At 35.1% G+C, this 121,896-nt stretch overlaps 3 protein-coding genes across 13 annotated transcripts; 1 reads left to right on the top strand and 2 right to left on the bottom strand.

Moving 5' to 3' along the window:
* The first annotated feature begins 22,264 nt into the window (after positions 1-22,264).
* Positions 22,265-38,984, top strand: LOC143244201 (uncharacterized). Its single transcript, XM_076488436.1, has 6 exons — positions 22,265-22,366; positions 23,492-23,684; positions 25,267-25,407; positions 30,223-30,292; positions 36,533-36,632; positions 38,602-38,984. The coding sequence occupies exons 2-6, from the start codon at positions 23,504-23,506 to the stop codon at positions 38,662-38,664; spliced, it is 555 nt and encodes a 184-aa protein (XP_076344551.1). The 5' UTR covers positions 22,265-22,366; positions 23,492-23,503; the 3' UTR covers positions 38,665-38,984.
* A 2,435-nt stretch (positions 38,985-41,419) lies between these two features.
* On the bottom strand, positions 41,420-70,705 carry LOC143244200 (peroxisomal acyl-coenzyme A oxidase 3-like). 4 transcript variants are annotated; one of them, XM_076488433.1, is made up of 17 exons: positions 65,246-65,396; positions 63,724-63,883; positions 63,038-63,271; positions 61,240-61,314; positions 60,300-60,389; positions 58,984-59,216; positions 58,315-58,411; positions 56,995-57,177; positions 55,839-55,961; positions 52,288-52,408; positions 51,858-51,980; positions 51,312-51,422; positions 50,698-50,852; positions 47,990-48,125; positions 46,759-46,913; positions 46,132-46,288; positions 42,224-42,336 (listed from the first exon to the last, which is right to left on the bottom strand). In XM_076488433.1, the coding sequence occupies exons 2-16, from the start codon at positions 63,865-63,867 to the stop codon at positions 46,172-46,174; spliced, it is 2,097 nt and encodes a 698-aa protein (XP_076344548.1). In that variant the 5' UTR covers positions 63,868-63,883; positions 65,246-65,396; the 3' UTR covers positions 42,224-42,336; positions 46,132-46,171. The 4 variants fall into 4 exon arrangements, with proteins under 4 accessions (XP_076344549.1, XP_076344547.1, XP_076344550.1 ...); XM_076488434.1 differs by lacking the exon at positions 65,246-65,396 and adding an exon at positions 70,389-70,705 and having other exon boundaries at positions 41,420-46,288; XM_076488432.1 differs by having other exon boundaries at positions 41,420-46,288.
* A 2,035-nt stretch (positions 70,706-72,740) lies between these two features.
* Positions 72,741-121,514, bottom strand: LOC143244202 (TNF receptor-associated factor 4-like). Of its 8 annotated transcripts, none has more exons than XM_076488439.1 (7): positions 121,293-121,502; positions 95,563-95,614; positions 94,319-94,423; positions 84,843-85,004; positions 80,305-80,466; positions 75,955-76,110; positions 72,741-75,212 (listed from the first exon to the last, which is right to left on the bottom strand). In XM_076488439.1, the coding sequence occupies exons 1-7, from the start codon at positions 121,334-121,336 to the stop codon at positions 74,598-74,600; spliced, it is 1,296 nt and encodes a 431-aa protein (XP_076344554.1). In that variant the 5' UTR covers positions 121,337-121,502; the 3' UTR covers positions 72,741-74,597. The 8 variants fall into 8 exon arrangements, with proteins under 8 accessions (XP_076344554.1, XP_076344557.1, XP_076344556.1 ...); XM_076488442.1 differs by lacking the exon at positions 121,293-121,502 and adding an exon at positions 109,912-110,475; XM_076488441.1 differs by lacking the exon at positions 121,293-121,502 and adding an exon at positions 109,181-109,528.
* Positions 121,515-121,896: the final 382 nt, after the last annotated feature.

Here is a 121,896-nt window from a genome sequence, read left to right on the forward strand (position 1 = left end):
ATATTTAATTTTTAATACTATTTGCCAAGTTACATAAACACGGAAGAAAAAAATAAGGATTTCACCTTTTAAACAAAGAATATGTGTAATATTTATTGTAACAGGACGCGAACCACGGATCCAATATTTAAAAATAGACAATGAAATCTGAACATGAAGTATGGCTTCTGATTATGTAGGTAACTTTGAAAATTGTAAGTCTTGAATTTTAATGACTAATATATCATACGTGACTGGTTTGTTTTAGAATATTCGAGCGAAGCTACATAAGAAATAAATGTGCATAGCCGTCTCTACTATTTACCTCATAGGCTATAGGGAAAGTAACTATACGTTATAACCCACTGCTAACCCTTGGGCTACTTTTGTCTGACCACATAGTGGAATTTTGATATTCACTTTTGTAAATCATCCAGAAGCTAAAGCTTAAAGCGTGATTTTATGACAATGGGACGCGAACCACTAATCGGCATAACCACAAGGCCCTTCGAAATTTTAAACTTGGTTTACTCACTTGTTGTCTGTCCTAAATCAGAAATAGATAATAATAAAATTATCCCAACCACTCATTCGGTTACGTGGTAAAGAGTGTCGTACATGTCCTATATTCACCAGTAAAGAGGGTGTGTTTTATGAGGTAGTAACTCGTTACCTTTAATTGAAAAGGTTACACCAAAACCAGAATACACAACAGGCTAATTCATAATGAATGCACAATGTTGTTTAAAACATAGTGTACCGTTATTGTTACGTACTATAATTTATCTCGGTCGAGTCTCCGATTTATTATGTTACGTATGTTAACGTTTTACGATTTCAAACATCCGGAAATTTTAATTTTAATTTATAAGTTAATTAAATGTTGATATGTATCATATTTATTATATTTGCCAATAAGATTGATACACACAGTTTTCTTTCTTAACACAAATATATTGTAATATACAAACAACAATACAATTTATAATAACGGTTTTTACAAATAATATATTTTTATAAAACAGTTTTACAACCTTATAAACAACGCTGTGTATTTTATCTGGTCTGGAACTGATTTTTTACCAATGGTTCACGGAGATTGAATTAATTCTATATTGATACACGGGTAAACTTCTCTTGACGACTATCTAGCTTGAAGCACGCGTAAGGTTTTCACCGACAAAGATATTTAATGTCCTTGTTAAAATACTAATGTCCGAAGTTAATTCACAGAAGTTGAACGGTTTGTAATGTTCGAGATATATAAACGTTCCTGGCCAAATATTTGTAGTTTTGCGATTAATAAGCGTTTATCACAGTTGTAGCTTCAGAGGTTTATAGTATACTGACTGTGACGACCCAACAATTTTGAAGTGCCTCTCTTTATGTTGCGATGAGTACCTTTTATACTCATTAGGCAAGATGCTTGAAAATTCAGCTGGCAATAACACTGGCAATCAATATACACACGTATATTGTTGATTCTTATTCACGAGAATCTTTTACAAATTTAGAGAACAGGCGGGACTTTCGTAATACACATTTAACAATGTAAGTTACATTCATTAAACTGAAACATAGATATTAAAATAAATGTGTGACAGTAAATCCGTTACACTGTTTTGAAAGTGAAAATATGTATTTAAGTCAATACATTTCACACAACACCCTACATGGAGGTTCATTTATAAGAAAGAAAAGAGAAACAGGAGTTAATGGTCCAATTTATTTTCTTCCGTAATTCAATATACAGCAAAATTAATATCAACTTAACTTTGTTCTGTCTTCTGCAGAATCTTTAAGTCTGTTTAATTATCAATCTGAAATTTGTTTTTGGAGAGTGACAAGGCTGTTAGACACGTAATGTTTCCCCTTCATGTTATAAAAACATTGTGAGTTCATAACGTCGAATTGTCGGAGAATTAATTAACAAGTCTTAGATAGGCGGAAGATTTTCAAAACGTTGTCCTCTACACTTGTGTTTCTACAACAGACAGTAGCCGTTCATTCAACTAAGTTTTATTATGGAACAACTGATTTTGTGCCAAAGTTGTGTTTCCATCGAAGAAAACTGGATTTTTTTTTTCTTAGAGTTTACCTTACGCGTACTGTATGTGTCCGACATTTTATGTCTCTATGCATTTGTCTATATATATTGGTTGGCTTGGTGTTTTATGGCGCATAGCAACTAAGCTATCTGCGCCGTCTATATATGTAATAGTTCTCATGCAGTCATACCGTGTTTAGTTGACTTTAGAATTCTTCCCACATTCTTTGACGAAAGAGTTGATAGTTGTTGAATTTATAAGTTCATTCGTCACAAAAAATATAAATTTCGGCCAAAAAGGAGAAAATAGTCTGGAAAGTTGTGGGGAGAGGGGGAAAAAAAAGGAGTTGGAGAGTTCTCAAGTTTAATTAGATTTATCTATTTGGTTAATTGGTTTAGCTGTGTAAGATGCCATTCAAAATAACAATATATATTAAAATATTGGAAAATTAAAACTTGGTCTCTTATATGAAGGTCAAAGAGGGATTTCAAGAAACTACTTAACAAGATGTACACCATAAGCATGGGATGAATTACGGGGGGGGGAAGCATTTGTTCTTCCAACATTTTTCTTTCTGTATGCTGTAGTGTGCACGCGACATATCAAATAATTAATTTCGATTTTTCCTTATCTGTCCTCAGCGTTTTGGTCCCAAATTCCCACTATGACTGTAAGTACAATAAAAGCACACACACTTATATAATATGTTATTAATTTAATTGTTTTATTCACCAGTCATTAATTGACTTAATATTTCACAACAGTTTTGAATAAACATTAAGAGCAAACAAATAAACTGGTTTTATCAATGGAGATGATTGGTTCAGGGGCACGTACCTCTATTCACTGGTAGCTTACAGCGTTAAAAATCTGGTTTCAATCCTCGCGATTAGCACAACACTGACTGCCCAATGTGTAGCTTTGTGCTTAATAACTGAGAAAAAACTCCTCTTTTGAGACTAAACCAGTTACTGACATTTCGGTCCCGAAACGTGAACGATGCTGGTAGCAAAGGGACTTAATGTGTTTATTGTAATAATGGGAATGACGTGCCCAGTTACCTTTTAGTTAGAGCTCTGCCTTAGAGTACAAGAACTGACATGAAAATTGGTATTGAAACCTAATGAGTCATACCAAATAAATATCTATACATGCGTGTAGGTTTCTAAAAATATATGAATATTGGATAGTGGGATTTCTGGTTCTGCTTAAGATAACTGGATATAGTTTAATACATTCACTGTGTCTGGTACATATATAAGTATCTTTCTTTCCTGTTCACTGCAGCCACGAGAGTTGATTCTGTTAAGTAAATCCATGAAATAATAACACCTGAAGAAAACCAGGAATTAGAGGCAGTGAATGGTATCGATTGACAAGAGCATGTGAATGGAAACACGTAGTCAGTGTATTCATGGCCTGGCATGAACAGGTAGTTGATTAGGACACTTGACTCGCAATCCAAGGATCGAGGGTTCGAATACCCTTCACATCAAAACTTGCTCGCCTTTTCCTCCGTGGGGGCGTTATTATATTTCGGTCAATCCCACTATTCATTGGTAAAAGTATCCCAAGAGTTGGCGGTGGGTAGTGATGACTGGTTGCCTTCCCTCAAGTCTTACACGGTTAAATTAGGGACTGCAAGAGCAGATAGCCCTCGTATAGCTTTGCACGATATTCAAAAACAAACAACACATTGTATCCAGTGGTTTAGTACATGTACAAAGAAGTAATTATACGTAAGGACATTTATATCATGGATTCTCCACAATCAGTAAACTTTTGTTTTTTGACTGTTCAGAAATCTGGTGTGGGTTCGTAAGGCGCTGGGAGGGGTGTCACAAAGTCTGTACATATATCATTCGTCTTGCATAAAGCAAATCTCATTTTCTCTCGAGCAAGAAACGTGACATTTTGTTCTGCATGCATGACGCACGTTGCCACCGTAAGCATGTGCTTACAAGTTTTAACATACGGGATACATATTAAAGTGCCCCTGTTGTGGCGAAGGTCGCGTTCTTTTGTGTGTACTTTGTTTATAGCTGTAGCTGTCTGAACACCGTTGACAACATGCAAGTCTCAATATTATGGGACGTTTACTGTAGTTTCAATCTGTGTGTTTGTTTGTTACTAGGTTGTATATTCTAACAGTTTATTGGTTGGTTATTTTGACGAACGTTTTATTTATTTGCGAGGCCTCGCGGCATTGTTGTAATATGTTGAATGTGCAGCACTTACAAAAACAGCGAACATTTTCTGACATTCATTTGACAAGTAACTATACAGGCTTCCGGGTGGTTCTTCATAGGGTGGATGTGTGTATGTTTTTTTATAGCAAAACCACATCGGGCTGTCTTCTGAGTACACCGAGGAGAATCGAACCCTTAATTGTTTTCATAGGGACTTCCCATCGTGCATTTGCAACTTTTTCTTAGATTAGGTCGGAATTTGGTGGTCTTGAATTCGACTAGTGACTTAAAAGTTATCCATAAGAATCGCGTGCATTGAACAGCCTATAAAGTCTCGTTTTCCTGAGTATGTAGTAAGTTTTTAGTTAGGTAACCCTTTCTTCTATTTGTTTGAAGCTACCTCTGATTGGCTCTTAAAACGCATATTTTGATGTTATGAACATGTCGCCTTCATGTTTATCAAGACTATTGATGCCAGGTGACTTATCAGGTACTTCCTAGTACACAGCGCTACCTCGCGAGATATACTCTTATCTGACTGATAATTGGATTTGACTGTCTCCCTTATAAAATGTAAAAGTATACTCACGGCCTTAAAGTTCGGAGCGCATTCTTACGACAACGGAACGTGAACCTGAAATTATCGGATGCATATTCTGAGCACATTAACCAATAGGCCATGCCGGAACCAAAGAGTAATGTCACCAAACAGAATGTTTTACGAAGATAATTTTATAAACATGAATAATAATAATAACCATACATAACAAAAACATAACATCACGTGTAAATGGACGAAAACAATGTAGTTAAAAACACGAAATCCTATTCAAAACACACAAATACAAAAATAAACTTCAAAACCCAAAGTCATGACCTGTGTTTTACTGGTACTATCATTCAAATAGCTTTGCAGATAATACGTCTCTTTGGTTATTCAAAAACACGGATTTGAAACTTGTTGTGAACCAGAGACTCAAAGAAGGATCAGATTCAAATGTTTGTACCCGTGATGTTTTGAATCATTCACTGTCTGTACTCAGCTATGGGAAGGTAGATGTAATACATTCAGTGAAAGAATAAGAAATTCCTGTTCGGGTAAATCTGGAAAATATATAATAAAACGTTCCATTCATTCCCTTTATGTGCGTGTGAAGACATAATTTAAAAAAAAAGTCCATCAGTTGGCATGAACAAGGACCACTAACGTTTGGTGGATCCGTTGTATTTAATACTTGAGGCAGAAACACGATTACATATCGTATCATCTGAAATCTGGACTTGTGTGATTGTACCTCACTTCAGAGATAAGTGTCCCCAGAATTTATTTTTAGACACTTTTGCAAACAACTATGAAATATTCGTTACGCTGTTGGTTACCACAGTTGTATTCAGAGCTTTAAATAATTCTTTTCGTCAAAGTCCACACAGGCTGGTTCAGTTATTTCAGAACACAATTGACAAGGTGAAGTATTCTTCCTATTCTGTTATTACAATAGAGTCTGTGATAGTTTTACTTAATCATCACTGTAGCTGATATAACAATCCTGGAACACTCTTGGAACTATGTTGTATTCAACTAGCTATACTAATTGTCAGATTGATTTTGAGTTTCGCTTAGCTTACTCTGGTTGCTGGTAATTATCTGCAAAACTAGCATATGTGTTAGGCAGATCATTTTTCACACGACCAAGAGCGTTCAATCTGGTTTTGAGCATCCAGACCTTACAGAACCTGTTGTTTTCCAACATGACTAGAAATTCATTGTTATTCCTATCTACTGGTGTCAGCGGTATTTCAAATGACCAGTCGATTTCTCGCTAAATTTTACCGTCTTCAATCATCTAGCTTTGCGAACTCGTGAAAATACTGTTAATTTCTGAAGTTTTGTTTGACGCATGTTTACTTGTACTGTGTGATCTATAATCGTATTTACGAGGGAGTTATTTGCTTATGATGTCATGGAGGTGGTCTGTTTTTGTTACTGGGTGTTTCTGCTTGTATATAAGTACGTACACGCGTGCGCGCAACCTACAGCTTAGCTAGGAGTATCACTTTCATTAAGGTATATTGCCAACTAGCAACTAAGCAGGGCCATGAAAAAGGGATGAACCATACCACTAACCCCGTACATAATACAACAGTTCATGAACTCTACAACACAAAAAGTACTAGACACAATAATACAAGAAACATAATGCCTGTACGATAAGCACAACAAAAATGAGATAAAATACATGGGCATGGCCCTGAAAAGGAGTTAAATAATTAAGGAAACAACATTGAAAACATAACATACAATAGCCCACACGTTAAATCAGTAAGAAGAAAAATTACAAAAGCAAAGGAAGGAGGAAGAGATAATTCGAACCTGACCCTTCCAGGTCTTCAAGGTCATAAATTACAGATATTGAGTTTCTACCCTTAATTTCTTCAGATAAATAATAACAACATTGAGAATAACTCTTCTAGCCAACAACAATTGAGCATTAAACTCACTTCAAAGGATTAAATGGTTAAAGATGTATTCTCAATTATTTAAAATATAATTCCTGCACAAGCCACTCTTTAAAGACAGTAGAAATATTGATTTCTTATAGATAAATTCGGCCGGGTATTAATTGTGACTTCGAGGGTTTATTGCTTGCTAGCCGTTACTGTAAAAAGAGTACTTCACACTTTAGAGCTGTGGATGTCTCATGAAACTAGCGGAAAAATCACAGTTTTTGATAAATGTAATCCGCGAATTGACATTGGGTACCATTGACTAATTGTTTTCACTCTTAATTTTTGCTTAAATACTTAATAATAGACAAACTAATCTGTCTTTATCGCTTTATTATGTCTTTTGAGTTTCGACGAGTTCGTATTAATATGGAGTTAAAAAATTAATCTGTATAAACGTTAATGTGTGTCATCTTACGTTTCTTTAGTCGAAATAGGTGAACTCATAAAAGCCAAAATGCATTTATCCAGATATAATAGTTCGATTATTATGTGATCATTACGATGTTAGTGATGAGAATGCAAGGGAGCCGTGAAAGAGGTGTCGTGAAACCTTATAAGTGTAGTGAGTGTTTGTATAATAAGTCTAAATTAAAGACGTAGTGTGGGATCACCTTGCCTGAAGCCAAGTGCATAAAGGTTATCGTGAAATAAAAATATCGATTCAATTTTCTGAATTAAGCTTTTTTCTGTTATATCACTAACGTTTTAATAAAAACAAAACAAATCCCTTTAATCAACGGAAACTAAATTAAGAAATCAACAAATATTTTTCCAGTTTTGTTTTTCATACCTTTCATTTTATACCTTCAGTACATAGATTAACAACAATATGATATTATACTTGTGTTGCAGAACGATATGACATAAAGGCTATCGTTAGAATGTAGTGTTACCAAAAGACACGGGCTTTCCTACATATGTTGTGAACCTAACTGATTTTTACCATTGATTGTTCTATGAATACGCCACGAATTCATTTAATAAATGATGTTAATTATGATTGGCTCACAAAAAGTGTAACGATATTTGCCTGGCTCGATTGCACTTTCTTGATTAAGCTTGATTTGTCAAAATATATTTATTTCAATTAGCTATGAAATTTGAGGTTAGGATATACCATGGGGTGGTGGTGGTAGTACTTGTCTCGTTATTTTTGACGAGCTATATGCTAGTAAATAAATAAGTAGTAGTCTAAAGACGTTGAATTGACTATAAGCTAAGTCTAAAAATTGCGTCAAAAGTTACAAAAATCATAACTATCTCTGGCATCAGGATTTGCAAACCAGAAGTGTAATGGAAATTTGTTTATCAAATATCAGAGGTTGTCGTCTCTGGCATTGTTGGGCATCGTATGTGTCATATGATATGTTGAGGTTGAAGATATCAATTGCATGCTATAGAGGTATTGCACGTGACCTCACAAAACTTTCTGCCCACTTCTGTGCCGCCATACTGGACGTCACACTTTCCCTTCTAGAAAACAACAGTAATCCTTATCAGTACAATATAATTCTAATGGATAATTAATTTCAGATTAGAGCAAGCTGTCTATTTACAGAGTAAGACTAAAATTCAACTTTGTAATCAAGAGAATTACTTAAGTGTCCCCCCGCTGGTATAGCGGTAAGTCTACGGATTTACAACGCTAAAATCAGGGGGTTCGATTTCCCTCGGTGGACTCAGGAGATAGCCCGATGTGGCTTTATTATAAGAAAACACACGTTAAGGCTATGTGGTTTAGATGACCTAGAACAGTTTTAATGTTAAAAGTATACTTTTTCTGACGTTTTTATTTACGTTGTCAGTGGCGTTTTTGGCAGGAGATGCAGATTCGAAACTACAGTTGTTCAGTTTTTCGTTGTACCTTTCACTGAGATGATTTACAGTATGAGATTACTCGATACTAGAAGGATTTTTTGTTTAAACCTAAGACGAATATAACAATTTGACGTTCAATACAAGACAGAAAGCTGTAGACCACGTGACTATATGACATCACTACAAAGGTTTCAAATTGTTTCGATGTTACTGTGGAAATATTTCAATCATCCATGAAAACAAAAACTAGAATTGAAAACTGCATAGTTGCTACTGCGGGAAAGCGAAACGTCTTTAAATTTATAATGTACCACTGTATGTGTACATGTACTAGAATTTGTTTTTAATCCCTGAACTAGCGACTAGTTAAGAAGTTTACGATTTCTATGACAACCCGTATATTGCATTGGCTGTAAATGTTCGAGTTTGAACTTTTACGTCATTGTAAATAGATAAACCGTCGTTAACGATTGGCTGGTTAAAACTACTATTTACACATTGTAGTAAGAGTTAAATACAAGGAAACATAATTGTTTCGTTTGTTTGTATGAAGTTAAACATAAAGCTACAAAATGGGCTGTCTTTTATATTCTCACTGTGGGTATTGAAACCTGGTTTCTTGCGTTGTAAGTCCGCAGACATAACCGCTGTGTTACTGTGGAAACCAATTGTTTCTTAGAATCGTTAACTCTTTTTCATATGGATAAAACCAGACGTGGTTTAGTGGTTAACGTACAAGGTTGTGGATCGAAGGGTCATGGGTTCCAAATATGATTCTGCTGAATTTGCTTTGCGTTTTAAATTCGAGTTCCCTAACCACCAGCACTCTCACGTTCAAATAGAGACGCCATTCAGGTAACACGTTCTAGTTCTTTTACACGATCACCATGTGTCTATTCTAGCTTATAACGTATTGGTTTAAAATTCGTGGTTGATATTAAAACAGTATAACTTAAATTCTCCCAAGCTGATAATTAAGGCGTTACATGAGCTGCGAATTACGGCTCAAACTTTGTTTTATCAAAGGAAAGGAAACTGACACAAATGGGACGAACATTATTCCTTCCTTGTTTCCTTGTATACATATCAGAAGTTTGTTGTTTCCTTATTGCAAAAAAGACAAGTTCTATGGGCCCTGCCTGCTATGGACAATCGAACAACACATTTTATCACTGTACGTAAGTACATAAAGTTACCGTTTACCCAGCGGTGGAATGTATAAAATTATTTGTTGTTGTTGTTATTTCATTTCTTTATACAAAGTAACATAATAGGCTGTATACATTCTGTTCACTGCGGGAATCGAAACCTGGATTTTAGCATTGGAACGCCGTAAAGTTACGCAGATACAGTGGTGGAAGGAGCGACTAAATTATATATTGTTTGTTTGTTTATTAATTTCGCACAAAGCTACTCGAGGGCTATCTGTGCTAGCCGTCTCTAATTTAGCAGTGTAAGACTAGAGGGAAGGTAGCTAGTCATCACCACCCACCGCAAACTCTTGGGCTACTTTTACCAACGAATAGTGGGATTGACCAAAATATTATAATGCTCTCACGGCTGAAAGGGCAAACATGTTTGGTGCGACGGGGTTTCCTCTCGGTGTGGATTCCTGAACGTGGTGAGGGGGACCTCCCAGGGAAGGTTCTGTTCTATCTGGTTACCTTCTCTGGGATCTAAACATCCACCCACGTGTTTGCCGTGCGTGGCGACCCGTGAAGGGGAGGAGAGGATCCTGGTGGTTGAGGGGTCCAACCCTAACACACCACTTTGGTCTCGAATTCCTGTAGACGGGCGGCCTTTGGGTGGCCCCCCTTGGGTCAATCGGCTGGTCCACTTGGGCTAGAGTCAACCAAGTACCAGTGTTGGAAGTTCTCAACGGGTGTTGTGGACATTGTGCCTGATGCTGGTGTTTGGGTATAGTGCTCACGAAACCCTGGCGTTACTGCATTGTCCTTGCGTGACTTTGTAGTGCGTCCCCTTGTAGGGCTCCATGGTGGGTGGGGTCAGTGGGTACCGAAATTTTTTCTTTTTCCTATGGATCCTCTAAAAAATTTAAATAAAATTGTGAAAAAACAGTCAATGGGTAAGCGACCACGTCTTGAATACTCAGAACAGCAATCTTGAACATCAGTAACACACGTACCTCATTTTCTTATATTACATTCTCTTTCCGAAAAACCTTTAGGGCAAATGTCCCCTTTTTTTATTCAAATGGGACTAGAGGGACTTGCTGGCTCTCCAAAGTCAGTAAAGAAACTTCGATCTGGTGACATATTGGTTGAAACATCCACATCCCAACACAGTGAACTCCTCTTGAATTCAAAGGCAATTGGGGATATACCTATTGAGGTTACATCCCATGCTACCTTGAATTCTTCACAAGGAGTTATTGTTGAAAGGGATTTGAAGAACGTTCCCGAGTCAGAGATTCTCGCTGGTCTCTCCACTCAAGGAGTTTCTGCAGTGAGGCGCATCTCCACTCGCAAAGATGGAGTTACACTGCCAACAAATACCCTCGTTTTAACATTTACTTCACCACGTGCACCTGCCACCATCAAGGCAGGTTATCTCATTTGCAGGGTTCGGCCATACATACCAAACCCTCTTCGATGTTTCCAATGTCAGAGATTCGGCCACTCAAAGACATCTTGTCGTGGTTCCCTGACATGTGCTCGTTGTGGAGGCAAGGACCACGATGCCTATGACTGTGACATGAACCCACATTGCGTAAACTGCAATGGTTCTCACCCCTCTTACTTTCATTCTTGCCCAAAACGGTTGGAGGAAAAAGAGGTGCAACGTTTGAAAACGATACATAACATTAGTTATCCTGAGGCTTGGAAATTGCTGTCCACCACTCCATCTCGGACATATGCTGCTGCACTTCATTCCACAACTACAGTGGGAGTGCAGACAAATCTCTCTGTGCCTCCAAGAGAATCGTTTTCAAAACAAATGAAAAGCCTTTTGACCTCCGTGGTTAAAAAGGTTGATGAATCGACTTCCACACCCATCTCTGTTCCTCTCATACCTTCCAACAAACCTCAAGATCTACGTCCTTCAGTTTCAAATACAGGCATTTCTTCTGATACATCTTTTTCTCCCAACACAAGAGACAAAACAATTATTCGTTCGCGTCCTCAGTCACTGGATTCCCCTTCCAATAACAAAAAACCTGCCCACCCGACCCAGAGCAGGATCCATGGAGGTTGATAGACCTCCTCCGACAAAAGACAGTAAAGAAAAAAGACGTGGTCGTAAACCGAAGGGTTCTCCAACCACTTCACCTACCCGTTCTTAAAAAATGGCCACCTTGATACAATGGAACTGTCGAGGTTTACGTTCTAATCTGGATGATATCAAAACGCTGATTGCTTCCTACCATCCTGTTTGTCTTTCTTTACAAGAAACATTTCTCAAATCTGCTGATACTGTCTCCATTCGGCAGTTTTCTCTGTACAGAAATGACAGGTTGTGTGATGGTCGAGTATATGGAGGGGTGGCACTGTTGGTTGATCAACACGTGCCCACCCTGTCTTTGTCACTCAACACACCCTTGGAGGCTGTAGCCATCCGTGTTTCCTTGAGTCATACCATCACTGTTTGTTCTCAATACCTGTCCCCTGGAGAGACATATGATCAATCAGATCTTGATGCTTTCGTTGAACAATTGCCATCTCCATTTCTAATCCTAGGGGATTTTAATGGACATCATCCCCTCTGGGGAAGTGCTATTATTGATGGGAGGGGCCGATCTGTAAAGCGGATGCTCTCTGATCACAATCTTTCTCTTTTCAATACTGGTTCTTCCACATACTTTCATGCACCTAGTCAGTCCTTTACTGCTATTGATCTCTCAGTTTGCTCCCCTTCATTATTCTCCCATTTTCCATGGAGGGTTGACAGTAATCCACTAGGCAGTGATCATTTTCCGATCCTTTTGAGAGAGACTGGCCGTGGTCGATGCCACCCTACCCGCGTGCCCCGGTGGAAGCTGGATCAGGCAGACTGGTCCACTTTCACTGCTCTCGCAGAACTTGATCCTGCCATCGTAAATCAGCCATCAATAGACGACTGTGTAGCAGCTGTAACTGACTGTATTACACATGCAGCTGCTCAGTGTATTCCTAAAACCTCGACTTGTTTTCCACGATATCCTCGTCCGTGGTGGAATCCTGCTTGCCACTTAGCACAGAAGGCTCAAAAGCGGGCCTGGGATACTTTTCGTAGATATCCCACACTTTCAAACCGAGTTGCTTTCCAACGGGCCCGTGCACATGCTAGGTGGGTAAGACGTCAAAGCCAGAAGGAATCTTGGATTAAGTTCACAACCAGCATATCTTCTACCACCAGTTCCAAGATCATATGGGATAGGATTCGAAAGGTTAATGGGCACTACAATTCTGTCCCCCTCTCGATCTTACTCTCTGATGGTCAGGAGGTGGCTGATGTCTGGAGCATCGCTGATACTCTAGGTGAAAGCTTTTGCCGGGTATCTAGCACTTCTGCTTGTTTCTCCACCTTCCTGGCCATCAAGACTCGGGCAGAGCGATCACCTCTTTCCTTTCGAACTGACTGTTTCTTTGACTATAATTGTCCCTTTACTTTGTGGAACTGAAAATGGCCCTTCATCGGTCTGCCAGTACATCTGTTGGACCTAATGATGTTCATTATGACATGCTGCATCATCTATCTCCTGCTTCTCTTGATGTCCTTCTGATTGTTTTCAACCGGATCTGGCAGGAGAATGTTTTTCCTGATGCCTGGCGCCAGGCTATTATTTTACCTTTCTCTAAGCCAGGGAAAGATCCCAAGATTCCTTCAAACTACCGTCCAATTGCTTTGACGAGCTGTCTCTGTAAGACATTAGAAAGGATGGTTAATGCTCGTCTTGTTTGGTTCCTTGAATCTAACAACCTCCTCTCGCCCACCCAGTGTGGGTTCCGTCGACAGCACTCCACCACAGACCACCTGATTCGTCTTGAAACATCTATCAGAGAAGCCTTTCTCAACCGCCAACATCTTGTATCAATATTCTTTGACAAAAAGAAGGCTTATGACACAACATGGAGGTATGGCGTCTTGCGAGACCTCCATACATATGGGTTACGTGGCCATCTACCCATGTTTATTAAAAAATTTTTAATGGACAGGAGATTCCAAGTTCGTGTGGGTTCGACAGTTTCCCGTTCTTTTGTACAGGAACTTGGAGTCCCTCAAGGCTGTGTATTGAGTGTTACACTCTTCAGTATAAAGATAAATGCCATCACTGAACAACTCCCTCTCACTGTTGCGAATGGGCTGTATGTCGACGACTTTCACATCTTATGTCATTCGTCAAACATGAGATATATTGAGCGACAACTACAAACCGCCCTCAATTGTGTACGGAAGTGGACTCTGGCGAACGGCTTTAATTTCTCTCTCTCCAAAACTGTATGCATGCACTTTTGCCGTCGACGGGGTATTCACCCTGATCCTGAACTTCATATCGGTGAAGTTTTGCTGCCAGTGGTCCCGGAGACCAAGTTCTTGGGGCTTATCTTTGATCGTAAACTGACCTTTATACCACACTTAAAGCAGCTTCGGGTCGAGTGCACAAGAGCACTGAACATCCTCCGTGTTCTCTCTTCTACCAGTTGGGGGGCAGATCGCTGTTCAATGTTAAAGGTATATCGTGCTCTTATTAGATCGAAACTCGATTATGGATCAATGGTCTATGGCTAGAGTAAATATTTTACAACTTTGCTGACTGGATGTCAACATTGGTTTTTACGCCATTTTCTGTTTTAATTGCCGTTTTGCTTTTATCTTCTATTACTTTTACAAATTTTATTCCATTTACTTGACTTTTATCTTTTTACTGGACATTTGGCTACTCATTGTTACGATTTTGCGGAGTGTCTTTTAAAACTTTTATTCTTTTACATTTTTATAATAGCTGCTATGACACATAACCCGGAACCAGGACTGGAAAGGCCAACTTCAGGTGATTGACGGTGGTTCTTGAACTTACCTGTTAGTCTTCCTAGCGGGTTATGATCATTACCATTTTGCTAGAGTAAATATTTTACAACTTTGAAGACTGGATGTCACCATTGGTTTTTACACCATTTTCTGTTTTAATTGCTGTTTTGTTTTTACCTTCATTTACCTTTACAAATTTTACTCCATTCACTTTATCTTTTATCTTTTTACTGGACATTTGGCTACTCATTGTTACGATTTTGCGGAGTGTCTTTTAAAACTTCTATTCTTTTACATTTTGATACTGGTTGCTATGATATAACCCGGAACCAGGACTGGAAATACCAACTTCAGGTGATTGACGGTGGTTCTTGAACTTACCTGTTAGTCTTCCTGGCGGGTTATGATCATTACCTTTTTGCTAGAGTAAATAGCTTACAACTTCTTATACTCTGCCTTCTATCTTAACATTGTAGACTAGGTGTCAACATTGGTTTTATACTTTTTTGTTTTACCTTTCCATTTATGTCTATTACTACATTTATTTATTTGTTGTTTGTTTTTTTTACATTTTTACCGAATGTCTGGCGCAGATAGCCTCGCTGCTTTGTGCCATAAAACACTAAATCAATCAAATCAATCAATCAAGCGACGGGATTTCGAACCCGCAACCCTCAGATTATGAGTCGAACGCCTTAACCCACCTGGACCACTGCAGACTTGAAGTATATAGCTGACTGTAAAAATGGCCCCCTGTAGATCTGGCATACATACATACAGCTGACTGTATAAATGTTCTGTTGTAGATCTGACATATATATATATATATATATATAGCTAACTTTAAAATGGTCTACATCCTACATTCCCTTCCAGTTTCATCCAGACCAAACCATTTAGTGCGCGCAACTGATGACTGCATCGTTTCGGTCCAATTCACGTGATAAACATGATAGACTTCCTGCATTTTATCTTATTTTAGTTGTTCAAGTTGTAATTGTCGTGTAAATGCCACGGAACATCGATATACTCACGACAATCTTCACAGGTGGACAGGATGCACGAGTCATTCAATGGGGCAGGATGTCTCGTTGCATCAGCTTTACGCACATGCATGGGAACGCCCATCTACCAGTAGTCAGCGTCTGCCCCGTGCATCACCAGCGATTCGCGGGACATAACGCTAACGCGCATAAGCGGGATAATCTGGTACTCAGCTACATTCAGTTAGCGTACAGGTGATGCTTGCGAACGTGGCAATATAAACTATATCACATCAGAATAGGGCTTCCTGTGAGCGTCACACGCGACACTCAAAGCACACGTGAATTTTGATAAGTTAATTTCATTCAAGAGAAAAATTAAACCTACGATAAATACAGTTTTTAAAGTGAGTTATTTGTTTTTCTTCAGTAATAATAGAAGGATATGCGTCACTCGTTCCTGCTTGGGTAAGTGGTAATCAGATAAACGTATCCATAAAAACTGTTAAATGACCTAAAACAGTTAAAGGGTTGGTTGGTTTGGCTTTTTATGGCGCTAAGCAGCTAGGCTATCTGACAGGCCCAGTTAAAGGGTGAAACGTGCTTGTACGTCGTTATTTACAATATATAGTTTGTTTTTTCCCTTCCTTTCTTAAATAAATTATTCAGATCACACCTGTAGACAACGTGCATCAGAACCGCAGGAACATATCAATAAGTATGATTTCACTGGTTTATTTGAAAAATACCTTACCACCCCCATGTATTTTTGTTGCAATAACTGGTCTTGACACGTAGGTGGCACTCTATCAAAATTCCTAAAAACGTTAAGGTTTTGTTTCTTTTGTAGTTAAGCGCAAAGCCACAGGCTGTTTGTACTGTGTTCACGGCAGGTATCGAAACCCGGGTTTTAGCGTTATAAACTTTTAGGCTTGCCGCTGGCAATGGAAAATGTTATTTTCTTTGGTTCTCTATTTTTCATTTGATTAAAAATCATCTTTTTATCCTCACAGATATTTCTTACATTTCACCTAATTCATATTATAATTCCCAAACGTTATTGTATGTAGTTCCTAATTGTTTTTATTATTTACAACAGTTACAAAAGAAAACCGGTTAGTAACATGTCAGCATTAAAGCGTGATTATTTACCTTGATTCACGCTCTGGTCAAGGTTGCTAAAGGTTATGTTAACAAGACATCTCGGATATGTATGACGTTAAGATACACGTGATTTTAAAGCATGCTTAATGATTGGTGGTTATCTACATGTTAAACAACGCAGGCTGAAAAAGTATGTATTGCAAACCACATTTCCTTCTACCATAACTTCTGTTTTAATGAAGTAATACATCTACTGTCTCAGTAGATCCCCGTCGCAACAAACATGCTCGCCTTTTCAGCCGTGGGGCGTTATAATGTACGGTCAATCCCACTATTCGTTGGTAAAAAAGTAGCCCTAAGAGTTGGCGGTGGGTGGTGATGACTAGCTGCCTTCCCTCTAGTCTTACACTGCTAAATTAGGGACGGCTAGCACAGATAGCCCTCGAGTAGCTTTGTGCGAATTAAAAAAACAACAACACAAAAAACAAAATATACTGTCTCAAGTCTTAGGCCCCGGTATGGCCGGGTGGTAAGGGCGCTTGACTCGTAATCTGATGATTACGGGTTGGAAACTACTGTCACACCAAACATGCTCGCCTTTTCATCCGTGAGGGCATTACTATGTGACGGTCAATCCCGCTCGTCGTTAGTAGAAGAGTAGCCCAAAAGTTCGCTGTGGATGGTGATGACTAGTTGCCTTTCCCTCTAGTCTTACACTGCTAAATTAGGGACGGCTAGCGCAGATAGCCCTCGTGTGGCTTTGCGCGAAATTCAAAACAAACTGATTGTTTCATAATCTTGTAAGACAATTCTTTACTGTTTAAAGTGTTATTACATTCGCACTATGTGTCTAAACAACGATCGCTTCTCTCTTCTTTTTTTTTTTTTTTTGTAGAAATGTGAAACACGAAGGTTTATTATTAAACCCTCGGCGACTAGTTGACTTTAAACATATATATAGGGTTCGTTGAACCTCTTTAGAACATTAACCTTCAGAAATGAAGACAAAGCTTGTTATTTGTACAAAGGGTTTGGTTTTGTTGTTTACAGTCAAACGTTTCTATTGCATTTCCAGTTTCTGAATGTACAACCAGAGATGACAACACACTTGTTACGAAGTGAGAATTAAAACAGAATTAGTTTATATTCCTTTGAATATTTTAATAAAGTATTATTGGTAAGTCTGTTGTTAAGCCTATCCGGTATCGAAACCCGATGTCTAACCTTAAAAGCTCACAGACATACCAATGAGTCACTAGGGGGCGCACTGAGAACAATGTGAGGTCTCATGTTTTGAACAACTATCGAATTATTTGTAAAATATTTAAATGTGTTTAGTTTCGCGCTGCCCAAGAAGCAACTCTGTAATAACTATTAACCCCCGCCCTCACAGCGAACTTAGTCACATCGCAAAAAATACGTTTTTGTCACGACATTGTTGTACAATACTAGTTTAATTATTATCATATTGCGATCTCAACAACAGTTGATTGTTGGCGTTTTAATAATTATCTAAAATCCTTATTTTCAAAATCTATCAGTCTCTTCAGAAACATAATTTGAGTATACTTATGTAAACAGAAGTGTTCGATATATCTGGATAAAGAAATAGATACACGTGGCTCAAAATACTCCAGAACGTACTCGAATCTCGGGCACCTTGGTTGCATCTAGGTAAGTCTACACGTGCGGAATATTCCCACATGTGTGAAGTCTGTTATTTATTGTATTATATGTCTTTTGTTTTATTCTCGTGACATTGGATTATTTGAACTTTTTTTCTAACGAAGGTTCCTCAGTATGACATTTGTGTTGGCAGTTTTATAAATGTCTTGTTATCATCATTCCACATAATTTGTCGTATTCTGGTGATTGATCACGTGTGAATTATTGACTTTCAATTTTATTTTGGGTATCCTCGCTAGACTCCTTAAACCCGGCATGCCCAAGTGGTTGGGACGCTTGACTTGTAATCTAAGGGTTGCGGGTTCGAATCCTCGTTCCACCGAACATGCTCATCCTTTCAGTCGTGTGGGCCTTATTATATTTCAGTTGATCCTACTCTTCGTTTGTAAAAGAGTAGCCCTAAAATTGGCGGTGGGTGGTGATGTCTTCCCTCTTTCATCCTGTTGGCTAGTTAACATCATGTGAATCTAAGGACATTACCTACAGATCCATTGTAAACGTTTTCAGTAATAAACCCAATATCCTTTATTAAAGTTAATATAGTGATTTATAGTAGTGTAAGATAACTTGAACCAAAGATTTATCGGCGACATCTTTACTCCAAATAATAATTGTTGTTTTTCTCCTTATCTGTTTATTCAGTTTTTCTCTTAACAACAATGCTGTGCCCACTGCAGGGATTGAACCCTGAAGTTTAGCATTGTAAACTCAAACTTACTTCTGAGCCACCAGGGAGCGAATTTAACTTATTATTATTAAAACTGAGAAGAATGATGCTTCTAGTCATACAGTCGTTAACTTTGTTTTTCATGCACTTTAAATTGGATTTGTGCATTATAAACCTGGGGTGACATGTTTGGTTGGTGATTAAGGCGTTTTATTCGCAATCTACGGGTTGCGAATTCGAATCCCCTTCATCGAACATGTTTGCCCTTTCAGCCATGGTGGCGTTATAATATATCGGAAGTAGCACTCGTGTAGTTTTGCGCGAAATTCAAAACAACTTATATTCCCCAACTTTGCTTCTGAATAACTGGAGGGTAGCGTAATTAATACTCTTAAGCTTGTTAAAAATGATTTCTTATTACACAGATTTTGACTTATTTTTACATGGGCTTTCAATTGCATAAGACACCTTGATGGGACAATGATAAGTCTACGGAATTGCAACGTTCCGAGGTTAGATTGGATAATATTTCTGAAAACATGGAGCGCGAATTCACACTTAGGAGTTTTCACTATGTGATGGTTAATAATCACCCTCGTTTATATCAAAATGTGTTAGTCTAGAGGTAGTCCGAAAGTCGATACATTTATCGCAAAGACAGTTCACTTACAAACAGCGATAGTTTGTTTTCTGGATTCTTTCTGGGATTGCCCTACCTGTTCATTTTTGTTGGGTTTTTTTTAACCATGTCGTGTTAATTCTACCTGCAGTGATCTATTTGACACTTTTTCGAAACAAAATTTAATGTCCTGCGCTATTGTTATTTAATACAGTTTGCATAAAGGCGTAAAAAACGTTTGTGAAATATCACGAGAAATATATTTCGACTCGCCAGTTCAAATTCGCTTAGTATAACAACTGCATAAATGTAGATTCTTAACGAGTTTCTGATTTACACATAAATCATGTATTTGATCTGTTCTTTGCTTCACAGTCGATTGGCTGCAACATACCTTCACTCCAAACCAATCAGTGTTTGACACTTTTCTAGTATTAACGTTCACGTTTTCTCTCTTTTTAATCGATAAACTCAGCAGATAGCTCGATGTAGCTATGATATGATAAAACACACACACCACTCTGTTTTTTAATAGCGCTGTCAAGAGAAGCGTTTCAAAAGCGACATAATTCATTCAAAGTGGCTTCTTGACACTCGATTTTTTTCTTTCACCAGCCATGACCAGAATAATTATAAGTAAAAAAAGGTTACAGTTTCAGATTTTATTCACCTGAAATAATATTTTAAAAAAATGAAGAGTTACTGGCTTGCTTTAGTTTTTTGTTATTTTAAATATTGACAAATAGTGTAGTTAGCATGTTTTTACAACAAAGGATTCGTCACTGAAGTTCGCGAGTAGGTTTCTGCTTTGGAAGTCTTACATTGGTTAAGCTTCTGCTACGTAGGAGTTTTGCTGACGTCTATCGGTTATCTTATGTAAGAACAGTTCAAGTATTTCCTTCAGTTTTAACTAACTTAGGTAGGTCATGTTTAGAATATCTAATATTGTTTTAAATTTTTGTTTTGTTTTTTTAATGGTAAATTTATTAATGGAACTGTTGAATATATTATTGACTAAAATAACATTATTTCAATATCGTCCATTGTTTAACGTGGAGTTATAAAATATTGTTGAAAAAATTAACTGTTTTAACACTCCTACGAAAAGTGGGGCCCTATAATTATAGGCCCCACTTTTCGTAGGAGTGTTAACGCTCAAATCGAAATTCTAAATGTTAGGCCTAATGAAGTCTGTAAATGGTGGCCCGTAAGTCCCTACCCTTTCGTATGTTATTATGTTATATTCAATAATGCTAATAATGAGTTGAAGGAAGCTGTTACCGCGGCATTTGGAACAATAACCCCTGCTATGTTGAGGAACATGTCTCACAGAACATGGCGCCGCATAATATTATGCAGCGAGAATGAGGGACAGCACACAGATACACTGGATACATAAGATATATGGATGGGTAGGGACTTACGGGCCACCCTGTACAATAGGGGAAGAAATAACGTTCTAATATATTGTAAGGTATGTTATATACGCGTTATCTACGAGTTAGGCCATGAATCCTAAACTTTCTCAGCACAATTCTCCAGAACATTTCCTATCATGACTGAGACCTACACTGAAGGAAACTATATACTGGACACCTTAACATTATAGTGTATCTTGTAGTTTTGGTACAGTACCCTCGACATGTTCTTGAGGCCCCCAGTTAGGCCCCCGAGACAATCCACGTCAATATAGTCCTCAGAAGTAAAAAATAACTGAAATTAAGTAATTAAGTCATTTAAAAAGTATTAAACACGTTTTATTGACTATGGAAAAAACAATAATAAACATTTCAGTCGTAGTAACTGATGTTTAAGTGCTTATTAATAGGATGGGATAATGATTTTAGCAGTTTAAAAATATCCAGTCCATGCAGTAATTGGGATTCGTTGTTGTCTTACTGAGTATTTTTGAATTTAATTATATGTTTTTCATAAACTTGTGTACAGTTTTTCGTACAACAGAACATGTGTAATTACATAATAATATAGAGCCTTTCCTGTTGACTGTTGTAAATTCGGAACATTGGCATATATATATAATCAGCATCTGTTATGTTGAAATTGATATCACTGTTTTAAGTATTGTAACGCAAATTTTATTTTTTTTTCTCTGTCGTTTTGCTGTACTGAAGATTGAATACGTTATATTAAAACGATTTGGAATAATATGCAAATAGCAAGTCTCGTGGCAGCTAGTTGATATAAAAGTCGTAGTGAAACCGGTTGTGTATGAGTCCCTTTTTGACGTTATTTAGCATTCCGTAAGCACCGTGACGTCATCGAAAATTGGAAGCTTTTGTAAAGGGTATGTACAAACACTTTCTACTGTAAATATTCATGCAATTTGTTTATAAAGATATAGTCGAATTGAAATTTAAAATTTACAAGATGGGAATATGCTCCCTATTCTTAATAACATTTCTAAACAAAGAAATGTGTATCAGCTTGGGAAACCAGGAGCCCAGTACTATCCAGAAAGAGACCAGCAACAAGGTCGTACCTCAGCTGTGAAGAGCAAAGCGTGGCGTTTTGTAATAGGTCAAAACCCATGAACACAAAGAACAGTGGCTGGCAACAATATCAAGTTCTTTTCACTTGGAAAAGCGACAGAAGTCACGTGTACACAAGTTGGTTCCACAACATATCTGTTAAACAATAGCATAACTTAAGCAGCTGGAGAATGAAATGGATATTTATGCTGTACCATACGAAGGCATGCCGGACGTAGCACCTATGGATTTCTAAGTGATCGTACTGTTGAAACTGGTGCTGGAAAATCAAAGTCCTCGTGCACTGTGTGATGTATTATTATTTATTTCGGACGAGACTCCGATTTACTATGTTATGTATACTACGTATTAAGATTTTAAAGAGCCGGAAATTTTAATTATAATTTAGAAGTTAATTGTTAACATGTATTAAATTTATTATATATGTCAACAAGATTGATACGCACAGTTTTCTTGTTTAACACAAATATATTTTTAATATACAAACAAAATACAATTTATAATAACGGTTATGACTAATAATTATTACAAATTGATGATTTATAAACAAGAGTTTTACAAACGAACAAATAATGCTGATCCTTGTATCCGGTTTAAACTGAATTATCAGAGTAAATTAATTCTGATTTGATATTGTTACACCTCCCTTACGCTAGCTTGATTGGTTCGTGTTTGGCCTCACACTCTTACAAGCTGACTTTTCCCGGCAAAGATATTTAATGCCTTGGTATAAGTAATAACGCCCGTTCAAAGTAATTCACTGAAGTTGAACGGTTTGTAAGGTTCGAAATATATCATCGTTCCTGGTCATATTTTGTAGTTTTTTCCAGTTAATAGGCGTTAATCACAAGTATAGCTTCCGAGACCTATAGCGCACTGACTGTAGCTATCCAGTAATAATAATTCTCTTCTGTCTCTCGATTAGCTGTTTTTGTACAAATCACGCAATTTTCTCGAAGTTTCAACAGTGTTCTAGCGCTTTTTTGTGAGACAAATATTGTTGATTCTTACTCTCAAGAATCTTCTACAAATTTCGAGAGTAGATGGGACTTACACAATACACAGTCAAGTATATACGTCACATGCAAAACAAAAATACTGAAAAAAGCGTAGATATCAAAACAAAAGTACAACAGTAAATTCGTTACAACTAGATGCATTATGTAAAGCATACAAAGATGAGTGTTGTGCCTTTGTCATGACGGCCTTACGATGGACTTTTTTTTTTCTATAGAATAGACACTGCAAGTCAGGATGCATGGCCGTCGGAGACCATGATCGGCCGTGGATAGACGGCTTGAATAGTAGTGGTGAGGTTTCAGAATTGTTTTAATATAACATACACAATATTCGTCAAAATGTCTCTAATTATTTAAGTAATTAATAAGCATAATTACTTATTTCTCACAGAATGCTACAGTCATGGACCCTATAACCACGACAAATCGAACAGTTCCTACAAAACAATGTGCTGACGAAATCTACAGAGACAACCAAGGACCATTTTCTGGTTTTACAACAGAGAATTTGCCCGTATTTCTCCAGAACAACGAGTTGATAGATGAACTCAGACATAACAAAGATGGCTTTGGATGGAAAACAGGTGAGAAGGAGTGACTACTTATTTTTATTTATTGATAATTTATTTGTGTTATTACTGATAGATATAGTATAAATAACAATTACTGACAGGAACTTGTTTTTAGATGGAAAAAAATGTCTAGGCCTCTACTGCTTTCAGTGACTTCTGTTTATATTCAAATATGTCTAGGCCTGTACAGTTTTAACCGGCTTGTGTTTATATTAAAATGTAAACAGGTTTGTGCTGTTTTAAAACCACATGGTTGGCGACGTCTTTATATGTGAACATGTCACCAGCAATAAGAATAATATTGGACGTATGTATATACAGAAAATATTCGTTCTGCAAATAAAAGCGATTGGAACTTAAACCTCTGTTATTTATGGGATCACTTTTACAATTCAGTATTTACTATGTTACAGAATAAACTAGAGGTATAGAAAATATTGTTTCTCTTGTGGTAACACTTTATTTATTCTGTGATTCTCTAACTGCTGATATGTAATAACTGATCTCCCGGTTGGACAGCTGTAAGTCTATGGAAATGCCACGCTTGAATTCGGGATTCGATTCCTCTTTGTGGACACAGCAGTTACTCTAATATTGTTTTTTTTTAATTTCGCGCAGAGCTACACGAGGGCTATCTGTGCTAGCCATCACTAATTTAGCAGTGTAGGACTAGAGGGAAGGCAACTAGTCATCACTACCCACCGCCAACTCTTGGGCTACGCTTTTGCAAACGAATGTGGGATTGACTTTCGCATTATAACACCCCCATGGCTGAAAGAGCGAGAATGTTTGGTGCAACGGAGATTCGAACCCGCAATCCTCAGATTACTAGTCGAGTGCCTTAATCACCTGGCCATGCCGGGCCCTAATATTGCTTTGCTCTAAAACAAATTGACAAACAAATGAAAATACAACAGACGAGAATATGTTATCACTTTCGTTGTCGATTAATTTCGAAGTTTTCGAAAGAGGGGTTTTATAAATCGTTGGTCTTTGTTCATCTCTATATAGATAATTTATTATTGTTTTCATACAAACTGAAAACCTATACAGAGAACGCTTAGTACAATCAAACCGAAATAAATGAAAAAACAAAACCTATACCGCCAACACATTGTAAGTAATAAACAGGTTTTGTGTGTGTTCACAATATTTCGGCCTTGAATTTCATTTCTTTGATAATTTTAAACTTTGATGGTTTGATAAAGTTTTGTGCCGACTCGTGCATTACGGATCATGACCACCCTCTCTTTCAAGCATTTTCCCCTTGTCTTCTTCGGGGTCACTTTTTTATGACATTCGACTACCGGGAATTTCCCTGCCTGATGGGCCTGACAGTACATATGGTTAGTTAGAGATCGCACTCGATTCTAGTAGTACACGAGCTAGTTGACGTTTCGCACTTTTTAAAATTAATATGGGAAAAGTCGATGAAGTGTTATAGCTCTAATTTCTTTGTCAATTGTGTCAATTAAAAAAATATATTGAATCAACGTTTTAAGACCTTGAATTTTGGTATTGAGACTCGTATTGTTTCTGATAACAACTATTATACCTAACACAAAGTTCTGATTTTCTTATCATCGTGTCACAGATTCATCTGACGATGAAGAACACGAAAATAGCCGTCCACCTAAAAGTACAGCTTTGTCAAATGGATATAGTCACAACCTTCCTGAGCTAACCCAGTCCACTCATACAGGCTTATCTTTATTTGATAAAGTCAGAAACAGTGGTAAGCTATTTGTTTATATATAACAGTACTAAACAAAAAATGCAACTTTGAAACTAACTATCACTTATTAAAACTATCAGTTATTTCGGAAGTTAGTGCAGCATCATTCATCATCAGAGGAGAATGTGAAAGAACGGTTATAACCAATTTATTAGTTGTTTTTTTATTATAACTAAATATTCTAGTTACGAATGCTGCCTGAAAAATAACTCTATGTTTGTGACTTGTGTCAATCTAAAGATTCGCGATGTTTTGCGGCGGACCATTCAGAATGTTGCATGTCGCTTACGTTAAGATTACGTGACGTCAACCGCAATTAAAGGGTCAATAAGTAATGTTTAAAAACTGAGTTAAACCACTGGTCTGTACTATAAATATTTGTCAACTATTGTTAGCACTTCTTCTCAGTGAAATCAAGAAGTTGACTTATCGAATTTAATCACATTATGTACTATTTAATAATTACCAGACTGAAACCCGAACAAGAAACGAAGAAGAAATTAATGTTGGCAGCGTGCGTGATGAAGCTTGGTCGGTGTATAGGTAACGAAGGTTAGGAGGATATGATGTTGGCAGCGTGCGTGATGAGGCTTGGTCGGTGTATAGGTAACGAAGGTTAGGAGGATATAATTTTGGCAGCATGCCTGATGAGGCTTGGTCGGTGTATAGGTAACGAAGGTTAGGAGGATATAATGTTGGCAGCATGCGTGATGAGGCTTGGTCGGTGTATAGGTAACGAAGGTTAGGAGGATATAATGTTGGCAGCGTGCGTGATGAGGCTTGGTCGGTGTATAGGTAACGAAGGTTAGGAGGATATAATGTTGGCAGCGTGCGTGATGAGAGCTTAGTCGGTGTATAGGTAACGAAGGTTAGGAGGATATGATGTTAGCAGCGTGCGTGATGAGGCTTGGTCGGTGTATAGGTAACGAAGTTAGGAGGATATAATGTTGGCAGCGATGCGTGATGAGGCTTGGTCGGTGTATAGGTAACAAAGTTAGGAGGATATGATGTTAGCAGCGCGCGTGAGAGACTTAGTCGGTGCATAGGTAACGAAGTTAGGATGATATAATGTTGCAGCGTGCGTGATGAGAGCTTAGTCAGTGTATAGGCAACGAAGGTTAGGAGGATATGATGTTAGCAGCGTGCGTGATGAGAGCTTAGTCGGTGTATAGGTAACGAAAGTTAGGAGGATATAATGTTAGCAGCGATGCGTGATGAGGCTTAGTCAGTGTATAGGTAACGAAGGTTAGGAGGATATGATGTTGGCAGCATGCGTGATGAGAGCTTGGTCGGTGTATAGGTAACGAAGGTTAGGAGGATATGATGTTGGCAGCGTGCGTGATGAGGCTTGGTCGGTGTATAGGTAACGAAGGTTAGGAGGATATAATGTTGGCAGCATGCGTGATGAGGCTTGGTCGGTGTATAGGTAACGAAGATTAGGAGGATATGATGTTGGCAGCGTGCGTGATGAGGCTTGGTCGGTGTGTAGGTAACGAATATTAGGAGGATATAGTGTTGGCAGCGTGAGTGATGAGGCTTGGTCGGTATCCAGGTAATGAAGGTTAGGAGGACATAGTGTTAGTAGCGTGCGTGATGAAGCGTGGTCGGTTTCTAGGTAACAAACGCACGAGTAATTTAGTGCATTATAAGAGTTAACACCATCAGGAAGTAGCGTTATTTTCGATCAGTGGTAGGATTGTGAACTTGGCGTTATATTATAGCTCTCTCTCTCTCGGGTTTTGGTATCATATATACCCTGAAGAGTCAGGTGCTCTTTGACCTCTTCCTCTTTCCTTTACTTGTATAGTCATGCAGTGTTGATTAGTGTTAGTTACTGCTTTAGGGTCAGAGTGGTCTGAATGACTCCGACCCTTTTCAGGACAATGTCCATGTACTGGTATACATTTACACACATTATTTGCCCTATCAGTAGGAAGTCTAATTTGACGGTGGCCATTTTTCTTTCTTTTATTTTTCTCTCTCTATATTTATTTATTTATTATTTTATTTTGTTATTATTATTTTTTTCATTTATTTATTTTTGTGTTTAAAATATATGTTGATCGCGGAGAGGTGTTTAGAACTATCTTCATCGTGTATGAGGTACCTATCTAGTTCGCATAGTAATTCATTTTTATCCAATTTTTATCAAAATACGTTATTGTGCTTTGTAGGAGTCTGTCTGGTATGGTTGGTATGTTTGAATATTTATGTATAAATTGAGATGATGTTGCTCTGGGAACTCTGTATGCTGTTGTGAGGAGTGTGTTTTGGATTGTTTGTAATTTGGTTTTAATTGTTTTGTCACTTACAGTTATCCATGCTGGAGCTGCATAGTCGATTACTGGTCTAATATATGTTTTGTAGGTGTTTAGTATGTTGTCTGTAGATGCTCCACTGTTTTTGCCAGTCAGACTCCTAGCATAGTTAGTTCTTCGCCAGACTTTATTTTTAATTTCGTTTACATGGTTAATCCATGTTAATTTTGAATCATAGGTTAGATCTAGAAATTTTGCCGATGTGGCAGTCTGAAGTAGTGTTCCATTCATATATATTTCAGGTTGTAGTTTTCTGTATTTTGTCAATTTTGTAAAGACGACAAGCTGTGTTTTTTGCTGTATTTATTTTAATTCTGTATTTCTGACAGTATTCGCTTATTCTGTTTAGTTGTGGTTGTATGTTTGTGGCTGCTATTGTTGATGTTGTGGCACTATTCCAGATTGCCACATCATCAGCGAACTATGAAGAGAATCCATGATTAGGATCCTTCAGTGGCATATTGTATACATACATGATGAAGAGTATAAGGCTAACCACCCCTCCTTCTGGAGTAAAGTACTCAGAAAAGATTCCCTCTACATTTACTCTACATTTTCTATTTTCCAAAAAGTTAGATAACCAGCGAATAATTCCACGCGGTAGTCCCATTTCATTCATACGGGTTCTGTTTGGTATGTTTGTTTTGAATTTCGCGCACAGCTATACGAGGGCTATCTGCGCTAGCCATTCTTAATTTAGCAGTGTAAGACTAGAGGGAAGGCAGCTAGTCATCACCACCCACCGCCAACTCTTTTACCAACTAATAGTGGGATTGACCGTCACATTATAACTCCCACACAGATGAAAGGGCGAGCATGTTTGGTGTGACGGGGATTCGAACCAGCAACCCTCAGATTATGAGTCGATTGCCGGGCCTATGGGTTCTGTATCTCCCACACACACATCCCGAGGCGGAGTGGTTGGGGTATAAAGGAGATTTGCTATAAATAGGGCTTAGACTGTTTCACCAAATAACAAAGCAAGTTTATATTCCAGTTTTTCTGTGTGTTTGTTTTTACTGGTAGTAATTTTTACGGTTTAAATAGTACGTTTTTAAACCGAGTATCTAACTTTGAAACATCGGGTTTTGGTCTTTACTGGGTAAATACGAAAACTGCTTGGCTTCTAATTCATGATATGTTCATCACCGAATTCAGGGTTTTGTAGACGGAGTTACTTTATATATTCTCAAATTTTACTACTACTGAAAAATTTACGTTGTTATCGCTAAATTTTGCGCAAAGCTATTTCGAGGGCTATATGTGTTAAATACCCCTAACTTTGAACTGATATACCCTAAAGGGAAGGTAGCTAGCCATCACCACTCACTCTCAGTCGGGATTTGATAATACGTTAAACAAGAATACTGGTTTAGTTAGGTTTTGTAAAAACAGTTAAACCCAGGTTTAAATTGGAAAGATGAACTTAGGATTTGGGAATTTGAGGAAGCGCCCTCTGTTGATATAACTTTGATACATAAGAATTAATCAAAAATTACTTATTTTCCAACTTGGCTGTGTTGTTACAGATCTACTGAACTATTCAGAAGTCGTGTAGTTTAATTTGCACAAAAAGAAAAGAGAAAGAAAGTGTTCGTATCAAAGGTTATTACATAATAGTGCAAGACATGGAACGCTACTCGAATTCTTGTATTTATTCTGCGTCGACTTGACGCTAGTTACACGACAGTAATCATAACACAAATTTATTTTTCGAGTAGGAAATTATTTTGTAGAACACGCTATTAATCTGATCCAATCAAAACCAGAAATTTAGTATATTTTCTAATGGCATTCCATGTTTATAATTCATATTAATTTCTGTGCGCACCTAATCATCGTCAACATTTGTTTGTCTTCCACAGATGTCGCCACATATCCACTTAATCTTGAAAAACGGGTATTAAAATCAGAGTCAAATATTGTGAGCTGTAGGTAGCCAATGGCTCTGTTTTATGAAAGAATATAAACATTGAATAAACAATGAATACATAATTTATTAAAAGCATATAAAATAAAACAGGATTTTCAAAACGCAAAATATTTAGGGTTCAGATTTGAATACATTTTCCTAATCTATTTAAAGTCTAATAGAAATATAACTCGGCAAATGTCTCAGTCAGTTTAGATTGTAATATAGAATATAATATTCATAAGGATGAACAACAGGATGACTGTGGCAACAACGAACATTTATACACGTGTATGATCAGTAACAAACATTTAATTCCTGGACCTTTTGGAATATACATATTCCATCTTCAAACCATATTGAACATGGTGCATTATTAGGTACAGACGTTTTATAAAGTTATACATATTCGAAACATCCAAAAATCAAATGTTTGTAACTGAACATGCATATGTCGAATGTTCGTTTTTGCTACCAGTGCTTTGTTGTTCATTATTAAACTTCAATTCCCGTCGAAGGAATACGTTGTTAATAATATCGATAACAGTGGTATATGTCTGACAGTATCTCTCATATACGTTACAGTGACAGGATACAAACTCCCCCAGCTTTCAAAGCTATTTTCAACTAGGAGGTATTCAGGGTTTCAGCCAGTGTATCCTTTACGTTGTTAATAAGTGTCTGTATAGTGTTACTTTTATGATAAACGTCACTTCTGCTGCCAATTTTAGCTTTATTATGAATGGCATACCAAAATTAAAACGTGTATCTTTAGTTGACGTATTTAGTAGTAGTTTAATGCGCATGTTTCGTTTAGAAAATTTAAATCACTAAGTCTTATTAAAATTAATTGGACAATCTGCTGGAAGTCGTATGTGTTTAGCCTTATTCTTGAAGTCTTGAGTTAGATTGTACTTCAACTTTAATCAACTTGAAAAGTTAAATGCCACTCGAATGACATAATAGGTTAAAAGAACAGTCAACAGTTACTGTTTCTTTTAAGGAATTTCGCGCAAAACAACAGGAGGTCTGTCAGTGCGAGCCTCCCCTAATTTATCAGTGATAGTCTAAAGCAATGTTTTTCAAAGTGTGAGGTACACTACTCTAGGGGGACGCGCCCTGTTGGCGGGAGAGCACGAAAGTTACAAGCGCAAATATCCCTTGTATAATTTTGCGCTAACTTCTAAACGAACCAATCGACACCCCAAAAATAGCGACGGAAGAAAAGGTTTGGTTTGAATTTCGCGCAAACTACACGAGGGCTATTTGCACTAGCCGTCCCTAATTTAGCAGTGTAAGACTAGAGGGAAGACAGCTAGTCATCACCACTCACCGCCAACTCTTTTACCAACGAATAGTGGGATTGACCGTTACGTTATAACGCCACCACGGCTGAAAGGGCGAGCATGTTTCGTATGACAGAAATTCGAACCCGTGACCCTCGGATTATGAGTCAAGTGTCTTAACCACCTGGCCATGCCAGGCCCAGAAAAAAAGGAAGAATCGAATACTACGACAACTATCACTTTGTTCTCGAAGTTTCTCACATTTACTCACTGCTTGCAAGCATTTTTTTCACTGAACAATATGTGTTAAAACGGGTAAAGAGAAAATGTTGATTTTTGAGTTATAACTCTCAAAAGTTGCTTCATGTAAAGGCGGGGAGAGAAACGGAAACTTTGAATATGGGGGCGCTCCTGTTTGAAGTTTGGGAAACACCGGGTTAGAGGCACGGAAACTAATCAATACCACTCACTGCCACTCTTGTGAGGTCCAGTTGTGGATTTAAAAGTTTGACTTTTAACACACCCAAGGCCTCATTATGCATGATTAGAGGGGGTGCGGTACCGAGACACGAACCGTATAATTCAAGATCTACGGTATTGCACGCTAACCATTGGCTCACGCCAATTGTTGTGATGAGAAATTTTGAAAATAAATTCCAAACAAAGATACAAAAACATTAAAAATGTGACACAGTCTTAAGTAATGTGAAAAAGACTCTAACGCACGAGAGCCTTGTCCTTGTAAAAGAAACTTTACGATTTATTGATTGACATCTGTTTATTATGATTGCGTAATATCAATATTGTTGATAGACATAATTGTAAGTATTTTTTGAAAAAAAAGATGAAATTAATAGAAATAACTACTCATTAGGTCCGAAAGTTTAAATAATTTAGAATCATGACATTTAATAAAATACTACGATAGGAGCATCACAGGAGGAGTTGGGATTGAGCTGAAATACCTCGTGTTGGATGAAGTAAGCCTAAGATGAGAAGGCCGTTTTAAACTTTGTTTGCATTTATCGATTTTCTTATGATTTTATTGTTCCTCTTATTATTAATATTGTACATTATCTACTAATTTATTTGCGTGTTATATTTTTATTAATTTAATCAGGTAATTCTAGCAGAGTACCTGAATTTAAGTTAATAAACTTTTCGCCATTTCTTTAAGGCTTATAGTAGCCCCAGAGCCTGAAGATAATCCCTCATGTGTCTGTTTTTTTCTACTATGCCTCTTGAATCTTTACCTGTGGTCGAATTAGATTTAAATACAATGCCGTTCCATGAATTTTTCCACTAGTGGTATTTGCTGTTGGGATCGGTAGGCTCTCGTAACAATCTTTCAACGTTCTTCTAACGAAACTTCCAGACCCCACATTGAACGAAATGTGTTAACATTGAAACCATCTACAATGAAGTTTCAAGACGCTCATCTTCTCGACAGTAATAATTTATTTATAAATTACTGAGACACCCACTGCTCACTATATTCAAGTTAATCCGAGTTAAACCAACTAGTCATGATTCAAGCAAGTACTTCATGACTCTGGAATCCATATGTGAAAACTTATTAGCAGGGGTCTAGTTTCATTGATGTATATAGATCTCTTTTCTGCTTGGACCTCGCATCAAGTATCTTACTAGATGAATGATCTGTGATTGCCAGATTGCCAAGCGAGAACACTGGAGAGTTGTTTTTGGAATCTCGCCAGAGACTGGTACAGGTCATTTACGTGAGTTTTAGAATTATGGATGGCCAACAACTTATTAATATGATAAGCTAATCCTATCTGGATATGTGAATTTAGCAGACTTCCTGCTAAGACTATCGATAGCCCCAAAGCCGGAATATACCCTCCCCTCTTGTGTAATGTCACGCCCGTTGAATATTTATCTGTGGTCGAGTTAGGCTTACATTAGTGTAAGGGGTTGTTGTTGAAGAGTGTTGATCGACTATCGCCTGTAGAACAGTCACTGTACAATTCTACTGTTATCATCTTTTTAAACCTTAGAAGAAAATGGTAGTAACTGCCTCTCCTGATGAAGATGTCCAAACATCTTCAGCCAGTACTGGTCACCACCGTTACTTTCTGTTATGTTTTCATTCCTGTGTTTGTTTATAAGCAGGATTTATCGAAAACGGCTGAATGGATTTGGATGAAAGTTGGTATGCATCTGGACTAAGACCAAACTTAGAATTGCTTAGTTTTGGGGTGGTCGAGGTCACAGCAAGATCACGAAAATTCAGCAACTTCCTATTGTTAATATGGAGTCAGATTTTTTTATCATATAACTCCATCCAAATTAATCAGATTTTGATTAAATTTGATTAACATATACAGAAAACTATTTCTTAATGTACTGCCAAAAAATAGACCGTATCTGTTGATAACGACGGACATATTTTCGTTTTTTATTTTTTTTAAATTTCGCGCAAAGCTACTAGAGGGCTATCTGCGCTAGCCGTCCCTAATTTAGCAGCGTAAGACCAGAGGGAAGGCAGCTAGTCATTACCACCCACCGCCAACTCTTGGGCTACTCTTTTACCAACGAATAGTGGAATTGACTATTACATTATAACGCGATGGGGATGCGAACCGCGACCTGGCCATGCGGAAAGGTATACGCTTTATTGAGTGACCCTCTAGTTTCATATTGTTTCTTTTGAAATATTTCATGAAAATGTAATTCCTTCCACACTTATACATGTTAGGCCATCTTCGATGTTACTTGGTACTATAATGAACCGTATTTACCGTAATCCCAATAATATTTGAGATTTCTTTAACTTCAAGGTGCAAATTAACGCTTGAAGAAATCACAAGTTTTTATCTGTATTGATCATATTATTAGTTACAGTAGGTTTATAAACAGTATTAGCTGAAATGTTTGATACATTTATTTTAATATTGTTGTTTTTCTTATGGTGATTGTGTCCAAAGTCTCTTCTTAACTCGTAAGAAATTGGAATTGCAGCCGAAAACACTCTTCATATTGAGGATACCAAACTGACGAATCAATGCATTCTGATCTCCAAGTAAAAACGACGTATTAAATTCACAATATTTATTACTGAGTTAAATTTTATTCATTATTTATGTAGGTTAGTTTCTTTGATAAGAAGTTAATGTAGGATGTTTAGGTTAGGCCTAAGCGTTGAAACTAAGCCAACGAAGGAAAATGTTGTTAACAGTTGTACATATTAATTGAAAAATGTATTTAGATTAGGTTTTAACGTTGCAATGAATAAGTCCCAATGAAATACATGTAAAGAAGTTTGGAGTAGTAATTACTTATATGAGTGTTGTTTGTTTTCCATTTCTGACATTTCCATAGTTTATCAATATTTGTACACAATATGTTTTTATGAACGTTTTCGTATTTAAATAACAGTGGTGCGCATCAAGTGCGAAACCTAACGAAGGAGAAGGAAAAAAGCTAAAAGTCATAAACAGAAACACGCTAATCTAGATGTAGAACGGTATTGTATGTCTTCGGTTTACTTTAATGCTCATAATACGAGGTCTGTTCAAAAAATACGCGGACTGTTTGAATTGTGCGGCTCCAGTTGGTTCCAGGGGAATCCGCTTGGTATCGCTAGGTTTTCACAGATCAGCTGATTACGACGCTATTTCCCGATTGCAGATATCTTCATTTGTGTATTAGCTACGCGGTTTTAAGTGAAGTGCGATTTTTTCGTTTGGCGGATTTCAGAATGAATGACCTGAAGGAGCAACGACTTGCTGTGAAATTTTGTGTTAAACTTGGAAAATCTGCGACTGAAACTTTTGCTATGCTTAACACGGCTTACGGTGATGTTGCTATGAAGCGTACGGCATGTTTCAAGCGGCATGAACGTTTTAAGGATGGTCGACAGTCCATTGAAGATGATGAGCGTCCTGGACGTCCTTCCACGTCAACTGACGACCCACACGTCGACAAAATCAACACCCTGGTGCGGGCAAATCGACGTCTGACTGTCAGGGAGCTTGCTGAAGAGTTTGGGATATCAGTTGGATCTTGTTATGAGATTTTGACCGAAAAATTGAAGATGCACCGCGTTGCTGCGAAATTCAGCCCTCAGAACTCGTGAGTTTTTGGCCAAACACTCGATCACTGTTCTTCCCCACCCCCCTACTCACCTGACCTTGCTCCTTGCGATTTTTTCTTGTTCTCCAAACTCAAAAGACCCTTGAAAGGAAAAAGATTTGAGAAGATTCCCGTGATTAAGGCAAATGCGACGAAGGAGCTGGAGGACATTACAAAAGAAGCGTACCATGACTGTTTCAACAAGTGTAAACACCGTTGGGATAAGTGTGTGCGTTGGGGAGGAGAGTACTTTGAAGGGGTCCCAGACCTGTAACTTCTAAATAAAGTACATTTTGTTTTATGACGTCAGTCCGCATATTTTTTTAACAGCCCTCGAAAATAAGAATTGATTTAGAAAAAAAAATATTTTAAAAATTCTGCGTAGGCGAAAGTAATTTCAGACTTTTCTGTTACATCACGTCTATGATAGTTTGTGAATCACGCAAAATCCCGGAAATAACGATATTTTATTAGCTACAGGCAATACAAAAATAAGATGACGGTTCATTAGTGCTGTGGATACTAAACTTCAAGGACTCGATTGCCCTAGATGTAAGTTTTTGTTTTAATTTTAAATTCATAAAATTTCATCACAGAATACCCTATTTATGATCTAAAATGTTGCAATTTCTTATGAATGTATGGATAATGTTTATTATTATTTCAGTGAGTTGTATCCTACAACTCCAATTGAAATGTTTCAGTTGTTTGTATTTAAAACAAAAGCAACCAGTCAGGGAAGGCTGACCCTCTGAATCCCTGTCAAGGTGTACCATTTAAACTTTTCATTTGAGATTGTATTCATCTGTTGTGGATCTACGAATTTATGTATTTATTCACTTTTGATTACAGTGCGAAAACCAAAAACTGTGAATGTCGTGTCTTCGGAATATTGTGTGGTCACCTTAATTAATTATCGTAACATAGGCCTAGAAAATTCTGAAGCTTTTCTGTCAAGTGTCATAAATTCTAAGCCAGCTTATAAATGTGGAATAACTGTTTCAAGAATCGATTGAGTTAAAGTATAGTTAATAAGATGGTTATTTCCATTCGCTGGTATGGAAGAAGTAATGTAATCGAAACAACCGTTTCATGTCACCTGCTAACTAGCCATTAGAAAAACACTACTGTTTTGTTTTTTTTTTAATTTCGCGCAAAGCTACTCGAGGGCTATCTGCGCTAGCCGTCCCTAATTTTGCAGTGTAAGACTAGAGGGAAAGCAGCTAGTCATCACCACTCACCGCCAATTCTTTGGCTACTCTTTTACCAACGAATAGTGGGATTGACCGTCACATTATAACGCCCACACGGCTGAAAGGGCGAGCATGTTTGGTGCGACGGCTATGCCGGGCCTTTAGAAAAACAGAACAACAATATGTAACGTTTCAAACAACTAGTCATATCAGGTCTAACATTATAATAGATTATAAAAAAATAAATATTTGTAATTTATTTTTTTCTTAATTAAATGAAATCCTTTATCACGTGCGGAAGTTTCTTTAACTAAAAGCCAGTCTAACACGGGGTTCACCGCCAGAAAGGGAAGAGCCTGAGGTTTACCAAGAAGATTGTTCTGATGATGAATATACTCGAAAGAATACAATAAATCATGCCGTGAGTTTTCATTTTTATCTTTTTACATTCAATCTTAGGGTGGGGTGAAGGAAGGCTTAGTAATATGAAATACAGAAGTATCCAACATGCCCTTCCCTCAGTTCACACTAACTTGTTATTTTAACATTCTTCGTAATTAAACTATCCATTTCGGATTTAAAAACAGAGGTATATATTGAAATATGAAATAAAAAGGAATGTAAGCAAAAAAAAACCCTGCAGTGTACATTATTTCTAACAATATAAATACTACACATTGGTTGGCACTGTTTCGCTAGGAATGTGGGCAGAGGGAAAACCTGCAATGTACATTACTTCTAACAATATAAATATTACACATTGGTCACCATTGTTTCGCTAGTTTTGAGCTTTTATACCGTTGCGTGAAACTACTTTTGGCCTAAATTAAAAGTAAAATGTGAGTGAGGTTTGTGACTGTGGGAAATCTGATTGTTATTAATCATTATAATGCAGATGATTTGTGGCAAATGTCAAAATATATGGCAAATCTTATAATGAATATTTAGTGAGTGACGATAAAACTGTGATAGTAGGCCTATTGTAGTTAATTTAACAGAAATCGTATGTTTCAGTATAAGTCACTAACATTTTAAGTACCGTATTTTGCGTTTTCTAAGATGTTACAAGTTTGGAAAGACAATTTTAAGAAAAAAAAAAATCTTTTGGCTCAGCAACCAACGCCTTGGCGTTTTTTCAACCTACTGAGTAAATACAGTCAAATACGTCATATTCTCCACAGTATATCAACAATATTAGTTAAATTGAATGTTTTTTGCTATTGAACATACTTGTAATTGGTAAGTCATATTATGATCTGCATGAGACCGTTTTGAGTTGACCCTGATCTAACCTCTTGTCATACTTAACCCATCACTTCTGTCTTAGAAGACGCATGGTAATTTTTTCAAGATATTTTGAAAGAAAAAAACGTGCGTATTATAAGGTGTAAAATATGGTAATTATCTTTTCAATGTGATGCCCCTCACAGCGGCACGTCTTCAGCACCAACATCAGGGGTTATATTCCTCTCCGTTGACACAGCAGATAGCCCGATGTGGCCTTGCTATAAGAAAAACGAAAATTCAATGTAATATGTATTCGGTGTTTATATCGTAATATTTGTGACCTCAGTAAACAAACTATTTAATTATGTTAAATTTCTCGCATATTCTTTAGCGATAGTTTTAACTGGCATGTTGAAATTCATTGAATATCTTTGAAATGTCATTGACATTTTTAGTGAACGATTATCAAATGTGATATTTAACAGATTTTAATAAAATGTAAAGAAATGTGACAGGCTCTTTACGAATCTTGACAAGTCATCGGTTATCACCGTGATAAATTTGAATGGCAGCAAAATAATAAATGATGAAATTCCCAACTTTTCCCTTCGAGAAGTTAGAATATTGAGTGTTTAGAATAACGTTATTATGTACAGTACATAATCCCATTATCTACAGCTATGGGATTCAAGACGTAACGAATTTAATAACATAATAATCGAAATTTCAAATAAAGCAGCAGGATTTTCTTCTGCGATTGTTCCATGTAAGCGAAACATGTTAAAACTTTATTATAGTTGAGTAAGCTAGAAGGAGAGTAATTTGGTTTTAAATTCCATAATTCTAAATTGCTCCATATATAGTACCAAAACTTTTAACACCTATCCTCGGGTGGCAAAACGCTAAAATTTAGAGGTTAATATCTGCAATGTATAGTTTTGTGCTTAAACTGGAACTTTAAGGTCTAGTTTGTATTTTTTTTAGGTTAAGTTGACTAGTTGTAAGGATTGGCACAAGGGGCCATTGATTTTTTTTCAGTTCACTAGGCTTTAATTCTCTAGTTAATTGTAGTTAAATGATTGAGTTTACAAAATATGTAGGTCTACTTTTGAGTTACTTAATATTTTATTAGTTTTCTTAATCCTTTTTTTTTTCTCCCATAGGTAGAAACTCAAAACCAACAACAAAGGTTAAATGCTATTTTTCCAAGCAGAAATACTCTGTAACGAGCTTGTTTAGAACAGATTAGGCTAAGCAAGAAACGTTCGTTCCACATTGTTCTCTTTACAAAATATGTTGCTGTTTTTATAGTTATTCAAATAAGGTTTTTCATAAACATATAAAATTATTTTTATTTGGAAATTTGCAGTTAGTGAACACTAACTTACAATGACAAATCACATCTTAGTTTTTCTTAAAAACCAAAATTGTCTGTGTAATAAAATTATCTGTTAATTTTCATACCAAAAAGATATTTTTACCATACATGTTTTATATTACAGAAGTTATTTATCAAGAACCATTGGCCTAATAAACGTAAATGTATTGACTTGCTGAGTATGTACGTCTTACATGAATATTCATGTACATTAAAGGTTCAACTACTTTTCTGACACAGAGATAATGCAAAGTAGATAACACAATTTTCTATTAATAGTATGAAAAAAACTTAATTAGTTCATTGCTAATGTTCTCAGTTACCCTAAAGTGTAAACGTATTTTAATTCTGTATTGTGTTTTATTGTTATACTTAGACAAAACAGTATGGGGATCAAATTAACCAGTAATTCACTTTTGTCCACGTCCCTATAAGCTGATAGACTATTAAGTTTTTAATCCCTATCTGGAATGTGTGCGTGAAAAATACAGTCCAATAAGGAAATGGATATATCCATAATGTTTACATTTGAAAGGTTGTGCTTTCTCAGGTAAAATGTAATGACAATTTGCTTTTGGTGACTTTTTTCTTTTCTCTTAAAGTATATTTTTTGTCCCAAGTATCCATTTTTCATCCTTTCTCTTGTACACAGTATCAGCATTTTTATTAACTGTAGACTTAAGATTACATATTTCCAGTAGAAGTGGAGTTTTCTGGTTCAGATGATTTGTACAAACGTTTTTTTGACCTCATGAAGTTTGTGTAATATTGTTGAAAGAGATAATTGGTAAAGTTATGGTATATAGAAAGGGGCATTTACACATACTAGAAATGTAGTTAAAGCTGTGCAGGGTACAGTAATAAGTGCAGCAGGGGTGTATTAATATTCTTCAAACAAAGGAAATTTTTATAAAAGCTATTAGACATAAACATGACAATGCATAAGTATGTTTATTACATGGTTATTTCTGTTTAGTTGGCATACTTTCATAATTTTCATACAATAAGATCCCTTTACTTGCTATGAAATATACTCAAAGTATCATATATAGTTTGGTCATGAATGTGTGGTTATAAAACCTCTCTCTGTCTGAAGCCTTGAGCTGTTTAACTTTATTTTGCAACAAGTTCTTTTGGTACTTGACCTATTTACATAATCATAATGTAAGGCATAAAAGATTCATATTTTATATCTACTAGAGACAGTAATTGTAATTACACATGGTTTTAACACACATCATTTTATCACCAATTCTCATCAAGGTAAAAAACGTTGTTCCACTGTTTTACACCAAGCTCACCCTGTATGTGTTATTGTAATACTAAACATATTAACAAGACTGCTTCCAAGTCATTCTGACTCACTAAAATGATCCAAGTGAGTAACTGTGTCTCTTAGGAAATGTTTAAATTTGTTCTAATATCCAAAGAATTATGAAGAGTTAGTCATAACAGACAGTAAAAGATGAAGTATTTGGACTGTTATTAAAGACAGATCAGATGCTAAGACTTCATCTCTAGTAATACCAGAACACCCAAGTTAGTGAGTAAATGTGCATAATACACCCGACTGAAAACAAACATTCTGCCATAGCATCACATATTCATGTACATACTCAGGTCTATAAAAAAAATATACAACCATTTTAGAAACTAACAGTATCCACACCCCCAAGTAAAGTTTACATATTCTCACAACAGTTATTGTATATTAACATGTAATATGTAGTGTGGTGTACTTCAGTTCCATTTAAAATAAATATTGAACATTTCTAAATTAAACCAACAATCCTAAGTTTTATCACCATGTATTTAATGTAATGTAAAGAAATGTTGCCGTCAAGCCTACAATAATCTCTTGCCACTTTCAAAAGTTTTTCAATTAGTATAGTGAATAATAGTTTTTATCCCTTTGTGAGTTAGCTCTTCTGCTAATCATGTTTTATAAAACTATAATGTTGTTCAGTAGGTACTGTTTACCTGATTATTAAATCAGTAAAAAAGCCTAAATCCATAAAGATATAATTTAATAACTGTTATAATAGTAAGGGTGTTTTGTAATAAGTATCAAATGTACTGAATAATTTAACTAAAAGTAAATTGTTTAAAACCAATTAATTTCATTTTAATAATTAAATAAGTGTCTGTATAACAAAGTTTCAAACTTGCTTGCAGCCCCCAAAACAATGAAGGTTAAAGTTTTCAGAATGAATGTTTTAATTTTTACTTTCCTAGCCTATACAATATTAGATTGTACTGTTGCAATAAAAACTCAGGGGTAAGAACCTACATATTAAGGTTTTCATTTTAGTACTAATTTCTTTTCATTATAACTACATTGGTTGTAATAAAATATGAAAACTTTCTTTATGTTGTAATAAAACAAAACTTAAACTACATTTGTGGCTAGAATCAAGCCATTTAATCAATTGCCAATAGGCATTGTTTAGTGTCACTGAATACTTAGAATTAAAATTATTGTTAAGTTGATTAGTGTTTCTAATCATTCCAGGAACTGAACTGTTGCAAGTTCTCATTATTTACAATTAATTGATTATTGTTAATACTTGCAAAAATAATGAATCAGTCAAAAAATTAACATCTCCTATCACTGTCCTTTTTTATTGGTTAAATATAATCTGTTAATGAGCCAACATTTAATCAGTTATCACATTCTATTAATTGCCTTGCAAAACTTCAGAATACTTAAGTTTATAAAAGCATAATGTACTTTATTCTAAACTAAGCTGTTGATTGTTGAAAAAGAAAATCTTCACCACTGCTTCAGTTATCTGAAAGTTTATGAGCAGTGAAATAAAATTTCAAACTTTATTATATTTTTAACAAGGAACTAGAAAGATACTTCCCATCACTGCTATAGTTACAGAAATTTACTGAAAGCCAGATGTTAAATCAACATTGATAACACCAATTAAACTCAAGACTTGTAATAGTATATGAAAAATAAACTTAATGTTTTAGTTCTAACTTAATTGTTTATAAATTCAATAAACATGCCACCTTTGTATATGTATTTTATCTAATGAGTTCCTTCATGGATTTTGTTATACATAATTACCAATGTTTTTTTATATACATTTAAAAGTGAAATCCATGATACCAACTTTGGGGAACCGGCAGAGCTACAGCTGTTTTCTAGTTTAAACCTAAACAAATATACTGTATTAAAGAATTGGATCTGTTAACATCAGAAAAACTAACTCTTGATCTTGTTACACTAGACTGTGTTTCTCTTGTACAGAATAGAAGTATCATACTTAACTACCTTACAGTGACAAGTAAACTTCACTGAGGCTATTTTGGCTATATCTACTCATAGAACTCACAAAAAGAAAATAACATCAAACAGCTTATGAACCACTTGTTATATATTTCAACCATTATTGTGATTGTGGATGGCAGTATGGGTTTTTGTTTCTTCTCATTAGTTGGGAGATGCAACAGTCAAACCATAAGGGAGAAAATTTTCTGGAAACTGTTCAAGATGGCAACTTCTTCACTAGAAATAATGATATATTTATCATTAACTTCCAATACACAAATGGGTGAGAAGGTGGACAACACCTAGGTACAAGTGATCCTTGCTATATTAGGTATGACATTTTGATTCCAAGTTTCATAAAAGCAAATTTTTAAGGATATACAACAAGGATTATGTGTTGTGAATGGGGTAGCTGACTTATTGGGAGACACTTCAGTAAATGTGGAAAATGTTTAAGAAAAACATTTTCGATATTCAAAACAAATATATTCCTTACAGAAAGAAAGGTAAAAAACAGGTTGGTTCACAAAGGGAGAAAGAAAGAAAATTATAGAAATGCATCACAAGTTTAAGAATTTAAATTGACTGCTATTATAAAGAGATCAAGAAATTAGGACATCCAAAAGGATGTATGAAAACAAAAATTAACAGTAAAGATTTGTAAAGTACATTAAGGGTAAACAGAATGTTAGAATGATGATAGGAATGATAAAGGAAGGCTAGTATCTGATGATCACTGATTAAGGCTAGTATCTGATGATTATGAAATGACTGGGTTATTAAATTCTGTATTGTCTTAAGTTTTGAAAGATGAAAACTGCATAAACTTTGAACTTGTTAAAATGAAATTGGGAAATTTAAATATTGCTAGGCTAGATAATATTTTCCTGATGGTTTTAAAGGAGGTCAAGGATTGGATTTGTAAGTCTTTAAATAGTGGACAAGTACCAACTGACTGGAAATTAGCTAATGTCACTCCTATCTTCAAGGGAGGTCATAGAAGTTGTCCTAATAATTATTGGCCTGTTAGTCTTTCACCAGTTGTGGGAAAAGTTTTGTAAAGTCTGATAAAATATACTTTGCAAAGTAATTTAACAAAGTTTAGAATTTTTATGGGATAGTCAACATGGTTTAACTAAGGGAAAAATCTTGCCTTACAAATCTTTTGACATTCTTTGAAAATTTTGCTGTTTATGTAGATGAGGGTAAGAGTGTAGATTTGGTGTATCTGGATTTTCAGAAAGTATTTGACAAAGTGTTACATGAAAGGCTTGTAATGAAACTTATCTCTATAGGTGTGGGGGATAAAAGTTAACTAATTGGATAAAGGAGTGGCTTGATGAAAGAAGGCAGAGAGTTGTTACAAGTGGAGTACAGTCAAACTGGATTAATGTCACATGTCTTAGGACCATTGCTCTTTTTGACTTACATTGATGACAAGTTTAAAGAGCTTATAATTTTGTTGTACAGGTCACTGGTTAGGACACACATGAAGTATTGTGTTCAATCTTGGACTCCTCATTTTAGGAAAGATATTGAACTGTTGGTAAGAGTTCAGAGAAGGGTTACTTAAGGGTACCTTTGATGGAGGGATTGTCACATATATCCTTAAAGGGAATTGATATTGTTGCATTAAGGATTATAGAACTAGAGGATGCTAAGACAACTTCATTTTTCAAATAGAGTAGTTGGCCTATGGAATGGATTTGCTTTGTATTTTGTGGAAACAGTAACTTTGAGTGACTATAAAAGAAATCTTGATAGATATATGAGTGAAAAGGGCTAGCTTTAAATTTGTTAATTAATTTAATAGTTTTAGTTTGGCTTGGAGGATGGGACAGCTAAGATGGAGTCACAGATTGGAAAATATAGATTCAACCATTTTGATGAGTCACTCTGATTCCAGATATTGCAATGAGTTCGTGCCTCTATTCAAATTTTTGGAAAAGCTTGATTTTATAAATCAACCCCCAAAAACATCTTCAGGGCTCACAGGCTTGATCTTAAACTGGTATACTTTACAAGGGGCATTTTATTCCTCAGTATATAACACCCACATTTTTCCATTGGCTAATTCAGTACTTGTAAATAAATATAATTACTAAATAAGCTCTCTGCAATTATAACATCAATAAAATGGCACACTACACAACAACAGTTCACTTATCTTTTCATTCCACTAATGGTCCACTGCAAACAACTTGTTTTTTTTATAAGTATTTCTGTGAGATGAAAAGCCAAATGTTCCAATTATTCAAGAACCTTGGGTCCTAGAGGTGTTTGTTTTCACATATAAAATCTAAATCTTTTTACGTTAAGAAGTTTGAAGTTTCATGAGAGGATTTTTATGAACATTTATACTGGGTTCTTAATAGAAATATAAAATTGTGAAAACGTTTATTAACATATTAGTTTTCAGTAATGTAAGGGAATACTTTATAGCAGTAATTTAGTTTAAAAGTTATAAGTTATGAGAAAACCATGTGAATGTAAAATATTTTTTAAGAACTGATGTGACAGGAATTTTCATATTTATTCAGCTCCCCCCCATTTAATTAACACATCTTGATGTCAAATAAAAATACTAGGAAAAGTTCCATCAAATACCTTCAATAGTTAAGCCTACCAACAAACTGATAAAACAAAAACTCAGCAGTACTAACTAGCTATTAAAATTAAACCCTACTAAATGAACAATTATACACAACAACATTACTTAATTAACAAACTACATCAGTAATTATAATTAAAAATATACTAACATACACAATTAAGCATTGCATAATAACAAAAACAGATTTTGTAGTTAAAATCCATAAGGCTGGCTTTGATATTCATGCAGTAGTTAAAAACCAAAGATGGCAAGTTTTAATTTTGTAGCCACATTATTTCGACCTTTTACAGGAAACATTTTTTCTGTTCTGAAACTGGTTGCTTTTTGTCCATTTAGCAACAGCCCTTTAAGTATTCTGTAAAAGGCTTAGTGCAATAAATCACCTAGTGGCCATTTCTCTACAATCTTCATCACATTCTCTCCTTCTTATAGATGTAACAGGAGTATATATCTCTTACTAAACACTTTGAACAGGTCTGTTCGTTCCTACAAACCAAAATTTGAACTTAAACAGTAACCTGCTAAAATTTCATTTCTATACAAGAGACAAAATCTAAGTCTTTGGTTAATCTATTTTCACAGAAGTAACTTCAACAACGGGCAAAATACAAGCATTAGTTGTAAGAATGTAGAGTATATATGTGTATAAAAAAAACCAAAAAACACCAACAATGTAAACAGAAAGAATTTCATGTTAACCACAGTTTTTTTCACTTGGTTAATAACAACACATTAAATACATCTACAGAGTTGGATATAAGAGAAACGCAAGGTTTCACATGAAAAGGGTGGAATTTAAATTAAATATTTTTTCTTTGATAAACCAAACAATTTAAAAACTAGTTGTAAAAACCTTTTAATTGCAATTTATGTTTGTTTGTTTTGGAATTTCGCACAAAGCTACTCGAGGGCTATCTGTGCTAGCCGTCCCTAATTTAGCAGTGTAAGACTAGAGGGAAGGCAGCTAGTCATCACCACCAACCGCCAACTCTTGGGCTACTCTTTTACCAACGAATAGTGGGATTGACCGTCACATTATACACCCCCACGGCTGGGAGGGCGAGCATGTTTAGCGTGAACCCGCGACCCTCGGATTACGAGTCGCACGCCTTACGCGCTAGGCCATGCTGCAATTTATGTATATTTAAGCTTATCATTGATTTTGATATACTAACAATACTGGATGAAAAATAAAACTGGGTCAGTAATGCTTAAGAGAGCTCACATGCATTCCAAGAAACAATTTCATACAGAACATGTTTCTGTGACATGTTTTGCACAAAGACTTCAATGTGGACAGGTCGAGTTAACGGGCAAGTCTCATTTGAAACAGAAAAAAGAAACGACCTTCAAAAATTAAAAATATGTAGAAGAATTTAGTATATATAAATATATGATTTCTTTACTCATAAGACCACCTTTGTTAAAATAGCAGTAGGCTTGACGCGTTTCTTCACACTAAAGTCGCGGCTTGATGGAATGAATAGTAGGTTTTCGAGTAAATTCTCTCCACCATGGGACTCTGTCTAAAGCACCAGGTGTTTGGACAATGGAACTGTAAAGGTTTTCATAGATCTAATAAGAAGTAAATAAAATGTGACTTTAGATTAGTTGTACAGAGGTAAATATCAAATAATTCACTTAGTGGAACAAATTAACATGCGTATTAAAAACTTCAATTGTAAATATACTAAAGTTAAGTGTTACCTGACTATAACAATATGATGCCACACTTCATTTCATATCCATTAACAATGACAGCACCCAAACCTTAACGGTTATAGGTATAGCATGGTCATTAAAAAACGAGATTTTGAGATTGGAACAAATATAGAAGACAAAGAACATATCACTGTTAAAAGAGAGCTCTGTTTCCTATAAATATTAAGAGTAGAAAGTCCAGGCAACACAAATGTCAAAATATTACTCCAAATGAAAAACTTAACTGTAAGGCTTTAAGAACTGATAATGGTACAAAGGGACATAAATATTTGACAGTTTTATATATATATATATATATAACAAAAAAAAACACACATACACACCTTTCCATCACTCCTTCCCAGAGATGAATTTAATATGAAGTCTGGAAAGGCAATGACATCTGCCAAGGTCACAGCATCATCTTTCAACTGTCCACACAGTTTCAGCACACCTTCTCTTACAAATACTGCAGGGTTTGGCCCAACAGCATAGCCCCCTGTGTGGTTACATAGATCAGACATATTACTTAACTTCACATGTTAGTAACTACTCCTCATTACACTATAGTTAGTTTTTCAATTTTCTCAAAACTCAAAGTCACAAATTTTGCCATTATTTAAATTTTCTGACAGTTCTTAATGTTACCTTTGACAAATGCAGACAATTACTACTTTTATACCTTGTTTTAACTCTCAGTATGGACTGGGTCAATTTGACCAACTTTGTTTTCATTATAATTACACAGGCTAGATTTTCCTGACTACACCTAGACATTCATGCATACAATCCTACAACCTACTTTCTCAGTTTAATAGATTATTTACTTTTCGTAGACATCCATGGGGTGCATCAGAAACAGTTTATGACAACTGATTCGACAACAACCTCTCTCTTCTTGTGAGAAACATCATTTCAGTACTCGCTGTTTACAAAATACAAAATTCTTTCACCTAATTACTACTATTTTAATGATCATAAGCTGTGTTATTTTATAACTTACTGTAAAAAGAACATGGGAGTTGTGTGCTTTGGTGCCATTCAAATAAACTTGAAACTTTTTGAAACCTAAGCATATAAGTGTAAAAAAAGAAAACACTACGATAATAAAGACAAAATACAGGTAGAAACAGGAAATTAAGAATATATTATTTAAACAACTTTTAATTTAAATTTATTTACTTCAAATTTTGCACAAACCTATATGAGGGTTATCTGCATCAACTGTCCCTAATTTAACAGTAGGATGGAAGGCAGTTAGACAACACCATCCACTGCCAACTCTTGGGGTACATTTTTTACTTGTGAAGAACAGGTTTGAAAGTTACATTATAATAGTCTCATGGCTGAAAAAAGATGGATGTTTGATAGCAAATATGTGATAACTGACCCTCAGATTGCAAGTTCAGCACCCATACCAGTAGGCCTCATTCACTTAAGAAATACGTAATTTGAAAATGTATATCATTTACAAAACAAGCAGTACTTTAAACCTTGTAATAAGTGAATGCTAAACTACAATACTATAGTTTACTGCCTTCATACATTCTTACTGGCTTTATTAAACATTCTTACCTTCATACAATGTACCAAGGTGTTTCTCTAAACTCCACAAGCCATACAACAAACACAGTTTGTTTAGTACAGACAGCAAGGAATTTTCTGCACTGGCATTTTTCATAAACTTGTAGAACCGGTCCAAAATTGTATGCTACGAAAGGAAATGTGTTGGTATTTGCACTTATGTCTCATATTTGACTTACCATCTGTACATGAAACATTTAATACACAGAAGAAATAACTTTCTCTGTCCATCTAACATTATCACCATCTTGTAAGTCTTCATATACCGAGTGCAAAAATTAATAAACTAGTATACTTTTTAAATTTTCTTCTAAAAAGATCATTTTGACAAACCAGTAATAATAAAACTAAACTGTAAACAGAACTTGGTAAGTTTTTCATTAAAGAAACTGGCTCTAGTGTTGAAACTAATAGATTTACGAGGTTTATAACAGAGCTGTTTTTACGACACAGTTAGTCCTAGTCAAACTAACTCAGTTTCATAACTACATCGACTGTTGTTACTTGAGTCATAGGGGTTTTAACATACAAGTGTAGGTTGTAGTGTTCTGAGATTAGACTATCTGAAAACACTGATAAAACCTGTTTCTTCCTGACTAATAAAAAAAATGGTTGAGTTTTTAATTCTTGTTATTTAATTTTTTGTTGTTCAGTACAGAGTGCCTCAACTTCTTCAGCTTTATAAATTATAAAAAACAACAAGTAATTAATTGAAGTTACAAGTATCACAGATTGTCTATTTATTTTTCCATTTTGCTTTTTCTAACAGAACACATACAACAAATTGTCAGAGAATAACTAATTCTTTACTTACAAAGAAATTCAGGCTTACACTTTTATAACTACTTACACAACTTTCTAAAAATATATGAAAAATCAATTATTCATGCTAATTTTAAACTGTAATATCTATAGATGTGAAAACACAGTTTCATAGGTATATCTTCTGATTCCCAGAGAGGTGGCACTATCTAATTTATGTGAGGATTTCTGAAATGCTAAAGTTATGGGAATAGATGAATTTACTAGAGTAGTTTTTAAAGATGCTGAAAATAGTAGTAATGCACTGTAACAAGTGTCAAAAGTCCAAAATATTTTCAACAATTAAAACCTAAAATCAGGAGCAGATCATGTGAAAAGTAATTGGGGTTATCACAATATGAGACATAATGTACTAAAACCTGTCCTTTGTTGTTAGATACACCATTAGGGTTTTTAACATTGCATCATCAGTTCACATTGAGCAGTGGAACACCTACTTGAACATAAGTTCCATCTCATATTTGTGTCAAGATTTTTGTGAAAGTCCATTGAACTTTTACAAATTAATTTAACTCTAGAAAACCTACTTTCACTGTTAAATTAGTCGTGTTTATCCTAGTCTCAGTTACAAGTGGAAGACAAAGATGTGATGTTATGGATGTGTTGAAATTAAAGTAATTAGACAAAAGAGGTCATCCAAAAATATCAGAATTCAAAAGAGGAAAAGACAGCTGTCAAACAGAAGAAACAGTTAGAATTAGATGCTTTGTTCTTATTGTAACCACTTCCATTGTCTTGGATGGTTTAACAACTGACAACCTTAAATACGATTGGTCAGACTATAGCCAATAAACGTCAAACAAATTACTGTTGTTTCTAGCAGGTGAAAATTAAATGGTCAAGTAAAAATTACCTTGCTTTGGGAAGATTTTTTTTTATCAACATTGTAATAACGTGATGGTTACTTCATTGGTTTTCAAAGAAACAGTCTGAACCCAAAATTCATACATATTTTTACGTAATAGTTCTAGGAGATTTTGCTGTCTAAAGTTGCTAGCAAAACATGGTGAATTCTTGTACAAACAACTAACAGTTTTTAGGGTTAAAAAGCCAAAACATTTAATACAATAGAAGCTTTATAAAGAAAACTAAGTTTTAACAATAATAAATATAAAAAACCTTAAAGTGAATAAAAACACTGATTTCTTGCTAGAATTAGAAGCCATAATTTTAGGATGTAGAAAATGTTTACAGATAAAATAAGAAATAATGTGAAGCACTGTACAAGCAGGAAACAGAAATTTGTCAGTGAGAAAGAACATAAACCCACAGCAGTGTCACTAAATGGTAGCATCAGTTAATTACATTTGCAAACTTTTGAAAGCAGTCCAAGATAATCCAGATGGAACTGCAAAGAATGCCAGTTCCTACAATGAGCATTTATATTTAGAGATATTGAACATTTTGGTTACAAAAGCTTTCTGGATATACAGATAGCAGGTAACAAATTTTTGTACAGGATATAATATTTAAGAGTTTTATAACTAAAATTATCTAACAGTAGTTAAAAATCACTTTCGGTGAAATTTCACATTACTTACCGATGTTAAAACAGTAACATCATGAAGAAAAACTTAAACATTAGATAAAAAGAGAACACCAGTGTTATTAACAAAGATTAACCTTGTTCATTTCTTCACCAAAACAAGAATTCAGTAAATAAAATATAATGTACAGGCCTAATGTATTTTTTTAGCTGCTACTTCTATTGAAACAGACTAGTTTCACAGCATTCACAGCTCAGTGTTGCTCTGAAGAATGAATAAAACAAGACTAGTACAGTGTTGGAATGTAAGTAGGTTTTTTTTGGAGTAGATAGATAAATGGGGATATTGAAGGATGATATATCTCAGTAAAACATAAAAGATTGATGTTACCTCAATGTATGCAAGTGCTAGAGTTCTGCAGTAGTACACTTGACTATCATTACGAGCCATGAAACTGTTTTTTCCTGAAGCTAGTTCCACTTTCACCTTCTTAGCACTTCTTTGTAACAGATAACAACAGAGCCAACGGTATGCTTCTAAAAGAACTGCAAACACAAAGAATAACCACATATTAGACTGAAACAGAGAAGACAAATGACTTTCTAAAATTAAAACTAATACTTCATGAGATACTTTTAACTGTTTCACAAATTCCAATACAGCAATAATGTTATTTGCTCGTGCCTCTTACAATTTAACAAGGTAATTATCGATACATTTTCAGATATAATCAGTAGATTAATTATAAATCACTGGACAACCTACAAAAATGATAGGGAACAAAGTAACTTTACAATATTCAAATTTCATTGACAACTGATTCTACTTTAGAAAAAACGAAACTGTGTATGACCTAGTTAAGAATAGTTTCACTTTTACTGATGTTATATAAGGACTAGTAACTCATGGGTACATTTAGATATACGTATTAGATTCATCCATTTCTAATATTTCAAATCCTTTCTAGAAATTGAGCTAATTACACACCCAAGAAAATTTGTTACCTTTCACATCCAGTACGTCTTCTACAGAGGAAACTATTAGCTTTTGTCGCAGTGTAGCATCTATCTCATTAATAAAGTCAATGCTTCCAAATGGAGAGGTGGACCCATTACCTAGAATAACAAATATTTTTATTATTTGACAACCACACATACACATTGTGTTTTAGTGAAGTCACTTCCAGTATCAGTTTTGTTCTGTTTACGGATATAGTTTCTTTACAAATATAGATGTAAGATCGTTTAAGAAAAACACTATTTTTGTATAACCTCCATTGTAAAAAAATCGAGAACTTTGGGAAACTAATGCAAAATTATGATCAAAGTAAGCTACCTACATATATCAGAAGTAAAATATATACCTACTAACATTATATATAGCTAATTACATACAGTATTCAAATGATGCTACTTATAATTATTAAACTGTATCATTGGCCTTGAATGCATGTCAAACCTAAAATAAGCTTAAAACATTCAGTTTTGTCTTAAAGACCTTATTGAACAGGTGATAAAAGGCTCATACACACTAGTTGAACCGTACTTTACCTCCATTCCTTCTCTGTAGAATTCCAAGCAGATAGTTACTTGTTTGTTGAAGTAGAACATTGTTGTCACCTTCATACATGCAATTGGCGTCGTTATCGTTTCTCGGACCACCAAACCCAGCAGCTGAGGAAACAATGTATATACAGACTTACAGTTTTCATTAATGTCTGCTTCAAAATGTGTAGAAACGTTCAATAAAGCATATGTTATTGGATTGGAAAACTTAAAAGACAATACTTTCAAATAATGACTATTTTAATATTATTTATGAACATTTTTGTAAAATCTAACAACATATTCATCTTTAAAAAAAATATTTTAGTTTGTTCTTGTAAATACAGCTTCATATTTAAGGATGTTTTACTCTGTCAACTCTTCAATGTTAAGCATTTTATTTAATGTAGAACTAGTTAGATAGAAGAAAGTTCACCTGCTAAATAGCCATGTCCTCCACAAGCTTCCCGGCACTCCTGAATAGCATCTCGAGCAATCCATCCAGCCAGTGGTTTAGATGCACACGACAAAGCATGAATTTCGGCACCTTGTTCAGACTGTCAATGTTTAAGGAATAAACTTATTACGCATCCCTACAAACTTTTAAATTGAAATTTAGAAGAAAAAACAACATAAACAAAGGTCTGATGTTCTACAAATATTCTTTTTAAGAATTTATTTTATAAGAATTTTTATTTTGTTAAGTAAAATACCTTTCAATGGAGTTTCAAACACACAGAATAATGTTTTGTATTATACATAATAACATTTAGTATTTACTCTTGATACTGTTGGTTAACAAGGAAACATCTCGGCATTTTGAAACAATGCTGGTGGTAGAATCTCTTTCAAGTAAAAAAGAAAAAAAAAGCTGGATAGTTTTCATTACAATGACTACACACAACTAGATATCATGAAACTGGATAGTTTTCATTACAATGACTACATACAACTAGATATCATGAAACTGGATAGTTTTCATTACAATGACTACATACAACTAGATATCATGAAACTGGATAGTTTTCATTACAATGACTACATACAACTAGATATCATGAAACTGGATAGTTTTCATTACAATGACTACATACAACTAGATATCATGAAACTGGATAGTTTTCATTACAATGACTACATACAACTAGATATCATGAAACTGGATAGTTTTCATTACAATGACTACATACAACTAGATATCATGAAACTGGATAGTTTTCATTACAATGACTACATACAACTAGATATCATGAAACTGGATAGTTTTCATTACAATAACTACATACAACTAGATATCATGAAACTGGATAGTTTTCATTACAATAACTACATACAACTAGATATCATGAAACTGGATAGTTTTCATTACAATGACTACATACAACTAGATATCATGAAACTGGATAGTTTTCATTACAATGACTACATACAACTAGATATCATGAAACTGGATAGTTTTCATTACAATGACTACATACAACTAGATATCATGAAACTGGATAGTTTTCATTACAATAACTACATACAACTAGATATCATGAAACTGGATAGTTTTCATTACAATGACTACATACAACTAGATATCATGAAACTGGATAGTTTTCATTACAATGACTACATACAACTAGATATCATGAAACTGGATAGTTTTCATTACAATAACTACATACAACTAGATATCATGAAACTGGATAGTTTTCATTACAATGACTACATACAACTAGATATCATGAAACTGGATAGTTTTCATTACAATAACTACATACAACTAGATATCATGAAACTGGATAGTTTTCATTACAATAACTACATACAACTAGATATCATGAAACTGGATAGTTTTCATTACAATGACTACATACAACTAGATATCATGAAACTGGATAGTTTTCATTACAATGACTACATACAACTAGATATCATGAAACTGGATAGTTTTCATTACAATGACTACATACAACTAGATATCATGAAACTGGATAGTTTTCATTACAATGACTACATACAACTAGATATCATGAAACTGGATAGTTTTCATTACAATGACTACATACAACTAGATATCATGAAACTGGATAGTTTTCATTACAATGACTACATACAACTAGATATCATGAAACTGGATAGTTTTCATTACAATGACTACATACAACTAGATATCATGAAACTGGATAGTTTTCATTACAATGACTACATACAACTAGATATCATGAAACTGGATAGTTTTCATTACAATGACTACATACAACTAGATATCATGAAACTGGATAGTTTTCATTACAATGACTACATACAACTAGATATCATGAAACTGGATAGTTTTCATTACAATAACTACATACAACTAGATATCATGAAACTGGATAGTTTTCATTACAATGACTACATACAACTAGATATCATGAAACTGGATAGTTTTCATTACAATGACTACATACAACTAGATATCATGAAACTGGATAGTTTTCATTACAATAACTACATACAACTAGATATCATGAAACTGGATAGTTTTCATTACAATAACTACATACAACTAGATATCATGAAACTGGATAGTTTTCATTACAATAACTACATACAACTAGATATCATGAAACTGGATAGTTTTCATTACAATGACTACATACAACTAGATATCATGAAACTGGATAGTTTTCATTACAATGACTACATACAACTAGATATCATGAAACTGGATAGTTTTCATTACAATGACTACATACAACTAGATATCATGAAACTGGATAGTTTTCATTACAATAACTACATACAACTAGATATCATGAAACTGGATAGTTTTCATTACAATGACTACATACAACTAGATATCATGAAACTGGATAGTTTTCATTACAATGACTACATACAACTAGATATCATGAAACTGGATAGTTTTCATTACAATAACTACATACAACTAGATATCATGAAACTGGATAGTTTTCATTACAATAACTACATACAACTAGATATCATGAAACTGGATAGTTTTCATTACAATAACTACATACAACTAGATATCATGAAACTGGATAGTTTTCATTACAATGACTACATACAACTAGATATCATGAAACTGGATAGTTTTCATTACAATGACTACATACAACTAGATATCATGAAACTGGATAGTTTTCATTACAATAACTACATACAACTAGATATCATGAAACTGGATAGTTTTCATTACAATGACTACATACAACTAGATATCATGAAACTGGATAGTTTTCATTACAATGACTACATACAACTAGATATCATGAAACTGGATAGTTTTCATTACAATGACTACATACAACTAGATATCATGAAACTGGATAGTTTTCATTACAATAACTACATACAACTAGATATCATGAAACTGGATAGTTTTGACATTACAATAACTACATACAACTAGATATCATGAAACTGGATAGTTTTCATTACAATGACTACATACAACTAGATATCATGAAACTGGATAGTTTTCATTACAATGACTACATACAACTAGATATCATGAAACTGGATAGTTTTCATTACAATAACTACATACAACTAGATATCATGAAACTGGATAGTTTTCATTACAATGACTACATACAACTAGATATCATGAAACTGGATAGTTTTCATTACAATGACTACATACAACTAGATATCATGAAACAAAAACTATTAAATGTAACTTTCTATATATTTTGTACTTATTTAACAAATGTGCTTGATATAAAGGCAAACAATTTGTAAACAAATAGACGTATTTCTGACCATTGATTAGTAACCTTTCTGAATTTTCAAAATACTTTAATCAGTTATCTCAAAGGTCAATAATTTGTAACTGTCAAACAGCAGTGTTAATATGGAAGTACATCTGCATACTTGAAAAGAAATAAAGTAATTCCCAAAGTTGCTATTAAAAAAAGAACCCATTCTTTTACTTCTTGCTAGTTTGATAGAAAATTCAGTTTATTTTAGAACTTATGTAGAAAACATTACCACTACAGGAGTTTTTTCCCCAAACAACACTGCCACTTGAAACTGGACATAGTCCTCACGAAATGATTCTCCAAACTGAAACAGGAGGTAGGCTGCTGCTAAATAAGGAAGTAGTCTCCATTGCTGTAGATAAAACACAAAACAACATTTATACCAGTGCTTCTAAAGACTTGAAGCATGCTGTGAAAAAAAAAAAGAGTACACTAGTGGGTTTGTATCTCTGTGTAACTCAAAAACTACAATGGATGTAAACTTATTAGAAAAGAATAAACCAGCCTAGCTTTTGTTGTCAATTTGTTCTCTTGATAAATTTTTAGATATTATTTTATGTTGTGTCAAATAGAAATAATTAAGTTGCTAATTTTGGACATTAAGTAAATGTTAGCATTAATGCATCTTGGTTTTAATTTTTTCCAGGTAGATGAAAATTTCAGTAAAACCAAACTACTCCTGACAAACATATTGAAACCTATATAATCAACTAAGTAATAAATACCAAGTTCCTGATCTTCCGTCTGTGATCAGAACAACATCTGTTGCAATTTATCGTAATAGTTGCATACTACATATACAAATTTTTATCTTTCAATTGCCATGAAATTTTGCCAAAACATCTAATATTTCAAAATACACAAATAGAAAAATAATATTATATTCAAATCTTCATTATTTATGCACTTTTAAAGTCACTCAGTAGAAATGAAATATTTTGGCATTACATAGTATTAAAATCAAGATAAATGTCTTTCAAACTGTCTAGAAAGTTTAAAACTGACTGAAAAGCCTAAGCCAAGCTTCAGAGACAGTTCTAGTGTAATAATAAGATCCAGTTTACCAAACGTAAGTGACATTTTATCATCCTTGAAAAGAACATATATTTAATAGAGCTGGGCATTTCTCTAGGTAACTATATAGAACATTTATTCTTCAGCTAGATTTTGACTCACCAAAGGCTTCGTTTTCATAAAATATTACATAACGAATGATTCAACAAAGACTCCAATAACAAAGTTAACATGAATGAAAATAATAACCATGAAGATTGGGGGTCAGAAAGACAAGTGTGCATGAAGAAATGGAAATATTGCATAGACTAGGCATAAAAATGTTTAATGTTCAATATAAACTATTAATAGTTCACTTTTTTTAAACATACTTGTAGCTGATAATCCAAAACAGGTATTTCTTTTCCATTCTCAGGACCAAACTGACATCTAATAGCAGAATATCGAATGGCAATTGGAAGACACTTGTGGATATTAGCAACACACATTCCAACTATGCCTACCCGTCCCATTGACAGTGATCCTAGAGAAGCTCCAAACCGTTTATTAGGGTCCTGGAAACAGTATGTAAACAAAAAGAATGACATAACACACAAACAGAACCTTAGATTAATGAAAGAATTTTCGGTTTTAGAAATATCTAGACACATTATCCTTCTGCAATTTGATATAAAATAACATCTCACCAATTTACTACCAAATATATAAATTATTATATTTTTAGTTAACAGACAGCACTGACACATTAGATGGTACTTAGAAATAAAACGTGACACTAACACTACCCTGTTAATTTACAGTTGTTACTTATAAAGCCCACAATTATTGTTTTATACCAATGTACAATATAATTAAAACAATTAATATGTTAGATGCACCTTGGAAGAAGTGTCTGTAAAAAATAAAAGTACAGAATAAAATATTACCTTCACCACCTCAAACTGAGAAGTATATTGGTGAGACTATATATTTATGTACATGTCACAAAATAGCAGACACACACACATACACACAATCTTGCTGTTTATGTTTTAATTACTTGTCACATTACCCTCAGTTCAAGAGAGAACTGTTAAAAACCTTAATAACCTCTTAAGATGTTATTTTTACCTTACTTTTATATTAAACTGTTGACATAAAAAACACAAAAGTGGCAAATGTGACCTGTAAAGACCACTTACTGTATACTTTTTAGGCTTAACATAAACAAGTAAAAAAAACTAATTTCATACCAGAGTTACATGTTTTTCTTACTCGTGTAAATATCCTTAAAGTTAGTTTAAGATGTCTTTTACATAAAACCATGTGCATTTCACATAACAAAACTTATATTTAGATAAATAATAACAGACATAAAGACCTATTTTTGTGTTCACAACAATCTAGAAAATTTTAGAATTCTTACAACAAATGTTTTCAATGATAAACTTAGTTAGATGTCTCTTTCAATGAAAGTACTGTGAGTGTATACAGGGTTAAATGTATTCTTAGAAGTTACACTTAATGGATGTGCCTCACATGTCAACATCCACTCTTATTAAAAGAAACAAACTTTATAATTACAAAACACAAAGAACCATAAACGTTCCATTCCTTCCAATTAAGAAAATTTCTATTACAGCAAAAAATTCTGAAGTATTATTATTATTATGTTTTCAGGAAGCCTCAACAGATGCATAATTCATTCTCACCTTGAATGGTGAAATATACTTCCCATCTGGAGTGACATCACCCATGCGATTTAGGAGATTCTCTCTTGGGATACGATACTTTTGAAATGATAAAAATCTATAACAGTGAGAGATATATTGTTTGTTTTGAAAATGATCCATTCAGAAATATCTTAAAATTCTTGAAATATGTGCTTCAACAAAAATGTACCTTATATATAATTACAGTGAGGACATAAGAATTTTTACTGAAAAAACTCAAATAACAGTCAAAATGTGAAAAAAAAAAATTGATAGATGCTATGCAGAGGTCGACGACCTGCCAAAAATGAAGTACAGTAAGTCATATGCAAGAAGTTGGAGTAACAATCCTCACAATATTAAGCCAGAATACTATTAATGCAAACAAAGAATATGAGCAGATACTTTAGAGCAGTGTTAAATAAAATCAAAAACACTTTAAAAAAACAAAAACTTGAACAAAATTCATTTGCAGAATACTCGGGACAATGAGCAATACTGGATGGGCATGAAAATAACTAACTTTTGAAAATCACATTATTTATGCTTTTATTCTTTTCAGGAACATTCAAACTGTGTGGATTAAATTATAAGTTACACAATACACAGTAGTCATGAAACAAAATAAACTTTATTACTATAATGCACAACATTGTATCTGCTCCTTACCCATTGTCAAGTCCATTCAGTCCTAATTTTGGACCTAAATCCCCAACAGTGATTCCAGGTAAAGGTAAAAGGGTATCAGGATCCCGTACCGGTACCAGGAAAGCATGCAGACCATGACACGTACCATCTGGAGTATATAGTTGTGCAAAAACAGTAGCATGTGTTGCTGTCTGACCGAGATTTCCTACCCATACTTTTGTAGCTTCAATATCTGATGTGTTGAGAACAAATTCCTTGAAATAACCAAATAATGAAATAACCTTATTTTTAGTTCCTAATTGATTAACAGGAACTAATATAAAAATAATAATGGACACCAAACACGTGGCTGTATGGTTAAAACTGAATGATTTGTCACAAGTTCTACTCATCTCTGTCTAAAAACAACACGAATGACTGACTGGTTGCAGGCCTGTGCACACACACACATCCAAAGAAACATCACAGTTTTCATAAACATGTGAAAGAACAAATTATAAAAATTTAGCTACACTAAAAATTACTTATTCTTCAATTTGTTGTAACACTGTGTTTGACAATTCTATTTGAAAAAAATCTATTCCCCCCCTCTCTCTTTTTTTGTTTTTTTCAAACCACTTTATCAAAAGTTTCTATTTGTTGAATTTTCTGCAAAGATATTCTGTGCTAGCCATTCCTTATTTTGGAAGACATGACAGGCTAAAAGAAAGGCAGCTACTTGACATCCCCCATCAACAACTTTTGGGCTTATTTTTACCAATAAACAGTAGAATTGACTATCACATTATAACACCTCCATGGCTGAAAGAACAAGCATATTTGTAAATGGGTTTCAATCCTGCAACCCTATATTACATATCAAGCACACTAACAATCAGGTCATGCCAAACCTTTTTAAAGATTTTTAAAGAGTTTATCTTGCATGTAATGTCATAAAATAAACCATAGTGTAATTTTTTTTGTATCCTCATCTAAGAAATTATTAGTTGGATTAACTAAAAGAGTAGAATAACAGCAGATTCAAATGCCTTTTTTTTTTCTTGACCAACAGTAACCAACATCCCATAAAAATGCAGTGGATACTACTCACAAATTGCTAATTTAAGTCACATTAGAATCTTGTATATATTACTTCCCAAATTCTTTTTATAATAACGTACCCTACTAACGTTTAAAGACTTCCATTATTTCTGATATGGATCGACACACTAAAAAAAAATAACACTTTAATTTAACATTACTTTGTTCGTTATCAAATCACAGAGCTACACAATAGGCCGCCTGTTCTATGACTATCTAAACTACTATGACAAAGTTTGACTGGTATTCAGACTTACTTGAGTTTTTGGATCATAGGTGGCTGTTGTTCTCATCCCTCTAGTGTTGGAACCATGACTTAACTCAGTTAAAGCAAAACATCCACTGATCTAAAACAAAATATTTGACTGTCAGTTGAGATTGTGGAAGTATGGCTCCACTTTAATAATTTGTTATCAACGTTCTCTCCTTCTACTAGAAACACTAACTGATAAAACACACACACACTTTTTTGTACACTTATTTTGAAGTAAAAATTATAAAGAAATAAACTACACTTCAAAATTTAACTGCACTTCCTTCAACTGGTAATAACATTGTTATATCTAATAGTTGATTCAAAAACTTCAATATCTATTTCCTTTTGTTTAAACAATTTAGCAAAAGATTTTTAGGAAATTATGCTGTCTGTAATGTTATGAAATAAATCTTGGTTTGATTTTTTTCCCACTTTTGTTCAATGTGAAACTGGTGAAGAAGGTAAGTCTATATTATTACAATCAAACAGATGCAGTAACTGGAAAAATTAAACAATCTCTACTGGTCCCCAGTATTTTTTGAAGATATGAATATACTTTCTTATGTTTTTTGTTGTTTTTTTCAATACAATGATGGTTCAGAAACATGCAACTAAAAATATCATTCATCACAAACAAAACTTACACAGTGAAAGTCCAGGACACAAAAAATATAGTTCAGTTCTTTATGACTTATCTTTCACACCATCATAGTTGTTGTAACAAATGGCTTATATAAACAGCATTTTAACCAGCACTGTCCTAGACAAGTTCTGAATTAAGCAAAATGCATCATCAGCAACAGATATGATAGAATTAGTAAGACTGAAATACTATTATAAGCTCTTTAAATTTTGAAAATCCTTAAGGGACTAGATTAATTGGTAGTATTAAAACATATAATTGACCTAACATAATGTCTTGCAAGTTACAATTAACTTACTTTAAACTTCTCAAGATCGTCCAATAAGCTGCGATGCTTCTTCGTACCTTGTCCTCGTAAACTTGCCCCAAAAAACTAAAAAATTATTGCATTAAACTACATTTAACAATCTTAACCCTAAAAATTACATATAATATTCTACATTTCTTAAATGATTATTTGAGGCTTCGAAAAAAGAGTCAACACATGTTGCAAAACTTTTCATATTTAATCTTAATTCTGGAATTTTACACTTATAATTTATCACATGTACTAAATGTTATCAAACAGAGATTGGTCATAATTAATTGTTGAAAGAAGTTAAACGTAAATCTGTGGTGACGTATGTACGCATGCACACTGTTAGTATTGCTTTAGTTATAATTTGTTATTATTTTTATGTTTAAAAAGATACTATTGAAATATCTGTGAATCAGCCTTTAATCAACTATTCTAATACCCAGATCAGTGGTTCTTACTCCCTAAAGACCAGCACCAATCTGCAAACATGACCCTATGTATGTATTATAATAATAACTAAAAACATTTACAAATATTCATATCATTAAAATTCTAGCCTTTAGATATTAGTTTCTACAACCCTGTGTGTGACTACATACTTTGTATCTTTAAAGTGCAACATAAACTCTGATATAGGCTTTACTAAAAGATGTATAAGGGTTTTTTAAGAAGATTTTGTTACACTATTGAGTGAGGAAATAAAAGAGTTTGGAACTATTAGTTTAGATCAAATCTTGTACATATCCTTATAAAGCCTGCACTTCCATCTCCTTTGAAAAAAGTCTTTAAATGTGTTTTTACAATACAATAATTTTTAATCAGTTAACTAAATAAAGTTTTGGTTGAACAAGATTTCGTACAAATTATCATCAATTCTTTTTATAAAAATTACGAGATAAGATTCACAGTGCATATAAAACAATATTTATAACATATTATAACCTGTGAACAACAAGATACCATTCGATCCTTTGATGACAGCCAACACAAATTTCAACCTGCACTTACATTCCAAAAATAACCAATTCCCCTCTTAAACTTCCATAAAATGATGACCTCCACTACTGTTGATGGTAACTCATTCTGTGAGTTAGTAGTCACCACATTAGAAAATTAAGTATCTAAACTGAAGCCTAACTGATCTTCTACAAACCTAGGCCACTGTATTCAGAACACATAACAGAGATCTAATGACTAAAACCCATTGATCCTCTGTATAATCTTGTACATTTCAATAAGATTACTGCTTATTTCTTCTCAAAATAAAACACATGAAGAAATATTAACATGCAAGACACTCTTTCAATCCCTGTATTCATCCTAGTAATAGTCTTTCTTCGAACCCTTTAAAGTAGATCAATATCCTTTAATGAAGGAGACCAAAACTACACACATTACCCATCTTTGTGTATTTATAATTATACAAGGAGAGAGAGAATTACTTCAACTGACTTATCAATATGTTTGTAAGTACACCTTACAATTCTTTTGGTTTTACGACTATAAACGCAGCTTCACTATGATGGATTGAGCAACTTGTCCTCCACTGTGCTATAAGCACTGATTCTTTTCTCTAGTATACAGTATGTTCTCATCCATATTAAAAGTGTAATCCAAACCCCTAAACAACAGAGTTGCTGCTTACCTTTAACATAACTCAAAAAAAGATGAAATTCTGTAATTTTTAAATTGAACATAAGAATTAATACTTTGAAACTTTTTAAACAAATACCAAATGAAAACAATCGTATTTCAGTACAATTTAAGTTTTTGTATAAAAATCAACATCTTAACAAACCTCAAATGCTAAGAATTTTTTTACTGCAAGTGACCAGTCGTACATGCCAACAGCAAGAAAGGCAGCATGAGCTAGATGAGGATTCAACATAAACTCCTCTTGTGTGTAAAACTCATATTCTAGCAAACGTTTCATTCGACGAAAACACAACTGACGAAACTTTTCTCGTGACAGCTCTTCCGTTGGCGTGTGTGCAAAAAGTGGGTCTGCTTCTAATGCTTTCCAAACCTTAAACTGAAAAGTTAAACAAATTACAGACACACTGATAAAATGTACAATTTCAAAACATAAAAATAAAATATTTACATTAAATAATTTTACAAACACTCACTCATCACTAGGTGCATTATTCATAAAAATATTTAATTTAAAAGCATGGAAATTCAATTTCCATAACCCATAAAACCTTTAAATTTTCCACTGAACAAAAAAATATAATTTTTTTTGTAAAATTATTTTTCACTTGTTCTTAAAAGTATTGATTCTATGTTACTATCCATGTGATCATGAAATACACATATAAAACAATAAACAGAAAAACTTTGTTAATTTAAAAAACATCTCATTTCTAAATATGCCAAACTTTTCTGCAGAAACAGAATTCCAATTTGTTAAAATAAGGTTTATACTTACAAATCTTACTTCTCTTACTTGTAAGTCATACTGAATCATATTCAATAACTTACCTTAACCCGTATCATATCTTCTCCTTCCATCAATACCTTCATTTTTCTCCAGTTGAAAGAAGCTTTCTGTCGGTATTCATGTAACGGACCTGGTGGAAAGTCTGGAAGAACTTCCTCTAATGTCAAATTTTTCTTTTCTGTCATCTTTATGAAACTTTGTCTTTTATAAAAGAAAAAATTAAAATATTTTAAACATTGCAGTTTCAGACCAGTGATGTCAATATATGCAATCAAATACATAAACAATTTTTTGAATCACAATACATAGTTTTTTACAAGGAAACTTATTAAAAATTGTGATATTTTCAATCTGACTATACATAATAAAGTGTTATTTTTAACATGAAAATATATATTTAATAAACCCACACACATCCAGCTTCAAGGAGCTTGGATGATCCACATTAGTGACATCTGTAGTAAACAATCTATTAGAGAAGTTAAATTTGGCCTAAATGTTTTTCAATTTCCAATTCACTGGCATAGATAATTTAGTTTTATTTAATGGAAAAACAATCTTATTACAAAAGGACTTTATCAGAGTTAATACAAAAAAGAAATACTCTAAATTTCAAGTTGTGTCTCTAAACACAGTGTTTTATGTAATTAAACCCCAAGAACAGTTTGGTACTATTTTAGGTTCACTTTGGTTAGTTTATATAGCATAACAGTTTACAAAAGTAAAATAAATGCCATAAAACTACCAATTACACACATTAAAAACTACATTTGTGTTATGGAACATTAACATTTTTTTCTCACACTTACGTGGGGTGTCTTTTAGTCACACAATCAACAAGAAGTGTTTATATTTAGTCTTTATAAATAAGTTATTTTAACAAAATCAGATAAAGCCCATTAAGTTATGGAAGAAAAACTGTAACCCTATAAAGTCCGTCTTAACTATCCTTATTAACTGCAAAACTATGATAACGAATGTATAATTTATCCTGAATAAGCATACATGTGCGTTATAACAAATTTTTTTAACACTTGGTAATATATTCACTGTAAAGGCTATATATATTGTAGATATACCCTATTTTTATAATTTAAAAGTTGACTGCTATTATGATGTATAGCACCACTTGAACTAAAGCTTTCTTCTTAACACATGAATCTGAAACAGGTATTGATACTGAATAAGAAACAAGTCGTGTCCTCTCATTGTTTCACCTCCGAAGATGAAATTAGAGAAAACTGAAATATAACATATACGAAACAAAGACGCTGTTTAAACTTGTATAACACTGACAAAAGTACTGGTAGTAACACAGAATAATAACTCTAGCCTGACAATGGATGTTATTAACACCAAGCGAGTCGCATTAATTCTAATAATCAGTGATATCATACTTATAATACTAGTAATATACAGCCCTAACATAGGGTCACTGTCAGTAACATTTACCCACACTCGCCTTCACAAATGATTTGGTTTCAACTCAGTTAACAGAATCTAATTCTAAGATGCCGATACTTCAGCTTTAAATGTACGAAAAACAATTTCACAAACACATACCTTCTAACTAGCGCCAAAACAAGTTTTAAAACAATGAACACTGGTAAAGGTCTATTCACTCAAGTGTAACTCACGGCCTTCAACTCGAGATGTTTTATTATCAACGCTAGAGTAACACTCGCATCACAGTGTGAAAACACACCTCACAATTCAGAGCTGCTCTCTAGTGAGAAAAAACTAAAACAGTATCAATTGTGCATTTGTGATTGAGTAATAATAATAGTTTGTTTTTTGATTTTCGCGAAAAGCTACACGAGGACTATCTGCGCTAGCCATCCCTAATTTAGCAGTGTAAAACCAGAGGGAAGACAGTTAATCATCACCACCCACTGCCAACTCATGAGTTACTCTTTTACCAACGAATAGTGGGATTGACTGCAAAGTTATAACGTCCCCACGGCTGAAAAGGCAAGCATGTTTGGTGTGACAGGGATTCGAACCCGCGACTCTCAGATTACGAGTCGAATGCCTTAACCACCTGGCCATGCCGGGCCCATTTCATAAGTAATGTCCGAAACTTTAATACAAAGTGCATCATCATTTCTATCGTTGCAGAAGGCTTTAATGACTAAAATATGTAGTAGGACGTGTATAAAAATACTCAGACAAATAAAAAAAACTAACCCAACTCACTTTTTTAGATCATTAATCAAATAAACCCTAATGAAGATGTGTCTGAGAAGCACATTAGGCATATAATGCTTTATGAGTTTAAAAAAGGCAATAGTGCAGCAGAAACTACAAGAAACATTCAAGGTGTTTATGGTGCGGAGTCTCTCAATGAAAGAAAATGTCGAAGGTGGTTTCAGAAGTTCAGATCAGGTGACTATAGCTTAAGTGATGCGCCATGTTCAGGTTGTCCTGTTGAGTTTAAAGATGACTTGCAACTGACTGGGCTTGAAGATTGTGCTGTAACAGTTGAAGAACTGGCACAGAAACTTAATTCAACCTATTCAACAGTTCACCATCATCTGCAACACCTTGGTAAGGTATCAAAACTTGGCATATAGGTCTCCCATGATTTGACAGAAGCCAACCTTAGAGCGAAAGTAAACATTTACACTTCTCTGCACTTTTGTGAACGTATCTCACTTTTTTCGGACAGGTTAATGACTGGAGATTTTATAAACTTATTACGTACTTCAGACAATGACTCAGTGCAGGTAAACTGGCTAAAGCACAGTACAAAGTGGACTTCAGCCTTAGGAAAGTCTCATTAAGTGTTTAGTGGGATATTGTTGGTGTGATCCACTTTGAGTTGCTGCCACTCAGTGTAACATTTACATCAGACTTCTGTTGTCAACAGTTAGAGCACTTGAATGTTACACTGAAAGAAAAGAGGCCTGCTTTGATCAATCGTAAAGGGTGTATTACACCAGGATAATGCACGTCCCATAAAACAATAATCACATCTGCAAAGACTGAAGAGCTAGACTGGGAAAAACTTCCACATCCTCCTTATTCTCCAGACCTTGTCCCATCTGATTATCATATATTCCGAAGTTTGCAAAATTATCTTAATGGAAAAAGCTTGGAACACATGAAGATGTCAAAACTACCCTCTCTACATTCTTTTCCCTCAAACCTCAAGAATTTTATAGAAGTGGCATTCAGAAGTTTGTGAATCATTGGCAGGAAGTAATTAATAATAATGAAACATGCGTTATTGATTAAATAACATTAAAATCATTTGAAATCCCTTCTCCTTTTCTGAACCTAAAATCGATCATTACTTAAAGATTGGCCTGATATATATATATTCCAAAACCATGGGCATTAATCTAGAGTTGCCCCCCCCCCTCTGCTGCTATAACAGTCTCCACTCTTCTGGGAAGGCTTATCACTCGATTTTGGAACATGCCTAAGAGGAATCGCTCCTATTCAGCCACAAAAGCATTAGTGAGGTCGGGCACTGATGACGGGCGAGAAAGCCTGGCTCGCAGTAAGCGTTCCTATTCATCCTAAAGGTGTTCGATGGGGTTGAGGTCAGGGATCTGTGTAGGCCAGTCAAGCTCTTCCACACCAACCTTGGCAAACCATATCTTTATGGACCTCGCTTTTTGCATGGGGGCACTGTCATGCTGAAACAAAAAAGGGTCTTCCCCAAACTGTTTCCACAAAGTTGGAAGCACAGAATTCTCTAGAATGTCATTCTATGTTGTAGCATTAAGATTTTTCTTCACTGGAACTAAAGAGCCTAGTATAACCCATGAAAAACAGCCTCAGACCATTATTCCTCCTCCACAAAACTTCACAGTTGACACTATGCATTTAAGCAGGTGTTGTTCTCCTATATCTGCCAAACCCAGAATCGTCCGACAGATTGCCAGATAGTGAAGTGTGATTCATCATTCCAGAGAATGAGTTTCCACTTCTCCAGAGTCCAACGGCAGTGTGCTTTACACCACTCCAGCCAACAATTGGTATTGCGCATGGTGATCTTAGACTTGTGTGTTGCTGCTTGGTCATGAAAACCCATTCCATGAAGCTCCTGACGAGCAGTTCTTGTTTGTTTTTTGAATTTCGCGCAAAGCTACTCGAGGGCTATCTGTGCTAGCCGTCCCTAATTTAGCAGTGTAAGAATAGACAGAAGGCAGCTAGTCATCACCACCTACCACCAACTCTTGGGCTACTCCTTTACCAACGAATAGTGGGATTGACCGTAACATTATAACGCCCCCACGACTGAAAAGGCGAGCATGTTTGGTGCGACGGGGATGCGAACCCGCAACCTTCAGATTACGAGTCGCACGCCTCAACCCACCTGGCCATGCCGGACCTAGAAGTTCTTGTACTGACGTTGCTTTCCGAGGCAGTTTGGAACTTGGTAATGAGTGTTACGACTATGGACAGACGATTTTTACGCGATTCAGCACTTGGCGGTCCCGTTCTACGAGCTTGTGTGGCCTACCGCTTCGTGGCTGAGCTGTTGTTGCTCCTAGACGTTTCGACTTCACAATAACAGCACTTACTGTTGACCGAGGCAGCTCTAGCATGGCAGAAATTTGATGATCTGACTTATTGGAAATGTGGCATCCCATGACAGTGCCAAGTTAAGTCACTGAGCCGAACCCACTAATTAGAAGGGGTGTACTCATACTTTTGGCCATGTAGTGTATATATACATACACACACACTAACAGGTATACCAAGTTTTCATTAAAAAGTTTGATAGGCAATATTCATTAGTTACAAATGTAAATATTTGCTTTAGAAAATGTCCAAAAAATATAAAATAAAAGTCACATGGAAAATCGAATGATAAATCGGGTTTCAAATGTTTCTTTTTTATTGTATATCAATAGTTTGATGATTTGGCATTTTCAAATACCCCTTTGTTTCGGTGTATTACATGTTTATCGGTCATTTTCACCTAAATGTTTTGAAAAGTTAAATTAAAACAATTAAAAACACTATGAGAATATCAAAATGCGAAAGGATAAAAAAAGGTTTGATGGGCAATGAACTATAACAGGGAAAGTGGTTTGTTTTGTTTCTTAAATTTCGCACAACGAAAAGTGGAATTGACCGAAACTTTATAACGCCCCCATGACCCAAAGGACGAGCATTTATGATGTGGATTCGAATCCGCAACCCTCAGATTATGAGTCAAGCACCCCTGGCCATGTCGGTCTTATTGCGTTCTAGAACTCTGTTTAAAATGTTGTTATTTTCGGTTTAAAACAGCTCTTAAAAGGTTCAGATGTAGATTTCTGAAAGCTTTCGTCAACACGTTGGTCGTTTTGATGGACCTGTAAATTAAATAAAGATTGTTTAATTATGTCCAATATTTTCCTTTTTCTTAACTCACTCAGTAAAATAATTCGGATTTCATCCTGCAAAAAATTCTGTCGAATCACCAGTTATCTCATGGATCCTACCAGATCACTCAAAGAAAGATAAAACAACTGAAGAAGAAAAAAACAAAACAAAAACACTACATTGTGAAGGTTTGCAATAACGTAAGCGGTTATTTAATAAAGGCTTCATTCGTATGTTTTTAGAAACTCTGGTACGACACTTTAAACAAAATATGGTTGTAACACTACTCGTAGAAATTTGCGTTTGATACGCATAACTACTTTCCCAAGTCATTCGGTAAAATATATCAGTAGTACACTATATCATTTTTTCAAAACCTTTGATCTAAAAATACTAAGCAACTGAACTTCAGTCGTGCCAAATGTCTATAAAGTTAAGACCTGCGAGTCACTTCATGAAAGTTATTGTAGCTTTAATTACAGATTTTCCATAATTCAGCTAGGCATATTTCGAAAATAATCTTATTTTTTTATCATAAAAGGATTTTTACAGATCGGGAAGAAAAAAACTTACTTAGATCATATAATTATTTCGTTTACCACAATTAACATTTTTTGTTGTTATGTTTGTATTCTAGAATGATTGATAAGACTCACGTCGCGAATGGTCTAGAGAAATCAATAGCCAGTGGTTGTCAACATTTTAATTTCAACGAAAATGATTCACTTATGTAAAAAGTAAATATGACGTTTTGTGAAAAATTTGTACGTGACGGAAGAAAACGGGTATCTTCGGATTCAAAGTACAGGAATTACTGTAAGGCATGTAAAAGTTTCAAGACAACAAACCATCACAGTTCTGTCTTATTAAGCTTCGTTACAGGAAAAGTATACGACTACAACGACTGGCGATAAAGAAGTTGACATTGTTTGACGCGTGAAATTGTCACTACTCTCGTGACCAAGTGCAGCCAGCTGTGATATTTTATAATAATATGGTCCATAAAACCATAGATAGTGACACATAGATACTGAGTTTTCATTCTTTTTTTTTTATCAGGCGAAATCCAATATAAAAGGATATTCTTTGTTCCAAAAGCAGATAAATGTGGTCATTTGTAACTAAAATCCTAGAGTTTAATAAGCATTTACTTCACAGGCTTGTTCATTATTCATTTACGATATGCAAAATTCATTCAAATTAACCCAGCAAACTAAAGCACAAAATGTACTTAAGTTAATCCTCCCTAGTAATTAGGGTTAACAACACTGTATTTCGAAAATAAGGTGCTGTTCTCTTATCATCCCTTCCCTACCATTACACTCGATATTAGTATTATCATTCATACCATTAATAATAAATAATAATAATTAGTACTAACCTACATCTGCCAGGGTATTTCTTCCAGCTTTTTGCAACAACTCAACAACTATCGAACAGTTTCGCGTCCAAATCCAATGTTGAGTTAACGCCTGCACAAAGTTCAAAAGTAGGCTTTAGCACAACCACAACTTACATGTTTCATGCAGTTGTGTTTCTCTTCCCATTGACTGTTATAGCTAGACAACTCTTCGTTTCTTTCTGATTAGATCCAAGAGGCCTCCCAGTGATACCGCTGTTTCACGACACTTAACATCTAACGTTTTCCTGACCACGCTACAGCTATTGTTAGGCTGTTAATAATACAACTCCCACATATTAGTTCCACAGTTTCCCCTAGATATATACCTTAAATAAAATCATGGGAACGATTATTTATAACTTCTGTGTAAGATTTTGCAAACTTATTTAGTATGGGATAAGTAAATTTTCTATATAAATAAGACACCCCTGATAAACAGGAGAGTTGGCAATCCTTTGTTTACGTTGTAAGGCACTCATAAAAGTGCCTTTTCTTCTTAAGTTTAATTAAAATGAACTTACTCTTCGAGTCAATTACAAGGTAATGCAAAAGTGGCGTGCTAACACGCTTGTTTTATGCCCTACCCTTAAATAGCTGTTTGAAAAGACAGTTGGAGACGTCACGGAGAAACGTCACAATAGGATCGCTTCCACCTGTTCTTGTAAACTTTAAAACATACACAACACAGTTAATTCACGAAACACGAATAATTTATTACCGTAGTTAGAGATATCATGTAATTTTGCATCACCCAGGTTACGAAACTCAACCAGTAACTAATACTATATAAGTAGTCACACGAAGTCATGCAATCTTCAACCTTCTGAAATGAGTCATCCTTTTTATAACCGTAGGTATAATAAACTATTTATGTTTCGTTAAGTTATGTATAGTAAATACCAGTTGAATTAACCAGTTCAATTAAAGCTTTTTTTTATCAAAATTTTAGTGCAAATTTACGTAACTTTCCCTAATTTTGAACTGGATAAATTACAAAAAATATTTTGTAATCAAGCTACATAAGGGGCTACCTGTGCTCTACTCACCACGAGTATCGAACCCGATTTATAGTGTGGTAAGTCTGCATATATGCCACTGTGACGCTGGGCGCAGCAGGTCAAGATCCATAGTACGTACGTGGCTTTAGGGAGATTCACAAACTACAGAAGCTGTTGTGTATATCAAACATACATACTTCCCACTGTTCTAGCTAACCGCCTCTTTCGTGACGCCGTTTATGAACTAATATCGACAGATGGTCAACAATCCGACAGACAACTCTTGGTTATTCCAATCAAACAGTGGGATTTGTCCGTAACGCTTATAACTCACCCACACCCCCAACAAGCAGAGCACGATTTTGGGGCAAAGAACGTGAGTTATAAATCAGTGGATTCATAGTTTGGACAAACAAACCAGCAGGCCACACCCAGTCTTAATTCATACTAGACGTTACTAATCCTTTTCTATTTTTACGCAGTACTGTACTCTACTATTAACAAACACAAACTATTAAGTTGTTTTTTCTACCTGTTTTATTTTTTTACAATTACTTGTGTTTTAATTTTGTCTTAAGTTTCCGAAATATTGTAATAGCTTGACCCAGGTAATAGCTATACATTCATAAAAAAAACAACAAGCAATAACACGTTTTAAACGTTATACTACGTTTCCTTGTAGCAAAGCCACATCAGGCTATCTGCTTTGTTCACAGAGGGGAATTGAACCAATGAATTGAGCGTCAGTTTTCTCCACCCTCGCCTCTAAAGTGGATTATTCCAAAGCGCCAGTAGAATCGTAAATCAGTAAAGCGTCTTTGGTTATAAAAACGTTATAAACCCATAACTAAGTTTAGACCTTCAAACATATCTTACGATATATTTTATTGTCTACATAACATCTGTAAATACTACATGAATATAGGTCCTTAAGTTGTATGAATGACAGGCTTAAACAATCACTATAGGTTATGAAGTTGTATTTAAATCACAGACTTACACAATACCACGTATGCGACAACTGTTTTCTCGTTTCATCTTCTGCTGACTGGAAATGTTAAAACTTAGTTCCAGTAAAAACCTCGAGTTTTAAAAGGCTTTTGATGTCACCAATCAACATAAAACTATTTCTGTGATTTAATAATCCAAATATTATGAAGTTCCACTGTGATGCTTTCTTTTACGTAATATACTATTTAACCTGTAGTTAGAAAAGTGTATTGTTGATTATATAGCTTGAACAGAGATGTTGCTTGAATAATGTGTCAATGTTGTAATAACTTTGAAAAACAAACAAACATGTAAACATATTTGAAATAAAAACAAAGAAAAAGCTTCACTTAATCTTTATTTCAAATATTTTCTACTTATTAGCAAAAATACATATAGTACGAAAATTACATATATTCACTTATATACATAACTCAAATAAATGTAATTAATTTAACGTTACTGACCCACACTAAACACATTTAAGAGCTGAAACTGTACCTCACAAAGATTACAAGCCTAGAATAACTTCGTATCTCATTTTTTTTGTTTTAAATGTTGAATGGACGTTTAGTTTGTTTTTTTTAATATCGCGCAAAGCTACACGAGGGCTATCTACGCTAGCCGTCCGTAATTTAAAAGTGTAAGACTAGAGGAAAGGCAGCTAGTCATTACCACCCACCGCCAACTGTTGGGCTACTATTTTGTTACCAACGAATAGTGGGATTGACCGTCACTTATAACGTCCCCACGGCTGAAAATGTGAGCATGTTTGGTACGACGGGGATTCGAACCCGCGACCCTCGGATTTCGAGTCGAATGGATGTTTAGAAGACACCGTTACTTTACTCATAAGATTCTCGTTTAAAAACATCGTTAATTTTCAAAAAACGTTTTTTAATATATGGCGACTGTACGAAAATGAAATTAGGAAAAGTCTGTCTGCTGTGAGGAATTGGGATCACTCACAATAAACATTCGATGTTTTTTAAATTATTTGTAATCGATAATTTTCATCTCTCTCTCACAATTGTTACGTCATTATGGGAGTTATCAAGGAATGTTTGTAATTTAGTACGAAGCTACACAATAAGCCATCTGTGCTCTGTCCACCACAAGTATCGAAACCCGGTTTCTATTGTTGAAAGTCCGCTGACATACCGCTACGTCACTAGGTGGGGGCAATATAAATGGATGACATTTTTCATTTATGGATTAACAATATGTTAAAAGTATAACAAATGGAATGATTTACCTTTGTAGATTCTTTGAACTTTCGACTGTGACTGTGGTACAGAAAGACATTTTTAAGTTACAAAAAACTGCTTTCGCATTGTTTATATGTAGTGTCGCCATGTGGCAAGCGTTGAAACGTAGTTATATTGCAATATAAAGAAATGGCATTTATTTTCATTTACAAATTAACAATGTTAAAATTATAACAACACTACGTTTCAACGCTTGCCACACGGCGGCGCCACATATAAACAATGCGAAATCAAGTTGTCTTTTTTAACTTAATACAAATATCTCTCTGTACCACAGTCACACTCAAAAGTTCAAAGAACCTTTAAAAGGTAAATCATTTATTTGTTACACTTACGTTATGTCTATAAAGTCAAATAGATACGTATATAATTTTTATGGTTTCGTGGTACTGTTTAAATGCAACTTTATTGTGAATAACCAGAATTACTTTTTTTTTTTTTCTTTTACCGATTTCGGATTATTTTTTTCTGACTAGTACAATCAAATATACATTAACAACACTATCACGTTTTACCCCTGCCAGGTTTGAACTGAGAGTTCCGTGTGTTCCAAGATTCAGCAACACGTGAACGTTAGTGGTATAAAGATACGACACAATAGTGTATACGAAGAAGTATAGTTTGTTACACAAAAATATATCACCATCGAATCGACCTTTTGTCAACTGGCACGTGACAACTGTGAACGAAACATGTTAAACATGGAAAAATAATTTCATAAAAAGAGGTAATTACACTATACCATGTAAAGTAATTCACAATGAAGTTCATAAACACTTTAACGGGACATTATAATATTTAAATGGACAAGATCACATTCTGAGAATATTTGGATAACCTGCGTTCGTCATATTAACTTTCAAAATGGCGACTTGGTTTGGCCGTTGGAGATTTTTCAGGGTTAGTATAATATCACAAATTGATTAGTTAATTCACACTGCTATGGTTTTATTAGAATCAACTCTCACTTTGATGAAGATCGTGTCGTCTTTTATATAACTGTTTTTTTTTAGAATCTCGTGGGACACAAATCTCGGGAAACCAAACCCTAAACTGTCCGGTTCTTTGGTGGGTCGCTGGAAGTTCTTCCAGGACGGATCCGGGACAAAGCTTTCCACAATATTGCGAGCGTTTTCCGAAGACGAGGTCTGGTCGTAGAGGGTAAAGGATACGGTGTGAGAAAAGGGCCACGAAAGAAGCGAATCGTATTCTCCTGGAACAATCCTGATATACACAGACAAGTGGCTGCCTTCTCCGGCTCCATTACCATTTAAGAAGAGAGTCGCCACCAGTTTGTAACCGTACTGGCTAGTGTAAAACGGAGCACTACACAGTTCGTGGTCTTTCTTTGACTTGGCTTCAGTCATATTCTGGATATAATCTGTTATCTTCCAGATTAAGGTTCCAGAAGTATTTAGGGTCAGATTCTCAAGGGCGTTTTGAAGAGTTGAAATCTGACGCTGTTGCCTTGAAACCAAATTACACATTAAGATAAGGTGAAATCTGGTACTTTCTTCCAAGTGTTCATCGAGAGAGAAACGTGGACCCTAAGAGGTAAGATAAACAGAAACACACTCGATTTAAAAAAAAATAAAAATGTTATATTAACAAAACTGATTATAGGATTATGAAAAAAACTACATCGAAGAAGGTAACACTGGATCTGAGAAGGTTTAAACAGGTGAATTTAAAACTTATAATCAAAGGTGACAAAAATACGTGACTTAGCTTAAACATTAAGTTAAATAACACAGTTTTTGCCACTTTCTGGATAAACTATAATATGGCTTAAAGTTACAACTAACATCTATGAAATTACACTGAATAAATAACAAGTGTGATTCTAAGAACTTATGAGTGAGTAGCAAAGATACACATGCAATAATATGTCAACCACAATATATCTGTCATATCAACTGTCGTAGTGGCTTGGCTGTAATTTACATCCCACATCTTGAAGTTAACACACACACACAAAATAGGTGTAACTTAGCTGTAACTTACAACTCGTAACTTTGAAGTTACACTAGATATGACTTAGCTGTAACCTGCGTCCCATATCATGGAGTTAAACACACAGAAACAGACGTAACTTACATCCAGTATCTTTGAAGTTACATCTAACTTAGATGTAATTTACATCTTTTATCTTCAGAGTTGTAATAAAAAATTACAACTATGTGAAGTAGTTGTAACCAGTATTTATTTATTTATTACGTGTATAACACTGTCGTAAACTTACTACACGTATTCTGTACTGACAAAAACTGACAGGATATTGGATGTTACCTTAAATATACAACCCATGTCTCTGAAGGCACAATGAAGTGTTACAGATGGACAATGGTCCTTTAGATGAACTTCCATGTCTTCTCTGGGAATTTTGGTTGGTTCACAGCGATTGGGGCAAGATAGAGGATATTTAGGGCATTTCGCTGTATGGTTCTGTAAACAGTATGATAGGATATTATTACGTCGTATGAAATAAACTTAACATTTTGATGATAAACAGATCAGCATTCATAAAGCAGTCCCAAAGAAGTGCAAACCATAAACCTTCTAATCCACAGCGCGGCAATAATCACTAAGCTACGTATCAAAAATAATTTAAAGAAAACTCCAAACCAACAAATACAAAAAACTTGGAAGACAAAAATAAAAAGGTTTTTACAAAGTACAAGATCGACTAGATTACAGTTAAAAGTAATTTTAACTAAACAAAAATTTAAAAATAATAAATTAACAACAGAGAATTGAGCTCTATAAAATAAATACAAGAAAAAACAGCTTTGGGTTACGTGTAACTAACTTTTAGCTGTGGCTCGTAGAAATGCTTCCTGTTTTTTTTCTTTTTTTGTTACAAATGTTTAGTTCAAAACGACATCATCTATCCCTCGACCGATTTGAGATCTTATTACAGTTTTGAACTCTGGAGGCCAAACCCTTTTGATTGATGAATTTGACCACACTCAAGGTCTCACGAGTCAATTTACCCTTATCCTACCAGCAACACTTTCAATTCGAGGTTAGGTTCGTAAAGCTTCTGATGAGTAATAAAATATAATCACGAATACGTGCGCTCCAGGCTTGGTGTTGCTAGCGTACAAAAATATAGCTGATAAAACGAAAAGAGGAAAAATCTAGATTAATTTACTCTAATCCAGCCTACAAGAACTTCAAGCGCCGCTGATATTGATGATTCCCCCTTCTCGTTTCATTTAGTCCACCCGAACAGTTTATTTTCCTCCTCACAATATATTAATACAAACACATGGTGTCTGAACTTTACACACAACCACATACTTCGTTTTATTCACATTTATTTTAACCAGCAATCGAAAGTGTATAAAATATGCCGATAGATGGTGCTAATATAAAATGTATTATATAAGTTATTCCATTTGTTGGATAGTAGTTCTCCGCTGGGACAGCGGTAAGTCTATGGATTTACAACGCTAAAATCAGGGGTTCGATTCCCCTCGGTGGAAACAGCAGATAACCCGATGTGGCTTTGCTATAAAAAAACACTTATTGCATATTTAACAAAAAGGAACATTTCCAAATATTTACGATAACTGTTTTACCACCGCACTGTGTTTAAGTATATCTTCACACTCGTAACAAACCAAGAGAGAACTCTACAAAATTTTTATTTCTGAACCTTATGAGAATTGTTTGTTGTTAAACACAAAGCTTAACAATGAATGAGTAATCTGTGATATGTCCATAGCAAGTATCAAAACCCAATTTTTAGCTTTATAAACTCTTAAAATTACTGCTCAGGAAAATTATTTTTCTGTGATAATTTTATAAACGTGCCAAGTTTGAATCCTTGGAATATTGAAAATAAGATTTTATTAGTTATTAAGTTTTTGCCGATAGAGGGCCCCCACACAAATTACCCTAAGGCCTAAGCGAAAATTTCTGATCTAAGCACTAACGCAGGGGTTCTTAACCAGGGGTGCGAAGATGATTCCCAAGGGGTGCGAGGATGCCCATGAATAATTAAAGCAAATCTATATTTTTACATAAGAGTATGCTTTATATTTCTCCTAAGAAGAAACATTTTTGCTTCAGCAGTGTTCCGAGATAAAGTTAAACCTAAACCTGATTTCCTAATGAAGTGGTAAAGTTGCATCAGATTCCAATACAGGGTAAACAAACGGGTATGTCATTTGGATAGACGAGGAAGGGACGCGTACAGGACACGTGCGCAACACGGAGAGAGAGGGAGGTTATCATCACGTCTCAGTCCACACCATCCATCCGTGCCATCAACACGTGAGTTATGGTCTCCCTGTTTCAATGTTATTTTTTTTTCTGATGCATAACAGTAGGGTGGAAGATTGGTTATGTATTATTTCAGATTTTGCTTTCTACACATTTAATTAAATGAGCGATGGGTTGTTTACATAACATACATCATCACTGTAGCAGTGTAGCCGTTACAATATTTTCATAGAATGTATTGTCATGCCTACAAATCTACTGATTAAACCAGGTATTTCAGTCTCTCCATCACATATTTTAGAGATAATTCATAAAAAAAGAAAACACCTACACATGAATGTGTTTCTTTTCCAGATTTGTCTGCAGTATGTCGAAGAAACGAAAGTGGAATGACGAATATGTCAAGTTTGGTTTCACCTGTACTACAGAGAAGGATGGGACACAACGTCCTCAGTGTATCCTGTGCAGCACACTCTTCTCCAATGCGAACTTGAAGCCATCAAAGCTTGATGAACATTTCAAGAACAAACATGGTGGCAGGGATGCAGGAAATGATATTGTGACATTAAGGGTCAAAAGAGCTAGGTTTGATCAGGTTGGCACATTGCCGACTTATGGATTTTCGCCAACAGAGAAACCTTTACTGCGTGCTTCTTATGAAGTTGCATACCAGATTGCTAAATCAAAGAAACCCCATACAATTGGTGAGGAACTGATCAAGCCATGTGCCCTTGAAATGGCAAAGATTGTTCTCGGCAAGGAAGCTGAGAAGAAACTCCAACAAGTGTCTTTGTCAAATGATTTAATCCATAACCGAATCATCGACATGAGTGTTGACATCCTGGAACAAGTTGTAGCTGACATCAAGGCTAGTCCAGTTAAGATTAGCCTACAAGTGGATAAATCAACAGATGTATCCAACTGTTGTCAGCTATTGGCAGTAGTTCGTTACGTGAAGGAGAAAAAAGTGGAAGAAAGTTTCCTTTTCTGTCAGTCCTTAAAGACAACTGCACAAGCTATAGATGTGCTTAACAAAATACAAGAATTTTTCTCAAGAAACGAACTTCACCTTGACAAAATTGGTTCAATATGTACAGATGGTGCACCAGCAATGCTGGGCAATCGTTCTGGGTTTGCTGCATTAATGAGGAAAGAAGTTCCCTAATCTGAAAATCACTCACTGCTTTCTTCATCGTCACTCTCTTGCAGTAAAGACATTGCCCCCAGATCTCAAGAAAACTCTGGATATTTGTGTCAAGGTTGTAAACTTTATTCGCAGCCGAGCTTTGAATCATCGATTGTTTCAGTCACTTTGTGAGGAAATGGGTCAGGAACACACTGTTCTTTTGTACCACACTGAAGTGAGGTGGTTGTCACGTGGTCGTGTGCTGTTTCGTGTGTTTGAACTGAGAGGAGAAATTCATCAGTTTCTCCGTGAAAGGGTACAAGAACTGGCTATATATTTCAAAGAACCTAGTTTTGTTCAGATGCTTGCCTATTTGGCTGATGTGTTTTTAGCTCTCAATGAACTCAATCTCTCTCTGCAAGGAAGGGGACTCAACATTGTAATTGCAAGCGCGAAATTGGCTGCATTCAAAGAAAAACTTGTCTTGTGGATAAAGCGTGTGAAGATGGGGAATTTGGCAAATTTCCCCTGCCTGGAAGAGACAGTCACAGAAAATTCTACCCTGCATCCAGACTTTGTTGCAAAAGTTGTTGAACATATGCAGATGCTGCGTACTTCATTTGAGGGTTACTTCTCGTGTGGAGAGCTGCAAACCTATGACAACTGGATCCTGAATCCTTTCATGCAGAATTCGGAAGATGTCAGCGGCATCAAGGAAGATCTCATCGACCTTAGACACAATCGTGAAATCCAAATGGAGTTCACCAATAGTCAGCTGGAACACTTCTGGGCTTCTCAGCTGGAAGCATACCCTGCATTAGCGAAGAAAGCTCTTGAAGTGCTGGTACCATTTGCAACTACTTACTTGTGTGAACAAGGATTTTTTTTGTCTACTTCACATCCAAACAAAATGCAGAAATCGGCTGAATTCTGAACATGACATGCGAGTGGCACTCAGTACAAAGACGCCAAGATTTGATGCCATCATAGAGAAAAAACAGCAGCAACGAAGTCACTAAGTTTACTGTGCATTACAGGCTAAATAAAAACATCATTAACAAAACTGAAATTAATTTTTCATTATGTACCCTGAATTTTTGTCTTGAAAAAAAGGTATGCTGTATGTATGAAGATTAAAAAAAAATTTTGATTACATCAACTTTGTATTTTTAGCTTTTTTTATATTTAAGTTTCCAGGGGGTGCGAGAAATGATTACTGATTTGAAAGGGGTGCAAACACTGAAAAAGGTTAAGAACCACTGCACTAACGGTTAGTGACTAACCTGTAACGTATCATACAGGAACTCCTTTTCACAGTATCGGCAGGTCACGAGTTTTTTCATACATTCATTCAGCCGGTGGCTGGTGGCAAATCTACGTTGAAGTTTCAGCCCACATTTGTTTTCGCAGTACACGGGCTCATACTGACAGCTGCCCACGTGACCCTGGATGTAAAATGGTTTATTAGTCACTATCAGTTTCAACCGAATGATATACGCGTCACTTACGTAACTCATGCCTTTGACCACATTTTTTACTCTCTCAGTATGGGTATTTAGGTATTGATGTTTGTCTACCCAGGAGGGTCAGGTTTCTTTAACCTCTTCCTCCTTCCTTTAGATTTTTTTTTTTCAACGGTCAAGCGTATTTATATGTGGTACACGAAAGCAAGAGTAACGCGCACTTACTCAGGCCCCTTTCAGGGCAATGTCATACATACACGTGGTGCAAATAAAACATTTCTCTTATTGTTCCATAGATTATTTGCACTTTCATCAGTTAAATATTAACTAGAAAACGTTTACATAAAAAGACCCTTTCAATGTTTTATAATTAATCTCTAGCCTAATGTGGAGTCTAGTCTTTTATTATTATTTTTATTTAGAAAATATATATTCACTGGAGAAAGGTGTTTAGGTCTATCATCATCATGTAAACAAAACTTGTCAAGTTCGCTCACTAGTTCAATTTTTTCTCCAATTTTTATTAAAATAATTTATTGTACTACGTAGGAGTCTATCTGCTATTGTTTCGATATGTGCGTATTTATACATAAATTCGGAAGATGTTGCTCTAGGTACTTTATAAGCTGTTGTGAGTAATGTATTTTGTATTGTTTGTAGTTTTGTTTGCAGTAGTTTTTTGCTTACATGTATCCATGCAGGAGCTGTATAGTCAATGACGGGTCTAATGTATGTTTTATATATTTTCATAATGTTGTTTGCCGTAGCTCCACTGTGTTTGCCAGTTAGACTCCTAGCATAGTTTGTGACCGCAGTGTCTCTCTCTTTCTCTCTGGTGTTTGGGTGTATTTATTTGTATACTCAGGAGGGTCAGGAACACTAGACCTCTTCCTCCTTCCATGACTTTGTTCGAGTGGCCAGATTATTATATTTATAGTAAATACAGAATGGCTGGAGTGATATCATAAGTTTAAATCTGGTCCTTTTCAGGGCAATGTACATTTATATTGTTTTTTCATCTTACTTTTGTTAATAAGTCTAGAACGTAAGTGGCCTGTTTTATTTTAGCACTATTTTATTGTTACTATTATTATTTTAAATGATTTTATCTTAGTGATCTAATGTTTTGATTTAACGGGGAGAGGTGTTTAGGTCTCTCTTCATCATATATGCAATATCTGTCTAGTTCGCATAACAACTCATTTTTTTCGCCAATTTTTATCAAATATTTTATTGTACTATGTAGAAGTCTATCTGGTATTGTTTGTGTACTTGAGTAATTGTGCATGAACATTGATGAAGTGGTTTTAGGTACTCTGTATGCTGATGTAATTAGTGTATTATGTAATGTGTGGAGTTTGGTTTGTATTTGTTTTTCATTTATATTGATCCATACAGGAGCTGCATAGTCTATTACAAGTCTAATGTATGTCTTGTGTATTTTAATGATGTCTCCTGGTGTTGTTCCGTAGTTTTTACCAGTTAGTCTCCTAGTCTAGTATATTCTTCGCCAATTTTAGTTTTTATGTTATTTACATGTTTTATCCATGTAAGTTTCTAATCATATGTTAATCCTAAAAATTTTGCAGATGTAGCAGTCTGGAGGAGCTCTCCGTTCATCTGGGGTTGAACTTTTTGATGTTTCGTAGTGTGTGCGTGTGCTTGTTTGTTTTTTAATTTCGCGCAAAGCTACACGAGGGCTATCTGTGCTAGCCGTTCATAATTTCGCAGTGTAAGAGTGAGTGAGTGAAAAAAAAATCGTTTTCTCTTTCCTGGAATGAGAACTGTTTATGTTAACAGAATAAAGCCACATTGGGCTCTCTGCTGTGTCCACCGCGGAGAATCAGATAAGACTGTACACTTATCGCCTTCCCAGTTTTAGCAACCGTTGTTATAAACAACCATCTGAATATTTGAAAAAATAAATGTTTCAGTTCTTTCCTTTCTCTTTCGGGTGTTTGCGCAAAGTTACTATGTATAATTTCTTAAATTTTCATTTCTAACAGTCAACATGCTGGTGTTAACAGTGTTTATTAAAGGTGAGAGTCCATGTATAATTCATGGTTTGCATGAGTCCTTGAAAACTTTAAAAGTTCTTAAAGTTTTAAGTAGCAATTTCAGGTCCTTAAAGATGCTTGAATTTTGTTTGGTAAATTTGAATTACCTTAAATCTAACCCCTTTCGGGGGGAAGGGAGAGAATGAAATGTAAGATACCATATCGATTTTTTTTCTCGCGACACTTACCGGCCAATTAAAAAAAAAATCGTTTTCTATATAAAGTGCAAAAACAAGAACCAGCAGTAAATAAGTAAAATTTACTGAAGTACTTATAGTTGTTGTTGTTGTTTTTTCCAGTGCCTTGCGTGTTATGAAGATCCCTGCAACAGAAAAACTCTGTAGACTCTTAAGCTATTTGGTACAAAAACAATTTAAGAAAATACTTTTACAAAAACAAACAATGAGACCCACATCGGAAATTCTGGGGTTAAAATCAACAGTGTAGACCCTTTAGAAGAAGTTATACTTTATTCTAGAAATATGTCTTTAGCCGTTACACTTATGTTAATAAACATTTGATCTCCAGTATCATACACCCTTAGATACTTATCATATTTTGATCTCTAGTATCATACACCCTTAGATACTTATCATATTTTGATCTCCAGTATCATACACCCTTAGATACTTATCATATTTTGATCTCTAGTATCATACACCCTTAGATACTTACCATTTATCATCCTACGAGTTTGCATCAGGCTTAATACCCGAGGTTTGATCTCCTCCGATTGGACAAAGCAAAATTATATTAAACGCATTTACGTTTCTATTATTTAAAAAGTTTGAAAGGCTCGTAATTTATTATAACATTTATATAGAACAACTCGACAAAGTTAAACGACGACAAGCAATCAAAAAAGGGTTTTCTCTCTCTCCGTTTTCTTCTCTCAGTAATAACTTTTATTTTACTGCAAAACAGAATCTGACACATGAAAAGTTCAAGAACGTTTTACTGGCAGAGAAGTTTTTGGTTTTAATTTCCCGCTAAACTACACAAGAGCTATCTGCGCTGGCCGACCCTAATTTAGCAGTGTAAGACTAGAGGGAAGCCAATTAGTCAGCACCACCCATCGTCAACTCTTGGGCTACTCTTTTATAAACAAATAATGAGACTAGACGTTATTATAACGCCCCCACGGCCGAAAGAGCGAGCAAGTTTGGTGTAAGCGGGATTTGAACTTGCGACCCTCACCAAATTAATGTTACATACGTGTTTTCGTTACTTTTACATCATATGGAAATTAATGGCTAAAGTATGGACCATAAAACACCGAATTTCTTTAACATATACGAACTCACAAGTACCATTCCTCTCGAACTGTTTTACATCTGTTTGTTTCGCACGACGTTTCATATAGGATTACTGAATTTAGTACAAGAATACCAGAAAACCTCTAGAAAAAAAGCTAGATATTCGTGTGATAAGTAAATGAATGGCGAGAGTTACAAATATATAATTGAATAACGAATTTAGATCACCAGCTGTTTTTACGATACGCCATATTTGAGATCTGAAAGGGCAGTTTCGTTATCTTGTAACTTCAGGTGTTCACTATGAACCAAAATGGCATCCTGAATTGTGAACTAAATACAAGTTCAAACCACTAAATTAGTTATCATACACGCATGTAACATTTCTCTCTCTTAACCATGTGTCATACGTATGTCACATGTATGTCTTGTACAGTTTTTAATCCTATCATCAGTTGGGTTCTCTAGTTTTTAGCGACATTTTCGGCCCTAATCCTAGTAACAACTAACGATATTCGGCTAACTTAGGAGATTTAGATTATTTCTAAATATACATATTAAAGTAACAGTGCAAAACAACCCTTACAATAGTGGTAAATTTTCTTAAAGAAATGGGATTCGAACTTGCGCTTCCTAGCAGAAAAAACTTCAACCTTGTTTGCCTTCTTGAATTTGGTGCCATCTGAGCTTGGTGTTCCTAACTTAGAAGTAAAAGAGTCGAGGGAAGAAAACACATTAACCCCATCTACCTCCAAAGTCCTGAATTACTTTAATTGAATAATGAGATTGACCGCAAAATTATAACGCGCTAACGGCTGATAGGGGTGATCACTTTCCATGATAAAACTAGAACTCGAGACTTACAAATTGCAAATCGAAAGCCTGTAACCACCAGGCCAAGCCAGATATAATTTTTAATTATTTTACAAAACGTGCTCCGAGTATTAGCGGTTATTTTTGATATTTTTTGAGCAAGATAATCTAAGCCATTAGAAATACAGGTTCGAATCCCGCAGTCTCCGATTAACTCAGTAGGTCAATTTACCTCCAAAGTTTCTCCTGTGAACTCCCTGTTACAGAACTCACAGCTGATTCTCCGTTTCGGACAGGTATAGGACAGATGATCTTTCATGAGAAGCCTGGGTATCATGGCGGCACACTGGTTAGTGCAAGGAATGGCATCATATTTACATGTATTCAAATGACCCTGCAGGAAAAAACAAAACTATCGGTCAGAATCTGGTTGTAAGTGCACCATTTATTACACAGAAAAATAGAATATAGCACAAACGGTCCGTCCACACACACACACACACACAACTAGTTGCGGTTACACCTTAACCAGTCCTACAAATAAACCACGAATCTTATTTCAACCATCGACAACACACAAGTCATGTACCTTATTTTCAACCATAATTTTCATCTTATCCATACTAACTTCCACAGAGACTAATATTTTCTGACTATTATTGTATCCGATAATGCATAATTTACTAAAAGTTCTAAAAACTAGAAATCTTTCCTTTATGAATCATTGTTTAAAAAACTAGATCTTTCCCCTAAGAGGTGTCTTTAAATGTACAGAATAAATTTTTAAAAATATTTCCACACTCTGAAATTTATTTGAACACTAGATACACCAACAAACAACTTAAAAATTAAAACCAAGTTTATTCCGGAAATTAAAGAGTTCGACGAACAGACAGTACCATTATAAAACGGGAAAAGCTGTTTATAATCAAAAGTTGCTTGTTACTTTTCATTTTCACGTAAAGCTACTTCTGGTCTGGCCCGGCATGGGCAAGTGGTTAAGGCACTTTATTCGCAACCTGAGGATCGCGGGTTCGAATCTCCGTCATAAACATGCTCGCCCTTTCAGCCGTGAGTACATTATAACGTTACGGTCAATCCCACTGCTCGTTGGTAAAAGAGCAGCCCAAGAGTTGGAGGTGGGTGGTGATTACTAGCTGCTTCCCCTCTAATCTTACACTGCTAAATTAGGGATGGCTAGCGAAGATAGCCTTCAAGTAGCTTTGCACAAAATTCAAAACAAACCAAACTTCCCGTCAACTTTGGTTTTTGAGTTTCGCGCAAAGCTACATTAGGGCTATCTGCACTAACCGTCCCTAATCTAACAGTGTAAGACTAGAGGGAAGGCAGCTAGTCATCACCACCCACTGCCAACTCTTGGGCTACTCTTTTACCAACGAATAGTAAGATTGACCGTCACGTTATAATGTACCCACGGCTGAAAGGGCGAGCATGTTTGGTGTGACGAAGATTCGAACCCGCGACCCTCAAATTACGAGTCGAATGCCTTAACCACCTGGCCATGCCGGGCCAGACTAAAGGGAGGGCAGCTAGTTAATACCACCAATTCTTGAGTTATTCTTTTCCAACGAATAGTGTAATTAACCAAATATTAAAATACCCTCCAGGCAGAAAGAATAAGAATGCGAGTAAAGCAACTGAACTACCAGGTTAATAAAAGCGGAAGTGAAAAAGTTAAATAATAAGGGGAACGAAATAATAAGTTAACCCAAATACCTACCCTGAAACACACTCGGATATTAGTACTTTAATTAAAGTATAGAACATCGTTTTAACCTTCTTAGATCATCTTCAGGTTAGCAAATAGAGTTTGCAACTGACTGTTGCCGGGCACGTGTCTTGAGGACAAGATTGTAAACAGGTACGGGATTATAGGGGGCGTTGCAGTTAGATGTTAGGTTATTAATTAGATAGGTATGAATAAAGGTGTTCCTTTATATTGGTTTAATTCTGGTTGTTATATAAGTAAGGCTTCTTTGATTTTGCGTTTGTTTATATTTGTTTCTCCACTTAATATCTGGATGTTTTCTATGGTTATGTAGTGTTTATTTGATTTGCAGTGTTCAAAAACGTATGAAGATTTGGTTTGTTTGTGTGTGTGTGTGTGTGTGTGTGTGTTCTTTGAATCCTGTTTCCACTTCTCTGCTTGTTTCTCCAATATAGAAGTTGTGGCAGTTATTGCATTGTATTTTATAAATTATGTTGGTGTTGTGTTTGTCAGTGTAGTTTTTACATAGTATGGACTTCAGTTTTGTACCTGGTTTTTGAATAAATTTGGTGTTTACTGGAATGTTTTAAGTTTTTTCCAAATGGTTATTTTTTCGCTGATGTCGGGAACATATGTTATGCAGCAGTATAAAGTTTCGTGGTTTTTGTGTCTTGGGAATTATTGTTGTTCATCTAGGTGTGTGTGTGTAATTTTATTATTGTTTGTTTGTTGTTCATCTAGGTGTGTGTGTAATTTTATTATTGTTTGTTTGTTGTTCATCTAGGTGCGTGTGTGTGTGTAATTTTATTATTGTTTGTTTGTTGTTCATCTAGGTGTGTGTGTGTGTAATTTTATTATTGTTTGTTTGTTGTTCATCTAGGCGTGTGTGTGTAATTTTATTATTGTTTGTTTGTTGTTCATCTAGGCGTGTGTGTGTAATTTTATTATTGTTTGTTTGTTGTTCATCTAGGCGTGTGTGTGTAATTTTATTATTGTTTGTTTGTTGTTCATCTAGGCGTGTGTGTGTAATTTTATTATTGTTTGTTTGTTGTTCATCTAGGGTGTGTGTGTAATTTTATTATTGTTTGTTTGTTGTTCATCCAGGCGTGTGTGTGTAATTTTATTATTGTTTGTTTGTTGCGTGTGTGTGTAATTTTATTATTGTTTGTTTGTTGTTCATCTAGGCGTGTGTGTGTAATTTTATTATTGTTTGTTTGTTGTTCATCTAGGTGTGTGTGTAATTTTATTATTGTTTGTTTGTTGTTCATCTAGGTGTGTGTGTAATTTTATTATTGTTTGTTTGTTGTTCATCCAGGTGTGTGTGTAATTTTATTATTGTTTGTTTGTTGTTCATCCAGGTGTGTGTGTAATTTTATTATTGTTTGTTTGTTGTTCATCTAGGTGTGTGTGTAATTTTATTATTGTTTGTTTGTTGTTCATCTAGGTGTGTGTGTGTGTAATTTTATTATTGTTTGTTTGTTGTTCATCTAGGTGTGTGTGTGTAATTTTATTATTGTTTGTTTGTTGTTCATCTAGGCGTGTGTGTGTAATTTTATTGTTTGTTTGTTGTTCATCTAGGCGTGTGTGTGTAATTTTATTATTGTTTGTTTGTTGTTCATCTAGGTGTGTGTGTAATTTTATTATTGTTTGTTTGTTGTTCATCTAGGTGTGTGTGTAATTTTATTATTGTTTGTTTGTTGTTCATCTAGGTGTGTGTGTATAATTTTATTATTGTTTGTTTGTTGTTCATCTAGGTGTGTGTGTGTAATTTTATTATTGTTTGTTTGTTGTTCATCTAGGTGTGTGTGTATAATTTTATTATTGTTTGTTTGTTGTTCATCTAGGTGTGTGTGTATAATTTTATTATTGTTTGTTTGTTGTTCATCCAGGGTGTGTGTGTAATTTTATTATTGTTTGTTTGTTGTTCATCTAGGTGTGTGTGTATAATTTTATTATTGTTTGTTTGTTGTTCATCTAGGTGTGTGTGTATAATTTTATTATTGTTTGTTTGTTGTTCATCTAGGTGTGTGTATAATTTTATTATTGTTTGTTTGTTGTTCATCTAGGTGTGTGTATAATTTTATTATTGTTTGTTTGTTGTTCATCTAGGTGTGTGTATAATTTTATTATTGTTTGTTTGTTGTTCATCTAGGTGTGTGTATAATTTTATTATTGTTTGTTTGTTGTTCATCTAGGTGTGTGTATAATTTTATTATTGTTTGTTTGTTGTTCATCTGGGTGTGTGTGTAATTTTTTCTACTGTTTTTAGAGGAAATTTGTTGATGTTGATGTTGATAAAGTTTGTTTTATTTTGTTGATTTCATCGTTAGTTTTATCAGGTTAACATGGTATTGTGGTTGTGTTTACTTGGTTTCTTAATATGTTGAGTTTTTTTGTTTCATGTGTTGAGTCCCGTGGAATGTATAAATCCAGTATGGGTGGTTTTTCTGTAGATTTCTGTTTTGAATTGTGTATCAGTTCTAGTGATCTTGAGGTTAAGAAATGTTATTTGGTTAGTTTTTTCCTGTTCACAGGTGAACTTACTGTTGGGGTTTATGGAGTTAACGTGATTGATAAAACTAAGTGTGTGTCCTGTAGATGTGACCCCAGCAATTATATCATAAACATATGTGTACCAGTATAGTGTTGTGGCTGTGTTTATCTGGTTTCTTAAACTGTTTAATTTTTGTTTTATTTCATGTGTCAAGTCCCATGGAATGTATAATCCAGTATGGGTGATTTTTCTGTGGATTTCTGTTTTGAATTGTGTATCAGTTCTAGTGGTCTTGAGGTCAAGAAACGCTATTTGGTTAGTTTTTCCTGTTCACTGTTGGGGTGTATTGAGTTAATGTTATTAAAAAGACTAAGTGTGTGTTCTGTAGATGTGAATTCAGCAACTGTATCATAAACATATCTGTACCAATACAGTGGTGGGTGTAAGGCTGAAATGATCGCTTGTGTTTCAATCTGTCATAAAAATGTTGGCTAGAACTATTGACACGAGATTCCCCATACTTAAGCCATTTATTTGTAGGCAGTTTTGGTTATTGAACATAAAGTTAGTTTTGATAGTGAATTCTATAAGGATTGCTAGGGGTGTGTATCAATGGGTTGGGGTCTTGGATCTAAAGTTTTAAAGCTATCATTGGTTGGGTCCTCTGTGAAAACTTGGCGTAAACAAAATAATTATCTTTTCACGCATGAATTATCTAACAGACAGGACGAGAAACAGAATTAACATTTCGTATACTAATATACAAGTTAGGTATTTGCTATTTGAGTGGAATATAACGCGGCTTTATATCCACGCTTCAATAACACAAATGTACCAGTAACAGAACTAACGTCGTAGTTAAACTAAACGCACAAACACAAATAAACCTAAAGACAACACTGATTACGCTACAAAAACTTGGTTCAAGATCTTGGTTAAAAGCAGTCACTACTCTCTGGGGTCCTCGAAACGGTTTCAGGGAAGACCTTAGCACAGGTCGATATATCCTCTTTAAACTTCTTTGACATAGAACAAAGCAACATTTTCAGTAGCAATTTATTGCAATAAATACAATTACACGACATTGTTTGTTCTTAAAGAAAGAAGTCAAGCGCTAAGTGATGATGCGAAGTACCTTTCTGAATAGCTATTAGTTATAACTTACACTAAACCATTAGATGTCTCAATCAGCCACGGTGTCTAAGATCTTGGGGAAGTTAAAAATTGAAGGAACCCCTGGGCTACACCACTATCCGTCGTTGATCGTGCATGTCAGACCTGAAACTTCACTTCCATCCTTATCCATCGACAATAACATTAAAACAAACGCTCTTCCTGTATTCTTCAGAGCCTATCCTTGACCAGGGCAAGTCATCAGCAATAGACTTAACCACACGAACCGCCAAAATTATAAACGTACAAAAAAAATTGGGGGGAAGGGGAGAGAGAAATGGGTTTCATTTCTGACCGCCCCTGGGTTAAGCCTAAATACCCATCAACACTGGATGGATAGGACATTAAATAACCGAAATTCTGATTGTATAAACACAGAAAAAAGAAATAAACAAAGATAAGTCTTTGTTGGCTAAACTTTCGTTACACTTCACAGTGATATTACCTATGTCATACAACCAATCAAAAGGTTTGACCGAGACTCTAAACTTCACAAAAGTACTTACTGTGGTAAAACTGGCCAAAATATCTTACAAATTAAGCATGATCAGGCTAAACTTTGCATAATAATTCACTTTAAATACATACGTATTTGAAAAATGGTATTTATGAAAAATTACGTGGTGTAAAACCAACCTGAAACACCTTGACTTTTAACGGTGTAAAACCACTCCAGCTATGTCGTGAAATGGACATATTCTCGTTCAGAGCCTGACTGAATCCATGGATTGAACAGTACGCGAAGTGGAAAGGATTAGCTGGTGCACCCGCAGGCACTCGCAACTTATTGTCGTGGGAAAATAATGACATCACTTCCGACTTATCGCCCAATTTTAACATCTAACATAACATGAAACGTGTTCTCATCCAAATCAGGTCACATTCCCACACGTAGGCTATACACAACGTGCTCTTGTAAGAATCCAAAACTTCGTGAACCAGCATACGAACGTGGACTACCGATCTTACAAGATCTCAAGGTCTTTCGGTAACATACGTGTTTATTTTGCGGTTGACAAGTTCTATTTGTTGCCTATAAATGATTAAGATAACCTCATTTCTTTTCGATTTTCAAAAGTATCGGAGAAAAGTAGAAACAAGTTAAATGTTGGCCTATATAACATTAAACGTGAAACTTCCTGTTTGAAAGTGTGCCAGAAAATATGCTCCGTTGCTTATTAATCCTTTAACATAAAGCAAACTTTATATGATCCACATAACATATAACCGAGCTCTAGTTCAAATTGTTGTTCATGTTTTGGAATTAAAAAACTGAGTACCTCGATTCTAGAGCTTCGTAAGAGTAAATTTAGTAATATCCGGTCACACTTTACGTGATGACCATGCATCTTGATAATAGTAGTGTAGCAACGTTTTCACTGCAAAATTCTCCGTTATAAGGGGCTCAGTTCAGAGCACACGCTTCTTCCCTGCATGCTCTCCTTAATCCATCTCATATACAAGGACGATGGTTTTCCAGCCCTAGTTTCCACATTTCTATCGCACAGAAATACACAAGTCTGCGTCATATGGAAGGGCACGATTTTCTCTTGCTTCTTAAGGTGTGCGACAGTTCATCTAACATGTTAGGTAATCACATTTTTACATTCGTGTTTCTTTTCCAGACTGAAACTCTTCTTATTTATTTTGCGCACAACTGCTCAGTGTAGGTGGACAGTTCCTGCCACTGACCTTAGTGTTCGTGAACTCTCACGTGTCATGAAACGCTCACCATATCTGAGGTACATGTTGTAGTCCTCGTTCTGGGTTGTCACGTACACTTCTCAAAAGCTATCAATTATCGCTGGTATTATACTATCTACGAATGTCAGACATTGTCAAAAACCATTCCTTCGTGATTTCATGTCATCTGTGGCTGGCACGTTACTTGATGACTTTCATATTCAAAATCGTTTTAATGTATCCTACTAAACCCACTACACCAGTTAAATGCGCTTGTGTCAAATATTTGTAGTTTATCTACACGCTGACTGTTCTGCTATACAGCTATCTATGTAAAACTAACTGATTAGTTGAAGATATTTTAAAAGCATCTGTCGAAATGAACCGATGGTGTATTTAACGGTAACATTGTGATATTTCTGAAAGTAGAGCAGTGTTTAAGCTAAATGTAAAAATACGGATCCAAATCTCAATCTCCCCCACAGGATCCATACCGTGATTCTCAGATACAATCTTAGTGCTTCGATTGAATGGGAGAATCGTTTGTCCCTTGTAGATATTATTATTTGCCTAAGAGTATTACTTATACGGCTATATTAGTTACAAATAGTTTTTAAGAAGTAAACAGGGAAAGCTATCTAGACAGTGACTTCTATAGGTTACTCAAGAACATCCATCATTATTATTACTTGGGCAAAGAGTCCTAAACTTTCAAAAGCTACAATGTTAAACTTGTATAAAATGTTTTGCTTTTTTAAAAAGAGCTGACTTTTATTTATTTTTTGAACAAATGTTAAATCGATGTTGGTTAAGCTTCCTAGAACAACAAAGTTTTGGTCACTCGGCCACGTCTGACTCAGAAGATAATACACTCACTAAATTATATTTTACTATCAGAAAAACATGCATTGTCACATACCCTAAAAGTTGTGGTACAGGTTTAAGTAATCAGGTGTTCTGGCAATTTTTTCAAATATTATAATAGGGATGTTGTTTGGTAGCTTGCATGGCCCTTTGGAACGAGTAGTAAAATATCCATTACTTCACCATGTTTCGGTCAAGGTCATATTATAAAACTGGACATGTATTTACTATTCTCGAAACTTCCGTTGCTTGATCCAGTTTCGGTCCAGGACATTATATAAGTGGACATACATTTACCAATGTCTAAAATCCGTTGTTTGATCCGGTTTCGGTCAAGGTCATGTTATAAAACTAAACATCCATTTATCAATATCAAATATCCATTTCTTAATCCGTTTTATATAGAGGTGACATAAAAACTGGATATATATTTACTATTATCGAAACCTCTTACTTGATTCGGTTTCGAGGTCATGATTTAAAAATTAGTACACAAAGTGACACATGCATATATTAATTAGGCAAGAAATACATTATCGTAACAAAAATGTTAGTTTATAAAAAGTAAGTTACGGATCATTGATACGGTTGAAGAGTGGCACGCTTACTTTTCTCACAGAAATATATCAAATATGGTGATCAAACAACATGCGTCAAAAGTACTGTTTGTTAATTATTTAAACTACAATACACGATTGCAGTTCTAGCAACATTCACATAAACACTGACTCACAAGTGTTTAGAATCTGAAACCACGCTTTTTTAACTTTTAATACAAACTTTCTTACATTGGCAACTCACTGGCACAGTGTCTTTTTGGAAGGTAAAACAATACCGACAGTTGGTTTGCCATTTTTACGTAATGGAAATATTTCCTATTTTATATCATTGCCAGTGTAATTTTTATCAAAATAATAACACAATAAAACTCTGTAATGTCACGTAATTTCATGAACTCCATAAATATGGAAATGTGGTCGTACCACAATCAGTTGAAGTATCGACTTCTCGTAGCAACATAAACAGACGAATGTCTTTGTGAACCAGCTCAACGCTAGAGATATTTTTAAGGTTTGTTATTATATCGTTTGCAACTGCGCCAAGTAATACTGGCAATTTGTTGTTCGTTCTGGCGTTTAAGAGCGGAGCGACACCTTGTACTGTACCGAACTCGCCGCCGGGATCAAACCCAGAAGTTTGGCGTTATAAGTCATTCCTCTTGTGTCACCAGGTAGATGAATAATTATTACGAGTGTCATCGATACAGACAAATAAGAATTCTGACGAGGTTTTAGAAAATGTTTTGAAATTAATACTAAAGCCACAAAACGTTAAGCCTGTGTGTGTGAGACAGGATTTTAATACAGTACACAAGGCCCGGCATGGCTAGATCATTAGGACGCTTGACTCGTAATCTGAGGGTCGTGGGTTTGCATCGCCGTCACACCAAACGTGCTCGCCCTTTCAGCCATGGGGGAGTCATACTGTGACGGCCAATTCCATTATTCGTTGGTAAAAGAGTACCCCAAGAGTTGGTTGTGGGTGGAGATGACTAATTGCCTTCCCTATAGTCTTAAACTTTTAAATTAGGGAAGCTAGCGCAGATAGTCCTAGAGTAGCGTTGCGTGAAATTCAAAACAAAAAACAAAAACAGTACAGCTAGCAATCCATCGTCTAATTTCGTGTTTAACCATAAATCAACAGCTTTGAGAACTGATTATCTAAACGTGTTGTAATCTGTGTTTCACTCATTGGCTGGACTTACCTGTAATTTTCTCAGCTCATCTGTCCACTTGCATCCTTCCTTACAATGTATACAGTAAACCACTGAACCCATCACTGAACTCTGTGCAAGAAGATCACGAAACACCTGCAGTGAAAAGCAAATGAAAATAAATTGTATCGTGAAACTTAAACGTTTGATACGACAATAAGTTCCATGTAGTGTCAGTTTTAATACAGTCGATATTGGTAACAAAAAGGTAGAATTTCCTGTTCCGAAGGAATAATTATTCAGGTGTCGGTAAAAGGCAGTCCAGACAGTTTTTAAATAAAACACGATGGCCCTGCATGGCCAAGTGGCCAGAGCGCTCGACTCGTAATACAGGAGTCGTGGGTTCGAATCCCCGTCACATGCTCGTCCTTTCAGCCGTGGGGGTATCAGTTATTACGTGACAGTCAATCCTATTATTCACTGGTAAAAGAGTAGCTCAAAGGTTGATGGTGAATGGTGATGACTAGTTGCCTTTCACTGCTAAATTAGGGACGGCTAGCACAGACAGCCCTAGTGTAGCTTTGTGCAAAATTGAAAAACAAGAAATAATACTTTTTTTTAAGAATTAGAAATAACTATGCACAATCTACACTTATACATAATACAACTATTAAATCTAGGAGAAAACTGATAATAAAACTATTAAAATCGATACAAATTAACAATCGCTGGTTTATATCTTCTTGAATTCGACAGAAATTTTCGTTACGCCTAAAAAAAAACTCGAATCAATAAAAAAACAATTTTTGTAATGATATTTGGTTAACACAAACATACGGTACTTTTTGTTGGACAAATGATCCAGATTTGTGAAGTATTGTGATACTCGCTTTTGGTCGAAAAAATGTCTTCGTAAAAAATAAATAAAATTAACCAAACGAATCCGATTGAAAGATTTGATGATTTTTCATGTTGCAGCTTGATAAAAAATAGTTTTCAAAAATGATATTACAAACACATACACTGTAGTACAGGGTGGCTCTGATTCCATTACTCCCTATATGTAAAAGTACGTACAGTATTAGGACCAGTTAGTCCTGTATCACTTCGAACACATCCTATTCGTCCTACACTAATTTGGAAAGTGTAGAAAATTAATATAACTCACTATGGTACTTGAGGATAATCATCTTTTGGATCACCCTGTACAATACAGTTCGTACATGTAATCTAACAGAAAAAATAAACAAACAAAAACACCTAACTGACCCAAATATTAAACTAATTTGCCATACCTTTGAGTAGTCCAAATGCAGAACGTCCTCTGGACGAGTGAAAGCACCGTCACTGTAGGGAGGACAAGAAATATCTGGATGAGTCACTGACGTCCAATAGTGAAGCAACGCGAGAAAATAAACCACGAGACATTTGCCTTTTTTTTTAAACTAAGTAACTTTTTGCATATCGGGATTGTTTTTAGCGAAATAAGAGATATAATGTGATTTGAAACAAAACAAAAACTTGCAATTATATTTGTACCTAGTGGTCTAAGAAAATGGTGGTTTAGTGTTTACCTATAAAACGAAGTAGTATGTTCATCCTTTCTTCTTTTATCCATCGCACAATGACAAAACTTATGTACTTCTCTTTATATTTAGTTTGTTTGTTGTTTATTTTAATACACACTCTGATAACTGGAACCGCTGCAGTTCCTGCTTCGTCTGTAAGCAAGCTAGTTTCATCTGACCTTCTAAGCAAGCCATCCTATCCTTCCCCCCCCCTCCCCCAGGACAAACCTGACAAGTCTAAACATGACTAAGCAGCAGGATGTTCCCACGTGATTTCTACACTGATGTGAGAACACGTGCACCAAAAATATGTTTCCTCTTCTTTTTTTCTGCAATATCTCGAAAAACGCCAAAGAGAATTAATCGCTACTACTTCTTAAGATAATATAAAGGTGATGTCTCCATTAGAAAGCGTGTACATTGAAAAGAGTTAATATACTTGGAGAGAAGAAAATACAAAATAACAAGTGGTTGTCATTTGGTTTAAATCTACATGTCAGACATACCCCTTCTCAAACATCTCATGGTGGATCAGCGGTAAATTTATGGACTTACAGCGCTCATATTTCTGGTTCGATTCCCAGCGGTACACAGTAGGGAGATAGTCCCATTGTGAAGCTGTGCGCTAAAAAATAAGACAAAGAATTATCTAATTTAGAGTCGTTATATTTTGTTTTGTTTGTTTCTAATTTCGCGCAAAGCTACACGAGGCCTATCTGCATAAGCAGTCCCTAATTTAGCAGTGTAAGACTAGAGGGAAGGCAGCTAGTCATCACCACCCACCGCCACATTATAACGGCCCCACGGCTGTAAGGGCGAGCATGTTTGGTGTGACGAGGGTTCGAACCCGCGACCCTCGGATTACGAGTCGAGTGCCTTAACCATCTGGCCATGCCGGGCCAGTCGTTAGCTAAAGTATGGAATTTTCTTTTTGTATGTGTAAGTCATTATTAGTTTTATTTTATGAATAAAGGGCGATACAAAGAGTACCTACCACTTGCTAAAATCTTACAAACTTATCGTAATTTCAGTATTCCAAACTAAAATGGAAATTATGGTTTGGAATTCCACCTTGTGAAGATCTTTTAAATGATTTGTAGCTTCCTTCTTAAATAAATAAGAACCGGGAGTGGCTGAAGGGTCCAAGATTCGAGTCTATAAAATGTCATTCCACACGCTTCTCATTTTCCGTTGTGAGCGCGTCATCAATCCCGCTATTCGATTAAGAGTAGGTATGTTGAGAGTGTGCGCTGTTGACATCCGGTTGACCTCCCTTTGACCAACAGTTTTCTCTAACGCCCGATTTCTCAATACATTACTCTGGCTGATTTACGTTACTATGTGTGGTAGAAAGTGCCTCTTAAGTTGAAAATACACATCTTTATATGCAAATGAACGTCTGGATCTGGATAAGGGAAAGTCAGGATCAACCTAGACCCACCTGTAGACCCATCTCTCCATTATATATATATATTTAACTATTACGAGTTAAAATAAGTGTTAAGTGATAAGTGCTATTCGATTAAGAGTAGGTATGTTGAGAGTGTGCGCTGTTGACATCCGGTTGACCTCCCTTTGACCAACAGTTTTCTCTAACGCCCGATTTCTCAATACATTACTCTGGCTGATTTACGTTACTATGTGTGGTAGAAAGTACCTCTTAAGTTGAAAATACACATCTTTATATGCAAATGAACGTCTGGATCTGGATAAGGGAAAGTCAGGATCAACCTAGACCCATCTCTCCATTATATATATATATTTAACTATTACGAGTTAAAATAAGTGTTAAAATTCTACACCAAATCATAGGTTTCTCATAAAACGTTTAAAAGGAAATTCAGTTTTCGAAGCATTCTTGGGGCTTTCGAGTGCTATCTATCGACCTTTTATTGAAGTATTTTCAAAAGAAATGAATCTTCAAATAACTTTAAATTACACACTAAACCCCAAGTAGAAACAAATTAACATAAATTGAACCAGACGCACCATGCAAGATTCTCCGACACAGTAAACTACTGAGGAAAGACAAACCTGATATCATCCTTTCTGGAGGAATCAAATTATATAATTAACCAGTCCTAATCCTTTAACAAATCAAACATTTATTTTTAAAATTCTCACTAAGGGTTACGCGCGCTACTCGTCTCTAATTTAACCTAGAGGGAAAGCAGCAGCTAGTCATTGCCACCCACAAGTGTTTACTGTGGGATACTCTTTTTACCAACGAATAGAGGGAATGACCATCACATATACGACCCCACGGATGAAAGGGCAAACATGGTCGTTGGGAAAGGGATTCGAACCCGCGACCCTCAGATTACAAGTGAAGCACTCTAAACGTATGGCTAGACTAAAAGTTCCCAGTCTTGGTGGTAAATCAATAAGCTAACAAATTAACTGGCATTTAACGACCAGGGCTCCAGTAATAAACTATTAAATTATTATAACTCTTCACAGATGTGGAAACTATACGAGTTTCGACACACATTTCAAACCAATTAAGTAATCAGATAAAAAGTTTACATATAGCGCCCCTAGTAGTTAAACTTTTTACAAGTAATTTTGCGTTATGAAATACAGCATAAAAGAAATAGATGTATATCTAAATGTGTATGGTACAACTAGGGTAAATTATATACATGTAACGGCTTTACAGTGGTTCTCAGAAAGGTGACAAAAATTATAATACACACCACTAAAAAGTATAAAGTATTTATTCAGAAAATCATAATGACGACGTCATAAACCTCCTAATTAAAATTAACAAACAATAATCAACTTCCCTCTCAAATAGAAATTTTGATCTATTAATCCTAAATGTCTTTCAAGTTGATGTACAAAATGTGACGTTGGCAGAAGCTGGGCAGTTACAGACTGTCTGCTCTTGTAATTATGTGGACTTAACTCACATATGAAGAATAGGCGGACAGAAAACAAAGTCGCAGTAAAAGGAATTACCTTTAATGTCACTGTCACGTTTACCAGTATAGTCCTTACAAAATCTGCTTCTAACAGCTAATGGAAACAGCTACCATCAGTGTTATCTTATGGTACTCACAATCAGCTACGCTTAATTCGTCCAGTAATAATTGTAAGTTATTTGTATCCAACCAACGAGCATATCTATAATATGATATCGACAAAGGCCTAACGAACGCAGACGACACAGTAAGTGAAAAAGGATTCTAGGATACTGCGCGGGTGTTTAATATATTCGTAAATAATTTATTTATATTTTACTTTTTAAGATTTCGCTTTCGCATAATGTAATTGTTTCAATAAAACAAAATACATCATTGTATACCATTAGAGGGTATGGATAATCATCGAACGGAAATCAAGATGTCGACATCCGGTTGGATCTCCGAGCAATAATTTTCCAGTTGGATAATACGTGCATAAGCAGAGAAGAAAATGTTCTCGTCGAACACCCTCATTTTTGTGATGTAAAAGGTTATTCTTATATAGTTATAGCACAGTTGCTTATGGTATTTAATGCTTTTTACATAGCATACGTTTTTCTGACGAAGTACCACCATTTTTTGACTTGAAATTGTCAGATGAAATGGCTTCCACTGACATCTTGTAATTGGAAACCGCAGCGAAGCCGTATTGCTACTATTAGGAGTACAAAACCAGATTTTTGCCGTGTTTTGTGTTTCGCACAATATATGTTGGCTTTTGATCTCACAAATTATAACTCCCCGCCCTCTCAAACAATCTTCGTACGGGCCTGATTGGATACAAGAAATATAACCAGTCTTCTACAAGTTAAATATAGAACTCAGTTGTATATTTAGATATTTTTTGATTAATTTACTTCAATTATTGCAAATCGCTCTACGCGTATCTAAAATAAAGAATCTCCTCCCTTCCCCCCCTCGAAAAAAAAGAAGCAATGACGAGTTTTAAATATTTGAGCCAATTTTTAGGTCATGCTGTCGAAATATATGAAACTACTAGATTGGTCGAAGTCAGACATAATGTTTCTAACAAGCATGGTAATATCCAACTGTTATTGATTATTATGTGCTAACATCAACCATCTAGTTCGTACAAATAATTCCTTGTAGCCTTCAACACTGTAACAAGAGCTGCTATTTGGGGTTTTGGTATAATAAAGTGTCTGGCCTAGTTCAAAGCTCCACCAAGAATTGATATCCGGATTTCCAGTAATAACAAGATCTACGATCTAACTTGTAAATGTCAGTATTTTTTTTACAGGTATCTTTACGTGATTGAAGATGACATCATCGTATGGTAGCTCGTGAAAAAAAAAAGGGCGTATATTCTATTGCCGCATATTTCGTATTTAAATAATTTCCTAAACGACAAAAGACGTTTTTAATTCACTGCATGAATAGGTCAACGTTTTTTTCTATCTAAGCATTCCAGGACGGACGAAGAAGAAAAGACCAAAGTCCCGCATCTTTGTGTTGCAATACTAAAAGATTAAAAACCACGTGAAAGAAGTAGCTGACGTGAATACGAATACTGAATAACAAAAAGATATAGGTTTTGAACTATATAGAGGGAAAAAATATATATGAAAGCGTCGAGCTTCCCGATTATGCCACGGGCTGTCGCTTTTATCTTAATTCAAAAGGACTTCATAAAGAGAGAGAGGGGTAGGACAAGAATGTCATTCTAAAATTTTTTACTGGTACGTCACAGCCGGCTTTCAGACGAACAAGGTTAATCTTAATAAATAAAGACTTACTGACGTCATCATATGTAAGCCAACTTGCATATTAGTCTACTATTGTCGGGCTTCTTAGGCAAACTTCTACGCCATTACACATGCAGTTCCTATTTCAACCATTAATACACATTCATCTGTCATAAGCATTTACAAATGCACTGTGCTAATATAAAGATTAATTAACTACAATAAGTAGGGTTACCAGATTTTGAAAGTAAACACATGGAATTTTTTTGTACATGGAATGATATTAATCGCCCTGAAACGATTTGAATTACAATAACATTTTTTGCCATTTATTAAACTGGCATAGCCAGGTGGTTAGGGCGCTCGACTCACAATCTGCGAATCGTTAGTTCGTATCCCTATCCTACCATACATGCTGTGGGGGCGTCATAATATTACGGTCAATCATTCTATTCGTTGGTAAAAGAGCAATCCAATAATTAGCGGCGAGTGGTGACGACTACCTACCTTCCCTCTGGGATAGCTAGCGCAAGTATGCCTCGTATTGCTTCGCCCGAAATTCAACTAAAACAAATTATTAAATAATTTAGCGTCCACTGAATCGAATTTTAAAACCAATGACAAACATGATTTGTTAAAAGCTTATGCCATTAGAAAATGATAATTATTGAAATACAAACGCAACTAAGTTCTCTGGAATCTACCCAAAGTAACCGTCAATTTGATTCAATATTTATAGTGTTTTTGTTTCACCAATGAGAGGGTTACGTACGCTAGACTCTTTTTAAACCTATGAAAGGTTTACGTACGCTAGACTGTTTTGTTATTTATATTTATTTTCAATAAACTCACCACAGTTTGATGGTAGGCCGGGAGAGGACCATAAATTATTGAATGAAATTATAATACTAATATCTTTTGATTTTTCTTTAGCGAGAATTTACAGAAATGTTTTAATGGATGTTTAAAAGAATTATTGTCCCTCAACTTACAAGTGTAATTCACATAATGGATGGGTATTTTTATTGTATGGGCTCCTTACGTTTTGTCCTGTGCACCACATATACAAAGAAATTCTTGTGAACGTGATGGTCTACACACTTTCAGTCACAATCTTGTTGGTACATTTGTTTGTTTTATGCCTAGGAATTTTTAATCAAAACTGCACAGTACTATCTGCGCACAACCGTTTCTGGATGTGAACTGACAAACCAGAGGGAAGGCAACTAGTCAACAAAACCCAACATCAACTCTTGGGCTGCTCTTGACTGATCGAATAATGTATTGGATTAGACCATCACCCCAATAAAGCATACGCTGCCTCAAAGTGCGTAGCATGTTTCTTGAAGTAACGGGTCGCGAACCGTTGATTCTCGGGCAAGTTAACTCCTATGCCACGTCCCGTCCACTTTTGGTAGCAATATTCACTTTTACTTAAAGTCTTATGGTATTGAACTCGAAGTTTTCATGAACGTCCAGAATTAGCTTTTAGAATATTGTATGAGATGCAAAACTTATCAAATAAATATTCTTGTCAAATTATAGTAATAAACCTTTGTTATATCTTCAAATCATTATACGTTTTCACTTACTAAAACATTGGAACTTAGACCTGCTACTCCTTTGATAAAGTCACTAGTTGTACATTTTTATCCGAAGTATTAAAACTCCTATTCCGGAGACATAATCGTATTTATTATCCCTCATACTTGCTGTGATTGTCACCATTATGTGTCTCCTGTCGCAATTGGTATGGCCCTCCCCGAATAGTTTTTTTTTCAACCGTGTACACACATAAGAGAGTGAAGGGGTGATCAGTTAGGTTTCTTATTTGTTTTGGTTCTCACCCCCCATCCTCCGTCTTCTCGGTGGATCTTATAGCTATTAATCAGCTAACTAGGAGAAAATGAAAACGTCAGAGAATATATCAGCTCTATACAAGAATTGTAGCTATTATTTATTTTGTATGCAGAGACACGCATGAATGACTTTCATCATTTTATTTCTAGACTATTCCTGGACTTCCCTTACATAAAAAACAACCCTCTAACAACGCACCAATGAGAAAATACAGACCTTCAAACCATTTCTCATTACGTCGTTTATTGAGATCTTATCACTAAATTTTCGCTAGTCACAATACATATATATCGAACCCACAGATCCTTCTTACAATAACGTTTCAACACTAGTAAAAGTTGGATTCTTAAAACTTCCATACTTGAAAACTTTGATACATTTTTCAACATCAGTGTTATAGGGGAGAATAGAAAATACCTAGTATACCTAGCTCGCGCTACCTCACACCGAGGAATTTCCTACTGGTACGATCAGCAAGTAGTGTTTGAGAACCTTTATAAAACGTTGAAACAAAATACCACAAAATTATGCGGGGGCGTTATAATGTGATGGTCAATCCCACTATTCGTTGGTAAAAGGGTAGCCCAAGAATTGGCGGTGGGTAGTGATACTAACTGCTTTCCCTCTAGTCTTACACTACTAAATTCGGGACGACTTGCGCAGGTAGCCCTCGTGTAGCTTTGCGCGAAATTCAAAAACAAACTCAAAATTACAGGGCAGTCTCTGACACAAAAACATAAAACACAAATTAACAACATTAGAAATAAAATTAGAGCAGAAGTTAAACAGCTAAAACAAGAAAAATGAGACAACTTCTGCTCCCAACTAAACGAACAAACCGACCCTAGCAAGTTCTGGCTACACTTAAAAAGATTCACAAACGAACCCAAGACAAGGAAATACCCAACACTGGAATATAACACCTTAGCACAAACCAACAAAGAAAAAGCAGAAGCCTTCAAGCATCAATTACAAAACACATTTAAAACACATAATGACAATGACATGAACAACCATTACTACAATAAAATAAACAACCACGTAACAAATAACATAAAATTATATAAACCACACTTTCCAGTCAACATTATAAACAGCAACACTAATAATACTTATGACTACAATACACAACCACTCACCAGAAAAATCAAACTAAATAAACTTGAACAAGCAATCAAAAATACAAAAAACAAAACGCCGGGAAATGATGGAATACAAACAATGCTTCTCAAAAAAGGCACTCCAAAATAATTTGACCACCTATAAACCATATTTAACTTATCTCTATACTCTGGATACATCCCAGTTTCTTGGAAGCAAGCTAACATTTTAATGTTCGACAAAGAAGGAAAACCAGCCAATGAACCAAACAGTTATCGACCGATCAGCCTGACCAGATGTGTAGGCAAAATTCTAGAAAGAATAATAAGCAACAGACTCTCCACATTTTTAAAGATTAATTCAAAATTACCAGAAGAACAAAACGGATTTAGAAAATATAGACAAACAACAGATTACTTAATTAGATTAACTGAAACTACAATAAACAACTTTAATAAAAACGAATGTACTGTCAATTAGTAATATTTTCAAAATCAACGAAACATCAAAAAGTTCAACCTCAGATCTACATGAACGGAAAGCTTCTCCAAACTGCTACATCTGCAAAATGTTTAGGGTTAACATATGATTCGAAACTTACATGGATAAAACATGTAAATAACATAAAAACTAAAATTTGGCGAAGAATAAACTAGACTAGGGTCTAACTGGTAAAAACTACGGAACACCACCAGAAAACATCATTAAAATACACAAGACATACATTAGACTTATAATAGACTATGCAGCTCCTGCATGGATTAATATAAGTGAAAAACAAATACAAACCAAACTCCACACATTACAGAATACACTAATTACATCAGCATACAGAGTACCTAAAACCACTTCATCAAAGTTCATGCACAATTACTCAAGTACACAAACAATACCAGATAGACTTCTACATAGTACAATAAAATATTTGATAAAAATTGGCGAAAAAAACGAGTTGTTATGCGAACTAGACAGGTGTTGCATATATGATGAAGAGAGACCTAAACACCTCTCCCCGTTAAATCTATACATTAGATCATTAAGATAAAATTATTTAAAATAATAATAATAGTAATAATTAAATAGAACTAAAATAAAACAAACCACATACGTTCTAGACTTATTAAAAATATATATAATAATAAATATGAAAGAACAATATAAATGGACAGTGTCCTGAAAAGGACCAGACTAAACTTATGATAGTACTCCACCCATTCAGTATTTACTCGGAATATATTAATATGGCCACTTTAACAAAGTCATGGAAGGAGGAAGAGGTCAAGTGTACCTGACCCTCCTGGGTATACAAATATATATACCCAAACACCAGAGAGAGAGAGGCAGTCTCTGCTTAGCAACACCGAGGTGCTGCGGCTGTGGCGGAGAACACCATATTTCCCAATGTAAAAAGGAAAAAGAAACACCCAAATGTTGTAACTGCGGACAAACCCACACAGCCAACTACAAAAGATGTGACAAATATAAACAAATAAAACAACACCGAGGTGCTGCGGCTGTGGCGAAGAACACCATATTTCCCAATGTAAAAAGGAAAAAGAAACACCCAAATGTTGTAACTGCGGACAAACCCACACAGCCAACTACAAAAGATGTGACAAATATAAACAAATAAAACAACGTATATATCAGATAAGAACAGCAACGTCAGAACAGGAACAACCAAGTACAAATACACAACAAAAAACAGACAACAACAGAATTAAAACAACAACTAAAACCACATATGCACAAATGTTAAAAGGAAACAAACCTCAAAAACAGCAAGAATAAAATAATATTACACAAGAAAATAACACCTTAACACAAACACAAAAGCCACAAGAAAACACCACACTCCCAGAAACAAACGCGAACACACCTGATAAAACAAGCCTTACGACTACCATAATCAAGAATATATTCACAGAAGTTATAACGGAATACACAAAACCAAACCAAACAACCAACTGTATCGACATGTTAATTAACATCCTGAAAATAACACATTACACCTCATATACCACATATAATAATTACACTTACCGGATACATGCTAACAACAATGTTCACAGTTGTATATATCAACAGCCAAGGTGCAATAGCTTCCAAGAAACAGGAGATCGAAGACCTAATACAAGAAACTAACCCCCACATTATAATAGTACGCGAAACTCTAATATACAATAACAATAAGTTTAAAATACCAAATTACACATCAATAAGGAAAGATAGAATAAACAAAAATGATGAAAACAGAGGCATTATGTTGCTATATAAAACGGTATTATCAGCTACAGAAATTAGATTGAGAAGTAACAAAGAACATATCACTGTGGATATTCTGCAACGAAACAATACAAAAGTAATTGTAGCAGGAATATACTGCTCACCAAATAAACAACTAGACACAGCATTACTCAACAACATCTTTTCCCACAACAATAACCCTATAGTTACTGGAGACCTAAATAGTAAAAATGTCAATTTTGGATGCAGGTACACAAACAACAATGGAAGAAGTCTCCTACAGTTCATAGATAACAATATAGTCCTTCTAAATAATACCACCCCTTCACACATAGCGTATGCAACTAACTCCAGTGACATACTTGACCTGTGCCTTTGCATATATAAAACTAATAAAATTTCAGGTGGGAAAATATGTTGATAGTGACCATTTACCAATACATTGCGTCTTCGATCTTGCCCCCCTACAGGAAAGAAAAATTTAATTATAGTAAAGCAAAGTGGCAAAATTATAAATAGGAATTAGACAATCTATTACCTAATAAAGTTATAAAAGAAGTTAAAACCCAATGGATAACTACTGTCAAACAATAACGGAGTGCCTTCAGAAAGCAGCCAAGAAAACAATCCCAAAACAACAAACACATGGAAACCAAATACCGAAATAATTACCCTAATCAAAAAACCGAAGACAATTTAGAAGACAGTTCATGATAACAAGAGACAGAGAAACAAAAACGCAAATAAACAATATAAGAAATCACATCAGAACACAAATAAAACAACGAAAACAAGAAAAATGGGATAACTTCTGCTCAAAACTGAATAATAAAACTGACCCGAAAAAATTCTGGACACACCATAAAAGACTTACCAATGATAATACAGCCGTAAAGAAATATCCTGCACTTGAACACAATAATACAATAGCACAAATAAATAAAGAAAAAGCCGAAGCTTTCAAAGCTCAACTTCAAAATACATTTAAAACTCATTTTGATCCAGATATGAATACATATTTCTACAATAAAATCACCTACCATATACTAAACATTTTGAATCAATTTTCCCAATAAGCATATTTGAAACAAACACAAGACACATCACAAAGCATGAAAACTACGAAGACACGATACTTACGAAAGAAATATCCCTACAAGAACTTATTGAAGCAATTACAAAACACAAAAAACAAATCTCCAGGTGAAGATGAAATACAAGCCATCCTTCTAAAAAAGGGCACTCCGAAATTGTTTGACAACCTAAAAACACTATTTAATCTCTCTCTATCCTCAGGATACACACCAGTTTCTTGGAAGCTTGCTAATATGTTAATGTTCCATAAGGAAAGAAAGCCAGCATATAAACCTAACAGCTACCGACCAATCAGCCTGACCAGCTGCGTAGGCAAAATTCTTGAGACAAAATTCTTGGAAATAACATCAAAATTACCAGAAAAACAAAATGGATCCAGGAAATTTAGGCAAACAACTGACCACTTAGTCAGACTAACTGAAGAAATAACAGATAGCTTTAACAGAAAACAATGTACTATCGCCTGCTTTGTGGAGAAAGTATATGACACTGTATGGTACAATAAACTACTGTTCCGTATGAATGAAATGGGACTACCACGTGGAGTAATTATTCGCTGGTTATCTAACTTTTGGAAAATAGAAAATGTAGAGGGTACCTTTTCTGAGTACTTTATGCCATTGAAGGATCCTAATCATGGATTCTCCTCACAGTTCGCTGATGATGTGGCAGTGTGTTAAAGTGCCACAACACCAACAATAGCAGCCACAAACATACAACCGCAACTAAGCAGAATAAGCGAATACTGTCAAAAATACAGAATAAAAATAAATACAGCAAAAAACACAACTTGTCGTCTTTACAAAATACAGAAAACTACAACCTGAAATATATATGAATGGAACACTACTTCAGACTGCCACATCGGCAAAATATTTAGGTCTAACCAATGATTCAAAAATAACTTGGATTTACCATGTAAATGACAAAGGACTAACTATGCTAGGGAGTCTAACTGGCAAGAACAGTGGATAATCTACAGGCAACATACTAAACATTTACAAAACATATATTAGATCAGTAATAGACTACGCAGCTTCAGCTTGGATAACTGTGACAAAACAATTAAAACCAAACTACAAACAATCCAAAACACACTCCTCACAACAGCATATAAAGTTTCAAGAACTATATCATCTCAATTTATACATAAATATTCAAACATACCAACCATACCAGATAGACTCCTACATAGCGCAATAACGTACTTCGATAAAAATTGGATGAAAAACGAATTACTATGCGAACTAGATAGGTACCTCATACATGATAAAGTTAGTCCTAAACATCTCTCCCCAGTCAATATATATTTTAAACATAAAAGAATAAAAAATTAATAAATATATAATAAAGTGTATGTATATACATATACGCACATATAATAAATAAAAATTTAAAAAATAATAAAAATTAAAAAAGTGCCACCAACAAATTTGACATCCAGCTGATAGGGCAAAATAATAACCATATATGTACCGCAATACATGAACAGTGCCCTGAAAAGGATCGGAGTAATATTCAGTTCACCCTGACCCAAAAATGAAGTAACCATCACTATCAAATACTGCAAGACCACAAAAGTACGGGGAGGAGGAAGAGGTCAAAGAAAACCTGCCCCTCCAGGGTACGAACATACAATACCCAAACACCGAGAGAGAGAGAGAGTCTCTGCGAATTACCAGTGTATTCCAGTAGCAAGCACTGAACTTTCGCATATTGTTGACTTAATCCGAAATTATTTCGTTTTAACTTTTCATTAACATAAAACACTTTTATTTTGTTGTATTTTTAAGTTACACAAGTCAGGAGTACACCGCCTCCTTAAACTCCTAAACAGTCATAAAAAAGAAATTTGGAACCTTTGAGTGAAAAAATTCCATAACTAGCTTGCGCAACTGTGTACACTTCCTTACGATAAACTCCAACTACTAGGTAGCACCACTGTTTATACTTACAGTAGAAATCAACCTTACGGTAAGAACCAATCACTGTCTAGTACTAGTTATTATATGGAACAAAGTTAATCATTCGTTTGTCACTTTGAACAAACTGTATTGAAGACTTCTAAATCTTGATTTAGATGAAACATTTTAATTAAAGGATAAAATGAATCCAATCAATTAAATTTCATGTAACATCTTTAAACATTGAACTCAGAATTCTTTTCACAATATTTCAACAGAGTTTTTACAACCAAAGTTAGTTTCAAAGTAAAAACTAATTGGTAAGAAGAATAAATACTTCTGTTAATTATCAAGTCGTGAAATAGTATATGGCCTAGGATCCTTTTGAAATCCTTTCGAAATAAGAAAATATTAATTAGCTCACTTATTATTACACGAAATCTTTATAGTACAAGTGTTCACTTACTTTTCGAAACAGCGGGGGCTTACTCGTCCTTAGATTTAAAATTTATATTGAAGTATCCAAACACATAGAACATGCTTATCTAAATCAGCCAGTCTTCCCTTATGTTAAGGTAACGAAAGTATATATATCCCTCCCCAATACCCTCCTCTACCCATTGGTGAGCACAAACTGTAAACAAAGATGCCAAACAAATCTCCTGTACTCATTGGGAAGAGACTTTTCGTGACCTCTGACCTTTCATTTTGATAGGTAGTTTAAAGCAAATGTCAAGAAGAAAGTTACTTATACTTCACTTATTCATTATTTAGTTAACTAACAGCAGAGCTTCTTAAGTCCTTGAGCTTTAACCTTTTGTTCTCCAACCTCTCTTCCTCCCCAAACACAGGTATATACAAATAAAAACAATAAAATTTCAGATTTATGAAAGGTAAAATTCTATACTACGTTCAGCAGCTTTAGTTGCAATCATTTGCTACGAGGCGGTAACAAACATAAGATGGTCTTTAAACACTCAGTCCTCGTTAGAGGGAGTGCTAGAGCAGAGAATAAGCACCTGCCACGTGCACGTAGGTAATGTAACTTATCAAATGATTTGAAGACATTTCAAAACACGAAAGGGTAAGAGCTATGCAGATAAGAAATTCAACCTTCATATTAATTCATAATAAATTGTAAACTTATTCCCGAACCAAAATAAATCCCGGGTTTAATGTATTTATATTTAAACCTACCTGAGTTTGGTTCATTTTTCCGACACATCACGTGATTTCTGTCCAACTTACAAATAACAAAGATCTTTCGTCAAAAGGCGATAAAGCTGTAACATCCACCAGAAAAGCTCCCAACTTCAGATTACATATAAGGATGTTAGAAGTTCTCTACCAAGAAACATGGTCCTTTAAATTTATGAGAAATATAGCAGGAATTTTCTCTAAGCAGCATGCACAAGAGGTATCGGTAACTTATGGGAAAGGACCAATTACAAAAACACTGACGACTGAAATGCTATCAAGAAGCAAAAAATGATTGTTTCTTCTTAAATCAACAAGTACATTTTGGCTCACTGAGGCAGTTGTTAGTTAACCACGGCAGAAGATTACATTTCTTGCTGAAATCTAGCTAAAAAATTATGAATTTTGCAAATCTAATTATCTCATTTTGAGCATTCCTCTTCAGAATCGTATCACAGCTTACACATTTTTCAGACTTCAAACTAAGAGACGTGGATAAATGAAAAGCTACGAAACACTTGAGCCGACACGAATAACTCAGCTGCAAATCCACTGGTAGCTTACCTTGCTATTCACTTCGCTAAATCAACTAGACTTGCTCACATGTCAGAAAGGAAATTGTTAGCCGCAATTTCCTTTTATTGTCTGTACCCCACGTGACTACCTCCCTCCCTCTTACTCAGGTAAATAAAGATCAAAGAAAGCAGCAAACTCTTTCTACATATTATGCCCTTAATGATGTGTCTGTTTTGTCTTTTGTTCTTCGTTCCAGAGTAGTATGGTGCAATCTTTCAAGAGCGTGAAGTATAAATCTTTTGTAGGAATTTAAATATTAATTACGTTCTCCTGAATTATCATGATATACTCAGACGATTAGTGCCAACCAAACTTACATAAACAATATGTAGAAGCCTTTTGAATGATTGTTGGTTTACGACAAATCAAATGACAAAAAAAAAAAAAAAATTTCTCAAAGTTGTAAAAGTGTTTAAATCGCTTTCTTTTCTCTATCGTAATCATTTTAGATGTTAACGACATTCTATCCGAATATATCAAATTACGAACACAACTTCATGTCAGATTTGTCTTGAATTTATTTTTATTTCGATGAGTGTTAAATCTGCATTTATTCAAACTGATTATAATTATAGTTAATTATATTCCTCATAAGGCACCAGAATGAATCAGTTTCTTTTTCTCTTTAACACTACATTGTTTAATCAGTTTATTTCGGTTTTCTAAAATAAAAGCATATAATGTTATTTCAGCTACACTGTGTCCGCCATATCCATAACAGAATGAATAATATAGCAGGCTTAACAGCGGTATGTTATTACAGGTATAACTGAGTAGCAGAGACTCACAAAACAATTGTATTCAAGTTACTTTAGAATAATACATACGAATTCTAATCGCGAACACCGAGATCTGTAGGTCCACATATCTTCGGCCTAATGTTAGTTAAGCCTTTAGTAAGTACGGCCTATATTCTATAAAGACACAAATTGACACTTACTTATGTACGTTTTTTGCTTTAGTTTTTTTAGGGTAAACTTATTAATATTTAATACTATCAGTAAATAAACTTATGTTATTCTACGACCTATCATTAGACCTTTTTTTAAAACTTTGTTAAGCCATTGAAATAAAGCTCATATTTTCAGGACAAGCAATAACTGAGTATTATAATAACATACCAGTAAAAGCCTGCAAAACATTTGCGGTCAAATTAGTATTTTTATTGCAACTTATTTTTCGAATACAGGATTTCTAGAATAATGCAAACGAATTCTAATCGCATACACCGAAATCTTTCAGTCTATTTATCTTAGGCCTAACATTAATTAAACCTTTAATAAGTACAGACTACGTGCGATAAAGAGATCAGTTAACAGTGTAACCTAAAATGTTATTCTGCGACCTAACGTTGGACTTTTCTACATCTCGCTTTTGTTTATTTATATCCGTTAAAATAAAGTGCACGTGCATGCACATTTAGATAGTAACATATGAAAACGGAAAAATCAGAGTTTTATTATAATAGATTCCAATAATATTTGTTAGCTTAACAGAGACATTTACATCATAATAGTTTATGTAAAAACGGCTGGTTAGGATTGAGAAAATTTATGTAGAGGAGCGAACAACGTTTCGACCTTCTTCGGTCATCATCAGGTTCACAAAGAAAGTAAGAGGTAACTAAGCACACCCTCTATATTCCTTCACTCAGTTACACAACCCCTTTCAAACATGTGGTCAGCTATCGGTCAGTTATCTCTTTTTTTGGAAGAAGAGGTCTTGTGCACCTGACCTTCCTGGGTATTCAAAAATTAAACATACCCAAATACCCACAAAGAAGAAGCAAAGCGAACGATGATCTTACCCAAAAAGCCGAGAAGCGATAGTTTCATTTCATTTAATTTTTTATTATTATTATTTTAATTTTTCCGATAAATACATATATGGAAAAATGGAAAAAGTAAGTGAAAAAAAAGAATATAAATATTTTTAAAGAAATGGAATAGAAGTAGAAAAAAATTTAAATGGATAAAGGAAAAAAAAAAAAAAGGCAACTCAAGGCAAATACATGGACATTGCTCTGAAAAGGGCCGGAGCACTGTGGGATACTCTGGACTAAAATCTACAACAACAACAAATTCTTACTTGTAGCCGACATGAAAGTTAAGGATAGAGGAAGAGGTCTTGTGCACCTGACTCTCCTGGGTATTCAAAAATTAAACATACCCAAATACCCACAAAGAAGAAGCGAAGCGAAGTTACCTCTTTCTTTCTTTGTGAACCTAACGATGACCGAAGAAGGTCGAAACGTTGTTCGCTCCTCTACATACAAAATTTTCTCAACCCAAACCAGCCGTTTTTACGTATATATTTTTCTCTACAAGTGAATTTTCTCGTTATCACTGATCATAACAGTTTGTTTTTTAATTTCGCGCAAAGCTACACGAGGGCTAATCTGCGCTAGCCGTCCCTACTTTAGCAGTGTAAGACTAGAGGGACGTCAGCTAGTCATCACCACCAACTCTTGAGTTACTCTTATTAACGAACAGCGGGACTGACCGTAACATTACAACGTCCCCTACATTTGGTGTGATGAGGCTTCGAATCCACGACCCTCAGATTGCGAGTCGAGCGCCCTAACCACCTGGTCATTGTTGAACACGATATTATTTAACAGTTCTTAATCTACTTATTAATTAAGTATATTGTAATTACTCTAATAATATACAATTTAACTTCATTTTCTTTGGTATTTTAACCTACAGTAAGAGCAGATATTGGTAATCAAACAGGAATATTCAGTGCTAAAAAAATTACAAAGTGTAAAAATTATGATATTATAAAACAATTGTTTAACAAGCTTTGCACCAACATAAAATTGAATACGTTACGAAAATCTTCCACAAAATAAAAAATACCGATAAGAAAATTATTCAACACTAGGTGGGGTATGCATCGCTTAGACGAAAGTTGTGCAAGTTCATGATCAGTAAAAGATTATCTTAGGACACGAAAACTTGCTTCTCCTGTATATAACTGTGAAACAAAAAACACATAAGACTGCAAATTATTACATTTAAAAACCGAAAATTTGTGGGTTCCCACCCTCGCACGTACCTAATGAACCTCCATACCAATATTGGTGAAGAACTAACTATACCCTCTGAAGTAGTTACATGGACATACGACGGACACTTTACTATTATATTTATACAAGTTCTTTGAGGTGAGCCTTCAACAACTAAACCAAGTTCAGATACACCCTCCTCATGTGGCTCAACGATAAGATTCAGGGTTTAATCTCTAAGATGGCGAATTGCTATTAATCTATCTATTAGAAAAAATAAAAATAATAAAACGAATACCCCAATAAGTTACAACGGCTACAGAGTTGATTCACAAACTATTTGTACTTTTATTAATTAAACATTGTTATTGTTACAGTTATAGTGCTAATAAAAAATTGTTAATTCTTTCGTAAACTCAGGACTGTTTCACTGTGTAGTAATTTTTGCACGTAATTATTTCAGCATAGCATCCGCCACATATTAATAGTCTTGTATGTTTATTTGGAATTAAGCACAAAACTACACAATGGGTTGTTTGTGTTCTATCCTCAACGAGTATAGAAACCCGGTTTCAAGCAATGCGAGTCTGCAGACATGCCACTGTGCCAGTGGGGAGCAGTATTGTATGACAGAGAAAATAGTTCTTTTTATATTGTTAAATATCAATAATATGACTGTTTGTTTTTTTTATTTCATTAGAGAAAGTTTGTGTCTAAAGTAAGATACGTGAACGAAGATCGACGGCACAAGGGATACCATCTGCACCTGTGCTTTTACCGGAAGTCGGTTTGGTCTTGATAATACCTCACCCATCAATTATTAACCGTCAACAGACGATGAGAACGTGGTTAAACGTGGGAATGTTTTTTTTTTTTAATGATCGCTCACAAACAAAAAAAAACTTGGTTTTCCCCCTTGTAGTGATAAAAAATGTACTTATTAATCTCCATTTTTCCACAACTAACCCTATTAGTGCAAGAAAGACAAAAAGTAAACATTACTTAATTATACCAGTACGCATAGTTTATTTTGTTAATGGGTTAAAAATGTTGATTCTACTTAAGAATTATTATTACTATTTCGATGGCTATCAAAATTGTATACCTGAGAGATTTAAGCCCCTAAACTTAACTATTACAAAAATTATAAAAACTAAACGCTATACCCATACAAAAAAACACAACAAAAACGTATTACTGTAGATGTGTTTAAAGTATTTGATTTATAACCACAACCAACATGTTTGATTAAAATATTTCTACTCGTGAAATGTACTGAAACTTCAAATATGTATGACTGTTCGTTACCTTAGCTACAGAACGAGCCTTCCTACTATGTCCACTCGAAATCCTCCAGACTTACTGATGGGGGAATGGAATGTAGGAGTTTCGGGATATTAATAATATAGATATCAATATCTACACTACATTTTGTTCTTATTTAATGTAGTGTTTTTGTTTTATTTGTTGTTGTTACTGTTTTGTCTGTTCCCAGCCGGACCGACATTTTGTGTCACAGTAACTGTGGGGCTTTTTAAACCTCGATCTACACTTCAAAGATTGTTTCTACGTAAATAGACTTGTATAGTATGTATGAATCAGTATATTAATATATAATGAATTCCATGCGTGATCTGTAACTGTACATACTTGATGATACGGCGAGTACAAGTGCCAGTGAATATCTGTTTTTGTGAATCTTAAAGAAATGCTTTCAATAAATTATCGTAAAATTAGCACAAAATTCAATCCAAGAGCACCTATTTTTGAAAACTTCACTGGGTAATTTCCCCCAGCACTGGATACTTTATACACTATTCTGAATTGTCTGACCGATCAAAGAAATGCTTCCTCCACCTGTACTCTTTTAAAACGATATTGTACATTGTGGAAGTACAACAATCCACAATGTAGACTTGTCCAACTCACACTGTGGTCATTTGACCCACTTCGGGACCAATGAGACTAACTTGGTTGCTTGCTGGTTTTTCTGGACAATAAGCAAGTTAATTCAATAAAATAATGATATACAGTGACAACTGACATGAATAGAACTTATGAAAAATTACACTAATAGTTAAATCTAGTTTGAATTGTATAACAGTGTGGCGAAACGATTTATCAATAAATACCATGTTAACCAGCACTTAACCGATCTCAAGAGTTCTGGTATTTTGAGATAGGTCTCGCCGGTATTGGTTATAGCAGATATAGCGTGTTTGACATATTACTTACAATATTTTTGTCTCCCAGAAATGTTTAGCAATAACATTTGTTATTCAAGCTAATATTTATAGCGGCAGTTGAATTACATACTCACTATATATATATAATTGTTATACTATATGAAACTAAATTAAAATATTGCAAAAATTCATATGTATTTAAAGTACAAAAAAAAAAATAGGTTATTGGAGGAAATACTGTCAATATTGTTTTACTTAAAGGACACACAACGAACAATACGTGCTATATACACCAAGTGTATACGAACAATATGTGCTATATACACCACGTGTATTGAAACCAGTTTTCTATCGTCATAAGTCCGCCGACTTACCGCTGTCCCTTTAGGAAATACTGTCAATATTAACATTTCACAACTGTTTGTTTGTTTGTTTCGAATTTCATGCAAAGCTACACGAGGGCTATCTGCATTAGCCATCCCTAATTTAGTAGTGTTGGACTAGAAGGAAGGCAACTAGTCATCACCACCCACCGCCAACTCTTAGGCTACTCTTTCACCAACGAATAGTGTGATTGGCAGAAGTTTACAACGTACTCACAGATGAAAAATCGAGAATGTTTAGTATGACGGAGATTCGAACCTCGTAACCAGTTGGCCAGTTACTTCCACAATAATAAAATTATTTTTGTATAACATGCGCGTGATTTACTTGGACAAAACCATACTTCAAAGGCCAATTCGAAAGACAATTTCTAACATTATTTAGCACGTACAATGCAGTGCAATGAAAGATCCAGAAGTTATTGTTTTTTAGTAGAAACTATAAGGTCATATATATCTTAAATATGCCAACTATTTTTAGGGTATCAGTAAGTTAGGGAAATTTGTCGATACGATTAATAAAATATAACTTCTTAGATAACTAACCACTTTTTTCACTACTTTAAAACCTGATGGATCAGTGGTACATTTACGGGCTTATAATACTAAAATACGAGGTAAATCTCTCTGCAGTGGACATAACGCAGAGACCCCACCCCATTAGGTAGGTTTGTACTAACAACTTTATGTTAAACGACTAGGTGGCGCTGTGAAAATAAGAAAAATAGGTGTTACGTATACAAAATGAAACGAGTACAGAGCTAGAAGAGTTTCGTTATCGTTCTGATTACTCGCTAAAGCAGCTGCTTGAACAATTTCAGCAGCCACGCTCCACTTGTAGCTCAATATAGGTTAAAAACAAAAGTACTTTTTGTGTACCCCTCACCCCACCCCAGTAATCCTGTTAATGTTTTTATGTGATAAGAAGGGATTTAAAACCAGTAACAGCTGTACAGGGTGTCTTATTCGAACTTTTGACCAATATTCTTCCTTATCCGTGAAGACGAGAAAAGCCCACTTGTAGAGAAAAAATACATGTAAAAACGGCTGGTATGGGTAGAGAAAGCACTATGCATAAGAGCGAACAACGTTACGACCTTATGACGATGACCATAGTGCTTTCTCTACCCATACCAGCTGTTTTTACATTATAATATTCTTCCTTACTTTCTAATATGTTAATTATACAATATATACTAAATCCGGAGCCGACGAGGCCTTTCATTTACCAGGCTAGCTGGAATACGTACGCACAATCAGTCTACAAACAGAAAATCGGCGGATAGTGTTTCTAAGGCAGTAGCTCATCTTGTGTGTGTGTGTGTGTGTGTGTGTGTGTGTGTGTGTACGCGCGTGCAAGCTCGTTAGCCAAGCACCGAAAAAAAAAAACTTTCCCGATTTCAGCAAGTCAAAATTATCAGACTAAAATTATTTTGGTGCTAGGGCAAATTGCGTTTTAACACGTATTTTGGTGCTAGTACAAGTTGCGTTTTAACACGTATTTTGGTGCTAGTACAAATTGCGTTTTAACACGTATTTTGGTGCTAGTACAAATTGTGTTTTAACACGTATTTTGGTGCTAGTACAAATTGTGTTTTAACACATATTTTGGTGTTAGTACAAATTGTGTTTTAACATATTTCTGTTTGTTTTTGTTACATAAGAATTCAAGCAGATATACCACCTCTTTTTTTCCTTGTTTCGACATTTACTTATTTGGTAATTTACGCTTCGATAATTTGCACGCACACCAAAATAACACTGCATTTCGTTTTCGTAATTTTTATGCCCCTCAGTGGCGCAGCGGTACATCTGCGGACTTGCACAGCTAAAAACCGGATTTCGGCATCTGTGGTGGGCAGAGCACAGATAGCCCATTGTGTAGCTTTGTGGTTATCTTGAAGCAAACAAACAAACTGTAGTTGTGACATGTGCACATCGTAAAATGGTAATTTCTTTCGGTTAATGACCAAATCCCAAAATTGAACATAACGTGTAATATTTATTAATACATGACGTTAGGTGCATTGTGCGCGTTTTGTTTGGAGCAAAGCTACACAAGAGACTATAGTGTGGAAATGAACATAGGATTTTTGCGTTGTAAATCCATACATTTTGCGCTTAACGACGGAGGAGTTCGTTAAACGATTAATTAAATCGCAACCTAGGGCTCGGCAACAATTAATTACTAAAAACACTGTAGAGAATACACACAAATATTATCTTAGTAACACACAACTACGTACTAGTTTTCTAAAAAAACAAATCTGTAGGATATCGCAATGAACATTCGAACTTTTCTATATTTTGATGATTTAAGATGAGCTGGAAATGGTGGTGTTTTTAATAAAAGGTTCCAATTTTATGAAGTTGAAATTTAGTCATAAAACCGTTACAGTACTGTGAAACACACATGCGCGTTTGTACTCTTAGAGGAAAGATAAAATGGCGGATTCTTCCAAACATCTATTAATTCGTATAAGTGTAAGAAAAGTGTATTTAGTTGGTCATAGTTGTTACCAAGCTGTTTATTTTCTTTTCCTCCTAACAGGTAGTTTGCTCTGACTGAAAGTTGAAATTAATTAGCAGACTATGTACTGAGAATGAAACTATAAATGAAATTCTCAACCAGAAAAGCTAGTGAAACACACCGTTTTTACATTTTCATTTACAAAGGTTATAATGCATGGTTTCGTTGGTTAAATACCCTCACAGTTAACAGTATTTTCGGTCGTAATCTCAACATCTCACGAAATTTGGCCATCTCAGAAGATTTAGGTTAGTTCCACATACATGTGTTTAGCTAATAATGCAAAACAGTTTATATTTTAAATGTTAAGTGGTTTCTGTTTGTCAATCGACGCGCTAAATTTTGTTGAAAAGTCAACCATACAGAATGACTGTAGGTTGACATACAATAGACACTCCTGATTTGGCCAAAATCACTATTGTTTAAAATGTAACAATAATTTATTCTTATTGAAAGTTGGTTATTGCTACATCTGTTAAACGAGTCTTGTAAAACTTGTTGGCTAGAACCAGAACAACAAGGTACCTTAACATTCCACACAAGGCCGTTCACTTCCTGTCTTCTGCGCCCTCTGGCGATGTTGCCTTATAGCTGCAGGTGTAAAAAGAGGTTCTACGAGACGTCTGTAAACTTCTACTGTGTTTGTAGAAGCTATTAAATCAACACAAATTATCATCGCCGTTAACTGCTCGAATGTCAGAACTGGCCATGAGGGCCTCTGGGAAACTTCCCGATGAACCAGTCCCATCACGTGCCGATATCAAGGCCTACGTAAAATTTCAAATCAACAATTATCGGTAGACGTAATCACTGCCTCCCTATTGTTCAACACAGTGTGATCCGCAGCGGTCACTATAACCGAGTTCCTAGTGACCACAAAAGTGACAAATCCATAGACGGCGGAACCAAGAGATGGGAAAAGTCCAGCATGGCCAGATAGTTAATGCACTCGACTTGTAAGCAGAAGGTCGCGGGTTCGAATCCCCGTCACACCAGACACACTCGCCCTTTTAGCCGTGGGGAGTTATAATGTTACGGTAAATCCCACTATCCGTTGGTAAAAGAATAGCCCAAGAGTTGGCGGTAGGTGGTGATGGCTAGCTGCCTTCCCTCTAGTCTTACACTGCTGAATTAGGGACAGCTAGCGCAGATAGCCGTCGTGTAGCTCAGCGCGAAATTCTAAAACCAAACCAAGAGATGGGAGGTCATATAGACGCCTTTCCCCAATTTTTAAAGCGTTCCCGAATTTAAATTTGTCATGTCGTCTGTAGCCAAACTACTTGTGTATGCATACATGTACGCAGAAGTGAACAAATTATGCCTGAAAAGATACAGGCCAGCTGATTATATATCATCTAACATATTCTGCATCGTCTGCATTCTTCTGAGAAAAACTGACATTTTCTGGCTTGAACTAGTCGCATGCCCTAGACCCCCGTATCATTAATAGCATGTTGGCTGTGGTGTGCACAATACCTTTCGACTTTTGATCTCGTAAATTATCCACTCCTTTAAAGATTCTGCAAACTGGCCTGATATGTCTATAGACGTTTTGAAGAGGGAGAGAACATGCCTGAGAAAACTATATCATAATATGTGTTATGTAACAGTTAAGAAATCGTAACATTTGAGAAAGAGAACTTTATTAAATGTTTCAAAGAAACGTACCATATCCTCGGGTCTGAAATCCTTCAAAAGCAGAGTTACTTTCTTCTCTCATGGAACAGTTTGATTTTGCATAAATCGTTACATCAACTGGTAGACTATGAACTTTAAATATATACTAAAACTGCCAAGCGGTGATTAATTAACTAGAATAAGAAGGAAACGATTTTTTCATTCACAGTATGTCAAGTTAGCGATATAACTCAGCAAGCAGGTGGTACTGCTAACATTGGATAACTTTATAGATTTTTTTTGTGTGACAGTTAAGGGAACGTTTCTCCCCTGTAGTTCCATCTGTGAGCGAGACGGGAAAACGTGTCAAACACCTATGGTACAAAGGTATTTGGCCTGGCATGGCCAAGCGCGTAAGGCGTGCGACTCGTAATCCGAGGGTCGCGGGTTCGCGCCCGCGTTGCGCTAAACATGCTCGCCCTCCCAGCCGTGGGGGTGTATAATGTGACGGTCAATCCCACTATTCGTTGGTAAAAGAGTAGCCCAAGAGTTGGCGGTGGGTGGTGATGACTAGCTGCCTTCCCTCTAGTCTTACACTGCTAAATTAGGGACGGCTAGCACAGATAGCCCTCGAGTAGCTTTGTGCGAAATTCAAAACAATCAAAACAAAACAAAACAAACAAAGGTATTTATAATTTTCTACGAGAGTGAAGTGTTGTTTTACAAACTTGAAATAAAGTATTTTAACACCAGAATTCGTGCTTTCATCTTTTATAGACCTATTTTAATTAAGTGTTAAAACCCAAAAGGTATATTACGTATAGCTCATAAGAGTTACCGCATTCAAAGGTGAATAACATCTGAACTACGTAAGGTTATTTGTACCTCCAAATTACACAAGCTGCCTACGCGACATACAGTTTCGGTTTGACGCATAATCTACAGTTATTCCCCAAAATAAACTTAAGAAAAACAAATGAAGTCTGTCGTATTTAACTGGTCTCGTTTTAATTATTGTTCTTGTTTAAGTAATTTACAAAATACAGTGAGATTTCACAACGAAAGTTTTAGCAACTCACCTCCTACAGGACTGAGCAATCGATTTGAAAACTCGTGTTTCCATACAACATCAAAGAGAACCGAAGCGCGCGGCCTATCACCTCTCTTGCACGAACAAACCAACTTCTATCCAGCAGAATGACGATCAGTATATTGAACACTACAACCTCGAGAGATGAACGTGCACGTGGTCTACACGGCAAAGTGTACCAGTACACACAAGAACTGCTACGTCATACCACGCGAGAAGGAAGGAATTTAAATAAAACAAAAACAATATCGTTAGTTAACCCATTGAAATATTATGCGATATAGTTTAATACCACACGGTAAAACTCCACTAACCAGCGGTTCTATTCTACTCAATTTAAATAAATTAAAGAAAATAATAATCAGTGACAAAATAGCCGTTTATCATATATAAGTTAAAGGAAAGTATATATTCCCTTCCCATGGATGTAGACAGAACATTTTCATTCAGAGTTTTCATTGTAAATTCATTTTACTGCTCACAATTATTTTTATCACATATCGTATCGGTTTTGAAGTTTCCTTTTTTTTTTGTCACATTTATTGTACCGGTTTCGTAGTTGTTGTTTTTTTCTTTTTACCATACACTTATTG

Source organism: Tachypleus tridentatus, chromosome 2 (assembly GCF_004210375.1).
Source record: "Tachypleus tridentatus isolate NWPU-2018 chromosome 2, ASM421037v1, whole genome shotgun sequence".
In the NCBI taxonomy this organism is placed as follows: Eukaryota; Metazoa; Arthropoda; class Merostomata; order Xiphosura; family Limulidae; genus Tachypleus; species Tachypleus tridentatus.

Excerpts from the sequence above, each read along its gene's own strand:
- LOC143244202 (XM_076488438.1), bottom strand. The coding sequence starts at position 90,846 with ATGTTAAAATTGGGCGATAAGTCGGAAGTGATGTCATTATTTTCCCAC. Across the intron at positions 80,467-84,842 it reads TCACAGGAGAAACTTTGGAG|GGTCACGTGGGCAGCTGTCA; the intron begins GTAAATTGACCT and ends TTTTACATCCAG. Across the intron at positions 76,111-80,304 it reads TCCTGTATGATACGTTACAG|AACCATACAGCGAAATGCCC; the intron begins GTTAGTCACTAA and ends TACTGTTTACAG.
- LOC143244201 (XM_076488436.1), top strand. The coding sequence starts at position 23,504 with ATGGACCCTATAACCACGACAAATCGAACAGTTCCTACAAAACAATGT. Across the intron at positions 23,685-25,266 it reads TGGCTTTGGATGGAAAACAG|ATTCATCTGACGATGAAGAA; the intron begins GTGAGAAGGAGT and ends ATCGTGTCACAG. Across the intron at positions 36,633-38,601 it reads AGAATACAATAAATCATGCC|GTAGAAACTCAAAACCAACA; the intron begins GTGAGTTTTCAT and ends TTTCTCCCATAG.
- LOC143244200 (XM_076488434.1), bottom strand. The coding sequence starts at position 63,867 with ATGACAGAAAAGAAAAATTTGACATTAGAGGAAGTTCTTCCAGACTTT. Across the intron at positions 58,412-58,983 it reads CTGAATGGACTTGACAATGG|ATTTTTATCATTTCAAAAGT; the intron begins GTAAGGAGCAGA and ends TCACTGTTATAG. Across the intron at positions 52,409-55,838 it reads GGGAAAAAACTCCTGTAGTG|TCTGAACAAGGTGCCGAAAT; the intron begins GTAATGTTTTCT and ends AAACATTGACAG.